The 139,467-nt window shown below is 42.9% G+C and overlaps 4 protein-coding genes across 8 annotated transcripts; 2 read left to right on the top strand and 2 right to left on the bottom strand.

Moving 5' to 3' along the window:
* Positions 1–10,473: 10,473 nt before the first annotated feature.
* On the bottom strand, positions 10,474–22,829 carry TMEM143 (transmembrane protein 143). Of its 2 annotated transcripts, none has more exons than XM_060780408.2 (8): positions 22,735–22,829; positions 21,984–22,180; positions 18,947–19,054; positions 18,027–18,221; positions 16,395–16,531; positions 14,871–15,150; positions 12,746–12,944; positions 10,474–12,648 (listed from the first exon to the last, which is right to left on the bottom strand). In XM_060780408.2, exons 2-8 carry the CDS (start codon positions 22,176–22,178, stop codon positions 12,488–12,490), a joined length of 1,275 nt encoding a protein of 424 aa, XP_060636391.2. In that variant the 5' UTR covers positions 22,179–22,180; positions 22,735–22,829; the 3' UTR covers positions 10,474–12,487. The 2 variants fall into 2 exon arrangements, with proteins under 2 accessions (XP_060636391.2, XP_060636390.2); XM_060780407.2 differs by having other exon boundaries at positions 22,636–22,824.
* Positions 22,830–28,241: 5,412 nt separating this feature from the next.
* SYNGR4 (synaptogyrin 4) lies at positions 28,242–42,437 on the top strand. Its single transcript, XM_060780396.2, has 4 exons — positions 28,242–28,337; positions 29,658–29,895; positions 38,590–38,726; positions 42,171–42,437. Exons 1-4 carry the CDS (start codon positions 28,242–28,244, stop codon positions 42,387–42,389), a joined length of 690 nt encoding a protein of 229 aa, XP_060636379.1. The 3' UTR covers positions 42,390–42,437.
* Positions 42,438–43,856: 1,419 nt separating this feature from the next.
* On the bottom strand, positions 43,857–52,741 carry KDELR1 (KDEL endoplasmic reticulum protein retention receptor 1). The gene is made up of 5 exons (XM_060780395.2): positions 52,297–52,741; positions 49,006–49,106; positions 47,063–47,221; positions 45,778–46,030; positions 43,857–44,630 (listed from the first exon to the last, which is right to left on the bottom strand). Exons 1-5 carry the CDS (start codon positions 52,385–52,387, stop codon positions 44,596–44,598), a joined length of 639 nt encoding a protein of 212 aa, XP_060636378.1. The 5' UTR covers positions 52,388–52,741; the 3' UTR covers positions 43,857–44,595.
* A 16,305-nt stretch (positions 52,742–69,046) lies between these two features.
* GRIN2D (glutamate ionotropic receptor NMDA type subunit 2D) lies at positions 69,047–137,297 on the top strand. Of its 4 annotated transcripts, none has more exons than XM_060780391.2 (14): positions 69,047–69,316; positions 74,062–74,150; positions 97,946–98,367; positions 99,581–100,173; positions 101,422–101,536; positions 102,736–102,932; positions 103,355–103,508; positions 104,589–104,742; positions 106,088–106,213; positions 106,392–106,621; positions 113,796–113,956; positions 122,040–122,227; positions 126,626–126,858; positions 130,355–137,297. In XM_060780391.2, the coding sequence occupies exons 3-14, from the start codon at positions 97,969–97,971 to the stop codon at positions 131,792–131,794; spliced, it is 3,990 nt and encodes a 1,329-aa protein (XP_060636374.2). In that variant the 5' UTR covers positions 69,047–69,316; positions 74,062–74,150; positions 97,946–97,968; the 3' UTR covers positions 131,795–137,297. The 4 variants fall into 4 exon arrangements, with proteins under 4 accessions (XP_060636374.2, XP_060636373.2, XP_060636377.2 ...); XM_060780394.2 differs by lacking the exon at positions 69,047–69,316 and adding an exon at positions 70,080–70,292; XM_060780390.2 differs by lacking the exon at positions 74,062–74,150.
* The last annotated feature ends 2,170 nt before the right edge of the window (positions 137,298–139,467 follow it).

Below are 139,467 nucleotides of genomic sequence, written 5' to 3'. Positions count from 1 at the left end.
TTATTACGTTTTCATTTTTCATTTGTTTCCCCTTCCAGCCAGGTTTTTCTCAAAACAAAATATGTATAGATGTGCCTGGTGTTTATTTGTTTTTAAATCCACATAGAATTGAGACAGAACAGACTTGGGAGGTGGGAAAAGGAGAATGCCCACGGAAACAGATTAGACAAAGCCGCCTGTCCTTACTCTCTAGTCGTAGTCTCCTCCTATCGTCTCTGTGTACTGGTGTTTAGATAAAAGTGCAGCTTAATGCCCATTAAGGGTGCTAATTTACCATCTGCTGAAACTGAGATCTGGGCATGTGAAAGAATAAATATTTAATCTTATTGAAGTCTGAGTTTAACTATCCACCTGCCACCAATGAGGCTTGGAATTTTGTAATATAAGCAACAGTCAAAAGTTGGAGAACAGCCAGAGAGGGATAGGCACTAAATCCAGTAGAAAAAAGCACCAGCAGAGGGCACACAGTGTTGATGGGATATCAAGTAGAACAGATACAGCACACTGAAATCTATCAGCATGTGGACAATTTCAACAGAAAAGAGGAAACCACGAAAATGAACAAAACCTGGCTACCAGTATTTAAAAAATCTAAAATCAGGACAGTGAATAAAGAACAACACTCAAAAACAGGGGAATTCCAGACAAGAAACAATCAGGGCCAGCTAATCACCCCCAATAAAGGATTCCCCCTGGCGGTAAGAAGGCGGACGTTGAAACTGCTAGGCCAGTATAAACTAATCAAGGTGGCCAATTGAAACATTCACACCCAGCTCCAACAGACAAGAGTTCTTTCTCCCACCCTGGACATTCCACAGATATATAAACCCCATTTTCCTAGTTTCCAACAGACCTCACATCCTCTGCCATAGATGTGGGCGAAACATCAGGAGAATGTTTCTGGAACATGGCCATACAGCCTGCAAAACTCACAGCAGCCCAGATACAGCAGTCACTGCATCCTCCAATTCAACTGTCCATAGGGACACTATTTTACTATGCCATTGTACATAAGGAAACTTAAGCATCCATTGACTTTGCTATCCAGAGGGGGTCCTCGATCCAAACTCCAGTGGATACCATGGGCACACTATATTTTTGAAGATGTACTTCTAGTGTTCAGTGCACATAAGAACCTCCCTTTTTTGGGTAAGGTGCTGGAGCGGGTGGTTGCCTCCCAGCTCCAGGGCTTTTTGGATGACATCAAATACCTAGATCAGTCACAGTCTGGTTTCAGGCCTGGCCACGGCACCGAGACAGCCTTGGTCGCCTTGGTGGATGACCTCCGTAGAGAGCTAGACAGGGGGGGAGTGACCCTGTTGGTTCTCTTGGACATCTCAGCGGCTTTCGATACCATCGATCATGGAATCCTTCTGGGTCGTCTCTCTGGAATGGGTCTTGGGGGCACGGTTTTGTCGTGGCTCCGATCCTTCCTGGAGGGTCGATCCCAGATGGTGAAGCTGGGAGACGCCTGATCGGACCCCTGGCCTTTGACCTGTGGGGTCCCACAAGGCTCCATTCTGTTTCCCATGCTTTTTAACATCTACATGAAACCACTGGGAGAGGTCATCCAGAGTTTTGGAGTTAGGTGCCACCTCTATGCAGATGACACACAACTCTATTACTCATTTCCACCCAATTCCAAGGAGGCCTCTCGGGTGCTGGACAAGTGCCTGGCCGCTGTGTCTATCTGGATGAGGAGGAACAAGCTGAAGATCAATCCCGACAAGACAGAGGTCCTCCTGGTCGATCGTAAACCTGACCGGAGTATAGGGTGGCAACCTGTGTTGGATGGGGTTACACTCCCCCTGAAACCACAGGTCTGCAGTTTGGGAGTCCTCTTGGACTCATCGCTTACGCTTGAGGCTCAGGCGTCGGCGGTGTCTGGGAGGGCTTTCGCACAATTAAGACTTGTGCGCCAACTGCGACTATACCTCGCGAAGGCTGATCTGGCCGGGGTGGTCCATGCCTGTAATGCGCTCTACGTGGGTCTGCCCTTGAAAACGGCTCGGAAATTCCAACTTGTCCAATGAGCAGCGGCCAGGATGTTAACTGGCCCTCCCTACAGAGAGAGGTCAACCCTCCTGTTCAAGGAGCTCCACTGGCTGCCGTTTATCTTCCGAGCCCAATTTAAGGTGCAGGTGCTTACCTACAAAGCCCTGAACGGTTTGGGACCAGCCTACATGCGTGACCGCATCTCCATCTACGAACCCACGCATTCACTACGTTCATCTGGAGAGGCCCTGCTCGTCATCCCGCCTGCGTCGCAAGCGCGTTTGGTGGGGACACGAAACAGGGCCTTTTCCGTGGTGGCCCCTCGCCTCTGGAACACCCTCCCCAAAGATCTTAGACAGGCCCCTACATTGGCAGTCTTCAGAAAGAACTTGAAGACCTGGCTGTTCCGATATGCCTTCCCCGATTAGGAAATCTCCAATACCAAGTCCCAGAAGCACTTTATTAGAATTAAGATCTCTGCACACTGCACACTGCATCTGCCCTATAATCCTTACATATCACCTGTCACATCAGCACTTTTAATCCTGTACCCTTTACTCTGTCCCGGCCCAGTTTTAGCGTGTTTCGATGTATTGTTTATTGCTTGTTGTTTGTTGTTTTTAATACTGCTTTAATTCTTTTTAATTTGCTTTAGGTGTATTGTTATGTTGTGTATTGAGGCCTTGGCCTTTGTAAGCCGCATTGAGTCCTTCGGGAGATGCTAGCGGTGTACAAATAAAGTTTAATAATAATAATAATAATAATAATAATAATAATAATAATTTTTTAAAAAATGACCAAGTCATTAAGGTGTTGGACAGTGATCTGTTCTGGCATCTATCCTTTTCTTCTTTGCCTCTGTTTCTATTTCTGTTTCTATCCTGTTCACAAATCAGTTGAGAATTGTGTTGCCTGTGTGATGCATTAATCCTTGCTCCAATGTAGCCTATCAAAGCTGTTTATGGACCCATCGTCTCAACAGCAAAATCTTTGAAAGTGACTGTAAGTGATTTCAAGTTGATCAAAATGCCACTTTCAGTTCTTACCAATTTATTTATTTATTGTGTGAGAAGGAACCGAGGGTACAGTTGTATTTAAAAACACAAAGTTTCAAAACTTGGCATTCTATTAAATGTCCTTTGACCAGTAGCTGGCCACCTGGAGTGCCCCTGGTGTTGCTATAAGAAGGTCCTTCATTGTGCATGTGGCAGGGCTCAGGTTGCATTGTAATAGGTGATCTGTGGTTTGCTCTTCTCCACACTCACATGTTGTGGATTCCACTTTGTGGCCCCATTTCTTAAGGTTGGTTCTTCATCTTGTGGTGTCAGAGCTCAGTCTGTTAGCACCTTCCAAGTCTTCTGTGTGCCCAGGAGGGAGTCTTTCGTTTGTATCAGCCATGGCTTAAGGTTCCGGGTTTCAGTCTGCCTCTTTTGGACTCTTGCTTGCTGAGGTGTTCCTGCAAGAATCTCTGTAAATCTTAGAAAACTATTTCTTTATTTAAGGTGTTGGTGTGCTGCCTGATATCTAAACCAGGGATGGGCCAGGGATGTCACTGCCTTGGTCCTTTCATTATTGGCTGCTACTTCCCAGTGGATGTCAAAAGGTGCAGTACTGCCCAATGAAACCTGCTGAGGATGAGGAGGCGCTAAAAGTGGGGCTCCAGTACTTGACACAGGGCAAAAGAGGAGGTGAACATAGTGATATTCTTGACTCAACATGGCCAGTTTCTTATGCTTGAACGTTCACTTTCCACCTCCAAGGGAACTGAGACTGGATTCAAATCTCTTTAATGTGGCGTTGCCAATGAATACTGACAGATGTTTGGTGTCTGGACCGTGCAGATAGAGGAGATGAAACATCTGGCACTTTCCTCTTTCACATAAGAGGACCAAATTGTGTATTCTGCCATGCATGTGTGTGAATATTGGGGATTGTTCTCAATTTACTGGTTATTTTCAGCTTGCGGGAAGGCAGAGAAGTCAAGGATTTTGGCTGAATATGGACAAATAGAATATGGCCAAAGACGTGGACCTCAGCTGTAGCTGACAGAAGCATTCTGCTGGAAAGGAACTCTTGGAAAGGATATAAAGGAAGCACGGGGTCGAATGGGTTTGTTGCATTTCCCGGGAAGCATTTAGGTGATAAGACTAAAGTTAAAAACACAGGCCAGCTTTGGCTTGACATCAGAGCATATTGTGAACCTGACATGCTTAAACAACTTAGTTCTGGTGACTTTGGAAACTTATTGGAAGGCAGAAAGATTAGCTGAATCCATTTATTTTAAATGGCCATTTCCTTACTTTAAATAATTTATCATACAATAATTTAATATAGAAGCACCCTCCTGATGCTATTAAATTAGCCATGATGGCTAGAGATAATTGAGTTTGGGATCAAATACCATCGGGGGGGGGGGGGGGGAGGGAGGGGAGATCTCCACTTCTGAAATCCATAAAAAGCTGGCATGTTTAATAACTGTAGCCATTGATGAAGGATATTTTAGCTAGCATTACCTAGGACTTTTATGTCTTTGAGTAATATCATTGTTGGTAGTAAAATTATTGTCTGATGTTTATTTATTTATTTAATTACAGTATTTATATTCCGCCCTTCTCACCCCGAAGGAGACTCGGTGTTGGGGTTCAGGCTGTGTGTGAACCTGAACCTGATTCTCTGATTGTATTTCCTGATGCCAATGTAGATGTCAATGTGAATTCTGAAGCCAATTTAGATGATGATGGTTTGAGTAGTGAAAATCCTACAGCCTTGGAAAGTGAAAGTCAAGATTCACATGAAAACATGCATTCCGAGCCGAGCGGAGACGTTTCACTCCCTTTTCCTCCCAGTCTTAGTTCTCCAGAGAACCTGACACCTGGTCTGCCTAATGAGGATAGGCGGGGGCAGATTTGGCAGAGCCGGGGAGAAGCACAAAGTTTACGTAGGTCAGCTAGATTGAGAGAAATGCAAACAAAAACTTCAGGCATGTCTCGCAATAGATTTCTCGGCCTTAAGTATGCCTGGCCTGAATGCAGCTTCAGACCAGGCATCATTCCAGATTCATGTGCAAGCTTTTGCAGGTCTCCTGATTCAAGTGGCGTTGTTTCTCGGAGGTTTTCTAGTTGTTCCAAGTACGGTTAGTGGATTGCTAACAGGTTCCAGGATTCAGCAGTCTTGCTGTGGATTTTATTATCTTGTTTATGGACATTTCTTGTTGCTGATTTTTACTGTGACTTTTTACCTTTGCATATTTCCTCTATTTTGTATTCATCTTTCATCAATAAAGAAGGATTGTTTTCCTGAAGTCAAGTGTGGTGGATTGTTGTCTGAGGGTCCAGTTTCCTGCTCTGGGTTGCAACACTCGGGGCGGATTACAATTCACATATACATGGCAGACATTCAATGCCATAGACATACAATATATATATAGACAGACACAGAGGCAATTTGACATTCCAGCTTTCAGGCTTCATGAGGGTATGTTCGATTCTGGCCACAGGGGGAGCACTTGTGACACTGAGTCCTTGATGGAGTACTTCCTCATTCTTACATCCACTGCTGGAAGGTTTTATGGTTCCATAAATTAGTTAAATTAGCCTCCCCGCATAAAGTAAAAGGTAAAGGTTTTCCCCTGACATGAAGTCCAGTCGTGTCCGACTCTGGGGGTTGGTGCTCATCTCCCTTTCTAAGTCAAAGAGCCAGCGTTGTCCATAGACACCTCAAAAGTCATGTGGCTGGCATGACTTCATGGAGCGCCTTTACCTTCCCGCCAGAGCCATTTACCCATTGATCTACTCACATTTGCATGTTCCGGCCCAAGATACCTAACTGACCGCCTCTCGGCCTATGAGCCCACAAGGACTTTGAGATCTTCCGGGGAGGCCTTGCTCTCGATCCCGCCTGCGTCACAGGCACGGCTGGCAGGGACAAAAGATAGGGCCTTCTCGGTGGTGGCTCCTCAGCTGTGGAACACCCTTCCCGTAGACATCAGGCTAGCTCCCTCCCTGTTGATATTTCGCAGGAAACTAAAGACCTGGCTGTTTAAGAAGGCATTTGAACAAGAAGTGCAATGATTGGTAATTTGATCATAGGAATGGAACAACGGAAATGATACCGGATTGTGGGCTTGACGATGAGACGACACGGAATGGCTTTTGTAGTAATGTTGATGTTTTTGATGAGGATGTTTTTTGATAATGATGAATTGTGGATTATTTTACACTATGTCTTGTATTTTGCACCTGTTTTTCTATGTTGTACACCGCAGTGAGTCTCCCCTGGGCTGAGAATTGCAGTGTATAAGCGAAGTAAATAAATAAATAAATAATTTTTCTAATTGCTAGGTTGACAGAAGCATAAAGCGGTACCTAAATTTCCTACTTGACAGATGGAACTGTCTTTCAGGCAGCATATGTCAACAGCGAACTAGAATATTAATGGTCGGGAGCTCACTCCAACCCAGGCTGGCTTTGAACTCGTGACCTCTCAGTCAGTAGTGATTTAAAGCAGCTGGCTACTAACTAATTGCGCCACAGTTTGGTCTTGTTCAAGTTCATTTTTTGAGAACTTCGGAGAGTTGAGAGTAACTACCAATATGAAAGCAGTGGGGAGTATTTTATTCTACACAACTCAGTACAAATCATTATTGTGCAATTTTATCTTTGGACAGGTATTCTTAAGGCAGCAATTCTCTTTTTAGAGAATTCTTTAAACTTTCTGCCATAAAACTAATGTAACTTCAGGCCCCATGTAGTCATTTTTCATGAAAAAATGTGGAAAATAACTTTGTGTGATTGCTAAAAGGCCATGAGGCCAATGATATAGTATCTGTTTGATATATGGAAGGTCTGCAGATTTAGTCATTACAATTTCCATATAGATAGAAAGATTGGAGGAAAATATCCACCTACTGTCTTGGAGAGTGGCTGCCCGCTGGGCAGCGAACCAGGCGAGATGAATCAACCGACTGACTTAGTAAAGGGCAGTTACTTGTAGCATAATATTACCAGGAAACTCTTTTGTGTTGGATTATTCACTCAAAATTCACCTTAGGTGTTGCCATTATTTTAAGCCAGAAGTGGGGATCCTGTAGCCCACCAAACAACTCCCAGCCTTTGTTGACATTTGGCTCTCCTGCCCAGAATTGCTGGCAGTTGCTTTGTAGAAACATCTGTATAATCCTCATTTCTTTTTTGGGTAGTAACGCATTTTGCAAATATCATGAACAGCCAAAAAGGCAAATCAATGGGTCAGAGAGCAAAGCAAGGCTGGGCTATCACCAGAAGCCAAGATGAATAATCTGGGGACACTGTGCTTTGAACACATCATGAGACATCATGACTCAATGGAAAAGCAATAAGGCTTATTAAAACGGAAGGAAGTACTGAAGAGGAAAGGCAAGCAGACCAGATTATAGAGCAGTGGTTCCCAACCTGTGGTCCGTGGATCACTAGTGGTCCGCAAGAACTAAAATATGGTCCATGGCCTCACTGTTACTACACCATTGCAACGAGAGCGCCTGGTCTTGCAAAACCCTCTTATCGTGCCAAGGCTTATTAAATATAGTTTTCTGTGGGCAAGCAGATGGCAACTACTGGGTGGCATATGTTCTGTATCAGAAACTAGAGCTGATGTGGCCTATCCAATGCAGTTTTCTGAATCAGCACTCCAAATAACCAAACCAAATCTAAAGTTGAGCAAAAACTAATTTTGGTACTAATGTTGGAAGGAGCCCCCAGTGGTACAAAGGGTTAAAAGCCTGCGCTGGCAGGACTGAAATACTGACAGGTCGCAGGTTTGAATCTGGAGAGAGTGCGGAGGAGCTCCCTCTATTAGCTCCAGCTCCCCATTGCGGGGACATGAGAGAAGCCTCCCACAAAGATGTTAAAAATCAAAACATCTGGGCAATGTCCTTGCAGATGGCCAATTTTCTCACACCAGAAGCAACTTGCAGTTTTTCAAGGCACTCCTGACAAAAAAAACTAAACTAATGTTGGAGAGTGGACCTTGGTCTAAGTGGTCCCTCGTCAAAAAAATATGGGAACCACTGTTATAGAGTGACTCAGTAAAGGAAGATACAGCCTTAAGTTTGGGAGACCTGAGCAGGGCTCTTGGAGGTCTTTCATTCATTGGGTCCCCAGAAAGTGAAGGTGTCTTGAAGGCAACTGGAAAAAAAGTGCTAAGAGGGGTGAGTTTCTGCAAGGTCTAGCTCTCCTTCTTAAGGACATTAGTGACCTGTATGGTGGCATGGAAGAGAAGTCAGGTCTCCAATAGCTAGCTATTAAACATAGTATGAAAGAGGAACTTCTGCATACGAGTTACACCTGTTGAATTCTTACAGCTATTAATGTACAAGAGCCTGTTCTCATATTTTCATGATGTTACCCAAGAATTTGAGACAGACTGTTGTTAGCAGGGGACAGAATATCAGCTGCTGTAGCAGTCTGGAGTGGGTTACTATTTTACTGAAATATCAGCTGTTGCTTTTGTTAACTTATATATCCTTAAAAGCGATGTATAAAACAAAGCTATCTCGCTGATCAGCTGGCTGCAATGAGATATTTCATGAACGCAAGGACATAATTATTAGACGCAGAAAATAATCTCTCCACTACCCACTTCATTACGGCACCAACTGTGAATGTGGGCAAGAGTAAGGAAAACCTTCTGGCTACTCATGATAGGAGGAAGCAGCGGAAGCAGAAGCTGGACATCTGTGACCTAGAATAACAGATTCCATTTTATTTGCTCCAAGAACCAGGAGTACCTCAGCTTCTGTAAATTTCCACCTGTCCTTGTGGGGACTCAGATCCAGAAGCAACAGGGTAAAAAAAGCTGATTTGAAGACTTAGTAAAACTCATGAGATGCAACTGCAAGCAAGACACAAAATAATGACAAGTCAGGAAAAACCAAGAGTCCGCATTGTAATAAAAATGCTTTGAAAATAACCTGCTTCATTGCTGCCCAACAATCTAATAAATAAAACAGAAAGGGTTCGGGATGGGCATCTGATTAGTCTGCTGCCAAAACAAAAAGCACAGCTTGGAAAAGTCATTTTAGATTGCAACCTGTGGCCAGAGGAAGACTGGCCAACAACCATGTTGATGGACACATGTTGGGTTTTATCATTTAAAAAATGCCTTCCCCTGCCAAAACTCTGCTGCAATTTATTTATTGTGTCAGAAGCGAATTGAGAGTACAGTTAAAATGTATTTAAAACACAAAGGAAGTAAAAAAACTTGGCATTATGCTAAATTTCCTTTTACCAGAAGCTGACCACTTGGAGAGCCTCTGGTGTCACTGTGAGAAGGTCCTCCATTGTGCATGTGGCAGGGCCAGACTGCATTGTAGTAGGTGGTCTGTGGTTTGCTCTCCTCCACACTCACATGTCATGGACTCCACTTTGTATCCCCATTCTTAAGATTGGCTCTGGATCTCGTGGTGCCAGAGCACACCCTGTTCAGCACCTTCCAAGTCACCCAGTCTTCTGTGTGCCCAAGAGGCAGTTTCTCATCCAGCTTCAGCCATGGATTGAAGTTCCAGGTTTTAGCCTGCCATTTTTGGATTCTCATTTACTGTGGTATTCCTGTATGTCGAACTTAGGAAGCTGTTTCTTTATTTAAGACATTGGCATGCTGGCTGATATCCGAACAGAGGATGGGCCGGAAATGTCAATGCCTTGGTCCTTTAATTATTGGCTGCTACTTCCCGGTGGAAGTGAGGTGGTGCAATACCAGCTAAACAGTATAATTTCTCCAGTGGTGTCAGGCGTAGACATCTTGTCATAGTGTGGCACGTCTTATTAAGAGCCACAGACACTGTTTTAGTGTGATGAGATGTACTCCACACTGGGCATGCATACTCAGCAGTAGAGTAGCAAAGCACAACATCAGATGTCTTCACTGTGTCTGGTTGTTATCCCCAGGCTGTGCCAGTCAGCTTTTGTGTTATTTCTAGCACCACTTTTTGCTTGATATTCAAGCAGTGCTACATATAAATCAGAACATGGTCCAGAGTGACTCCAGGTATTTTGGTGTGCAATGCTCCAGTGGGATTCCTGTTGTAATGAGAAGCAGGCTGCATATGCTATGGCAACAGGGCAGGGCCCATGTTCCTTTGGGCCGTGAGTGGGAAAGAAGGGCAGATATTCTGACTCACCGCTTTATCAGCCAGTGGTTGTATCTGGTTGCTCCTGACACGATAAATAAATAAAAAGCCAGTGGTTTACCAGAAAATCTCATTGCCATCCTTTGTGGTTTCTTTAATATCATTCCATGAAAGCATCACAAAAGAGAAGACTGAGCACTGACAGCCCTCTGGATTCTGATGCAGTGCCGATTCCAACATTCATGACAACAGGCCATGTTGTTAGGCCTGGTGGGAACTGGAGTCCAACAAAAGTCATACTGCCACAGGTTTCCCAGCTCCACCATTGGATAAAGCAATGGAAAATGGGATAGAATAAAGAGGTAGATAAAAGCTGGAGGTAAAATACTTTTATTGCACTGAAGATACAGTAAATATTCATGCTCCTTCTTCCAAGCCATTACTAGTTTCATTTTGGATGGGAGCAGATAATCTGCTCTGTTTTAAGACTCAACATTGAATTCAGTGGTGACCATCTGAGGCATAAAGTAAGGTTGAACCCCACTACTCTAGAAATCATGTCCTCTCATGTTCACATATGGCCAGTGTTAATAATAATAATAGTAATCATCATCATCATCATCATCATCATCATCATCATCATCTTTATTTATACCCTGCCACCATCTCCCCGATGGGGACTCGGAGCGGCTTACAGGTGAAACAGCAGACAAGAACTGCAGGAAATAATATTGTTCTAATATGGGCAAAAGAATCCGGAGTGAACAGTAGGTTAGTACTATAACTCAAAAGTTACAGAAGCACCCTCCTGTTGTTACTTTTGGATCTTATGACATATTCACCAGGACACACAAACAGCAGCCACCTCATTCATTTTGGTGTTGCATTCAGTTTTACAATACCGACTGCCCTGCAGTAACATGTAATGGTAAATTTTGGGAAAGTGCTGTTTTCCTTCTCTCTGTAGGGCGAAAACATACTTGATACATGGCTCCTTTGATGAAACTCCCCTAAAAGTGCAGGCCCCTGCAGCCTCAGAATAGCCAGCAATGAACAAGATTACATCTGCTTACAGTTACAAGTATATTCTTTAGAGAAAAGGACTATTTACATGCACATACACGCATTCATAAGACGTATAGGCCGAACTCAGGTATAAAGGTACCCTCTATGGTAGCAGAACACAATTTTAGTGTATTTGAGGATGAGGTAGTAGAGGTGTCTTACTTTCAAATTTAATCGCTCATCATTCCTGGCATTCCCGTTGCATACGAAAATATCTAGACTGCTGGCTATGAACACCATGGCTATGAACAACAGCAGCGGTATGGTCCAGTAGAATACAGTATTAGGACTTCAAACCAGGGTCTATTTATCTAACCATTTAATCTGTAATAAGCCCTGCAGTCTGGGTGCCAAATCTTGCAAGAGAAGATATTATAGAAAGGTGCCCCAGAACATAAACAGAATGGCTTTTCCTAAAAAGCTAAATCATTGCAAGACAATATAGAAAGGTGCCCCTGAACATATACAGAATGGCTTTTCCTAAGAAGCTAGCTCAGGCATGGGCAAACTTTGGTCCTCCGGGTGTTTTGGACTTCAACTCTCACAATTCCTAACAGCCGGAATTGTGAGAGTTGAAGTCCAAAACACCTGGAGGACCAAAGTTTGTCCATGCCTGAGCTAGACCATTGCTTGACATTAATGCAGCATTCTCAGTTCTCATGATCTTTTTAAGCAAGTAAAACAATAGCTCAGCGTGCAGCATGCTCTTGAAGCTCCACAGTGTATGCCACACACTTCAAAGTGCAATAGAATAATTTTAAACTTTTCTTATCTTTTTACAAAAAAATAACCCAGCAGGAAAGCAAAGGGTATTTTAAAAAAAGCATCTTGCTTCAAATGCAAGAGATTTCATTGTATGGTGTTATTTCTGTGTTCAAACATAAACAGTGCTTTAAGACAGTTTTATCCCTCATTCCTCAGAGAAAAGAAGCCACAGCCACAGCATGGAATATACATGCTTTGCAAAAAGAAGGGAAACGTTAAAAGCAAGATTCCCCTTCCCCTAACACACACACTTGCCCAAACAGTTGCGAGTAAGGTGCAATATGGCTCAGAGAGTTGCATGCTTGTGTTTCAAGAGATGAGTTCTTAAGGGCGATGTGCATCCAGACAACTAAACAAAAACCCTGGAGTTTCTGGGTTATCTGTGCAGCATCAACAATTGTGGCCCTGGATTCGCTTCCACAATCCCTTGCCCTAATAAGTCTTCTTGTGCTCATGCCTTCTGGACATGCGATATTCAGGATTAAGGAAAATGCCAGGAGCCAGATCATCTGGAACACAAAGTGCTGGTTGGAACCATCGTAGGGACCTCCTTCCCAGTCACACAGGATTGGGGCTACTTGTGGGGGGACCTGCACCCCCGATTCCCAGTTCCCTGAGATGCTTGCAGGCACGTTCAGCACTAAAGGCTACATGCAACCCGGCTTTGAGGTGTAGCCAAGCCTCAACCTCTTCTCTCAGCCACTCAACGGTTTTTGAATCTAGAGAGACAGAAAAAGACAGTCAGAAGGCCTGTTTGAACATCAGAGATTGGAGGTGGCTCAATTCCCTTCCTGAAAAAACAAGGTTGAGCCCTACCTGGGTTTCTCAGCAGGGCCTTCTGATTCTGTTGCTGAAGCTGGTGGAGGAAACTGTGTGCCAATATCACCTCCTTGGTGTGCTCTTCCTGGGCACGCAGGGTAAGGGCATCCAGAAACTCTGAATTGTTGGATGTGCTACGGTAGTACAACATATGCACCAACTCAAGGGAGTGAATGTTTCGCCGCTGGCCAAAGACCTTGAGGGAAAAAATGAGAGAGGGTGCAGGAATCTCCCATTTCACCAAAAGCCAAGTCTCCAGAATGGGAGGGCTTGCACAGGAAATATACCTATAACAAAAAGGTATATCTCCTGTGCAGTAGGACACATATGTCAGAAATATTAAATGTTAACTAGGTATTTTTTGATTTCAAAAGTGTGAGTTAGTAGGTCGAAGCCTGTTAGAGTTAGTGAGCCAAATCTAGTGTCATCCTGAAGAGAGTGAGTAGGCCGAAGCCTGTTAAGAGTTTGTAGACCAAAGCTGGTGTCGTCCTGAGGAGAGTGAGGTAATCTTCAGTGAGAGAAGCCCCGGGTTAAAGGCCTCTTGTGTAAAGCTCATGTGTCAAACTCCAGTATAAAGACTGCTGTGTGTAAAAAGCTACTGTGTGAAGCTCCAGATTAAGTTTGGTGTGAGAGAAGGCTCTGTGGGAGCGAAGCTGTTTATCTGCATGAGGAAGAAGCCCAGCATGGAAGTTAAAAAGGAAATATAAAAAAATATAGCAACTATATTTACTACAAAGAAAAGCCTCCTTTGGAAGAGATAACATTAGTCTGTATGTTTTTGTCCTTTTTATCACTTTGGACTACTGGTGCTGGGTCATGTTGCTGCTAGTAAGTTACTCTGCTGTACATTTATGAGGAGGGTCTTTTGTTAATAAGCCCATTCACCCAACAACATAGATACTTGTGTGTCATAGTGACAGTTGAAGGAAGTGCTTATTGTAATTTCTAGGTGAAGTGCCCATTAATCCTATGGCAGGATGGATGGATATGTTTTGCAAAAGACACATTGAGGAAAGGAATACAATACATTATTAAGAGAAGATGTAGTTAGAGATTTTAGACAAACTGATCAGCCATCTCTTGGGAGTGCTTTAGTTGTGGAGTCCTGCATGGCAGGGAAATGCATGAGATGGTCCTTGAAAACCTTCCAAGTTTGTGATCTTTGAAAACTGTTAACTGACACTCCTCTTGTTGTCCTTTTGCATTGGCATTCAACTTTGTACTTACTACATGCTTTCCATGATTTTGCTAGCAAAGTGCCCATCAATATGAGGAATAGGAAGAGGCAATGCTTGTTATTGCAAAAAACCACATTGTGGAATGAGAGTGCAACACACTGCAGGGAGAGAAGTGTATTTAGAGCAGTAGTTCCCAACCTTTGGTCCTCCGGGTGTTTTAGACTTCAGCTCCCACAATTCTTAACAGCTAAAAAGATGGCTGGGGTTTCTGGGAGTTGAAGCCCAAAACAACTGGGGGATCAAAGGTTGGGAACCACTGCTTTAGAGAGGAAAAAGTAAGATAGAAATAACAATAAGGTCTATTGCAGTTTCTCATTTTAACTTTGTTTTTTCTGCACTGGTCTCCAACTTTTAAAAGTCTGAATGAAAATGCATGTGCATTTCTGCAAGCAGCCATTTTTAACATGATGCTGGTTTGTACAGTTTTGTCTCACAAGCTTACATTTTCTCTCAATGCATGCATATCTGCAGGAATGTTTTGTTCAGAGAGCAGCACTTAGAAGTACAAAGGATGAAGGATAATTACCTTCTAGTTACCAAAATCTGAATGAAACAAATTCAAATCCCCTCCAAAAATAAACCCCCTCCAAAATCAGATGTCAACTTTTAGAAATTTCCATTTTTGATTTTTCAGCATTGCTGCAGAGTTCTGCATGGGGTTTTATCTATGAGAAATTTGAAGAAAGCAAATTGACACTCAGAACTCCCCATATTGCTCATCCCAGCCCTGGGGAATGTCAATGGATAGAGGCTGGGAAAATGAATACTTGGGATGATTACAACTCTGAATGCTTCATTCCTTTGAGGCAACACTGGTTGGGGCACTCTCTGAGTGGTAACGCAAAAAGGCAATTGTGCCATGCTCTAGTTAAGGATATACTTACCTTCCAAGCACGGAAGGCCATTAGAGCAGCAAAGAAAATCAGCAGTGTGGTTGTGCCGATCTTTAGGTCAGAAAGCACCACCATCCCAACATTGACAAAGACAGCCAAGCCGCTCACAATGAGCATGGTGTTGAGAAGGGCCCTGTAGAAGATGGAGGTGCGGACTTTGACAGCCGGCAGCAACTGCTCCAGGCCTTCCAGGGGAATGTCCTTAAAGCATTTCAGCATCAAGTGGGCATTCTTAATCCGTGCAGCCACCACCACCCGTTTGAAGTATTGCCTAGATGGGGAGAGAAGAAAGGGTAAGAGCACCAGAACACAAACAATACGTGAAATGATCCATTTTTTTTTAAAAAAGACTCCAGTCATGTTAAGCATCCCAGATTATTCAACTAGAAACTGATTTCTGATCAAAACATACTAGTTCAAAAAAGCAGAATTTATATTTGTCCCTGAGAGTAAGTAATCCTAGGGTTTCTACAAAGAGAAATCCCAGGTATTATGAAGTTTTTCTGAAGAGTGTACTTCTTTGTATCCCACTTTTCCTCACAAAGAGCTCGGTATTATTTAGTATTCATAAAATGCAATCCACAGCTTCAAAAGGCTCTCATGGACATTATCTTAGTAATCCTCACAAGCCCATATTCAGCTGCCTTTCTTCACTGTTCAGCTACAAGTCATGCCAAAGCAATAGACAAGGCATGGCACAAGGCTGCAGAACAACAGGGGAAGGCACACTTTGCATGTAGGAAGATACCAATCCTGTGTATCTCCAGCAAAAAAGAGGTGAGATATGGCCAGGAACAACAGAGAGCAATTGCCACTTATCAACTTTAGGATTTTGAAAAACAAAACAAAACATATTATACGACTGTCTACAATGTCAAGGCCCCCTGGTGGTGCAGCAGGCCAAACTGCTGATCTGCTGAATTTGCTGACCAAAAGGTTGGCAGTTTGAATCTGGGGAGGAGGTGAGCTCCCGCTGTTAGGCCCAGCTTCTGCCGACCTATCAGTTCAAAAACATGCAAATGTGAGTAGATCAGTAGGTACCACTTCTGCAGGAAAGTAACAAGCAGTCATGCTGGCAACATGACCTAGGAGGTGTCTATGGTCAACACCGGCTCTTTGGCTTAGAAATGGAGATGAGCACCACCCCCCAGAGTCAGACATGACTAAATGTCAGGGCAAACCTTTACCTTTTACAATGTCAAATGAGTTGAATATTTAAACAAGAGGGAAAGGTTCCTATGCATGTGGCTGGCTTAGACTCTGGGCAGTTCTCTCACTGCCTTTCTTTAATCCAACCTACAGTCTGAGTCTTGTGGGAAATAGGACAAATCTATGTTTTTCAGTAAATGTCTAAAACATACCAAGACAGTACAGCAGAAGGGTGCTCATTCGCACAGATTTTCATCACAGAGCAATTCAGTCTCTGTGTTGCTGCCAAACAGTAATCTGTGGACGACAGATTATGGACAAAGATCTCAAGGTTGCAAAAGATACCAGGGAGACAATTTTTCTTGCCTGTCTGCTGGAATCCGAGTCGTGCCAAAGAATCCCCTCTTTGGGAGTGGAATGGTTGTTGACACACGCAGAGGTCCTGTCCGCTGGCCAAGAGCCCAGAATCTCATGTATTCATACTGATCCAGATTCACTGTCACCTGCAGAAAGGAAGTCAGGCCTGGCATAAAAATACAATTGCTGTTAGAAACAAGGGTTCTCAGCAGTTTCTTTCATACCATACAATTGAAGCACTTCAACAGCACTTCAAAAGCCATGGAATCCAGGGATTTGTAGGTAGTTTTTTTTCAGATTTTTCAAGTTCTTAGACACAGAGCTAGAGTTCCATAAGATGCAGTTATGTCAGTTAAAGTGTTATCGAAGTGCTGCAGTTGTGCAGTATGAAAGAGAAGCTATTTTCATTCACCATTGTGAAGGGTGTTCCAAGCCTAATGTGAATGTCTTTTCCCCAGTTTGTTTATCTTTTATGTTATTTTTTTCTGACATAAAAGTTCAAACCCAACAATGTATGAATGATGAGAAAAACAAACTTTGTCCATAAAAATAGCAAGGAAACAAACTGCAAGGACAACAAAGCCCAATGACTTATAGAAAAATAAAGAAATGGCTGAGCAGTGATAAACCATAGAATGTTGGGCACTTTGGGAAATTTTGTGGATTGCTGGACGATAGTCTTTTGGCCTTTTCCAACAGAGTAAAACAAAAATTAATGTATGCACATAGCTCTTATTATTTCAGAGCTGTGCTGTTATCTAGGATTCAAGTAAACGTGAAAAGCCTTTGATTCAGCTCTGCCCACACCTATTTTTGTGTGTAAAATACTAGGTGTGGTAGGTTACATTTCAGAGGAAGGAACTGGCAAAACCACCTCTGAATATCCCTTACCTAAGAAAACCCTGTTAAAGTAATGTAGTTGCCACGTTGACAGGTATCTTGAATACACACATATTATTCACTAGTCAGACGATTCCAATGTTTACCAGAGTAATGCGAGTGGGTTTACATTGTGGGAAGAATTCCACTTCAAATAGGAGAGATCTGGAGACCAAAAGTGAATTTTAAGGATTTTGATCCAGGTCTGGAAATGGAGTCAACTGGCCTGGCCTACACAAGCAGCAGAATGTAGCCTGAAGTGATACAGTCCTTCAACCAGAGCCTGGAAAGCTACTTCTTAAAAAGTAAAAGTTTACATAATTCATTGCTTAAGGTATCAAATAGTAACTAATTATTTTTATCATTAGGCATTTTTAAAAATCAGCGTATTATAGTGATATTTTCTTTTTTTAAAGCTGTTGAGGCCAATAAAAGAAAGACATAAAATGAAAAAATCACTTCCACTCTCAAACTTTTTCTAGAATGCATAAAGTAACCCTTTAAGGCCAAGTTTTAAAAAGCTAACTAGAAAATGTTATTTCCCTCCTTCAACATATCTCTGACATTGTATCCATTCATTATACGATATTTGAACCATGGCTCTGTTGGTGGTGACTATTTACCTTGTAACTAATTACATCACAAATCCGCATGTCACTGCCTCTTGAACTTTGTTCCCACCTCGATTATACACGGATGGTTTCCTTCAAGTCGTAGCGTGCTATAGTAATGAAGATGTGGCTTTCCGCAAACAGGCCTCACCTGGACAATATCCTGAGGATGGTGGACCACAAGGGCATAAGCCAATGTTTCGTCTGACAATCTGTTGAAGTTGGCCTGATCCAACAGAGGTTCCATCTTGGCTAAGACCTCCTGTTCAGTTGCTAACCGCTCAGCATCTGTCAAAGATAATTCCTGTAATGTGTCCCGGTCAGGATTAATAGGTGCGTAGAGCATCTGGGAATTGGGAAAAATACATAGCAGAAAAATACATATGTTTTTCTAGCTTCACTCTTTTGACAGATCTATATTATAGCCCATATGTGGCACTTTCAATCCCTAGCCTGCTCATTCAACCATGCATTCAGTTCTCTGTCAGTCCAGTTTGTAGAAGCCGCATCCTCTTCCACTAGGATAGTTTGGGGAGGGGGGGGGAAGGGCTAGTATATTATTGGCTAATGTGATGTAGTGGCTTGAGTAATGGATTAGGACTTTGGGAGAAGTTGGCCTGATCCAACAGAGGTTCCATCTTGGCTAAGACCTCCTGTTCAGTTGCTAACCGCTCAGCATCTGTCAAAGATAATTCCTGTAATGTGTCCCGGTCAGGATTAATAGGTGCGTAGAGCACATCTCCAAAGGTCCACATCTCCATTCAGCCATGGAAGCCTATTCTCCCAGCTACAGAAAAAAAGCAACAGTAAATCTCTTCTGACATTAAAAAAAACTTCTTGCTATTAAAAAGCCTCTCTAAATTGTAGTTTACCTGAAGACACATAGCAACAATACAAGAACCCCACAACATCTAGTTTGAACTGAGTTGGAGGCCACTTGAATGCTGAATTACTAGTGCATTTAATACCAATCATGACATCCCTTCTAAGTTCCATTACAACTATTTCCCCTTAAACTTTTACACACAGAAGAACAATTAATTTAGAAACACCACTAATGTTTGCCATTACCGTTAACTGGTCTCGGACAGAGTGGTAATGGTGTAGAAGAGATGAATCCACAAGAGAGACAAACGACAGGAACGATTCTCGATCTGTGTGGCTAGAGGAGTGGAACTCCTGGCAGGAGGAGAGAGAAAAAACAGTACTGTTGAGCCCATAGGAGGTCAGAAGTCAGTTTTATACAGAAAAATTATGTGTGTCATACAGAATTACAGTTGTTTATGTAAAAGAGTGTCTTACGTGGTTCTGAGATATTATGATCTTTGGTGCATTGCCATCTTTCCCACTGCTTAGGAGATCTAATTAAGTAGCATATAAAGCTTATTTTTGCTTAAAAGACTGTCTCATATTAAATGTTTAGGAATCACATTCTCTCTTTTCTGATTTCCATTAAACACAGCAGTACACTAAATGAAAATGTGCGAGAGGACTTCCTTGGTTGGTTGCTCCCAGGCCAAGCAACTCTCTCCCAAGAGAAGCCAGGCTGACCCCCCTCATCGATGTGGGATTATATATTATTCAAAGGGAAAATTCTAAAAACATTAAAACATTAATTCTATTCGATTTTATTTCTTTTTACTGTTAGTTGACTTGAGTGTTACTTTTGGCATTCGTAATACAGAAAGTGCTCCTTATCTGAGTTTTGGATACCTTGGAGATGAGGGCTCAAGTCTAAATATGAAATTCATTTCTGTTTCATATACTTCATATAAACAGAGCCTGAAGATAATTTTATAAAAATATTCTTGTTAATTTTGTGCATGAAACAAAGTTTGTGTACACTGGCCCACCATAAAGCAAAGGTTTCACCTTTGGAATAGTTTGGATTTCAGAATTCCAGCTAAGGGATCCCCAACTTATAATTTTTCTCCTGAAGGCTCCTTGTCAATTAGAACATTTAAAAAAGTATACAGAATTATAGAATCATAGAGTTGGAAGAGACCTCATGGGCTATCCAGTCCAACCCCCCTGCCAAGAAGCAGGAAAATCACATTCAAATTCCCCCCGACAGATGGCCATCCAGCCTCTGCTTAAAAGCCTCCAAGGAAGGAGCCTCCACCACACTCCGAGGCAGAGAGTTCCACTGCTCAACATCTCTCTCTCAGTCAGGAAGCTCTTCCTAATATTCAGGTGGAATCTCCTTTCCTGTAGTTTGGAGCCATTGTTCTGTGTCCTCGTCTCCAGGGTAGCATAAAACAAACTTGCTCCCTCCTCCCTATGACTTCCTCTCACATATTTATACATGGCCATCATGTCTCCTCTCAATCTTCTCTTCTTCAGGCTAAACATGCCCAGCACTTATTCCCAATTGGACAGATAACAACTTATCAGATAAAAACTTATTGTTTTTACTTCTGTGTGAATTGCTGGCAGCTAGTTTTATCTACAGGTGTTTTGTGTTTTAAAATTGAGCAATTTTATGTTATGTGTGTTGGTAGTGGTTGTTGTTATAATTTTATGTGTTATTGTTTTAAACTTATGTACCATTTTATTGTATATGCTGCACCTTGGAGTGCCTTTGTAAACCACCCAGAGTCCCTTTGGGGAGATGGTGGTGGGATACAAATAAAGTTGTTATCATTATTATAATTACTATTATCATTACTTGACTGTCTCTAAAGTCAATGGACTCTCAATCTGCTTTGGTCATCTAATAGAAATCAAACTCTTTTTCATTGATTTTATTTAATATAACAAAACACGTGGCACTCAAGAAGTGTCAAAAAGGAGGTGCTTATTACTCCTGTTCTCAAACTGAGTACCAGAATGTTTCTGATTCTAGGATGGAGGTAGCTTTGATGGAGAAGGAATGAAAGGTATGTAAGGCAGTGATGATCAGTTAAAACACCTTTTGCCCCAAAGTAACATGTTTCTGGATATGCATCTGAATAAAACATGGAGAGCAAAAAAGAATTCATTTATTTCTCACCAACAATTTGTGCTAACTATGGAAAGCAGCAACACTTCCTGGTTGCTAGCAATTATTTTCCAATTTTGGAAGCAATTCCAAAATTTCATTCATTCTGTCGAAGACCTTACAGCTTCAAAGGCCAGAAAACTAAGGAAACACTGAAATAGGCCACTTCTACACTATTGAACGAATGCACGTCATGGCTCGACACTATGGAATCCTGGGAGTTGTAGTCTGGTGGTGAACTAGCATTCTTTGGCTACAACCCCATTATTCCATAACAGTGAGCCATGGTGGTTAATGTGGTATCAAACGGTATTCATTCAATCCACTATGGGTGAGTCTACACTAGAGAATGAACACACAGCTTTTTTTTCCATGTCAAGAGTGACTTGAGGAACTGCAAGTCGCTTTTGGTGTGAGAGAATTGGCCATCCGCAGGGACGTTGCCCAGGGGACGCCCAGATGTTTTACCATCCTGTGGGAGGCGTCTCTCATGTCTCCGCATGGGAAGGTGGAGCCAACAGATGGGAGCTCAACCTGCTCCCCAGATCTGTACCGCCAACCGTTCAGTCAGCAGTTCAGCCAGCACAATGGTTTAATCCACTGCACTATGGGGGGCTCTATGCAATGGAAATCTCAGAGGCCAGTCAGTCAGCAGTTCAGTCAGCAGCGAGTGTGGAGAAGAGCAAACCACTGACCACCTGCTGCAATGCAACCTGAGCCCTGCCACATGCACAATGGAGGACCTTCTTGCAGCAACACCAGAAGCACTCCAAGTGGCCAGATACTGGTCAAAGGACATTTAACCAACTACCAAACTCACAAGTTTTGTATTTTGTCTGTTTGTTTTGCTTTGTTCTGTTAGAAATGTAATATAATGGACTGGTTGCTCTGACACGACAAATAAATAAATAAATAGCCAGCACAATGGTTTAACCCACTGCACTATGGGGGGCTCTATGCAATGGAAATCTCAGAGGCTATAATTTTACAAGATCTACAAATCCCAGAATTCCATAGCATTGAGCTATGGCAGCTAAAGCGATGACAAATGGCATTAAGTCTCCAATGCAGAGTTCTTAGCTTTGCATTTCCACATGTTCACATTTCCAGAATCCGCCAGATGTATACCTTCACTAGCGCATCGACCAGTTGGTCCTTGGAAAAGGGGATGTATCGCTCCCGATAATCAATGGCCCAGTCTTGTGGCTCCGTTGGCTTCCACATCTTCCGATATTTCACAATCTTGGAAGCCAGGGAAGCCTTGCCTCGGGCAGGCAAGGTGATAACTCCAGCCCCAAGGGCTAACCGTGCCACACACAGCATTTCTAGGAAAGTCCAAAGGTCAAAATAGTCAGAAAACAGCAGTGTCTCAAAGTATTTGGCGCCCGTGGCCAAAGTTCTCTTAATCATCGACCCTAACTTGCAAGCAGATGCAGCTGTCATAAAGCTTGGCTTGGAGACATTATTGCAGCGCACACGTCCTTCAAAGCAGCCAGATCAGAGGTCATTTAAGGCTGAGCCAAAACAGGAAAACCTGTGATTTGCAAGGCAAAGGACACTTTTGACCAGCCTTTTGCTGAAGCAGCTGTCTCCAAGGGCCCAGGGTTGTGATGCAGCACACAGCCACCCCCCAGAAATCCAGATGGCCCTCTCCCAAAATTGTAAATTAACTAGACAGGATGCAAAGGGTGGAAATTTAAAGAATACATATGCACCAAATTGGTTGGACTGATGAGGCTGAAAAGGCAAATGCTGGCATCCATGTCCCCAACCAACTTACAGATTAAGCAGTTACTTCTTCTTCTTCGGGCAAATAAATATATATATATAAGATTCACCTTCGGCCCGATTAGCCACTGAAAAAGCAACAAGCTCTAACCTTAAAATAGGCAAGGACTATTATTGACTTGTCTGCGCATGCGCACGAGTTCCTGTTTCCCTCTTCCGCCCTTTTCCTTTGATGGCGTTTCATTCGCTCTCCAAAGCGTCTGCCCGCCTTTTCATCCCTTACTGCGCATGCGTGACCGCAAATTCCTTGAGCGCCTTCTGTGTTTACAACTTCTGTGGCTACATTATATTATTAGAGTTCTAAAATACAGATAATAGTTCTTAGTGGATTTAGAGTCTCGTACATAGTGGCACCCTTCTCCTTGAATAGCTCGTCACTCTGTACTTTTACTATCACTATGTTTAAATCACTAGAGTATTAAAAATGCGCAGGCGCAATGCGCTCCTTTTTCTTCCCTGCGTTTTTTTAACACTGCGCATGCGCACAAGTCCTGGATTCTTATCAAAACTAGGTATGGAAATATGCCTACCAAAAAAAAAAATCGTCTCCGTCCGCCGCGCATGCGCAGATCGATCCTGGCCTCGCATGCCCAGAGCGCGCTCTCCCTCCCCTCCCCCCAGCCAGTCTTTAACCGTTATTTTCAACTGCCATCAGAGGCACGTTCTAAAAAGTGACGTAAGCAAGCTGCCAACCAATCAGGCCTCGAGTTCTCTCTCTCGCGCGCGCTCTCTCGCCGAGCGGGGGGAAGGGCGAACTGTAAAAAGGCGGGAAAAATACATGTATGTGTGTTAAGTGGAGTTTCTGAAGGAAGCCATAAGCTGAGAAGCACCAATAACAGTGTAGTGACATTCTGTTTCTCTGGAGTGTGTGTCCAAAGTTAAGCCCCTAGAAGTTACCCTGTGTTGGCCATTTGAAGGACAGCATAGTGTGTATGTACAGGAGGCATGGGCAATTTTGGGCCCTGTAGTTTTGGACTCCAACTCCCACCATTCCTAACAGCCTCAGGCCCCTTCCTTTTCCCCCTCAGCCGCTTAAGCGGCTGAGGGGGAAAAGGAAGGGGCCTGAGGCTGTTAGGAATGGTGGGAGTTGGAGTCCAAAACAACTACAGGGCCCAAAATTGCCCATGCCTGATCTACACTGTATAATATGTGGCAGATCAGGTCCTTGAACCCATCTCTCCCTCCTCTAGGCTCAACACTACACTAATTTGTACTTAAAACAAGAAATAAAAGCACAAGGGATTCACACTTAACCATGGTGTTTAAGAAAGAGACAGGTCACCATGTTACTTCTTCTGTGGTGAAGTAAAAGCGTCCAGCAGAGTGTCTAATTTCTTATCGCCTTGTTGTGAAGACAGAGAAGAAAGGTTCACTCCAGGCCTATTCAGTTGAGATAATGGAAACAGCAGGGATAAACTTTATAATGAGGCCAGGGAACATAACCTGTGTGATATTTCATTGTCTAATGAGGCCTAAGCTGGAAATGCGAAGCTTTCGTGGACATAAATTGTTTTCAAACTGAGGAGAAATGCCAGATTCTTAAGGGAGATGGTTACATTTCGGCATGAAACAAAATAAGTTGATTATGGCTAACTTAGCTACTTGGGGTTCCCAATGAGTGAAGTTATCTTTTAATAAGCTGTTTTCCCTCTTTATCACAATAAATGTTGATTGTAGCTTAACTAGTTAGGTTTCGGCATGAAACAAAATAAGTTGATTATGTCTAACTTAGCTACTTGGGGTTCCCAATGGGTGAAGTGTATCTTTCAATAAGCTGTTTTCCCTCTTTATCACAATAAATGTTGATTGTGGCTGACTTAACTACTTAGGGTTCTCGGTGAGATGTGTCATTCAATACGCTCTTGGCCATGTTTCCTGAGGAAATTCTCAGATTTCTTTACTATGGCATTAGGATTTATTTATTTAGTATCAAAAGCATGACATAAATAAATAAGTTTAAAACTGATAAAATAAAGGGGTCACAATCGGCTAAATGGTTTTACACCAAGAACAGGCAACAGCGACGTTATTGTCTGTATATTGTCAAAGGCTTTCATGGCCAGAGTCACTGGGTTGTTGTAGGTTTTTTTGGGCTATATGGCCATGTTCTAGAGGCATTCTCTCCTGACGTTTCGCCTGCATCTATGGCAAGCATCCTCAGAGGTAGTGAGATGCTTGCTATAGGTGCAGGCAAAACATCAGGAGAGAATGCCTCTAGACCAGGGGTCCTCAAACCAAGGCCCGGGGGCCGGATATGGCCCTCCAAGGTCATTTACCTGGCCCTTGCTCAGGGTCGACCTAAGTCTGAAAGCACACAACAACAACAACAACCCTATCTCATCAGCCAAAAGCAGACTCACACTTCCCATTGAAATTTCTTTAAATTGTTCTTCAGTTTAATTATTGTATTGTTTTAAAGTGTTTTTTGCACTACAAAAAAGATATGTGCAGTGTGCATAGGAATTCATCCATGTTTTTTTTTTTCAAATTATAATCCGGCCCTCCAACAGTTTGAGGGACTGTGACCTGGCCCTCTGTTTAAAAGGTTTGTGGACCCCTGCTCTAGACCATGGCCATATAGCCCGAAAAAACCTACTACAACCCAGTTATTGTCTGTAGTTTGAAACGGTTCTTCCTCTGTGCATGAGGCAGAACATTGTGGGCAAGCATACAGGTGTTGAGTTGTTTGTTATGCTCCACAGTCCACAGGGAACATAGCCTGCATAATGTTTAATTGTCTAATGAGGCCTAAGCTGGAAGCGCGAATCTTTCATGGACATACATTCTAATGCCAATAAATTCTAATGCCATAGTAAAGAAATCTGATGCTGTTTTCAAACAGAGGGAAATGGCAGATTCTTAAGGGAAATTGTTACATTTCAATATAAAACAAAACTTAGACCTCACAACCTCTGAGGATGCTTGCCATAGATGCAGGCGAAACGTCAGGAGAGAATGCCTCTAGAACATGGTCAGATAGCCCGAAAAAACTTACAACAACCCAAAACGTAGCTAACTTAGCTACTTGGGATTCCCAATGGGTGAAGTGTAACATTCAATAAGCTGTTGTCCCTTTTTATCACAATAAATGTTGATTGTGGCTACCTTAACTAATTAGCTTTCTTGGTGAGATGTGTCATTCAATACGCTGTTGTCCCTGTTTTCCATGTTTCCTGAGGAAATTCTCAGATTTCTTTACTATGACATTAGAATTTATTTATTTAGTGTGAAAAGCATTGCATAAATAAATAAGTTTAAAACTGATAAAATAAAGGGGTCACAAGCAGCTAAATAGTTATACACCAAAAACAGGCAACAGTGACGTTATTGTCTGTAGTTTGAAACAGTTATTCCTCTGTGCACGAGGCAGGACATTGTGGCCAAGCATATAGGTGTTGAGTTGTTTGTTCTGCTCTACAGCCCATAGGGAACATAACCTGCATAATGTTTCATCGTCTAATGAGGACTAAGCTGGAAGCGCTAAGCTTTCGTGGACATAAATTGTTTTCAAACAGAGGGAAATGCCAGATTCTTAAGGGAAATGGTTACATTTCGGCATGAAACAAAACTTCGCTGGCTTAGCTACTTGGGGTTCCCAGTGGGTGAAGTGTAACATTCAATAAGTTGTCCCCCCTCTTTATCACAATAAATGTTGATTATTGCTAACTTAACTACTTAAGATTCTCGGTGAGATGTGTCATTCAATACGCTGGTGTCCCTGTTGGCCATGTTTCCTGAGAAAATTCTCAGATTTCTTTACTATGGCATTAGGATTTATTTATTTAGTATCAAAAGCGTCACATAAATAAATAAGTTTAAAGCTGATAAAATAAAGGGATCACAAGCAGCTAAATCATTTGAGACCAAAAATGGGAAACAGTAATTGCGTTGTCTGTAGCTTTAAACAGTTCTTCCTCTGTGCATGAGGCAGGACATTGTGGACAGGCATACAGGTGCTGAGTTGTTTGTCTGCTCCACAGTCGCACAAGGTGGAGGATTTTTCTAGGTAGTTCCATTTTGCCAGGCTGTCTTTTGATCAGCCAACTCCTCTTCTGAGTCTGTTGAGGGACTTCCAAGATGCCCATTGTTGGTTTGCCCCTGGAGGAAGACCCTCGTGGGGGGCCATCCAGTTGAAATTGCCTGATTTTGCTATCCACAGGGATATTTTTGCTGTTGCTGAGGAATATTAAAAAAGGAGGGAAGTGACTTGGTATACTATAACAACAACAACAACAACAACAACAACAACAAGCTTTATTTATATCCCACCCCCCTCTCCTCAAAGGGACTCAGGGTGGCATACAACAGAGAAAACACAGTTGTATAATAATACTCAACAACCAAATTAACAAAATTCATCAACCAACATATACATACTATGGTATATTTGTCAGAGTTTAATTGGCTTGACTTTCATTTTGCCTTAGTGGGCAGATTAGAGGTTGATGACTGTGGCCCCTTCCACACTGTCCCTATATCCCAGGATCTGATCCCAGATTATCTGTTTATTCCAGATTATCTCGCAGTGGAAACTCGTACAATCCAGTTTAAAGCATATAATCTGGGATCAGATCCTGGAATACAGGGACTGTGGAAGGGTCCTGAATACCAGGGTGGAAGCATATTATAGGTATTATAGGTTTGTTTACTTTTTGAATTTTCAAATGTTGATAGAATCTGAGGACCCTTCTAGGGCCCTTCTACACAGCCCTATGTCCCAGAATATCAAGGCAGAAAATCCCACAATATCTGCTTTGAACTGAGTTATCTGAGTCTACACTCAAATTATTTATTTATTTATTTAAAACATTTATATTCCGCCCTTCTCACCCCAAAGGGGACTCAGGGCAGAATACAACATATATACAGCCAACATTCAATGCCAGGACATAATATGATTCAATACATACATAAACATTAAAAACATTTGTCTCAATATTAAAATACACTGTTTAAAAACCATCTTGATCATCTATGTCTAATCTAATTGGCCTGGTAAGGTATTGCTGCTTTATTTCACTGTTCCCAAAGCTTGGTCCCACAGACAAGTTTTTACCATCCTTCTAAAGGACAGGAGGGAGGGGGCTGATCTGATCTCACCAGGAAGGGAGTTGCATAGCTGAGAAGGCCCTCTCTCTCATCCCCACCAATCGCCCCTGTGACAATGGTGGGATGAAGAGCAGGCCGTTTGGACAGGTAAATTGGACCAGGTCCGTTTGTGGCTTTATAGGCCAAAGCCAGCACTTTGAATTGTGCCTGGTAGCAAACTGGCAGCCAATGGAGCTGGCGTAACATGTGGGATTTCCTGCTTTCATATTCTGGAATATAGGGCTGTGTGGAAGGGCCCCAAGACAGGCCCTATATCCAAGGATCAGAGCCCAGGTTTTCTGTTTATCCCAGATTTTTTGGCAATGCAGACTCATATAATCCAGTTTAAAGCAGAAAACCTGGGATCAGATCCTGAGATATAGGGCCTGTCTGAAAGGTCCCTAAGTGGGGCTTGTATGATATTCTTCTAGTTATTAATGATCACCAATTTCCATTCCCAGAAGCCCTCAAGATCCAGCTTTGTCCTAGTGACAGAAGAGCAACGACATGATGAGGAGGCTGGTTACTGCTTTGAAGGACTTTGCGGATAATGACATAGTGCACTTCCTTACAAGACCTCAGATTATTGCCAGAATCCTAGCAGCGGTGAGGAGAAAAATACTAAACAGCATCTTATGATTTCTGTATAATGGAATTAATATAAAAATTGGTTTTATTTTTAATTTTCCAAATCACAATTTCAGTATTCACACAAATTTTGGAGGAACATATAATACTGTAGTATATGTTGGATCTTCGAAGTCTAGACTAGAGCATTAACAGTTGTTGTTCCATAACTGCATCAACAACTACAATTTGTGTGCAAACCTCCATACAATCTAAGAGAGATACATTTTTTTATTTCCACCTAAGATGCAATTCCATGGTTTTTAGGCCGCTTCCATACAGCTGAATAAAATCCCATATTTTCTGCTTTGAACTGGAATATATGGCAGTGTGGACTCAGATAACCCCGTTCAAAGCAGATATTGTGGGATTTTCTGCCTTGATATTCTGAGTTATATGGCTGTGTGGAAGGGCCCTTAGAAAGCAGTTTTGCTTGATGCTACAATTGTGGGCTTATTACCTAGAACATATTTCTATGAGTGCATCTATACTGTGTAGAATGCAGTTTGATACCACTTTAACTGCCATACCTCATCTATAGCATTTTGGGAGTTGTGGTTTGATGAGGCACCAGGCCTTTAACAAAGACGAAAGACTTTGCAAGACTAAAATTTCCAGGATGTCATAGCATTGAGCCATGGCAGTTAAAGGGGTATCAAACTGCATTCATTCTGCAGTGTAGGTCAGGCATGGGCAAACTTTGGCCCTCCAGGTGTTTTGGATTTCAACTCCCACAATTCTAACAATACAACTGCTTGCCTACGTTGGAAGAGAACCCCAAGTTTTAACTTGTGGTATGTTTTGGTTACATTTGCCTAACTCTCCAACACACATGCACAGCTATTTGGTAGACTGTGATTTAGCTATGGAGCAGATGCATGATGGGAATAACTTCTACCATGCCTTCTTCCCATTTTCAGTGATAAAATCAGATTAAGTAACGGCTGTTTGTTAATCTGACTGGAATGTGACTTGAATTGGGAAGATGATAAATGGAAAGAAATTCTGTTCAAATCCACACTCCCTTTTTGCCAAGCTAATTTACATAACTCTAAATGGGATGCAGAGAAGAGGACTCAAGTCCTGGCCTTGCCCCAAATTTTCTTCAGCCTTGCCCACAGCCAGTACGTAATCCCCAACCTACCATACATGGCTCTTAAAAGAATAAATGTTTGCTCACATCTGATATGAGCATTAGCATGTTATAAAGGTAGGGTGAGAAAGCTATTAAAAAGGCAGATTCTTATGGTATTCCAGCACCTTTCAGGTTTTAACTTTTCTTATTTCCTCTTGTCCTAGGTATTCTCTCTGATAATCTTTGCTTGTTTGGTGGCTGAAGGATATCAGAACTTGACAACCTCTTCCCAGTTACACTGTATTTTGAATGATAATGGGGCAGCCTGCTGCTATGGCATCACAGTGGGTGTACTCTCCTTTCTTCAGTGTCTCCTCTTTTTGGGCTTTGACATCTATGACACTTCAATTTCAAATCACAAGTTCAAGTATGCTATCCTTGTACTGGATGTTACCTTCTCCAGTGAGTAAACAATTTTAATACCAAAGCAATAGAGCAGATTTTGGTATGTGTGATTTGCTAATAGGTGAGAGTCTGAAACAATTATATGGTGCTCATCCTTGTGCTGGTCATAGGCCATAATATATCATTGATTGATTGGTGCTCATTCAAATCAGTGCCTTCTGCTGTGAGTAAAATAATCATTCTGATGGCAGAAAAGAGTGATACAAGAGAGGGTTAACTTTCATTGCCAGCATTCTTCCCCATTCTACAAACCAGGATAGCTGTTCTTCACACCCTTCCTTGCTTTTCCCCTTCTTAGCCCAATTAGCCTCCCTAGAAGAAATCTTCTGTTATTTACTTTATTGGCCTAGTATTATAAGCAAGCAGCAATTACAAAGCAGTTGTGGGACAGTACCCACATAGGTCCTGAGGCCTGTGCTTGAGGAGGGGAGTCACTACAGCTATTCTTAGTCTTGGATTTCAGACATATGAGGTACTAAGGAGAGAAGAAATTATTGGTTTCTTGGGAACTCTCCATTTTTGAGCATGTGTCATAACACATCAGTATGTTGTCTGCATTGTGTATGTTGTGTCATGCGACCATAAAGAGAAATCTCTGAGGCTATGTGAACTAAGCTATAAATTATATATTTGTAAAAATATAAAAGAAAGATATTCATGAGATATGTTGTGTCCCATACATTTTGTTATTACAATTTACCGGTATGTATGAATCCATATCTCCTATAAGGGGTTAGTGTAATCTTTACTAGTCAAACTGAATTACTGTTTCGTGAAATAATGCATATCTAAAAAGTGAGTTACTTACCAGCATTAAATGTTTGGAAAGCTCTGCTCTAGTTCCTACTGGTCAAACCTGTGAGGACATATAATTTGTTCCCCTGATCCAAAAACTTCACTAATAATAGCTAATAATGCAAGATGTTTCCATGCTTCCTTAATGACTACAAAAAATATTTGTTGACGTATATTTTACGCAACAGTACCATTAGTTTTGTTTTCAACTGAAAACCTAGTAAAGCACTTATTATTTCTGCTGAAGTATTTTTTAGATTCTATGCATTGATACATACTGATTTTGCAACACCCACATTAATTGCAATTGACCCTTTAATTTTTGGACAGTATAAAGCTCCATTTCCAACTGAATACAAAATTCTTTGGAATCATAGTTTCCGCATGTTCTCAAAGTTAATTGCCACTATGGAATTTGAAAGAGGACAGATTCTCCATCATCATCTCCACTTAATGCCCAGAGAGACTCCTGTACTTTCTGAAACCGTAAACAACTACTGCCAGTCAATGTACACTACACTGAATTAAATAAAGGAGAGTCTGTCAGTTTATTTTTCTATAAACCACCAAGTAGCAGAAGGGAACATGTGCTACTTATATCCCAGGATAAAAGACAACAGAGTGGAATATCATTCTCTATTTAAAATAGTAATCTAAAAGATGACAGCTTAACTCTCTGGAAATGGTTGTAATGTTGCTGCTTTATTTCAAACATTCCTTATTCCCCCACCCCAACCCTGTAATGGTTCTAAAATAGTGTTGCTAATGGGTGCAGGCTTCTTGTTTTGTTTTGTTTTGTTTTTTTAGTATTGTATTGTGATATTGTTCCTCTGCCTGTTGTCTCATCTCTGGAGACGGACACTGAGCTGAAGGGCTCACAAAAGACAAGAGGCAACACATGGAGTCAGAGAAGGAGCAATCAGGATATACCATTTTTACACAAAAGACTGTCGTTTCCATGTGCTATCTTACTCATTGATATTGTGCTTTATTTGACAAGCTTGATCACAGGAAAGGGATGTCTCAAGCAGAGGCAATGAATTGGCTTTTCAAGCACTGACATTTGCTAACATATGAGAGCTCAGTGCCATTGCAGCCTGGCAAAATTAAATGCCACTGACACATCTCATCTGGTTTCATTCTCCATCTGCATTCCCTGTAAAGGATATCCCCCCACCTTCTTTCAAGTTAAGCTATCAAGAACATTGCCTGTAAACTCACTGCCCTCAGGCTTTAATCAATAAGGCTATTAATTTTAAGTACTCACAGAAGAAGAGAAAAATATTTCTCTTTCAATATCTCTATTTGCCCAGATTAGGTTGGTTCTATATCATTACTACATTTTAATCCCATTCTTGTTCAGGGACCTCATCTTGCAAAAACAAGGTGCCAGTCTCTTTTTCTTTTTATCTTTCACAGTGACTCACATAGGCATTGTGATTTACCCAGATTATCTTTTAGGTTTTTACCTGAGCAGAGACTTGAATTGAGTCTTCCTCTTTCAAAACAACATACTATTCCATTACTACCTTGGCATTACTTTTATTTTGTGTACTTCAATAGTAGCACTGTTGCTAGTTGGGTTGGTTTCTCATACCAGGCAGTCTTTTACTGAGGAGCCAGACAAAATGGCCAAACAGTCACTGGGTAGCCACTACTATTGTGTGTGAGCGAGAGTGAGAAAGAGTGATTGACAGAAGGTATTTCAAGAGACAATGATTGTGGCGCTTTCATTAACCCTTATTAGTCTTTGCAGAGGAAAGCAACAGTCGACCACTTCTAAATTGGTTCTGTCATGATAGTCCAATGATGAGGTAATCTAAAATGAAACAAGAAGTAGTGCCATAATTTGATATTTCCCGATTGAAAGGCAGTCAACCAGCTACTACATGTACAATAGAAGCAGTGCTGTGTCTAATAACACAATTGGATTTAGGAAAAAATAAAGCTTAACTGCTGATTTGTGGTGAAAAATACAATTTTTTAAAAGAGTATAGATTATGATAAATTATGGTCCACACTAAAAGAAATTGAGTGCTACAACATCTGATTCCCTTGGTGCATAGTACACATTCTGGACAGGAGGCCCCTGTCAAGGCAGAATATGTTAAAAAAAAAGAAAAGAAAAGAATGGTTTCCCATTGGAAAAGAACCATTCTTGTTTAATTTATACACTGATCATATGATATAGAAAGCAGGAATACGTTCAGAGGAAGTAGTAATAAAAATTGGGGGAACATCAACATTTTAAGATATACAGATAAAACTGTATTACTGTACTTGCAGAAAATAGCAAAGACCTGGAATGATTACTGGTGATAATTAAGGGGAAAGTGCAAAAGCAGGGTTACAGCTGAATATTAAGAAAACAAAAATAATGGCCACAGGTGGTTTATGTAATTTTCAAGTGGATAACAACAACAGCATTGAAATAGCTCATTTCTTATATCTTGGCACAATCATTAATCAAAATGCAGATTGGACTCAGGAAACCAGAGGACAAATAAGATTTGGAAAAGCAGCCAAGAAGGAACTAGATAATATCTTCAAGTATAGAGACATATTGAGAGAAGTGAGAATCAGCCAGACCACAGCACTGTACAATATTTCTAGTTTCTATGTATGATTGTGAAACCTGGAAATTTAAGAAACCCAAAAGGAAGATGGTCAACTAATTTGAAATGTAGTACTGGAGAAGAGTTATACAGATAAATGAAAAGACAAATGGGTCTAAGAGCAAATCAGATCTGAAATCTTTGATTGTGTTTTTCCTGCATGGTGGGGTTTAGACTAGATGTCCCATGTGGTCTCTTCCAACTCTATTATTTTATGATTCTAGATTAAAAGATGACTATAAGCTGAGGCTGCCTTAATTTGCACACCACAAGATGAGGCATGGGCAAACTTTTGGACTTCAACTCCCATAATTCTTCCGGTAAACTGGCTGGGATTTCTGGGAGTTGAAGTCCAAAGAGGGCCAAAGTTTGTCCATGCATGCACAAAATGTATAAATCACTAAGGGGTTGGGGGGGGGGGGAGGTGGGAATAATGCTTGGTAAAGTGGAAAGCAGTAGGAAAACAGTAAGATTTACTCAGTTAAGGAAGTTGTGGCCCTAAGTTTGTAAAACCGGTCCACCTCCGAGCCCAATTCAAAGTGCTGGGTTTGACCTATAAAGCTCTGTACAGTTCTGGCCCAGCTTACTTGTCCGAACGCATCTGCCTCTACGTCCCATCTCGCAATCTAAGATCATCCGGGGAGACTCTGCTCTCGCTTCCATCAACATCGCAAATGCATTTTGCGGGGACGAGAGACAGGGCCTTCTTGGCTGTGGCTCCCCGCCTATGGAATGCACTCCCAAATGAAATACGATCGACTCCATCCCTCCTGGCCTTCAGAAAAAATGAAAATCGTGGTTTTGGGACCAGGCCTTCAGGACGCAGACGTAATTTGCACCATAATGGACATTGATTCGAATGGCATTGTGGCAGATGACATTGGGACTTCGTTTTATTGTTTAAATTAATGTTATATGTATTGGTTTTAATTATTGTTTTGTATTTGATTGTGTTGTATTATTGTAATTGTGATGCAGTGGTCTTGCACCGTTACTAATGTAAGCCGTCCTTCGGGGATTGAGAAGAGAACGGGGTACAAATGCCAGTAATAAATAAATAATAAATAAATAAAACCTGAGCAAGACCATTAATAACAGAGCATTTTGGAGGTCTCATTCAGTGTCATAAGTCCAAATCAACTTGATGGCACATAACAGAGACAAGTACTGTAGACGCACCAGAACAGCTTTTCTGTCATTATAACTATTTCCTAGTTTTACCTGCCTGTTCCCATAACTTTGCCTCTTTAAATATGTCCAGGAACACACCCATTCCTCTAAATGATTCTATTGGTTTGATATCCAACAAACTGATGTAATAACATTTTGGGGGTTTTTTTTTGTAACTGTCTCTTTATTTCAAAACTGAATGGTATTTAATTAAGTGAAACAGAGTTAAAGCACATCAAAATTAAATAAGTTCCACAGTGCAAATATAAATTTCTGCAAAAGCTGAACATACAGTACATGTCCCTGAGCTGATGCTACAAAATGTGTTAGGACAATATAGTCTCATGTTAAAGTAAAATCTCTAGCAAAGATTAGGAGGTACAGATAATATATATATTATAATATAAACTTTATTTATATCCCACCACCATCTCCCCGAAGGGACTCCGGGCGGCTCACAATAGTACTGCAACAAAAACAGCATACATTTACATAACAGCATTCATTTGCATAAAAGCAACATACATTTGCGAAGTATTCTATCTTCAGTTCTCTCACCTAAGAAACATTTGACATGTGCCACACTGAAGACAGGGCATTTGGATGTCTGGAGCATAGACTGGTGTGCTGCAGTTTGGCAGCTTTTCCTTCTATCTTATTGTTCAGCAGCTTAAAAAGGCAAAATCTCTTTGTAATGCACCTGCCAACTGTGCTGTGTTGTTTGTTTTAGAGGATGATAATGCTTTGATTCTCAAAAGGTAGTCAGTTTATCCATGAATGGAGGAGCTTGATTAAATTTACTTTGCTGGCTCTGTTCTGAGGACAGGGGAGCTATAATGTTGCTGCTTCTGTAGTTTAGAGCAAGCTCATCAATTGCTCACTGTGAGATAATTGACTTGCTATGAGAATTTCTCACATAGGTACAATATAAAATTTTAACAAAGTTTTAATTGGGAAGAAAATGTACATAAGCTACACTGTCATGTAAGAAGAGAATGATAGCACAACTAGATGATATAGAATAGATCCAACATCAGGCTCTCTTGTACTTTTTTTAAAGTATGGGGCTGTGGTCTACGGTCTCATTACTGAGGAGCAAGGTGATCTGTATTTTTCTTACTTAAACTGCTTATTCTTTACTTCAGTTCTGGGAATTTTGAAAAGAGATACTGACACAAAAGGGGTTACACCTATTATTTCCCAGAGACAGGGAAGTCACGTATCTTCTAGGACACTGCTTAAATTGTGGGTCCTCACTCCAAGTGGGGTCCCCTTAGCTCAGTACTGAGAACCCGGAAAATTTAGCAACAGTAAAAGTTTTCTGGATGTAGCCAAGTGGCGGTTTTATACATTTAAACAAATCTGTTGTACAGTGTTTACTAGGGTTGGATAGGTTCGTTCAGAAGAGCCTAAAAGTCGTAAAAAACTCTGACTTTTGACTTTCAAAGCAGTTTTGAACCATGCAAGAAAGGTGGGAGGGGCAAATTTGAATTTGAACTTACCTTTTTTTCCCGGAAAAAATCCATAAAGTTCAGATGTCTCCCAAGGTTATATTAATTTTCACAACCATTAAGCAACTTTGGTAAAGCCTAAACAGTTTTAAAATCTCGTGGCTTCCCTTCCCCGGTGATACAAAGAGGGATGAGGTGGGCGTGGCTAAGCACAGCCATTGTTGTAGTTTGTGAAGGTCAGGCCCCCAATCCTAGAGATTGCAAAAGGCTCTGCTGTTAAAATTCCCTCACTGCCTTGCTGCTCATTAGCCAAAATGGATGAAGGACCTCTGTAGCGCAATAGCTGTCTGTAACAGTCTTCGTCTAAATGTAAAATAAGCTGATTGAATCTACAAAGTTGTCTAAAGAAAAGGCAGCAAAGCAATAAGAAACCCTAATCCTTTCTTTTTCTGTCATCCCTGCAATAAAGATACATGTCCACCACAAAAAGGAAGCCTCCATGACTCCCCACACCTTCCTTTTCGGCAAAACATGTGCATTGGCTCCCCATGCCCTGCGTTCTGATGTTTGCCATTATTTGCCACCATTTACCATGATTTTTCCTTTTTGCCATTTTTCCCTGGCAGGGATCGAACTCACGACCTCCTGGTTCTGGGGGCAGTATGCTCTCCGAGCCACCAACTGCCCTGTAGCAAGTAACAATTCGGAACTTATACTTATTCACTTCCCAGCAGGAAAGAAGGGGGGTCAGTCTAGATGTCCCTTGATGGGGTCTGTATATGATTTCTGTTCTCCACCAATTTAACACAGGTTGTGCCACACAGAGTTTCTGGAGTAGAACAACTACTTTCAAAGTAAAGACCACCCAATGAAACAGGAAATAACTCTTTCAATCCAGGAACAGATTTTCTTTATTTTTAAAAATGTTTTTTATAAAAACTTTGAAATTTTTTCCCTGGCAAGGATCAAACTCAGGAGCTCCTGGTTCTGGGGGTGGTGCGCTCTCTCAGGGACCCACCGACTGCTCTGCAGCAAATAGCAATTTGGAATTTACACTTATTCACTTCCCAGTGGGAAGTCGGGTCAGTCTATAAAAACTTTTTATAAAAACTTTGAAAATTCACCAAAAATCAATTGATAACTCAAAAGTGATGAAATTTGGTGAGCTAACAATGGTCCATGTGTTCTACCACTGTAACAAGTTTAATCAGGATTGGTCTAAAAATGAGAGACGGAGAATCCCCTGAAGTTTCCCTAGTGCCAGTGCTGTTTTTTTCCTACTGCGCATGCGTGTCTGCCATTAATGAAACAATTCGGAAGTTTCGGAAAGTTTGAGATTTTTAAAAAAAATTCAGAAGTGACTTTAGAATCGAACCACCAGTGCCCCCAAAATCTGAAACGAGTTTTGAACCATGTCTTTTTGGATCAACCAAGCCGAGTGTTTACAGTGAACTCTGCAAAAATGTTTCAGCTGTATGTTATAAAAAGGAAAATCAGCCTGTTTAGCAAGCCTTGTAAATGCTTATTTGTTATCAGGAAAAGTATTATTTTTATACCTATTTTATATACCTATATACCTAGAGTCATATAAACCAAAAGAAATTTAAGAAGCCCAGTTGTAGAGAATTGTTAGCTCCATTCTTTTTGTCTTTGAGTTGAGGGTCCAGTCTCCTTGCTCAGGAAGTTGGGCATTTATTTGCAAGAATGTTTTTTTTAAACAATCTACCCTGTTACCAAAGAGAAAATGTGTTTTATGTGAGGGGAAGCAAACCAAGGGGAGGCAGTGCTATAGCCCTGGAAGATCAGGTGTTTGTTTTCTTCAGATTGTTCCCCACTTCAAATCATCTAAGCTTCAACATAGATACAGGCAGTCCCTGAGTTACAAATGACTCATAGTTACAAACGGGGGTGAGACAACAGGAAGTGAGAGCTAAATTCACTCCTGAAAGGGTTTTCATGGAGAAAAGGGGTCTCCACAGAAGCTTTATAATTCATCCTTGTTTCCACAAGTCAATATTTTCAAAACCCAATTATCACAGAGACAGAAGTGAGGTGTAATCTTCTGAACAGGGACACAGACAGCAAAACAAACACAACAGGGGTGTTAACCCTTGCCTTTGCTATCCAAAGCTCTCGGTCTATCAGTGTATCATCTATCTACCGTACCTATCTTATTGGCTGGAGTTACACTTAAAATGTACTAGTTCCAATTTACAAACAAATCCATCTTAAGAACAAGTTTACAGAATCTATCTTGTTTGTAGCTTCGGTACTTGCTGCACACTACAGTATGAACCCTGGGGTTAAAGTTTTCTCAGCTCCACGTGCCTGGGTTATCTGTATTGCAGCAGGCAAGCCTAGCTTCAAACTGCATTAAATGGTCTTTAAGAGGAAAGTGGCAACAATCCTCTTAAAGACCCATGAATTTGTCACCTTTCTAGGACTAGCATTTATTTTATTTGACATTGTTCCTTTTTTCAGAAATATCCAAAGGAAAATAAAATGTAAACTGTTAGAAAGGATATGACTGAAAAGTAAAGACTTAGACTTGTGAATGTTGTCTTCCACAAACTATATGAAAGGGGCTTGCTGGGACTTGTGACTTCATTTATCTTCTCAGCTATTTGTAATACAGTCTATTCTCTATTTTTCCTTTCCAGTCATCTGGACATGCCTGTGGTTTGTTGGGTTCTGTTTTCTAGCCAATCAGTGGAACAGGTCGACACATTCCTACCTGCTGGGAACTAGTGCTGCACGAGCATGCATTGCCTTTGCTCTCCTCTCGGTTCCATGCTGGGTGAGTCAGTCAAGTACTCTTCTTTTAAATTCTAGAGTAGAGAACTTCTACAGAGTTAGCCATGGAGGCAAAGTGTGCCTCTTAAGTGTCAATAAAAGAAAAACAGACATCAGAACCAAAATTGACCTTCCCTGAAAACAGTTGGCCCTAGACATTAAAACTAATGAGATGATCATAAAAGGGCAGTTATTTCTTTCTATGAATTGAATGTCCCCTCTCCTTAAATGCTGTATGAACAGCATAATCCTCTCTATATATAAACACTACAACTGATCACATGCAATACTATTTTGCATGTGATCTAGAATTTATACATTTTGAGTGGCTGGCATTAATCAGTGTTAGATTTTGTGTTATAGAAAACAAGACAAAAATAATACTTAAAGGTGTGTTAGTATAATTGTATCAGCTGGTGGTAGCAACTAATTTTTGAGTAGCACTGGATAAAGCAACTGAATTGTCTAATTTATTTAGAAGAAGGAATTAAAATTATTTAGAAAAGACAAATAAACTGAAATGTGCAGATTGGCAGTGCCTGGCCAGACATACTATCTTGAGCAATGTAAACAGAGCAATAGGACTTGATCCTTAGTCCTATTTTGGTTTGATTCATTGTAACAATTGCTGCCTTTGCCCATGTTTACTCTGGATAAGGCAGTTATTAAATTGTAATAATTTCAAAATATTTTATTTAAAAAACTGTATACTGTAGTGGTATTTGTTAAGTGTGGGAATCTAGGTGTGTGCCTCACTATTCCCCATGCAGTGGATCAATGGCACAAAGTTTGTTTAAAGTATGCAGTTCTAAATAAGGGTAGAGAAGATATTAAGGGAGGCCTGTAAAGCATGTAAATCCATAGAGCATTACCAGTATTAGGCCAAGGGGAAGAGATAAGACTTGATAGAAAAAGACATTTCCCCCCAAAAAGTGCATTCCATGTTTCAGTTTGAGTGGAGAGTTCTGTTCCTAGAAGTATTCACATTTATTAATGTTCAGCAAACGTAGGGAAACTGCATCCTATAGGCTGCATGCAGCCATTAGAGCTGTCCAAATTGTTTGAATTTTTGCCACCAGATTTCCCAAAGAGTGGGTGCAATTTGAATGGCAAAATGACTCTTGACACCTCCTAAATATTTGGGAGTTTAAAGAAAACATATCAAATTTTGGTATATGTGTAGTTCTCTCTTCCAAAGAAGTGCAATACAGTGCCCTAATTCCTGACATTTGCCCACCCTGGTCTAGTGAATTGGGGGGGGGGGGGGGCGGGACACTGTTCCACCTTCCAACAGAAATTATGTATACATGTGACTTGGCTAAAAACCATTTCTGGTCACACAAATTTGGAAACTGGCCACTGTTTGCTTTGTTGTTAGCAGCTGAAACTGCAGAATCATATTTAGAGAACCACACTGGAAGAAAATGGGATCCCTAATCCTTCCAGCATTCAAAAAGAAGAGAAGAGAAAAACTTGTTCCTACTTCTTATATCAGTCATAAGGGCTCAGTATACTTCTGATTCAAATAGTCAAAAAACACCCTCAGTCTTCTGGATGATGTTTATGCCTTCAGTCCTCGTGGAACTGAGTGACTCACCCTTCCCATCAACATGTTGTAGAATTAATCAGGAGGAGCCTTCATATACTGGCAGTTGCAGCAGGCCTTCATTTACAAGCTGGCACAGAATGAACCCAAACAATTTCGGACTCAGTCCATCCCACGACTGGAGTTCATTAGATCAGGATTGCTGAAGTTAACAAAGATTTTACCTCCAGTTGGAACCATTGGTAACCAGTATGTGATCTGTTAGGCATAGGGCAATTGAATCCTCTCTATTTAAGAGATTAACTCCCTCAGTAGAATCTGTAGAAAGCACACCTTTGACCAGTTTTATTTTACAACTGCTATGAGAAACTGGACAAAGTGCCAGTTTCAGTTCGTGATGAGGAGTGGTAATCACACTTACAGAGGCTTTCAAAAGAAGTACAAAAATGGAAAATGACGCTGATCTTTTTGCTTTGAAACATTTTCCCTCTAGAATTCTTTCATTACATTTGAAACATGCTTTCTTATCCACAAAAAAATTCTTAAGCCTCTCGTTTAAACATAACACAGCAAGCTCTTTTCTCTTGCTAACCTAACCCAAACACTTTACTTGCAAACCCAATTATAATAGAACTGATATTGTTTGATATTCCAACACATCTTCAATTCTCTTTCATTTGCCTTTTTCTGCTGCCCAGCTCTCTGCTTCGGCAATGTTCACCCACACATTTTCTCTGCCTCCGCAGCTTCCTTTATTTCTCAAAACCTACTTGCCAATTCTCTAAAAATATAAGAACTTAGCTGAATCTGAACAAATGTCAGTTTAATCCTATATCCATTTCCCCCAGTTACTCACTAGATGGCTATGGGAACCCTAAAAGAAAGATGAAATCTACAGCAGCCTTTTGTAAAGATGAATTTGTAATTAGAGGCTTCTGAAATTGGGGGTAATTTATCATTATTATGAGTAGTTGGTAGTACCCCCCCCCCCTTTAAAGGGGACTATTTTATTATTGTTAACTATGTGTTGAGTGAAGAAGTACAATTTATTTCTTGAGAAAATGGATAATCTCCCACCAAATATAGAGGTTATATGAGAGTTAGAAGATATATAGAAGATATAAGATTTGGTTGAACTGAAGCTGCTTATTTGTTTCAAATTTTTGAAAGTCATATATAATATTTACCCACATTCTTTTTGATACTGAAAGAACTCTAAAACAGTGACTCGCCATCTTTGATCTTCCAGATCTTTTGAATTCCAGATTCCCTGAAGATTGGCCAATCTGGCTGAGACATCTGGGTTTTGAAGTCCAAAACACATGGAGGACCAACATTTGAGAACTGCTCTAAAACACTTGTCCATAGAACAATTAGAAAAGACTATCATTGGCATAATCTCAGCACACAAGCATTAATTCATTGAGGGGTTTCTGTTTTGTTTAGAAAAGCTTTGCTTTAAAAAAAACAAAGTCTTTTTCAAAAAATTTAAAAACTTTGTATTTTGACTTAATATGTGCATGATGATATTCACACACCTACTAATCAAGTTTTTGCCATAAAAATATTTCTAAGAGATATTGTATTATTAGTCATTTGCCAAACACTTTAGTTATGTTGTTATTCATGTAACAACTTCAGAATGATCACACAATATTTCTTTTGGAAAGGGTAAGCATGGTTCACCTAATATTAGACCTCAAGCTCATGACTGAGCTGTGATTTTAATTCAGAGCTTCTAGGATTGAGAGTGGCCTAGACTCACTCTGATTAATTTCTACTTTAAGTCTTAGTACAGCAGTATAGAAGCCAAATTTCTGCTTTAAGCCTCAGTACAGCAGCATAGAACCACATGTACAGTTGAATAGAAGTACCTCACTCTTTCCCTTTTCTTTTTCACAGGTGTATCTGGCTTATCTGGCTCTGAAAAACCTGTGGGCTGAACCACCGGTTCCTTACAAGCGGACCCTGGATGAAGGGTCTGTTGCCTTGACCACCCTGCCTTCTTGTACTACCACCTCCCTTCCCAATAATATAAGGTACCCTGAGAATATGGGTACAGCCTCTTATCCATCCACTCCCGTACCTCATCGACTAACATTAATGAATAGTGATGACTAGATAAATATTTATTCCTGAAATAAATAAAGGAAGAAGGGAGGATTTGGAAGACCCAAACTTATTTTTATGTGTTACTCTCATTTTGATAAAAAAAAATTATATATATATATAAAAAAACAGGAAGGTTTTAACAAGTGAGTCCCTTCTTCACATACTTAGTACTATGGGGTAACTTTTAAAGATCAACAGGTGATCACCCACTATGTACTTCCCTTGTTCAAGGCCTACACCATATTTTACATGCTTGTTCCAGTTGTTTAAAATCAAGATAGCCTTAAACAACTGCTTCTAGCTGGGAGACTGCACTCCTGTAGCAGCTGTAAGTACTTTGTTTCTCTTTCTTAACAGAACAATGACATTACAACTACAGAAGAAAAGCGAGAATGTGTATCTAAACCTGCCATAGCACTGTTTTCTTAACTCAATACAATTGAATAAAACTATCATACCCAGCTTAAGGAACCAAAAATAAATGCATGACAGTGCAAGGGGTGTGTGTTCACTCTCTGCTATGAAGTTGCTCACCAGTGGGCAACTGCTCCTTTTCTCTGTTAAGATGCAGATTACAAAATTGATGTGGAAGATCCTCGGTGTGGACTTCGTCATACTTGACTGATTCACAAGTGGCCATTACTTATTTGAGCCATGTGAATACTATTGAGTTTGGGGGTAAATCCAAATTAACTCAGGATGTACACACAGGAACATCTGGTCCTGTCTGCTAACATGTTTTCAATTTTTTTTAAAGTAGCATTTGCATTCATATTTTAAGGGGAAAGCTTAAGGAAATGTGGTACTTTGACAGTGCAGACCTATACATAAATATAACTCTGGCATGAATGCACTAGAATTTATACAGCGATATATTCGACTGCGGCCTAAGCAATTTCTCACATTCCTGTTTCCATTTTAAAAACCGGCATGTGTCCAAGCACTGAAAATAAGTTAGATCTCTGTGATTCCTCTTCCCTTCACCAGCTACAAGTGAATAATTCTACATTTTCTATGCTGTTTCCACATAAGATAAGTTTTAAACTCCAATCTTTTAGGAGGAAGAAAGCCTCACTGAAAGTTAAATTAATTTCTAAGTCAACACATATGATTGTACTGTAAATCAGAATGCACTGTAAGCAGAATCTACAGATGGACACTCGCTCTAGCCAGTTGATCTTCTACCATTCACACTCACTTCAGACAGGAGCAGCACCATCAGGTGTATCTCTTAATGTCATGTGAAAGTACACACACTTCCTATTAATGTCATTTTGCTATGACATAATAGTCTAGGAAGCCTGAAGATGTGACAGCTACAGAAAATGAGTCTGCATAATATTTAATGTAAAATAGGTTCCTAAGAGAAACACCAGCCACTCTTTTTACAGAAATCAATCTGCAGTGTACCAAAGGTTAGAATGAAAAGGAAAACAAGCGCACACAAATAGGAAACAAAAGATTACAATAGGAACAGCCAAGAAAATGTATTTTTTTATTTAAATTCCCTTCCCCTTTCACAAAGGCACTAATTAACAGGGGGGTTGCCTTTTATGTAAAGTGGATGATGAATTAATGATCAAACAATATACAATATGAAGAAAAAGTAAAGGAAAAACTAAAGGAGGAGACAGTCTTATCATGACAATCATTTTTTTTAAATGAGGCCTCCTTCCTCAATGTCACTATCTAAAGGAAACAGACTAAATTTGTGAATGCTCCTCTTCATCTGGACAGCCCCACAGCATTAGGCCCGCACAAAAGGAGAAACACAAATTTCTTCTTAGCACAACACTCAAAGTGTGAGTGCAAAGTAAGAGGAGAGAAGTCTCTTTCAAAAACAAAACAAAACCAAGATGTTTTCCTACCTTTGCCGGTTCATCACCAAAATGAAAATCAAGAGTAAAGAAATTGAGGAAAATGATCCAAAAAAAGAGGTTTTGAGAAGCCTACAAACTACATATTACCCAGGAGTAGCTGTTGTCTGTTTAGAATCCAAGCTGTATCCTACTTTACCTCCATCTATATCAGTCTCTCAAGCAGAAGAACCATTCATTGTGTTTTTCCCCAAAAATCACTCTCAGATAAGTTTAGAGTGCATGAAGAGACCAATAAGTGATTAACTTGGTACAAAAAGTCAATCTGTGTCTAATTTCCTGTAAAGGAGTCCCTCATCCTCCTTGGCCAAAGACTCTCCCGGTGATCTCAGTCTGGACTATGCAGGCAAACTCAACTTCTTGCCTTTTAGAACTGCAGAAGGAAACAGAAAAAGGATGCATGAGAATTTTAGCAGATGGTTTCGCTACAACTGTACACCTCTTACCAAATACTAAGGTAACTTGCCTATATAGAAGGAAAGCATTTTTTCCAGCAATTTTTTAAAGAAAGAAAATAGGTTAGCAAGGAATACCCAATATCATTTCAGAATCCAGTAACTTCTGAAAACACAACTCATTGTTTTTATCAACTCATTGTCTTTATCCATATATATAAAGTAATGTGTGTATATTTAGAATAATTATATATATATATACACACACACACACACACTCTCACACGATTCTAAGATGCGATTGATTGTATAACGCACACTAATTGCAGTACCACTAACAGAAAAAATGTATATGTAATGTATATAGGACCCATGATTCTCAGCTGTACCCTATTTTTAGACATGTTTATATGGAGAAAAAAGTGAGCCTTGGAACTGAAAAAATACAGTGTGCATGTGTATGAATCTAAGTAATAGTATGCATTAGTTAATATGACACAGACATTGCATCAATAAACAAATGGGATATATAAGCATGTGTGGAAAAAATCCAAGCAATACCCTACATTTAACATTTTAATATTATTTTAGAGACACTTCCAAGTTATTTTAATGCCCGAAGCAAAAAATCTAAACATTCCTATACAAGTGAAAAAAATATAAAAGTAAAGGAAATAACTGATATAATCAGTCTTTTAATAGTCCTCCATAATTTTTTGACTTAGTTTATCAGTCCAGTTTAGTAGAATCAAACTATGTTTTTATTTCCTACCATAAGAAAGTGATCCTAATGCTTACATGTTGGAATATAGGAATTATTTACTATACCATCTCTTAAATGCTGGGGAGAAGGCGATAATTGAACTGTTAATTAATTTGTTGCCAACCTACAAGCAGCAAAATGTCAAAGGAATACTTAAGTGGTCTGCTGCAAGAGTCTGAAGTCTGACTGTAGTTGTAGGGTGCCTCCTAGTGAAATCCCAGACATACCGCAGCTCTGTCTCAAAATTTCTGTTCCTTTCTGAGATGTATTGTTTTCCACTTAATAGTTCTAATCTCACCCAGCTTTCAATTCCAGGTGTATTTCTATGAAATACCATCAAGAAATAGTTTGTTTCAAGGTACCTTTTGTAATGTAGAGGTAGAAAAAATCACAGTAGAGTATGGTTTGCACTAAGCCAGCCACAATGGCAATTAGATCGAAGAAGTTCTCAAACTGGTAGCGCCAGATCCAATTGAACAGGTAGAGGGCACGGTAGACACCCAGAGCAAAGAGATAGTGGCTTGTGATGGTTTCCGCTTCACCTGTCTTACTGACCATGAAGAGCTGTGGCAGGATAGCTACTGACTCCAGGTAGATGGAGAAGGTCCAGAGGATCTGGAGGCATCCAAGGGAGAGAAAGTACGAGTGCATTTGATGAGAATTTCCAATGAAATGTAGCTTAGCACTAACTCATAAAGTCCACAAAGTTGTGCTGCCAAGTACAGCTAGCTGTTGCAGAGGACATGTGAACTGTCTATTATTACACTGAAGATTCCAGACTGATTTGACTGATCATATATTTAGAGCTTTTTTCCCACATGATCTGTCACTGAAAATACTGGATGGCGCTGATGCAGGTTTTATCCTGCAACCTTTTGCAACTGCATCCCAATTAGCATTTTGCTTGGTTTTTGTTTTGTTTTTGTACATTGTTAAGAACATTTCTTGTGATATTCTTATTCATATTGAACTGTATCCAGATGAAGATGGCTAAACTTTAGTCCCAATGAAATTAATAAGATAAGTTAGTCTTTACCTTTTTTTAGTTCCATATATTTAATTGGGATTAAAGTAGTCTGTGTTGCACCATATTTACAAGCCCCCACTATTTTTGGAGATTTTTTGTTTTAAAACAAAAAAGTTGAGTTTGTATAACACTCTTATACTACACATAACTCATTACTTACAGTCTGAAAATTCCCGTTGGGGGTAGCAGAGGGATATGTTTCCACCCAGCAACAGTGGCAACAGCAATAAAGGCTCACTTGACTTAAATTTGTTTAAATGTTCCTCAGATTTACTACTTGGTGTATGCTTACAAAGATGCTAACAAACAAACTCAGTTTTATTTTAAAAAACAATGTAAACCCAAAATAATATTACTACTTTTACACAAAGGATTGCCAAACAAGGGAGGTGGGGAAGTAAGATGAAAAGGAAGAAGTGGAAACTGGAGAAAACATAACACCCAACATATAAAATGCAAAAATATTCGGACATGCTGTATAGCTGTCCTCTGACTAGAATACCAAATGCTGCCACCAGATTTGTGAATAAAATGTTTACAACTGAGATTAGAAACCCTTATCTTACAGAATTACATGTTCAGAACTTGTCAACACAAGAGAACTTCCAACATTACATTACCTCTAGAGGAGTGAAGTCATGGTTCACTAGGAAAGCTAACACTGCTGTAGGGATAACTAGGAATTCCACCCGGAAGGTGTCATGGTTGCCATCATAGGTGGCTTTGAATTTGCTGTAAATCATCCACACTGTGGCATATGAGCATGCAATATAAACCACCTATAAGAAACAGAATATATCAAGAGGGATCACTCAGATCAAATATTATACCACTACCCCAATTCCTACCCATTTCACTACATCTGCTTAATACATTACTGCATAGTGTATAGAGAGACCTATAATTATTATATACATATAATTCAGAGTCCTAGAAAATCAATATTCTTATTTATTGTAACTTCTAGATTCAGCCGCCCTCTTCAACCCCAAAATTTTATACAGGGCTAAATCTTTCTTCTCTAATTCTACCAGCCTCACATTGAAGAATATCAGATCATCCATGTAGTACATTATTCACTTCAGTTTCTGATACCCTTTCAAAGTTAAAGTCCTCAGGTTTTTTCCCCTTCAATCAACTCACAATCTTGATTTGAGCCTTTCTCTGATGTAAGGGTACAATGTCTTTAATATCCAAAATTACTCACAAGGCAAAAAAGCTTGCAAAGTCTTACACTTTATTATTCAGCTTAAAACTTTGCTTATGTTGTGGGTAAAGAAGCATTTTGAAACTTATTATTTGCAGACATGGCAAAAATTAAGTTAACTGAGGCTTTTGTTTAAGCTCATTTCAAAAATATTATAGGCTCTCGGAAGAGTGGTATGATTTTGTCTAAATAGATGAGAAGCCAAATGAAGGCTTCATTTTATGCATATTTATTAGTGGCACCAAACTCACTGGATACAGATTTGCACTGTAAGAGAGTCATGATACAGGCAGTCCCCAAGTTAAATTTGTAAGTCAGAACAGGTCCAGCAAAAAGTGTATTCTTTGTAATTTGTAGTTCCTGTGTGATAGAATCCCTTTTTTAAAAAAATACCAAAGCTTCCAAACAATCCCCCAGCTTTCTTGGGATGTACTTATGCTCTGGAATGAATACAGTTCGACACTACTTTAACTGCCCTGGTTCATTGCTATGGAATTCTGAGAGCTGTAGTTTTATCAGGTCTTTAGCTTTCTTTGCCAAAGAATGCTGCTGCCTCACCAAACTACAAGTCCCAGTATTGCATAGCACTGAGCCAGGGCAATTAAAAATGGTGTTAGACATAAAGGAGAGTAGAGCTGGTGAAATGCCGGGAGGATGAAGGAGAGATCAATAGGAAGAAAAAGAAAAGGGCGGAGAGATTTATAGGAAGGAAAGGGGATTTTGAGAGATTGATAGGAAAAACAAAGAAAGGGGTTTTGGATAGATCCATAAGGAAGAAAAGAGAAAGGGGGTTTGGAGAGATATGGATATGAAAAAAGGAAAGGAGGTTTGGAGAGATCATAGGATAATAGAGGTGGAAGAGATGGACCATCTAGCCCAACCCCTGCCATGCAGGAAAACACAATCAAAGCATCCCCAACAGATGGCCATCCAGCCTGTTTGAAAGCCACCAAGGAAGGAGCTTCAATAGGAAGAAAGGAAAAGGGGTTTAGAGAGATCCATAGGAAGGAAAGGGGCTTGGAGAGATATCATAGGAAGAAAGAGGGGTCAAGAGATACAGACACGATTTGGCTCAGCGCTAAAATTTCATGGCAGAGAGGGAGGGGAAGAGGCCAACTATGAGTTGTTCGTTAAACAGATGTTCATAACTCGAGGATTGCCTGTATCATGTTCCCCGCTATAGCTGGTTGCAATACCAAGCTATCTCAAGGAAAATATGGATATGTAGGGAGCAGACACTGAGAATGCTTCCACATTCCCCCCCCCCTTGCCATTTGACCCACACACCCTCCCCTTTTAGTGTCCCACCTACTTTCAATCTAGAGCTAAATCCATTTAAACTAGCCAAGCTTGTACCTTCATGGAAGTGTTGTACAACGAGATGTAGTTGGTAACTAGGTCTAGGTACCGTGTAGTGAAGACAATGGCAAAGAGAGCTTGACTCTTCCCCGAAATCCCTGCACAGAGAAGCACAGGACAGGATTAATAACCTCAGTGTGGAAAAATTAGACCAGGCCTGCACAACATCTGACCCATGGGCCTTATGTGGCCTGAAAAGGGCTTTCTTCCCAGGAAGGCAGGCATTTGAAGGCCAGACTGATGGAGAAGCCTTGGACGGCCTTGCTTCGCTGGTCACTGCAGGCCTCTCTTTCCTCCCTGGTCAGGCAGGTTTAAAAAAAATGGCCCTTTACAAGGGGCAAGTTGTGCAGGCCTGGATTAGACATTCTGTGAAATATGCCCAATCCCCAAGCAGGCAACTATGAGGAATACATATCCTCCCCAAAATATCACCCCATTGGTCTTTTTTAGGACCAATGAAAATGTGAGCAAGAAGAGAACAAAACTCTTCAGAGAGATTTAGTACTGAAGTCTCAAAACAGAGAGCAAGGTTTGAGCGCTACAATGGTTTCAGAAGAACTCCAAAGCTGGGAGAGATGGGTGCTGCATGTGGATCATTAGGATTGGTGAAAGTGCCCTTTATTAGGTCTTTTCTGCTGGATAATTTGGGCCTTTTCCAGATCTGTTCTTATTCAGATCTAAGGAAATCTACACCAGGGCTTGGCTTCTGGCTTCCCTCCATTCAGTTTTCTTGGCCTTTATATGACCTAGCTTCAGCTAGGCAAGTATAATGCTTTTTTACCCTCCAGAAATTTGCCATTTTAATCCAAACTTAAGACTGATAAGGTTCTGGAGGTTCTATGCTACCATTTTGCCCATTGCATCTTGATGTCCAAATCCCAGCAACCAAGTTTCCATAATGTAAATATATAAATATATTTTTTTAAAATATGGTTTTTCCATTCTACAGATTAAATGGAATATCACATAGACCCCATCTACACTGACCATTTAATGCAGTTTGAAGCTAGGTTCAAATAGCAGTGGCTAGCCAACAAGCTCCCATGAAAACACGAGAAAGAAAGCCTTTAATGCACATAAGTGCTTTGTGGTTTGTATCACTACCCAAGCCCCAAATCTGTTCCAGAATTTCCTATGTAATCATCTGCACAGCGAACACTTTATTCAATACCAGTTTGAAACTGACTTAAGAGGTCAGTATAGATGTCAGTATACCTTCCCCTAATGCTAAAATAGCCATGGATTTAGACCTCCTCAAAACACAGTTTATATATTGGTTTTCCTTACAGAGCATTGCTATAAAATAGTGGGGGAAAAGAACTATTACAACTTCTCCAGAGAGAGCACATGTAGGCATCCTTCAGAGATGCAATCCTATGCACATCTGTCTGGAAATTATCCCCACTGAACAGCATGGACCTTTTGAGTAACCATGAACAAACTCACTGTGCAATAACCCACAATTTGGAAATTTAACAGTTTGGCAACAAATGTTTTATGAGAACAGTGGCCAGAGCTGTTTCTGCACTCACTTTTTATAACAACTAGACTATTCTTCTTGATATGTTAAACGAGGACAAGAAACAACAGGTCTTCTGTAACAAACAGGAGCATCAATTTTTGTTTTAAAGGGAAGGCTACTGGTTTCGAAGGATGCATCTGTAGAATCAATGCAGTTTGGCACCACATTAACTGCCATGGCTCAATGGTATACAATCCTGCGAGCTGTAGTTTGGTAGGGCACCAGCACTCTTTGCCAGAGAAAGCTAAAGAACTTAGTATAACACTGATTTCATAGAACTGAGCCTAATGCCATGACCCCCCTTAATACAGACCCTCATGTAGTGGTGACCCCTAAGCATAAAATTATTTCTGTTGCTACTTCAGAACTGTAATTTTGCTACGGCCTTGAATTGTAATGTAAATATCTGATATGCAGGATGTATTTTCATTCACTGGACCAAATTTGGCACAAATACCCAATACGCCCAAATTTGAATACTGGTGGGGTTGGGCAGGGGTCGATTTTGTCATTTGGGAGTTGTAGTAGCTGGGATTGATAGTTCACCTACAATCAAAGAAAATTCTGAACTCCACCAATGATGGAATTGCACCAAACTTGGCAAACTGAACTCCCATGATCAACAGAAAGTACAAGAAAGGTTTGGTGGGCATTGACCTTGAGTTTCAGAGTTGTAGTTCACCTACATCCAGAGAGCACTGCATATCTGATATGCAGGATGTATTTTCATTCACTGGACCAAATTTGGTATGGCCAAATTTGACCACTGGTGGGGTTGGACGGGGGTCAATTTTGTCATTTGGGAGTTGTAGTTACTGGGATTTATAGTTCACCTACAATCAAAGAGCATTCTGAATTTCACCAAGTATGGAATTGCACCAAACTTGGCACACAGAACTCCCATGACCAACAGAAAGGGTTTGGTGGGCATGGACCTTGAGTTTCAGAGTTGTAGTTCACCTACATCCAGAGAGCACTGTGGACTCAAGCAATGATGGATCTGGCATAAATAGTCACTGTGCCCAAATGTGAATGCTAGTGGAGTCTGGGCAAAATAGACCTTGACATTTGCGAGTTGTAGTTGCTGGGATTTATAGTCCACTTACAATCAAAGAGCATTCTGAACCCCAGCAACGATAGAATTGGGCCAAACTTCCCACACAGAACCCTCCATGACCAACAGAAAATGCTGTAATTTCTGATGGTCTTTGGTGACCCCTCTAACACCCCTTCACGACCCTCCCCCAGGGGTCCCGACCCCCCCAGGTTGAGAAACACTGATCTATCTATATAGTTATGTATCAACCTACCTATTTTAAAGCCACCTCATCACTTTCAGAGGGCCATGACTAACTAACTATATCTATCTATCTATCTTAAAGCCACCTCATCACTTTCAGAGGGCCATGACTGACTAACTATATCTATCTATCTATCTTAAAGCCACCTCATCACTTTCAAAGTGCCATACGTGTACATACATTCACACACGCACACGTGTATTAAAGCCACCTCATCACTTTCAAAGGTCCATTCAACTTTACAGAACCACCCATTCCAAGCTCAGCTTCCTCGAAATTAAGCACGATGGGGCTTCAATCCTCAGCAAGGATGCACAGAATCGTAGCTTTTTTTAAAGAAGGAAAATATATCTCAGGTATAACCTAGTTTCTAACTAGCTGGGGTCTTCCTCTCTCCATTCATTGCAGGCCCAGGTTAAGGAGAGCCTTGTGATCTGGCCGGAGAGGCGACAAGACCTTTCTTACCTGCACATGACCTCGTCTTCCAGATCTTCAGGAGCAGAATGATGATGGCCAGCAGGTGAGACAGGTCTCCCAAAAAGCGGAATATGTTCATGGTGTTCCGGGTGGGCTGTGCAAAAAAATGCGCCCGGCTTCCTTAGAGGAAACCTGCAAAAAAGGTGGGGAGATGGTGATATTTGGGGGGAGCAAAAGATCCCAGAAGAAGGGAAGGAATCAATGAGCCCTTGATTATTATTATTATTAATTTTTTAATCCTTTTGATTTAAGGCGAGCTGGAATGCCTGTGTTAGGATTTCTGTGCAGGAAGGCCACAAAAGGGGGAGGAGAAAGACTTGCCACTCCCACCGTTGGGGCTGGATTAGTCAAACCGGATCAAGGAGAGGAGATTTCGCTTCTGAAGCCTGCCTTTTGGGGGGATCCAAAGCTAAGGCGAAAGGCAGGGGTTCTTCTTAAAGACACACATATGATATGGATGTTGTTTTTTTTCTCCTAAACTTTGGCCAGTCGGATCTTTTTTTTTAAATTTGGGACTTCAACTCCCAGAATTCCTAAGCGTTGGCCAAGATGGCTGAGGCTTCTGGGAGTTGAAGTCCAAAACACTTTAGAATTAGGAATTGTGGGAATTGAAGTCCAAAACACTTGGAGGGCCGAAGTTTGCCCATGCTTGCATTTGAAGCTCTCTCCCCTTTGCTTTAGCATCTGAAATAATATCTGTATTAATCCATGAATTCAAACATCCATAGCTTATCTTAAATATGGGACATCTTTTTACTACCTCATGGTATACAATATGAATTTGACCATTCAGTGATTTTGGTATACATTAATCCTAGTGGATACTGAGAATCTACTGTATATTTCTGCGCCTTGGGGTAATGAAACGATAACAGTAGAAAGGACCTGCCTTGAATCAGGACTGTGTCATTCAATATAAATCATTGGCTGAATAAACTGTAGCTTAAATGTAAACAAACCTGAATTTGGATTGTTTGATTTCCTGGAGCAGGCAGGGAAGCCACGTCCTGTATTCTAGGGAAGGTATCCATGAACACAGCAGGGACAACACTTTTTGTACTCTAATTTTTCAAATTATTTTCAAACTGCATTAATTCAACTGTGTTGATGTATCTACCTCTGGCAGTCTGAGGTCTGGGGTATTAGGGCAGTGGGAAAAGTGCAAGAAGGCAGGGAAGTCCATAACCAATATATAAAAAGTTATACATTCACTGGGTTGCTGTGAGTTTTCTGGGCCATGCTCCTGATGTTTCCGCCACATCTATGGCAGGCATCCTCAGAGGTTGTGAAGTCTGTTGGAAACTAGGACAAGTGAGGTTTATATATCTATGGAATGTCCACAGATATATAAAGGATTCCCCCAGGCAGGAAGCAGCCAAGCTTTGAAGCTGCAAGGCCATTCAATGCTAATCAAGGTGGCCAATTACAACATTCACTCTTGCCTCAAACAGACAAGAGTTCTTTCTTGCACTCTGGACATTCCACAGATATATATATATATATACCTCACTTGTCCAAGTTTCTAACAGACCTTACCACCTCAGAGGATATCTGCCATAGATGTGGGTGAAATGTCAGGAGAGAATGCTTCTGGAACATGGACATACAGCCCAGAAAAACTCACAGCAACCCAGTGATTCTGGCCATGAAACCTTTGACAACATATACATTTATTGTTTGCAAATAGGAACTAAACAAAATGATCAGCTCCTATTTGGAAAGGATTTCTCCTAAAGTTCATGATGTGTCTCTGTGCCCACTCTGTTTCCAATCTCACAGTAATATTTTAATAAAATTGTCATAAGGCTATCTGCGGTATTAATTCCTTTTGCTTCCTGAACATGTATGGTCTGTCAATGCAATTTCCCAAATATTGTTTATCCATCCTCTAATATTTCAACCTTTCAATTATCAATGATGCTGATGATCATATAATGTTGTGATATAGATTACATGACATACATGACAATGACCACTCCCATTATAAACTCCTTCCTCAGTAACCAACCTGAGCAGCAATGGGTTTTGCCAGCTGAGAGAGGGACAACAAAGGGTTGGAGTCAATCTCAGTTCATCAACACTAGAATTAACACACTTTGACACTACTTTAACTGCATTAAATATACAGTGTAGACCAGGCATGGCAAACTTCAGGCTGTTAGGAGTTGTAGAGGTTGAAGTCCAAAGCACTTGGAGGGCCAAAGTTTGTCCATACCTTGTGTAGACATACCCAAGGAAACACAATCAGACTAGAGTTCCCCAGCCTGGAAGCAACCACCAAGAAGGCCCTGTTTACTATTCCCATCAAATAGGAGGAATATTAAGGAAACATTTGCCATTGGAAGTTACACCTATCAAATTTTTCCTGAGTACGCAGAGGAAGCTCCTTCTCACTGTTTAGATTTCTTCTTTCTGGACTTGACTGGACAATATTATGGCTTCGACAGCTACCTTTCCCCTTCAAGCTGGAGCAGTTCTTTCTTCCGTTGGTAAAACAATAGCAACAACACGAGAGCCTCTTTCCCATTCAGCAGAGACAGCAATGCTGCTAGAGAGCTAATCTGATCACAGCCCTGTGCCAACACACGCATCCACTGGGGAGGGCCAGAAAGAATAGGGCAGCCGGCTTCGGCAGCTGGTTTGGGGCTGTCACGAAAGGGCAGCAAAATGTTATTCTCTTCTTGTTATTCTCCTTTTACTGCGAGGGACAGGAAATGGACTTGGGGGACCATCGGCCTTGTGTGCCAAAATAACTTATCCGGCTTTGGAGACTATGCGTGGTAGTATTTGTTATTCAAACTATCCTGACCCATCTGAAGTGCCAGATTTTGTCCATACTGTAGCTTACATCTCTGGACAAGGGCCAGGCGTATTGCACACAACAGATATAATTGATTTTTGCAAATGTGGTTACTCATGGATTGGATTAAAATAATCTCTTCAGGAATCTCTAGGTCAGGCATCCTCAAACTGTGGCCCTCCAGCTGTTTGGGCCTCCAACTCGCAGAAATCCCAAGGAGCTTGTTCAGTTCTCAAAAATTGAGAATTGAAGGTCCAAACAGCTGGAGAGCTGCAGTTTGAGGATGCCTGCTCTAGGTCCTCCAGAGTGCTTTCATAGTCAGTTTTAACCAGTCATGCAGATTTCTAGAGGGAACTCCTCCCCAGGAAAATCTTGGTCCTCCAGTGCGTTTCTATGTTCAGCTTCCAATGAAGGCTGACCAGAGTTGTGCTGGAGGACATAGCAATTCTTATTTAACTGAAATCCTTATTTAATGGAAGTCCTGTGCCTAATCCTGGGGTTAGATATGTCTTCTACATCTAACCCCAGTAGATGTGGAAGTCTGACTGTAACTTCTTAATACTAAAATCCCCACATGTCCATGGAATGAAGCTGTGACTGGTATGGTTCTGCTACACTGCTATAGTTATGCTATGTAGATACACCTTTAGCTATTAAAAACAAAGGAGGAATGATATGTACCTGTCACTCTTCTTCTTGCATTCCTAGAGAATGCCTAAAGTGAGAACCAGGCATCCTGCATTCATGAGGACAATATGAGGTCTCCCAGAGTTACTTGATGTTCTATGCAAGTCCTTTCTGGGTAAGAACAGCTCATATCCATTCATTTTTGTTTGCTTAGATGTTATGGCCTCTCTACCTTCATGCAATACACCGTGTCTACACAGAGGGGGAAATTAGTGCTTCATGGCTGCCCAACATTCTCAGCAAACTGCAGAGCTTTAAGATCATCAGAGATTACCATTTCCATATAGGCGTGACTCCCATCTTTACATAGCAGCAACCACTGCCCATTCGGCACTGTATATGGATGTGGGGAGCTATAGTCAAAAATGCATTTGAATAAGCTGTCAGTGCAAAGACATTTCCTATCTGGGAAGCATTTTCTTAGGGGCTAGCACTGGTGCACTCCATCTATGGGCCTTTCCACATAGCCATATAACCCAGAATACCAAGGCCAAAAATCTCACAATATCTGCTTTGAACTGGGTTATTTGAGTTCACACTGCCTTATATTCCAGTTCAAAACAGATAATGTGGAATTTTATTCAGCTATGTGGAAGGAGCCTAAGAGAACCAGATTTTCCATCTCGCCTTCCTTAAACTGTGATTTGGTTTCGTTTGCAGTCTCCATTGTGAACGGTAGAGGGTAGTGTCCCAACAGGATTGGTATCCACTGCCAGCCTCTTCCTTCCAAATGTTCCAGTTTACACTGGGGTTTTTAAAAAGCACTTTATCCACAGGTGGACATAACTCCGCATCAGCTGGAAAGCGTTCAGATACATGTTTAAAGCCTTCGTACACCATCTCGAGAGGTGCATGTGTCAAAGAATTAGGATGAATCTTGCCTGTCTCCCACTGTTGCGATGCTATCTGGCACAGTCATTCATAGAACAAACATCTGGCGCAAGGTTGTGCTTTGAATTCAGTGGCTGCTTTTTCTGCCTTCCCAGCTCCTATGGAAGCCTTGGAAGCTGTTGAGCCAAGGTTTAGACACAGCATGCTTTAGCTTGAGGCGCCTCACTAAAATACTGTATTCCAACCATTCTAGTTCAGAGTGTACGGACAAAGCTTATGCCAAGATGGATTAACAGTCCTTCCACAGTGACTGCCAAAAGCTTTCCTTAGTTTCAGGAAAAGATGTTTCTATCCTTGTTTTGAGATGTAAGCTTGGACCTCCATGATATAGACAATTGCTTCCATTAATTTCTTCATTCAGCAGGCTGCGTAAGCCAGGATGACCTTCTTTAAGGTCTGAATGCATTTTGTGGAAATCTGGTCTGTGGTCAACCAAAGCTGAGATAATTTGGTCTGCATTTAGGTCTAGCCGAGTGTCTTCTAGGACAAAGGTGCCATGTTTTTGTGGTCTGTAGACTCCTGACTATACCGGCTCCTTTTGAAGAGGCAATAGAGCTAAGCATTCAGCCGAATCAAAGATTTGGGATTATTCATCTCTATTCATAGAAGGAAAATTCAGGGTAAAAGGATGCCTGGCCTATTTTTCATACGGGGTGCCGTGCAGAAATTTCTAAAGACGAGAATGAGGCTGTTCTGCCACCCACCGTCCTGCAGTTGCTCCCTTGTCTGGCCTGCTGACCTGTGACCGCTTTGCAGTTTTGCGCTCTTCAGTTGAAACCATTTTAGAGATTACCATAGAATAAGCACAGCATCCCCGCCGGCTGCAGTTTGGCATCGGCCGCATTCACATAAACGGTATGAAAATCATATGCATTTAAAGTGTGCCATTAGCAGTGTGGCTCTCCAGCTCATGGCGTGTTATTTTCCATCTGGCCCTCTATGCTGAACAAACAAACACATCCTACCCATGTTGAAATGGAAAGAGATTTGAAATGGGTCAATTCACAAAGGGCCCCAACTTAAAACCACCCTTCTCCCATTTGAGGGTGAATTGAATGGATGTTATTCACTCCTTTCTTGAAAATCCAAGTTGGCCTAATAGTCCATTCTGTTCTATCCCGGAGGAGCTGTGGCCTGGCAGCTTCTCCTGCCATTTTCCAATCCACTGGACTGTCGAAACTACAATGTCCCCTCCTTGTGTAACTCATTGGGTTCTTCTCACTGCTCTTCCAGAGAACCCAGAAATACTGCTTCCCGGGGCATAATAGTTATTCTGGTCTCATTCATGCGGAGCAGAGCGTATCCGAAAAAGCAATTAACAAAGTGTTTAAAAAGCAGGGAGACATGAATTTTGCCAGGCTGTAAGTGCCAATGGCAACCATCGTAGGGGTGGGGGAAAGAGATAAATGAATCATTCTCTTCCCCATAACACCACCACTGAGACCCCCAAGGCCAGATGGGGATGAGCACTTTCCAGCTCATAGCGGGCCAATAAACATAATAGACCTTCCTTCCCAGTTTCCACCTTCTACATTTAACACCCCCCAGGAAACATAATTGCGAGGGGGGAAGGGAGCCGAGAAAAATAATATTTTTAATTGGGGAAGAATTCAGAATTCTCATTTGACTTGTGCATTTGGAGCAATGCCTTGAATCTCTCAGGCAGCACAGCTAATTATTAGGCAGGCTGGATGGGGGATTTTGGGAGCTGTGGTCCAAAAAAAGTCACTTTTTCAAAATCCAAAGATTTTCTGGAGAAAGAATAGAGTTTTTAAGTTCATCCCAGAAAAATTAATATTTCAAAGGAATGCCTCTCAACCAAACAGTTTTCCTCTCACCAACTACAACCACATAGTTGAGATGAAGAGACAGAACCTCCAGGAAAACAGAGATAGTGGGACTCGGACAATGCAACCTTTATGAAGATACTTAGGTGGTTCTCTAGGTACTGCAAGACAGTATGATTGGCTTGAAGTCATGGATTTTTGAGAGAAAGGGGAGAACCATCATGAGAATATCAGGTGGCATGTACATCAGGAACAAGAAACAAGGTCAACCCAAAGACATTTGGGAAGTGTTTCATGTCACTTCCAATTACTTTTCTGAAGATATACGTGATAGTCCCGGATCATTGTTCCTTCAGCAGCTCTTGCCTGTGGACCTCTCAGTTTTCATCTGTGTTTGGGCTACCAAGGGTCTCTTGAAAGAAGGCTGTATGCCATTTGCAATGTATTACGTCTTTCTCTTTCTCCTCCGCCCGGCCACAGAGAACACGCTGTCCCTGCAGGCTGCCTTCCGGCAGAAAGATGAAGAATGGCGAAAGGGATGAAGGGGAGGCAATTTAAATGTGTATGTGGGTGTTTTCCAGCTCATGTCCTAGTGTGTGTTAAAAGAGTACTGGTGGCACTTGTTTAGGAAAGCGCACACACTCTAGAACGCTGATTTTCAAAGGTGCATGTGTCTCAGTTGACATGTACATCAAATATATTTCTTTGACATTGTTTTGTCCTGAGTGTACCCGGAAACATAAAAGGATGCTTTTATAATATTATTATGTAACCTGTGTATCACAGGCCTCTGAATAATATTCAACCACAATATCATTATATCTGTATGTGAATGTCTGCGTATTGCAATCATGTAGTATTCATAGGTAGGTCACGTTGCATCCAACTTGCTTCTTAGGGTTTCATTATGCAGCTTTTAGTTTAAAAATATGATATGGATAGTGGTGGATGGAAGCACAGTAGAGGTTTATAAAATTATAGCAGAGATCCTTTTGAAAACCAGCACAGTGTAAGGGTAAACCAGTATGACTCTATGCAAGAGAGCAGGATGCTGCTAAGTGTCTTTCTGTGTGCATTGACACTGTAGAAGTAATTCAGTTTTGGTGCCACTAACTGCCATGGCCCAATGCTATGGAATTTGTAGTTTAGTGAGCCACAATCACTCATGCCACTAACTGCCATGGCCCAATGCTATGGAATTTGTAGTTTAGTGAGCCACAATCACTCTTGCATGGTAAAGGCCTTGTAAATTTGCAACTCCCATGATTCCATAGCATATTGTGGAATTTTCTGCCTTGATATTCTGGGTTATATGGGTGTGTGGAAGGACCCTATGTAGGTCTTACAACCAATACAAAGTCTAACCTTTTGTATAACGGACACAATGTAAGTCATTAGCCAACCAGCGCATACTTTAGAGACCAAGGACTCTTTCTGCTCCTTTCTTAAAACTAAGCCTGAAGATGATCCAAAAGAATGACTTGACAGTTGGTTAACATGTGAGGACCATGATGGAGAAGTTATTTTTTCATTTTGTAACAATAAACAAGTGATATTTGCATGCCGTGCTGAAAAGGAGCATGAGGATAAAGAAGATTGTGGAAGGGCTGGCTACTCCCATCATGCCTGGTTTGCAAATGCCCAACATGCCAAAGCCAAATATGGGTCTTGCACTGATCCAGACTAGCTCTTGACCTGGACAGTTTCTTACATGGAGATATGTGAACCTGGGCATGCCTAAATATCTGTGTATGGTTTCTATTTCAGATATCATTTGTCCAAAGGGTGGAAATTTATTTTACAGTTTGTATGGCAGTATATATTTAGGAGGGGAGGGACATGCTTAACATATAGGCAGATATGCTATGGAGAGTGAAGGAATTTTGTGAGCCAGTCCTTGTAAACAGAACCATTTCCTTTCTCAATTATTAGGATTTGTTTAGTCTCCTTGGAAGTTTGTTGTTGTGTGCCTTCAATATATTCTTGACATATGGAAACCCCAAGGTTTTTTGACAATATGATGATGATGACGATTAGCCTTTCTCTGAGGCTGATGGAGTGTGACTTGCCCTAGGTCAACTAGTGGGCTTCCATGGGTATATGAACCATGGTTTCCAGAGTCATAGTCAAATTAGGGATGTATGAATCGATTCTCTTTTTGTTCTGTTTTTGTTTTGAATTTCTGCCCCCCCCCCCTTTCTGTTTTTTGAAAGATTCAAGGAGAATAGGAGGGGGCTGTTCGGATTTGTAATTCGGAACCCTGAGATCTATTTCAGTTTCGGGAAGAACAAAATTGGCAGGAGGGAAGAGACCTGAAAACAGAATTGATTCTGTGTTGTTTTGCACACCTCTAAGTCAAATTACTACAGCACAGTGGTTCCCAGCCTTTTTTTTTTACCAGGGACCATTGTTGCTTATAGCACAAAACCTATCAAACTTGCCTCCCTGAACACAAAGTAGGGTGTGAGGCAACCAACAATTGCTCTACCATTTGACACATCCCATAATCATTGGAAATGTATCCTTCCTTCAGCCTTAAACACTACATCAGCCTTTCCAAATCCTCGTGCCTTCCAAATATGTTTGTGTAGCTCAAACTGCCAGGCATCACATTGGGGGGCAGGCTGCACTGGTTTCTGCTGTACTCTTAGCAATGATTCTGATGCATCTTTGGGCACATCTAAACTACAAAATTAATGCAGCTTAACTGCTGTGGAATCATGGGAGTTGCATTTTGGTGAGACACTAGCACTCTTTGTCAGAGAAAGTTTCAGACCTTATAAAACAACAACTCCCACAATCTTAAAGCAGAGCCATTGTACTTATAGTGGTGTCAAACAGCATTAATTGTACAGTGTAGAAACACCCTTTGCCTCTCTCATCCCTGGTGCAGAGAAATATCCATGGGGGAGGAATGTTCATGAGAAGACAATGATATATCATAGTGCAGATATTCTACAGAAACTTCCCTCTGTGAGTAAATACAGGCTGGAACCAAGCCTCCCAGACACTAAGGTTGCTTGCTAAGTCCACCTGTGTTCAGAAATCCAGTGGAAAAATCCCTGAGGTCCCACGGATTTTTTGTGCAATATTCATGTGCATTTTGATGCAATGTGCCACTTTTCATGAGCCTCTGGCTCCTCCTTCTCCGCAACAACTCTACAGTTTGGGCTCCCAAGATCTCCCACTCCAATCCCCTGTAGCTTCACTCTTTCTACTTAGAGTACCTGCTCTCCTTCTCCTGCTTGGCCCCATTAGCCCCCATTCCTCCCTCCGAAGTGGGGCTGCAGCCCCTCATTAAAGGCAGCTGGAATCTTAGCATTGGACATTTTTATTCTCTCGTGTCTATTTTTTCTCCCTTTCTTCCCCAGTCCCTTGTTCCCTGCCAGCAAAAGTCGAGCATCATGAATAGAAAAGGGGTTTCTTTGTTCCACTGAGCTGTTCTGCTTTCCTGCTGCTGCTGGAAAAAGGGTTCAGCCAAATTGCTCCCCCTCTTCTAGTTGGTCTGCTTCAAACTTCCTAACTCTTATTCATTTGAGGGCTGTATAAGAAACTGTGAAAGCAGGACATGGGAACGAACAGCAGCCACTATATGAAAGGAAGCATCATCTCCACCTCACAAGTAGCTGCATTTGAGGCAAAGGAATATGGAGAAATGTTGCCTTCTCTTCCACATCTCATCTATGCTGAATATCCAGAGGCAACAGATCCTGTCTGATCTTGGAAACTTGGTGCGATAAGCTCTGGTTAGTACTTGGAATACCAGGTGCTGTAGACTGTATTTCAGAGGAAGGAACTGGCAAAACTGGCAAATACACTTGTGTGTATTCCTTACCTAAGAAATCCACATGAAAAATTAATGAGGCTGCCGTAAGTTGGGAGGCAACTTGAAGGCACATAAACCCACAGGCTTCCCCATCTCCTTCTCCATTACTAGAAGATAGACAGGGAGTTCAAGATGAACAGCTGCCCCATCCTACCTTCCTGGGGTTGCTCATCTGTACAGAAAGGACTAGCCCATATAGTCCCTTCTGAATACAACCTTTTGGGATCAGTCCCTGGTTTGGTTTGGAGGCTGGACTGGAGTCACAAAGGGACTGGCACTATAGAGAACTGGGCAAGTGGATTGCTGGACTTGTTCCTTTTAATGATGGAAAATGAGGTTCTGAGAGTTTATGTAAACATCAACCACTTCCAAGGCTGTATTGACTGAGCTGCTGCCTTGCCTAAACAGCCTTCTCAAAGCAACAGATCCAATAGTCTACAATTTAAAAAGTATCTTAGCCTCAAGTTATGATGTGCATTTGAAAGACTGAGAAGTCTTTGAATTTGGGGAATGAACAAAGTCTGTGAATTGTGGGAATGAGCAAAATTCTGTATTCATGCACTCCTCCCCAAAGAATGAAGAATACTTCCCTGCACTGAATGATTTACATGAATAGCTACTACTCTGCAGTGCTCACAAAACTGCATCAGAATTTTGCCTGCTTTTCAAGGAAGCTTCTTCTAAAATCCATGCCACAACAGTAGCTCCTTAAGTTCAGAAAATAGCAAGATCTCTCTCTTCCTATTAACTATTAATGTATGGGGTTTTGAGCATGCCTGGCACATGGCGACCCTGTCTTAGAAGGGCTTGATGTCCTCACGCTCCCTTTCAGCCCAAACGTTTTCCCTCTGAGGTCTGAGAACAGGTGCAATGAGTGGCACAGGTTTTGGAGGAAACATTGTGAAATCTAAACCCAGATGGGCAGAGTCAGAAAGTCCTCTCCCGTTTGGTATATCAATCACAAAGACTTCAGAGGAAGGCGCTGCCTTGAAATCTCAGGGATCAAACGCAGTGGAGCCTCAGGAAATGGGAACCAGTGAAGAAGCCTACTGGATTACACTAAGGTTCTGCCCAATCCGGCATCTGGCTGAATAGATAGGAGCACCTGACAATCAAGCAGGAGAGCATGTGATATCAACCACATCCTGGCTGTCCCTGCCCTGAAAGTATTATTCAGTGGCACATCACCTCTGAAAAGGAGGTTCTTCACTTTCACGGATATTCTTCCTGTTTGTCCTGCTTCCATTTTTCTCCCCTTCCTCCTACTGTCTCCTTGTGTCAAACTGTAGACTGAAAAATCTTTGAGACATGTACTCAACTGCCATATGCTGATGCAGTGGCAATAATAATAATAATAATAATAATAATAATAATAATAATATGGCCACCAGGGTTTGGGGGAAGAAAAGCTATGGCTGATAAGTTATTTTCCCCCACATCCAGTTTCCATGGAATTACTGGTGAGAGGAGGGGGGGCTGAGGAACAAGGGCCGCTCACTGCAATGGTCAGATGAAAACACAGGAGTGGCTTATTTCAGCTCTCCTCATAATTTCGCAGAGGATTTTCTCTTGCCTGTTGTTACATGTGCAAAGAGGGACCAGAGAAAGCACCCAACACTTGCTTGTCTCAATGCAATTTTAGTGAATTTCTGGAGAGAGTAGTCTTGCCATCCTGTGAAACACCAGTGGATTAGAGAAGGAATTGAAGCATATGCTGTTTGCCATACTTGCTCTAGCCTCCCAGTTCAATTTGTCTCGTGCCAACAGGAAATGAATCATATAATCATCGAATTGGAAGAGACCACAAGGGCCATCCAGTCCAACCCAGTTGGAGCCAGTTCAAAATGGCCAGTGATGCCAAGGGATGGGTGTATTTTAATCTGATTTATTGAGCCAGTAAGAGCTCCTCTCTTCCACAGGGACCTCAGAGGACATGGTTACAAGAAAGGCCTCCAAGGCTCAAGACCCAGCATCAAGAATGCAATAAGGCTTGAGACTCTGAAGAACTGCTGCCAGTTATTCAGCAGCTATCTTAAGCCACATATACTGGATCAATGGTCTGACAATTTACAATGAGACTTCTATAGTCAGTTGTGACTTCTTCTTTGTGATTGCATGCCTTCAAGTTGTTTCTGCCTTATGGTGGCCCAAAGTTGAGTCTATCCTGGAAATTTCTTGTCAAGATTTATTTAGGGGTGCTTTGCTCTAGCCTTCCTCTGAATCTAAGGAAATATGACTTGCCCAAGGTCATTCAGAAGGTTTCCATAACTGAGAGGAGATTTGAACTCTGAACGTCTTAGTCCAACAGGCAAACCACAATGCCGAGTGTATATGTATTTTGTAACTCATCCCAACAGGGTAGATTAGAAATGTCTGTTCATGTGCCTTCAAATCACCTGTGGAATTATGATCACCTCACACATTTCACTGGAGTTTTCTTAGGCAAGTAATACTTCCTATTGCCTTCCTCTGAAATTGTAACCTACACGGTCTGGCAATTGTTGGGGGTCTCCCACGCATGTAATAAAGTGCTGGCCCATCTTAGTTCCTGAGGTCAGATTGGGATCTTGTGCTTTTAGGGTTTTAGACCCCCAAAACCATGGCTGAAGGGACCACAACCCAAATGGTTTTCTTAAGGCAAACAGGGCGAACATATTTTTTGTATGTTAACACATGTTGTGAACCAGTCCGAATCCCTCTTTGAAGGTGAGAGGGTCGGTATATAAAACCTCGAAATAAATACATAAATAAATAAATAATGAACATGTTGATGTCCCTTTTTTCTCAAGGACTTTCTGTAAGATCTCTAAAATTGGCCCTCCAAGTGTATTGGGCTTCAACTCTCACATTCCTAACAGCTGGCTGTTGTTGTTTATTCGTTCAGTCATTTCTGATTCTTCGTGATCTCATGGACCAGCCCACACCAGAGTTCCCTGTCGGCCATCACCACCCCCAGCTCCTTCAAAGTCAAGCCAGTCACTTCAAGGATAACATCCATCTATCTTGCCCTTGGTCGGCCCCTCTTCCTTTTTCCTTCTAGTATCATTGTCTTCTCCAAGCTTTCCTGACTTCTCATTGTGTGGCCAAAGTACTTCATCTTTGCCTCTAATACCCTTCCCTCCAGTGAGCAGTCGAGCTTTATTTTCTGGAGTATGGACTGGTTTGATCTTCTTGTGGTCCAAAGCCACAAGAAGCCACAAAATTTTCTGTGGTCTCAGAAATTTCCTCCAGCACCACAGTTCAAAAGCATCAGGCTTCCTTCGCTCAGATTTCCTTATGGTCCCGATCTCGCATCCACAGGTTACTTTGGGGAATATGATAGGCTGTTAGGAATTGTGGGAGTTGAACTCAAAAACATCTGGAGGGCCGAAGTTTGCCCAGGCCTGCTTTGAAAGAATTCTGTCTGCCTCTTGCACCAATATGGAGGCTCAAATGGTGATGGGTTCTAAATGCAAGCCTTTGATTCTACTGTATGCTCTGTGTGTACAGCTCAGGAAGCTCCATCAGGTCCCCCATCCAAGGGCTTTGCCCTTCTCCACTCCCTTTCTGGCAACTATGAGAGCATCTATATTGTAGAATGAAATGCAGTACCATGGCTCTGTGCCATTGAATCAGGGGAGTTGTAGTTTCACAAGGCCTTTAACCTTCTCTGCCAAAGAGGGTTGGTGTCTCATTGAATGACAACTCCAATGGTTCCATAGCATTGCACCATAGCAGTTCACGTGGTGTCAAGCTATAGATCTGGCCTGGGCAAACATGGGCCCTCAGGGTGTTTTGGACTTCAACTCCCACCATTCCTAACAGCCTCAGGCCCTTTCCTTTCCCCCCTCAGCCGCTTAAGCGAGGGCTCAAGTTTGCCCAGGCCTGCTATAGATGTACCCCATCATTGTGGGACCCAAATAGAGCCAAATACCCAGACATCTTGCCCACCCTTGAGGGCTTCCTAAACGCCCCTTTGCTTTCCACTGCCAAGCACCATGCCCACCATGGATGGTGGTCAAAGGGGGGCTGCCAAGAGCCTCTCCTTTCTCTCTTTCCTGGTGGGTCTCTTCTGCCTTTTGGGCTTGTTCCTTCCTGATCCAAAGCGATGGCCATAGATGTGGGTCTTAGTCCACCTCAAGGGTTGGTGAGGGTTGTGAGGTTCCACAAACACCCCTTCTTTTTATGAGTCAGGTAGAGGGACCTGATTCTGTCAATAGATTCAGAAAGGAACCTGGAACCAAAGAGTCGGGTTTTTCCTCTTTTGGAGGTGGTCAAACTTCACCTTCTGTCTCTGCGGCGGATTTTCCCCCTCTCCTCTCTCTTTCGCGTGGGGATATTGTTAGTGGGAGATGGAAGGAGACCGTGGGGCTGTCATCTCAACCTAGAGAGGTTTCTCCCTCTCTCTGCACAGAAAGAGAGACTCCACGCCGCACTTCTTCTGGGGGAGCCCAGCCGCGCCATGCGGGGGGTTTCTGCCTCTCTCTGCCCCTTCCCCACGCCACACAAACACACACACACCTCGACCCACGCGGGGAGATGGAGCCCGTGGAGACAGGGATCCCATCCAGATCCGATCCAGGTCCGTTTTGGGTCCCCGAGACCCAACAGCACCCCTCCATTGGAGACCCCCCTTTTTCCAGGACTGCAGCGCTCTGGGCTTCTCCTCCTCCTCCTCCTCCTCTCCCTCTTCTCTCTCTCAATCTCTCTCTCTTTGCAAAACCTGGCGGTGGGGACGTGCGATGGGTGCTGAATGCTAATGACCCCTTCTCCTCTCCCCTCCCCTCCCCTCCCCTCCCTCCCTTCCTTCCTTTCCTCGCGTGTATCGTTTGCCTTGCGCGGAAAAAAAAAGAAAAGAAAAGAAGAGAGAGACTGAGAAGAGGGAGAGAAAGAAAAAGGCACCGGCGACGTGGTCTTCTTTTTTTTCTTTTCTGCTCTGCGTTAAAAAGGAATCAAAATATATCACGCAGCAGCGCCCCTTTTTTGCCTCTCAAGACTTCGCCTCCGCCCCCTTCTCCTTCTTCTTCTCCTTCTTTTTTTGAGCAAAGGTGACCCAAGGAAAACGGGAGGGGAGGGGGCTGCGATGGCGGGAAAGGGAGAGAGAGAGAGAAAGAGAGAGGGAGGGAGAGAGAGAGAGAGAGAAAGAGAAAGAGGGAGATGGATGAATAAAGGAAGAACCCAACTCTCCCGCAACCGATGCGGCGATTTCTAGCCTGGGGGTGAAAAAAGGCAAGCTGTGGCAAAGGCTTAGAGGAGAAGGGAAAATCCCCAATATCTATCCATCTATCCATCACCCATCCATCTACCTACCTTCCTACCTACCTACCTACCTACCTACTTATCTATCCCATCCATCCTCTACCTACCTACCTACTTACTTACCCATCTGTCTATCCCATCCATCCATCCATCCATCCATTCTGTATATATCTGTCTGTCTATCTATCTCTCTACATACCTACCTACCCAATCCATCCTCTATCCATCCATCCACCTACCTACCTATCCCATCCATCTACTTGCCTACCCACCTGCCAACCTACCTCATCCATCCTCTACATACCTACCTACCTGTCTACATATTCCATCCATCCGCTATCTATCTATCTATCTATCTATCTATCTATCTATCTATCTACCTACCTACCGACCTACCTACCTATCTTCCCATCCATCCTCTACCTACCTACCTACCTATCCCATCCATCCTTCACCTACCTACCTACTTACCTATCTACCTGTCTATCCTATCTATCTGTCTATCTTTCTACCAACCAACCTAATTATCTCTCCATCCATCCTCTACCTACTTACCTATCCCATCCATCCTCTACCTACTTACCTATCCCATCCATCCTCTACCTACCTACCTACTTACCTATCTACCTGTCTATCCTATCTATCTGTCTGTCTGTCTATCTTTCTACCAACCAACCTAATTATCTCCCCATCCATCCTCTACCTACCTACCTACCTATCCCATCCATCCTCTACCTACCTACCTACTTACCTACTTACTTGTCTATCCTATCTATCTTTCTACCAACCTACCTACCTAACTTCCCATTCATCCTCTACCTACCTATCCCATCCATCCTCTACCTACCTACTTACCTACCTGTCTAGCTTATCTCTTTCTACCTACCTACTTATCTTCCCGTCCATCCTCAACCTACCTACCTATCCCATCCATCCTCTACTACCTATCCACCCTCTACCTACCTATCCTATCCATCCTCTACCTACCTACCTACCCCATCCATTCCCTACCTACGTATCCCATCCATGCTCTACCTATATTTCTACCTACCTACTTATCTTCCCATCCATCCTCTACTTACCTACCTACCTACCCCATCCATCATCTATCTATCATCTATCTATCTATCTATCTATCTATCTATCTATCTATCTATCTATCTATCTCATTCTCTATTTATCTATCTCACCCATCCTCTGTCTATCTCTCCATCCATTTCTCTTCCTCTCTGTCCGTCCACTCTCTCTCTCTCTCTCTCTCTCTTTCTGTCTCTCTCTCTCTCTCTCTCTGACGCTGGTTTTGGGGGCTTTTTAACTTTGGGATGCAACATGTGTAGCGCGGAAAGGGGGGGGGGGGGGAGAATGGGCTGCAACAACCTTGAACGAGGAGACAGACGCGGAAAAATATAGCCAAGAGAAGGGAGAGGACACCCTGAGTGCCGAATAAAAGGAATTGGGGAGGAAATTAAAAAAAAAAAGGGGGGGGGGGTTTCCAAGGATGCTGCCTTTGCTGCTGCTGCTGCTGCTCGGATTTAGCGCTAGTTTGATTCCCCGCAGGAGAAAAGGCGATTAAGGAGCGAGAGAGAGAGAGAGAGAGGGAGAAAAGAGCGCTAAATAAAATTGTATTTGGAGGAGGATCCAGGAGGGGAAACAACACACAAATATATTTTTTTCTCTCTCTCCTTTTCCAGACACAGGAGGAATTTTTTTTTAAAATATCGCGCTCCTTCTTCTTCAGTTTGCTGGGTTTCTCCTTTCCTCGGGAGTTGTCATGAAAAGGTAAGAAAGGCTTTTGAATTGTGTCTGTTGTGGGAAAAACGCGTGGAGTTGGTGCAGGTTGTGTCTCCTGGAGGGGCTTCCAGTTTGGGGTGAGTGGGGTTGGCTTTTGAACCAAACGAGTGGAGAGGGAGCTGAAATGTGACTTTCCAGAAGCATTTCCCCCTTCTTGAACCCTCACTAGAGAGGGTTGCCTTTGCTGGGCAAGCCAGGGGTGCCGGCCCTTTCCTCGTGGGCCCCTTTCCCGCGTGATTTATAGGGTGAGATACCCTTAAGAGGTGATGATGATCAGTATGATTGAGACTCTTGTGGCATTGTTTCTTCCCCTCTCAACCCTCCTCCTGGTCATGGATCCCGAATATCCATTCTATGCGGCTGCAATGAGAGGTTGCAGCGTCGTCTGGGTTTTTTTTCTTTTCAAAATGAGACTGTGGGTGTTTTTTCACATTCTTGACCTTCTCCCCCCACGAAGGACGGCAAAAAATGGGGGAACATTTCCTTCCTTTCTCCTTCCTCTCCCCTTTTCCCTGTTGCATTAGAAGAGGGATTGCGTCCGGGTCCGGAGGAGCGAATAGGGCCGTTCCCACGAGGAAACTCGCGTGGGTGGCCCCCTCCAGGGGGAAGGCGGCCTAGTGGTTATAGAGAAGGGGGGAAAGAAAGAAAGGAGAGAGGGGGGAGTTTGGGGTGGGGAGGAGCGTGGGGCGGTCACGCGTGGGGAGCGTGGGGCTCGGGTTTGTGGGGCGGGGAAGGGGAAGGCGGAGAGGAGAGCGCCCCAGTCCCGCGCAGGAGGCGAGGCTTCTCTTCCTTCCCTCGAGGAAAGGAGGGAAAGGAGGGAAGGCAGGCAGGCGGGCAGGCGTCGAGGCAGGGAAGGGAAGGAGGCGGCCTCCGAGGCAGAGGGGAGCCCCGCGCTCTCTTTGGGGGGCTCTCCGCCGCAGAGGTGCCCTGGGCCCGCCTTGGCTGGGAGCAGACGCTGCTGGAGGTGAGCAGGACAAGGAGGAGGAGGAAGGAAGGAAGCCCCCAAAGGAGCCCCTCTGCCTCTCTTCCCCTCAAAGGTTTGGTCCGCCGCCAGGGAAGGGGCCACACCTCTCCAAAGATGGCAGGTCGCTGGAATGAAAGCCGCCAAATGTGGGTGGTTTTTTTGGGAGGGGGGTATGCTTTGGGGGGGGGGGTCGTCTCCTCGTCGAAAGGTTAGGGTTGGGTTGAGGGGAAATTAAGCACCCCCGCCCCCCCCCCCCCCCCCCCCGTCGAAGGTGAGGGCTGGTCTCCCTTCACAAGCTTCTCCTAGGGGAGAGAGAAAAAGGAAGAGGGCAGAGTGAGGAGGCTCTGTCTCTAAGGGCCCTTCCACACAGCCATGTCACCCAGAATATCAAGGCAGACAACCCCACAAGATCTGCTTTGAACTGGAATATATTGCAGTGTGGACTCCTGGCCCTTCCACACAGCCACATAATCCAGAATATCAAGGCAGACAACCCCACAAGATCTGCTTTGAACTGGAATATATTGCAGCGTGGACTCCTGGCCCTTCCACACAGCCCCATAATCCAGAATATCAAGGCAGACAACCCCACAAGATCTGCTTTGAACTGGAATATATTGCAGTGTGGACTCCTGGCCCTTCCACACAGCCACATAATCCAGAATATCAAGGCAGACAACCCCACAAGATCTGCTTTGAACTGGAATATATTGCAGCGTGGACTCCTGGCCCTTCCACACAGCCCCATAATCCAGAATATCAAGGCAGACAACCCCACAAGATCTGCTTTGAACTGGAATATATTGCAGTGTGGACTCCTGGCCCTTCCACACAGCCACATAATCCAGAATATCAAGGCAGACAACCCCACAATATCTGCTTTGAACTGGAATATATTGCAGTGTGGACTCCTGGCCCTTCCACACAGCCACATAATCCAGAATATCAAGGCTGACAACCCCACAAGGTCTGCTTTGAACTGGGTTATCTGAGGCCCTTTCCACAGGGCTGAAAAAAAATCCCCATTGAACTGGATCATGTGGCAGTGTGGACTCTGATAACCCAGTTCAAAACAGATATTGTGGACTATTTGCCTTGATATTGTGGGTTATATGGCTGTGGGGAAGGGCCCTGGGTTATATGAAGTGTGGACTCAGGGCCCTTCCACACAACCATATAAAATCCACACTGAACTGAGTTATATGGCAGTGTGGACTCTGATAACCCAGTTCAAAGCAGATATTGTGGATTATCCGCCTTGATAGTTTGGGCTATATGGCTGTGTGGAAGGGCCCTAGGCTATATAACAGTGTGGACTCAGGGCCCTACCACACAGGCCAGGATATAAAGGTAGAAAATCCTACAATACCTGATTTGAACTGGGTTATCGGAGTCTACACTGCCATATGATCCAGTTCAATGGGGATTTTATTCAGCTGTGTGGAAGGGGTCCCAGATAACCTGGTTCAAAGCTGATATTGTGGGATTTTCTACCTTGATATTCTGGTTGATATGGTTTTCTGGAAGGGCCCTGAATCCACACTGTCATATAATCCGGGACCCTTCCACATGGCCATTGAACCCAGAATATCAAAGCAGATAATCCACAATATCTGCTTTGAATTGGATTATCTGAGTCCACACTGCTATATAATCCAGTTCAGTGTGTATTTTATCTAGCTTTGTGGAAGGGGCCTCGGTTCAAAGCAAATAGTGTAAGATTTTAGTGTGGGAAAGGGGCCTGGGTTTCCATCTGTCTGCCTGTTTTTCTCTGCCTGGGTTTCTGCTCTTTCTAGGGGGGACGTTTGAACCAGGTTTTCTTCTGGGTGGGGAGGCTGTAGTGTGGAGTTAGGTCAGGATTTGGCTTTTTAAAAGGAGGAGTAGCAAGATCCTATATCTGGGCCTGTCACAGTGTCCACCTGCCTTTCTCCTCCAGAGAGATTGAGAAGTAGAGAGTGGATGTGTCCAAAATCTTGCAGCAGGGTTTGGAGGGCAAAGGCAGACTTCCTTCTTGGTTTCGCCTTCCTACCCTCTCCCCTTCCCCAAAGGCTGAGGAAATTGGGATTTGCCTCTGCCTCCCCAGACATCTCTCCACCCATCTTCCACACAGAAGCCCATTATCCGCTCCCCAGCATTATATCCCCTGCCATCATTACAGCATGTGCCTCTCTGGTCTCCTTCTCTTTTTCTCTTAGCACACTCACACCTTCTACAGACACAGAAGCAACCACATCTCTCTCTCACACACACACATATATACATACTATATATACACAGAAAGAGAAACCCCTGCCTGCTCTTCTTGGCCTCCATGCAATCCTTCCCCCCAAAGCAGTGGTTTTGCTTTGTCGAAAGGCTCTCCGCTCAAGAAGATACCTGCCTTCTCCATTGGGTTTCTTTTCTCCCCAAATTCCTCATCTTCCTAATGATGAAATGCCAGCATGAGGAAGGAGTTGGTCCTACCTTGCTGTTTTGTTTTGTTTTTTTTTTTAAAAAAAACCCCATGATATTAGGACAGATATAAAAACCACAGGTGAAGTGTGTGGATTTTTTCGCCAGGGCCCCAGACCTCAGGCACGCAAGCTCTGATTCTGGCCTTCCTCTGACTTATACGCAACTCTTGTTCAACCATAAACTTAATGTTGCCTGATAGAAAGAGCTTTCAATTTCCTGTGCAACAGAAATAAGAATGCAGTGTTTTGTGTGTGTTAGAATGGGTGGGTAGATGTGTTAAAAATTATTCAGGAGACGGAAAAGAGAAGGGACATCAGATTCTGCTTCACACCAGGTCTCTGGCAGAGAGAGGTCCTCTGGGCATTGCCCTCTTTGCTTGGCTCTTCACTGAAGATGCCCAGGAGTGGACCCAGAAGCTCACTTGTGCAAAGCATATGCTCCACCAAAGCTATGGTCCCTCTGCAGGGAAGAGGGCAGAAAGATTAGCTGGGGGATGCTGACGAGGAGCCCATTATTCCTTGCATGCCCAGCAAGAGTAAATTAAAGAGAAGCTGGAAGCTAAGATGGTAGTAGGTTAAGAAGATGGCCATAACTTTGGCACTTGTATGTATGGTATTGTGTTTCCTCAGAGAGTAGCAAGGCAGAAGGTGCTGTATCAAAGGGAGAATGATGAGGACCATTCCAGGACATTCTTGGGGTTTATGAATGAAGAAACAGCACCCATTGTGTGTGCGTGTGCATGTGTGTGTGTTCCATTCAGTATTCCTTTCCCTCTGCTCTCCACTTGCTATCTTCTGGATATCCTCTAAACAGTTTTTTTCCTGTATTTCACACACAATCCATGAATGACCTGTGGAACCCATTGTCCTAAGATTCTGCATATGATAAGAGGCTCAAGCTGGTCTCGCTTTTCAAAGGAGGAATATATTAAAAATATGGTTATGGACAGGATAAGACTGAACACAACTAACAACGATGGGTAGGGGAGGTCACCTGGTGCCAAAGGTGCCTGTAACTCTGGAGATAATGCAGAGGATACTAAACTGTCATAATAACCAGTGTGGTTTCCTTAGAAAACTGCATTCAAAGTCAGATGTGGGGAAACCCCGATAGAGATGAAGGCTTTTTCTAAAAGAAGCACAAATGCTTTCCATTCTAATCTCTTTTTCAGTCTGGTTTCCAGGGTGGGTGGCTGGGTGATTTGGTACATCGTAAAGGTAAAATGCTTGCTGACTGGCCGGCCTACCTTCTCTGCAATTCCAGGGTCAATCCATGACTGCCAATCACAAAAATGTTTCTGCCCCCTTTCTCCTAGGATTGGCAATGGGGCCAGATGGGGGGCTCTGCGGGCCGAAGCGAGATTTCCTTGCCTGATTCTGGAGACTAGGTTAAGATGGATCTCTGGTATGGCCCAGCCTGATGGTGACTATGACCTCTGAGTGTATCTTTGTCTGTGAACATGCACGCTTGGGGCTCCACGTTGCCGGCCATGTCGTCGTTCCTGTGAGCGTGCTTCTTTCTCATGTGTCTGCAGGCTTTTTCCCCCCAAGGGGACTGGCTGGGTGTTCAAATGCAAGAAGTGTGAGCTTCTTATGGAGGAAGGGTGTCCTTGAAGGAGCTTTGCGTCTATCAGTGGCTGCTTTTCTTTTTCGACTGTGCATGTGTGTCAATAATTCTCCTGGCTGCTACTTTGGGCGCATCAGTGGCTGATGATTTTTCCTTACTGGTTTTGTGTGGGTGTCGCAGGGGCCGAATCTCTCCTGCTGTGTGTGCCTGTGTCAACAGGCTCCTTTTCTCCCTTTGTGCACATGGCTGGTTGTCTTCCCTCTGACTCTGTGTGTAGATCAGCAGCTGTCACTGCCCTCTGGTTGTCTGTTTCACAGATTCTTCCTCCCTCTCTTGACTGTACGCATTGCTTGGTTGACTCTTCTGGCATGAGTTTGCCCAGTATCAATAGCTGTCTTTTTCAGGCTATGTATGTGTGTGTGTTTGTGTGAGTGCACATACACTGCATGTGGCTGTTTTAGTGGATGTTTCTCCTCTACAACGAAATGCCTCAAACTGAATTGCTCCCTTGCCGATTGCTTCCACAACTGTAGCATGCAGGAGTTGGCCACAGAACCCTGGACATTTGGGTTTGTGACATAACCACTATCACTCATCTCATCCACGAACTCCCTTAATGGCCTTGGGCAAATATACCTCAGCTTCAGATACTCATTTTGCAGCAACATGGTGATATTGAAGGTCTGCGGAGAGGACGGGGTAGGAAAAGATGGTTGAGCACTTTGCCCTCTTGGCCCTCTGTCAAAGTTCTTATTTTGTCATCCACTTTTTTCTCCCAAAGAAGAAAGAAACCCTGATTGTTCCTCCAAATACACAGAGATTAAGAATTACTTTCTTTCCCTATCACTTGTGGATTTTTTCTTGTCGGTTACACATTTTTCCCCCTGAAGAAGTGTTGGCTGATGGAGGAAACTCCTAGCAACAGATTAGCTTGCTTGGGTGTGGTCGGTGAGAGATTTCCAGGCACACAGCAAATTGTGCTGCATAGACTTAGTAGCTATTGTGCACTAATGCACTGATAGTATTGTTAAAGAAACAGGGAATGGTACTACCACTAGCAGTAACAGAAGAAGGGTGAACATGTCTGAGAAGGGCACATAACCAGGAGACTACAGTACAGAGCTCTGAATCCAGTCAGTAGAAGCTGATGAAACATAGACTAGTCTGTGGAAATACTAGTTTTCTACCTGTTTTTCGTCAACACGTCATCAGGCCATGGTCACACACTTACATAGCAAACCCATATGTTCTTAAACCAGTCATTTTAGTTGTATCTAGATCAGTAGTTTGCTTGCACATTTTTTCAGGCAGTTTTCAACACAGTGATACACTTTTAATTAATAATATGTCTATGCCTTCTGCTTCATTTGAGTCAAATGGAGAATATGCAAAAACTGTGCTAACTTGCTTAAACACTCTGGAGAATGGATGTGAATGAATAGCATGAACAGGGGAGCTTGTACATTGCCCAAGCGATATGCCTTGTATCCAAATGAAGTTGGGTTGTGTTCAACTTAACTGCACAAGCAGAGCCTTGCACTTCTAGATCAGCCACTGTGCACATTCTTCATTGTGCACATACTCCAGTCACTGGTCAAGCATTTGAAAATGATAATTATACATATTAAGTGGCTAGTGTATAGAGTTCTGGGAGCAAACTGGGAAGCAAATTGGGAAATTAAATCCAAATAAACGTTCTCTATAATGTCGGAGGAATATGCACAATGGCTAGCATTTGTTATGCACATTTCCACATGCTTACTATACACTTGAAATATAGATGCTTTTTTGAGCAGGACTTTAACCCTTATCTCAATATTTCTTCCTGAGGTCACTAGGGAATTGTAGGTCCATGATTTGCCACTCCTGCCTTCTGCAAGAGGTACACTGCTTACAGCATGTCATCACTTTATTTATTCCCCTGTGCATATGTGGACAATAGGGACATGGTTTTCAGGGTGCTAATTCATACTCTCGGCTATCCTCAGGAGTTTGTTGTCATCCATTACTTTCTGCACTGACATTTCAATGACCACATAGAGCTACCTAACCCCTCTGCCTGTCCCTACATAGATGAATATGCATACCAGTTTAAATATCATCACTCCTCCTTTATGGCTTATGCCACTGTACTAACAGTATTGACCTTCCCATGGTACTTCCAAAAAACAACATGGCTACATGTTTGTAAAACCGGTTACATGTTGCAACTTTGATGCACTGTTTCAGGCACACTCTCATATATAAGAGGATCAGCAAAATATGACGCTCCAGATATTTTTGGACTAAAATGCCTGATATTTCTCACCACTGGCTATTCTGGCTAGGGCTGCAAGTTTCAGTTCAACAGCACCTGCCTAACCTGCTGCAGAACATCTGTCACTCCTGTAGAATACCTGTTACACTGCACCATCTGATGGTATTTTCTTCTGTTCGCATTCTCCAAGTCTTGTTTTTTTTGCTAATTAAAAAAACACCTGCTTACTGGTCATTAAATCTAAAGAAGGGTTACAGTTCAGCAAGAGAACACATGTTTTACCTGCAGAATATTCCAGATTCAATCTGCAGCATCTCCAGATAGAGATGGAAAAGATCCTTTTCCGAAACCTTGAGGAGTTGATGTCAATCAGCAAAGAATTTAGATATGAGACTACACTGAGGGAGATGTACTAATAGCCTGATCCAGACTAAGGCACTCCTGTGCTCTCTCTTTGAAGTTCACAGCCCTCCAGCCTACGCTGTTATATCCCATATGATATCAGACTGTCACCAATGCATATGCAAATGGTGTATGCTTAAAATATATTTTGCACAATATTTTGGGGCCTCTTTTTTTAGACACAGCATCAAAAAATGTACTCTCTTGCTTTAAACTGCAATTAAGTGTTTGTCTTTGGATGCTCAGGAAGAAAAGAGTAGGGAAGGCACCTCCTTCACTTGTCAATGGATTATCTGATAGTAGCTGCCAATATTAATCTTGTGCACATACCCCACCCTGTAAACACATGTCTCTCCAGTAGATCAGTACAGTTCGTTATAGATAAACTCATAGCCCAGCAAAAACCTTGTTTGGCTGAAACATCTCACCCTCCCAAGAGTTAACATGACGAATCTTCCTGCATCTAATTCTAGGCAGCATCTCTTCTCCTTCCCATGTACATTGCAGCTCAGCTGTTACACCAATATGTTTTACATGGACATACTTTTTCTAGGCTACAGAAACAGCCATTCAGAAAAAAAGATGTTGTAGCAGAGACAGCGGCCACTTTTAAATAGCTCTGCCCACCCTCCTTTGCAGAAAAGCAAAGGTGCTGCCTATTGATGTCTTGCTACAGCTCAGTTTGGCAATGCCTTTGCCAGCTTCTCACCATCAGCCCTGTTTCCCCACCACCACCCTATACATGTGCCTTTTTAACCATTCATTTATCTCTGCTGCCACCAGCCCCCACCTGTTCTTCTCTGCAAAAAGCGAAAAAGCGAGATGATTGTGGAATCTGGAACATCTGCCGACCCATCCACCCCTTTCCTCCAGATCTTTTCCAGCTACTAGAGCAAGCCACTAATGGGCACTGATGCAAAGGTTCCCCTTGTTCCAGAGAGGAGCAGAGAGCATGTAGGCGAGGGGGGTGCTTTCAAGAAGTGCCAGGCACAGCTGTGCTAGCAAAAGTGGCCTCTTGTCCAGGTTCCAGGAAGTAGGAAGGAGGGGGGTGATCCAATGTAAAGCCAGAGCATTTGGCAGCTTTGCACAAAATCTGTGCACACACCAAAACAGCTGGGAAAGGGGGCCATTGCCAATGGAGAGAAGGGGATGAAAGAGACTCTGGAAGCAGCCGCTTTGGGCAGGGATCCACCTCTGCCGGGTGCTGAGAAGCAAAGAGTGTGCATTACAGTTGCGGATGTTGAAGTCAGGAGGGTGCGGGCAGATGTCGATTCAAGTTGATCCTGGCCATCTGAACGGTTCAAACCCCAATTTAATTTCAGTCCCACTCACAAGTGTGCACAGAATGCTTCCCTTCTCTTTGCAGCAAGAAAACAAGAAACGCAACCACTGCTTGATCTAGAATATGAATTCTACCCTGCAAGACTGTTCCTCATAGGCTGGCTTGGGCTACAAGCATCTCACATATTTGGAGTTAACCATGCAGGCAGAAAGCTTTGTTTTTAAATTATTGTTTATGTGAATGAATCCTTCCTTTCCTGTAAGTCAGATCTTGAGTAAGAGCATCCTAATCATATGCTGATACATAAAATGCACTTTGTGCATGGTCTGACACATCTCTGCACATCCCAGGGCTAAAACCAGGCTCAGAATCAGTTGGTGGGTGACACAGGTGAAATGTGTTTAGGTCTGGAGGAAGAGACAGGCTAGAACAAGAGGGGGGGAAAGCCCAGATGTGGGTTGAGGGTAGTGATGGGGAAAGTAGCAAACTGGGATTATGAGGTATCAGGAGACAGAAATTCTCTGTGCTCAAGTCTTGAGTGTGTGAGTGTGTGCGCGCATGTGGTTTCCAAATTAATTACAGCCAGAGAAGAGGCTGTGAGCGTCACTTGATGGGATTAAGGGTTTGTGGGAGGCATGAAATTGACGTACAAAACCCTGGAACCCCTCATCTCCCCTCTGGCCCAGAGAATCTGGTGATTGGTTCCTCTTGGCATATAATGCTTCCTCCCCACCAAAACAAAGTTCCTTTCCCTTGCAGTCTGGCTTGTCCCCTCTCTTTTTCCTCCCTCTCCCCAAACCTGCCGTGATCCAGGGGGATTTCGCTCCTGCAGGCGACTGGCAGGTGGAAATGAAACCTGCCGACTTTGATTAAACCTCTCCGAGTCGTGTGTCTCTCATCGATGCACCGTGTCTGTGAAGGGAAGCGGGGTCTGATGAATCCAGCATTTCCACCCCTCTCCCCACAAATTAGAGTGCCTTGAAACTCTAAACAGAAACCACTGGGGGCTTTTTAGTTTGGGGGAGAAGTGAGGAAGCAACATAATGGGGCTTCTGTACAATTATGCATAGTGAATGGTGTGAAGTTCTTCTCACACAGGCATCGTACTAGTACTATGGGTGGGCGGGGGGAGGGTGCCACCAAATTAAAATGTCTGTCTGCAGTCTTAAGAAAGACAAAAGGAAGAACCTGTCTCCTTCATGAAATACAGAAGTGTGTTGGTGGGTTTCCCTGCTGTACGATATGTTGCCATGGAGCTTAGATGATTTTAAAGGGGGTGGGTGGGATTAAACAAATAATATTCTAATAGTATGGATCTGTCAATGGCAGTGAGCCACAAAGACTCAATGGAACATCCACAGTTAGATGCAATGTACCCCTGAATACCTGTCGCTTGGAGAGTAAACATGGAGAAGGGTCTTTCACTAAGCATCTGGCAGACTACTGAAGGAAAGAGAATACTGGTGAGTTTATGGTCTGATCTTCTTTGTCTGCCCCTCACTTTTCTTGCTAAGAAAATCATAGAGTTGGAAGCATCACCAACAGAACATCAACTCACCTGCCCATAAACATATGGGGAAAACTGCATCTTGACCAGAGCTTAGAAAAATGCTTTTATGGACATGTGGTCCATAACATTATAGTCCCTGAACCCCCAGCCAACATAGCCATTAATGGATTCTGTATAGCTGGGAAATTGTGAAGGTTGTAGTCCAAAAGTAACTTTTCTGAGCTCAGATCCTGATCCCCCTCATGTAGAAATAAGATCTCTATATCAGGTCTCGTTGGGGGCGCATCCAGACAGCTTGGAAAATGTGCGAGCCCCTGGATTTTTCCCGTGGGGCGTCCAAACAACACCACATGTAAAAATGCATTAATTTGACACAAAGCAGGAAAACCTTGCTTTGTGGTGAATTAATTTGATACTGGGTTAGACCTGAGTCTTTCTGGAAGACTTGGGTCTAATCCAGTATGGCTGGTGTCTGGACTGCCCTCTCGGATTTTCCAGGCTGATTCAGCCCAGAATATCCAAGAGGGTTTTACTGTCCTCCCCACCCCCAACCCCCACCCCAGCAAAGCCTTTAAAAGTAAAAATTATTTACCCAATCAGCATTACTTTTCTCCTGGTGCATAGAAATTTTGCACCATAAGAAGTGGGGAGGAGAAAAATTGCTCCTGGCCCCCTCCTCCTGGCGCATCATTTCTATCTGCCAGGAGAGGACCGGCAGCAGGGTAATGACGGTCAGGAAAATAATTTTTACTTTTAAAGGCTTTTGTGAGGGTTTTTTTGTTGGTGTCTGGGTGCCCTGCTGAAAGATCTGGAAGGGCATCTGGACAAACCTCTCCCCCCCAAAAAAGCGTGGATGTTGGGGGAAGGTGTGTGGACTCTAACGTAGGCCCAATTGGGTTTTTAAAACCCAATTGGATCAGCATTAAAGTCCTGTCTGGAACCGTCCTGGGTAGTGACTGGAACAGGTCTGTGTGGCATCCAATTTCCCAGTGCTTATTCTCAAACCTAATCCACCCACATGCCTAAGCACAACTTTTTGCCTTGTCTCACACTCTTGGATCCTTATCCTGGGCACTCTTGAACCCTAATATAAGGATCCAGGAGCTCTTTCCATGCTGCTGCTTCCTGATCAGATTTCACAAGAAATACTAAGGGATGAATGGGGCTTTCCATGGATGTCCCCAGCCATAGCTTTGTGATTATGCAATCCCAAACCTGTGTTCCTCTGTCCTGCTAATGTTGCCAATAAGACAAGAATCTCAACCATGTGATTCCTTCTAATGGATTAGTAGTCTTCAAATGAGAGTGGACTCCCCTCAAAAATCAGTCTTAGGCCAAAGAACAGCATGAAATAAAGATGTAAGATTTAGATACTCTAAACAGGAACCCCAGTAGATGCTGGTCCCACTGCAGATATCTATTTGCTTCATGCCTGTCCTCCTCAATCCTTAGATTTGTCAGATTAATACATTGCTAGAAGTTTCTCAAAGAAGCTTCCCAACTGTATCCCAGTGCCCAGCTCACAGCCTCCATCCTAGAGGCAAATGGAAGAATCCCCATAACACAGAGGTTTAAGACTTAAGTGATCTAGTGCATTTAAGGTACCCTTAAGTATCAGTAGCAGTCCATGGCACATCCCTTGGTAACAAAGGAAGGGAATGGATCCCAGTAGCTTCTTCCTCCAGGCAGCGGTTCCTTTCAGTACCAGTTGGGCTAGTGCTGTCTGGCTAGGGCACGCAGAGGCCGTTTGCCCCAGTGTGTGGCATCCAACCAGCGATGTCAAACACCCAGGGGCCATGTTCGTTTCTGTGTTCCTCCAACTGAGACGCGCGCAGGAAATAAAAAGCGAGAAAAAGGACAAAAACGCAGCACGACTCGGGGCCCCCAGGGGAGAGAAAGAAAAGGCAGGAAAATCAATAATTCCAGCAGGAACCAAAGAGAGAGGGGAGAGGATGAAGAAAAGAGAAGGAGCTGAGGAGAGAGGAGAGGAGGAGGATGTGGTCATGGCTGAGCAAGGGAAGCCTTTGTGAAATGTGGGGGCTGAGAATTAGGAAGTCCTCTTGTGGTCTTGGGAGAGCGTGGGATCTACACAGAAGAGATGGATGAGGGCTTCTCTTCTGTGGTGTGGGTGTACAGGGCTGCATGTATGGGCATCCATTCTACTACGTTATAGATTGAGACTACATATTCTATGGGGTGTTTTACCTGTCACTGAAATTCCTGCTGGCAGGTTAGTCCCTGCAACAAGAGGGACTTCCCTACAACGATATATGTTTATTCTTACTGGTTGCATTTTTATTCTGTCCTTCCTAGAAACACTGCGTGGTATAGAGGTTCTCTTCCTCTCTGATTTTTATCCTTCAGAGGACACCGTGTGATAGAATTGGCCCAAGTATCTCTCAGGGAACATCATCTCTAAGTGGAGACCTCTTTCCACATCTACTGTAACCTCATCATGCAATCATTTCATCAGCTTGACTCTTTACTTCTCATGTTTCGTATAATGCGAAGTAGAGTTGGGCTTCATGCAAACACCGTAGCATGCTCATGGAAGACAAGGATTCCTACTTGTGGTTAGATTTGTGTACTGCTCACCTCTGTTCAATTAGGAAATATCTTTCAGATTTCAACAAACCTTTCATGTTAACAAAAAGGTCTAGGAAGACTGTCATCATTATTATGCCCATTTGACCAGCAGGGCAAATTGGCTGTGTGAAGGCAGCTCTTCCAGGACTATACTGGAAGTCCATGCAAGAGGTGGCACTTGAATCAGTGCTGCCAAATGGACCTTTGTGCAGATGCCCACGTCCCCCCTCCTTCTTGAGACTATGAGACAGAGTGGTGCCCCTTCTTTTTCCTGTTGGTGGTGGGTTGGCAGGAGCAAAACGGAGGAGTCTTTGCTTGCACAAGGCCCTGATGAGCTGGGCAAAGCGCCGGTTTCTGATTGCACTCCCAGGAATAGAAACACTTCTGTGATTGCGGAAATTACTGTCTCCTCAGCAAAGAGGCACAGGGGGATGTGGCTTAACCTCCTCTCTTCCAGCCGGGATCACACTTGTAGACCCATCTCTACCTGAGGATCAAGTCTTGTTCTCAAGTGGCCCCAGGCTGGGATCAACAAAGGACACCCAGCTGCCTCAGTAATTGACATTTGTGACTTCTGGGTTTGCATAAATATTATTTTGTCACAAGTCAGAGATATGTGTGTTTGCCTGTGTGCTGTCTTTCTTACTTGGGCTTCTTGTTGCATTTGTACACTCTAGTATCTGAACCAAGAGGAAATTTCTCTATTTATTAGTAGGAATCTACAGGACTGCTGTGATTATGGACACTTGAGGAATGGCAGGATCTAAATTAGCAGAGGTTAACAGAGCTGTGTGAGGAAGGAAGCACTACCACAGTGTAGATTTGAGCCTGTTTTCCCTATAAATGAGTATGGAAAAGTTATTTATGGACTACAGCTCCCAGAATTCCTGTGGCTTTGAGGAATATTATACAAAAGGGTTGTTGTGAGTTTTTCAGGCTGCATAGCCATATTCCAGAAGCATTCTCTCCTGACGTTTTGCCTGCATCTATGGCAGGCATCCTCAGAGGTTGTGAGGTCTGTTGGAAATTAGGCAAATGGGATTTATATACCTGTGGAAAGTCCAGGGTGGGAGAAAGAACTCTTGTCTGCTTGAGGCAAGTGTGAATGTTGCAGTTGGGTTGTTGTAGGTTTTTCAGGCTATATGGCCATGTTTTAAAAGCATTCTCTCCTGACATTTCACCTGCATCTATGGCAGGCATCCTCAGATGTTGTGAGGTCTGTTGGAAACTAGGAAAATGAGGTGTATATATCTGTGGAATGGCCAGAGCGGGAGAAAAAACTCTTGTCTGTTCGAGGTAGATGTGAATGTTTCAATTGGCTACCTTGATAAGCATTTAATGGCCCAGCAGTTTCAAGGCCTGGCTTTTTATTGCCTGGAGGAATCCTTTGTTGGGAGGTAATTAGCTGGCCCTGATTGTTTCTTGTCTGAGGATGCCTGCCATAGATGCAGGTGAAATGTCAGGAGAGAATGCTTCTGGAACATGGCCATACAGCCCAGAAAACTCACAACAACCCAGCGATTCTGGCCATGAAAGCCTTTGACAATGCATTGATTATACAAAAACCTATTTTTTCAGATTTCATTGACCATGAATTTTAAATTAAAGATTGGCTTATGTATCAGCATATATAAAGACATGCCTATGTTTTATCTGCCTTAAGTATAAGTGTTTGTACTGTTTGATCACCATGTGTTCCTGATTGCCAGCCCTCTCTTGCAAATTGCCACCTTGCGCTTACTCAATTAATGGATCTTCCAGATAAACTCTCTGTAGTCCTGTTGCTTTCCATCATTTTCTGTATTATCTTCCCATTTTCTAGTCTACTTTTTCTCAGCTTTGATTTGTAGTGATATGTATGGAGGTGTGTGTAATAACATTTAAATCGCACCACCACCTTTCTAGTATGATTGGCAACATTTCTTAAGAGCTCCTTTGCCTTTAATTAAATATTTCCTGTTTACAAGTTCACCCTACTTTATTGCTCCCAACTGGCCAGGAAAACTGATTAGTGACAAACAGCCTTTTAGCTGCTCCTTCAATGATCTTTCTGATTTGCTACGAAATCAGTTTTATGTTCCTTGGGACAAGGAGGCTTTCTATAATTATTACTGAAATAATCCTTTTTCGCTAAAAGAAAAAAAGACAATAATAATAAGAAGCACTAATAAGTTATCAACACTTTCCTCCACCTGGAATAAAAACAGAGATTGTAGCAAATAAGAAATTATATAAGGAAGTAATTATGCAGCAATTGCCATTATCAAGTGCCACCCCCCAGTCAGTGTTCGTGAGGAAAACATAAGCATGCTGATGCCAGGAGGAGGAAACTTTTAATTAATGTTGCTCGGAATCTCTGCTAAATGGAACTTACTTATTAGTAAACATTATGGGAAGATTAGCTGTGGGTTTGCCAAACTATAGTTTGCCAAATCTTTTCGCTGCCATCCAGCCTCGTTACAGTGTATGAAAAACTGGGGTGATAGGGCTCATTTCTTCTGCCAGACTAAGAGACCAGCTGGCATCTGTCTCTTTCCCTCCCTGAGTAGTGACCATTACAATCTGTTGTAAAGAATAAGACAGTTTAAGAATCAGTGCTACCTGTGCTTATTTTCATCATCCCTTACCATCCATTTTCCTTTGGTGTTATTATTTCAGATTGCAAGTTTAAGGGCATAGACCAGTGTTTCTCAACCTAGGGGTCAGGACCCCTGGGGGAGTTGCGAGGGGGCATCAGAGGGGTCACCAAAGACCATCAGAAAACACACTCTTTTCTGTTGGTCATGGGGGTTCTGTGTGGGGAGTTTTGCCCAATTATATCGTTGGTGGGGTTCAGAATGCTCTTTGATTGTAGGTGAACTATAAATCCCCGAAACTACAATCCCCAAATGTCAAGGTTTATTTTCCCCAAACTCTACCATGTTCACATTTGGGCATATTGAGTATTTGTGCCAAGTTAGGTCCACATCCATCATTGTTTGAGTCCACAGTGCTCCCTGGATGTAGGTGAACTACAACTCCCAAGCTCAAGGTCAATGCCCACCAAACCCATTTAGTATTTTCTGTTGGTCATGGGAGTTCTGTGTGCCAAGTTGGGTTCAATTCCATTGTTGGTGGAGTTCAGAATGCTCTTTGATTGTAGGTGAACTGTAAATCCCAGCAACTACAACTCTCAAATGACAAAATCAACACCCTCCCTCCCCGCAAACCCCACCAGTATTCAAATGTGGACGTATTGGGTATTTCTGCCAAATTTGGTCCAGTGAATGAAAATATATCCCATATATCAGATATTTACATTATGATTAATAACAGTAGCAAAATTATAGTTATGAAGTAGCAACTAAAATAATTTTATGGTTGGGAGTCACCATAGAATGAGGAAGTGTATTTAGGGGTCACCGCATTAGGAAAGTTGAGAACTACTAGCATAGACTATCTTGTTTTTAATCTATTTGCAACATTTAGTACATTTGAGGTACAATGTCACCACTACTAGTACCATCACCACTACTAAAACTAATGAAAATATAATGGATACTTAGGTATCATCTCTGTTTTAATTCTGCTTCCTTTTAATGTTGGGAAAGTAGTGCCTAAAGACTTTACAATGTCAGCACCCCTCAACGTGCAATAATTCCTAGGACACCTTCTGCTGTTATTAATGGAGATAAGCTTGGACAGACTGCATATGACCATGCATTCAGGGAGTGGAGGGGAAACATCTCATTTAACCATATTGCAAACTAGTTCCAAATTAGGAGTGCAAAAGGTGAAATTGAAATGAGGCGAGAAATAAACAGGCTGTGTGGAACAATCTGAGATATTAGGCTTTGTACATTGGAAGAGAAATGTTTCTGCACAGCTGCATTGTGTTTTTGCATATATATACGTTCTTCTAAATGAGGTGTGTTGTGAAAATTCAGGGCATTTGAGTTAGTATTAGTATCAAATGTGGTTTATAACCAGGTGTGTTGTGAAAATTCAGGGCATTTGAGTTAGTGTTAGTATCAAATGTGGTTTATAATCAGGTTTGTCATCTAGTTTGCTCTGATGTATTATAGCGAGCATCAAATATGAGCAGGATCTCTGACAAATTGTATATGTGTAGGCGGAAAGCGTTCTTATTTAGCTGAGCATTTCTAAATTGTGAATCAGCTTTATCTGACCTCTTTTATCCTGGTTTGTTTTAAGGCTCTGGTTTCTATTTTGGCTTTTATGGTAATTATTTACTGTTTTATCTGGAGTTTTATGACTTTGTACGATGTGATTTTTGTGACTGCAAGTGGCCTAGAGCCGTTGCGCTAAGACAGGATATAAATTTAATGAGGAGCAGAATGAATAGGCGAGTGTCAATGCCTGGTGAGCTGCTTCACGGGTGTCGTGTGGTTGTATGTGAGCATGCAAAGAGCCTCAGAGCTGTTTGGGTCGGGAAGCTTCTATAAAGAATTATTACTTGACACATTTAGTGGACAGAATTCTGGATGGTCTTTCCTGTTCCTGCCACAACGTGTAAGCCGCACTGCGAATAATTTTTCAGCCTGAAACTTCTTATTCTGAGCTGTTTGCCTGTATTCCCTCTCATCCACATTGCTCTTTCTGTCCCTGGCCTTCCTTTGGCAGCTGCAAAACCGACTCCCCCAAAGTCTGAGAAAGACCACTAGCATTTTGACACCCCGATGCACAGACTAAATGAGCTAAGGAAGACTTCTGGGCAACAACCTAAGTATAGTTTTAGTTCAAATGCCATGTACAAGTAGAAGGAACCAGTACAGCGCTGGGCTGGCATGCTGGGTGATCAGTGTTCCAATCCCTGCTTGGCTTCAAAACTCACAGAGTAACATTGGCCAAATTATACTCTCTCACCTTAGAGGAAGGCAAGATCAACTGCCTTTTCAACAAATTCTGCCAAGGAAACCCTGTGATAGGTTTGCTATAAGTAGGAAATGACTAGCATGCACATAAAAGCACATTTAATGGAGATTGAAAGCCATACGTGGCTCTACTTTTGCAATGTGAAGCACACACATATATACATGTATGCCCAGGTTTCTATTTGCCAGAGGAATTGGATAGGTGGAAGATTAGACTGGTTTGTGAAATGCATCCATTTTACAAATGGGGAAACTAAGGGTAAAATGAGTTCTAAGCTGGGATAAGGTCAGGTTTTCCAAGTTCAGAATGTCATATTCTGAGCCCCAAAGGCTGGATATATTACTGTTGGTAACTTTTGGTTTGTTGCTATTTGTAGTATGCCCTTTGGGTATGAGTTTGGTTTACTTTTTTGCTATGATTACAAAAATACATCAAATATTTCCTTACAAGTTTTTCATTCGCAATGCTCAGAGCAACTTTCAGTATCTAAAAAGGTCAGAAACTAAAATAATACCACGAACAATAGGTATCTGTCAATATTTTGGCGACTTGGGGTTGGATCAGCAAGCATGTTTAGACACACTTTCAATCTATGAGTTGTTAACAGAGTTTTGGAAAAGGTACTTTTTGGACAATAACATTCAGAATCCCCTGCTGATTGGGGAGGGGGGAATTCAAGGATTTGTAGCATAAATTTGAATTTCCCGAGCTCTAGTTGTTGGTCACTGAGGTAGTGGTGAAAGCATGTATGTATTTCTGCACTTGGTCTTATGCGTTTAGCATACTCTGCAGTGTGTAAGGACCTTATCACATTGAGGTCAAAAATGTGGGCAACAGTGGGGGGGGGGGGGGGATTCTCCAGGCAGCGTGGCGAATTTGTGAGGCACCAGGGAAACCGGCACCCTGTGCCGATGCTCTCATTGCTTAGAATGGAGCCAGTGCAGGGGGAAGCCTGCATTGCCGCCTTCCCAATCACATGGGGGAAAGCATTGTCACCCAGCTTCCAGGTTCTTTTAGCTCCGTTTCCGGGACGGAGCCTGTGTCATATGATAGGCTGTGGTGGTCTCCGTGCTGGCTGTATCCTGGCAGCTTCCTAGGATGGAGCAAGAAGATAATGTGATGAGGTCCCAAAGCTCTGTGTCTGGCTGTACTCCTCTCCAGTCTCCTCCTTCCTGTCACTTGCTTTGGTGTTTGTACCCAATGCCTTACTGCCAATTGGTTTCCTGCTAGCATCACAGCTTCTCAGGTAGATCAGAGCCTGGAGGAGATGGGAATGACAACTAAGATCTCTACCAGGGGTGTGTATGATGTTCACTTGACAGTAAACACTTGCCAGGAATCATTTTTGCATTTTTGCCCAATTCAGCAGCTGATGTATGCCCTCTTCAAACACCTTGCCCTAGGGACCAAATCGATCACGATGCTGTTGCCAGCATTGCAGACATGCCGTGGTGGGGTGGGGGTGGAGGATGGATGCAATGTTCACCTCATGGTCAAACAAGGAAGAATTCAGACCCCCTTCCCCTCACGCTGGCCTCAGTAAGGTAGCTCATATGTGGTCCAGTTCTTCTTGTGGGGCTAGTGGTAAGTCACAGCTGGAGACCAGTCCCTCCTTGGTTTGTGTCAAGCAGGCAACCTTCACTACTGATTTCCAAGCTCTTTTCTGAATGCAGAAATGTCCACAGAACAAGAAGTACAAAGTGATGAACAGCATATGGAAGGGGGGGGGGGAGTGTAGACCTTGGGAAAACCCAGCCATTGTAATGCTTGATGTCAGGAAATGCCTCAACAAAATAAGGAAGGGAGCTAAGTGGGAACTGCGACCACAGTAGGTGAAGCAGAAATCACACTGTGATTTTAGTTCATCATATCTTTAGCTATGTTCTGAAGAGGATGGATTATTCTGTGCTCTGGACAAGATGGGCTTTAAACAAGAGAGCTTCAAAATGCTTGGCTGACACAGTGCAGAGAAGCCGCACATTTCCATTAGTCCAGGCACCATATAAATATAATTTTGTACAAAGAAGTCTTGATGCCAATATGTGAGAACTACACAGAGAGAAAAGCTGTGTAGTTTTGTAGAGAAATTGGAACCTGAGTAAGTAAGTACTGTAGATTAAGATGGTACCACATTAGCCAATTAGCAAGAGGGGGAAAAGCTTGAGGGATCTAGGCAGGAAATGATGACCAAGTTGCTGGGCAAGGACAAGGTGGTAAACCCATCAGTATTTAAAAAAAAACTGGAAATGTCTTGGCAGGAACCATGCTAGTAGCATGGAGAAAGGCACATGAGGACATAGCATGTGCATTGCTTGTACATAAGACAATGAATCATAGAATCACAGAGTTTGAAGAGACCACAAGGGCCATCCAGTCCAACCTCCTGACATGCAGGAACACCAAATTAAAGCATTCTTGACAGATGGCCATCTAGGATCTCTTTTAAACTTCCAGAGAAGTAGTTTCCATCATCCTCCAAGGCAACATATTCCTCTGTTGAACAGCTCTTCTTAGTGTTTAAGTGAAATTTCTTTTCCTGCAATTTTAATCTACTGCTTTGTATTCTAGTCTCTAGAGCAGGAGACTCCATCATCCACCTCAATATGACATCCTTTCGAATATTTAAACATAGCTTATATGACTCTCTCAATCTTCTCCAAGTGCAACATACCCAGCTCCTAAACCACTCCACATAGTTTGGCTTCCAGATCTTTTACTATTTGGTCACCTTTTTTTCTGAATGCTTTGTCAATGTCCTTCTTGATATCATCCTGCCTAGAACTGGACACAGTATTTCATGTGGGGTCTGACCAACACAGAATAAACTGATACTATTACTTCCCTCAATCTAGACACCATACTCCTATTGATAAGAGAGCCTAAGGCCCTATCTTTACTGTCATATAATGCAGTTTGAATTTCATTATATGATCAGTGTAGTGTAGACTCAGAATGAACTGCATTGAACAAAATTATAGGAGTCTATGCTGCCATATAATTCAGCTCATTCTGCATTAAACTGGCAGTGTAAATGGGTCCTTGTTTCTAAGGGGAAGAGGAAGCAATGAGATGTCTAGCCTTGGTCAGGCATTAACTGAGTTGAAGAGCATCATGTGAAGTGAGAAGCTCAACTTGGCTTAGGGAAGCGGTCTTTCAGGTGGTCTGCACCTCCTACTGCTAAACTGCTGCCGAATGCACAGTTGGAGATGCAAAGCCATTGGGGCTCGGGTTGGTTCAACAGTTGATGGCTTCACTGTGGAACACCACACCATCCCTTTTGAGTTGCAGTGATGAGATATGCTATACTAGTGAGAAAACTAGCCTAGCCTGAAGTGACATGTGGGGATTTTATTGCTGCTAGCTTTTGAGTGTATGTTCAAAAATCCTGTTTGAGGTTTGTAGTCACTCATTACAGATCTGGGAAATCATCCCGATGAAGAGTCATGAAGCAAAGAGAAGCAGTTGCTTTGAAGTAGAGATTGCAATGGAGGATAACATGTTCTAGCACCCGTCTCATTGCAAAGAAGTCTCTGACAGGTCAAGCTGTTCTAGACAGAGCCCTGGAAGTGGACCGAGATCTGTTTTCAGATAAGCATGGACTCTGGATACTTCTGATTTTGAAATATCTGGTTTTGGCCAGAGTCTGATGCAATTTTGATCATTTTACTGCAGGGAAATATCTATTGGCAATGTCAGACTCAGTGGGGCTTTAGACTGCTGTTTTTTTTCCTACAGTGATTGGTGGATTTGCCAGATGGCAACAGACCAGGAGTGGGAAACTTGTTCAACACTGTGGACGGCATCAAAATAATATCATGAGCCAGAGGGCCATAGCTAATCTACATATTAGAGCGGCAAAGAATTAACATACTTGGCATAGGATTTTCCTGAATGTGGCAGGTGGTGGCCATATTATTATAAATTATAATCCCCATAGCACTTAGTATGTGCAAAAGGTTTTACATTATCTGTCATCTCTTTTATTCTCACTGCTACTCTGTGAGACATGGCTACTTCTCAGTGCATCTCTTTTCCCACTGTCCCCCAGCAGACTATCGCATTTTGTCTCAGTATTCTCTGACAAACTAGGCAGCTTTTGAAAGTATAAGAAGAGAAAGGCTGCCATCCTTTAAGATAACAATTTTCAGACGGATAGACAAGTTAATCTGTTATATTCAAAATAACAGAGACTTGTAGCTTTTGTGGACTATAGTCCACATTTTTATGTTGAAATTATGGAGAGTCTTGACCACTCTTCAAAAAAGGCAAAAGAAGAGCAGACTTTTCTGGCCCCTTATTCACCTAGAAAGCCACCTTCTTATTTCTAATTCAACATTTCCCAACCTGGGGGGGTCGTGAGGAGGTGTCAGAGGGGTCGCCAAAGATCATAAAAAATACAGTATTTTCTGTTGGTCATGGGGGTTCTGTGTGGAAAATTTGGCCCAATTCTATCGTTGATGGGGTTCAGAATGCTCTTTGGTTGTAAGTTAACTATAAATCTCAGCAACTACAACTCCCAAATGTTAAAGTTTATTTTCCCCAAACTCCATCAGTGTTCACATTTGGGCATATTGAGGATTCATGCCAAGTTTGGTCCATATCCATCATTATCCGAGTCTACAGTGTTCTCTGGATGTAGGTGAACTACAACTCCAAAACTCAAGGTCAATGCCCACCAAAACCTTCCAGTATTTTCTGTTGGTCATGGGAGTTCTGTGTGCCAAATTTGGTTCAATTCCATCGTTGGTGGAGTTCAGAATGTTCTTTGATTGAGGGTGAAGTATAAATCCCAGCAATTACAACTCCCAAATGACAAAATCAACCCCCACTGCACCCCACCAGTATTCAAATTTGGGTGTATCGGGTATTTGTGCCAAATTTGGTCCAGTGACTGAAAATACATCCTGCATATCAGATATTTACATTACAATTCATAACAGTCGCAAAATTACATTTACAAAGTAGCAACAGAAATAATTTTATGGTTGAGGGTCACCACGATATGAGGAACTGTATTAAGGAGTCGCGGCTTTAGCGGGGTTGAGAACCACTGTTCTAATGGGTAAGAGAATGAAAGTCTTTTTTTTACATTTCAGCCCAACAAATAACTTGTTTGTTTGTTTGGGAAACATAAGCCATTTGCTCTGTTTGTCTTTAAAAGTTCAGCTCAACTCATATTTTACTTTCATAGTCATTTCAACAAAGTGTATTTACTTGTATATGTTTTCAGCTTAGCCTAGTTAGCAGGCTCCTTCATAAAATGTCTGAAGAAACATTTGGGGAGAAAGCAAAAGAGAGAGCTTGATTTATGTTCTTCTCTCAATGTTGCTCCATAATTAAAGTGATACCAGAATCATCAAACAGCAAAAGGTGTACACAATGCCTTCTCCATATACATAGACCATAATTCAAGTGCTTTATTTCACCACAATTAATACTTGTGCTTGAATTCATACATGAAATATGCACTTTTTCCTTCATGGGATTGATGTGCATTTCAGAGAAAATGCAATTTGTATTGTTTTTATCATAGGAACCTCCTTGAGAGGATTTTCTGTCTTAAATGGCAGCCTAGAATTATTTAAAAGGAGCAGATGACTTACAAAGGGGCCCTCGGGGCTGGGTCTTCCCAGTCTCTAAAATGGGCCTGCTAATGACTGACTTTGGAGGGTTGTTTTGAGGCAGAACAAGTGAGTTAAAACGTGTTGTCTCAATGATACAAGTTTAAATAGTAACAGGAGATGGAACTCAAGTCAAACCTTGAGGGAGTGGAGATTCTAATTCAATATACTCTTCCAAAATGAGGCTTATTGGTAGGGTGGGTGGTTTTGTCACTTTGCCCAGTGCTGTATCAGATCAACAAAATAAGCAGCAGCCTTAAGGTTATTGACATCTCAAAATAAGCATTAATAGGCAGCTTTGATGTTGAAAGACCAAGTAAAGTGGTGTAATGAGCGCTACAAACTCTCATTAAATTAACATAGTCAAAACAAGACTCTGTCTTTGTAATGTCGTTGCCCCACGAGGTTTGCTCTTTTTAGGAAAAGCCCTGCAAAGGTGTGTACGGCCTGGAATGGCTCATTCTAAGTAGATGGTTGGCAAACAAAGCACTTCATCACACTAGAGAAAAAAACCATTTAAAATCTGGTTTCTGCCTCCTGCAGAATTCTTGGGTTTGTTGTTTAGTGAGGCTGTTAAAGGTTCCTCCCTGAACTACAAAACCCCAGAATTCTGCAGTGGATTTTAAGTGGATTGTTTTCTCTAGTGTGATGAGTCCCAGGGCAAATGCTAAGAACAGCAGAGGTGGAATGAAAAATCCTACCTTTGCCTTGTGATTGCAGAGATACAGTGTTTGTAGCCCAGAATCAGGAGGATACTTAGTCTTTTGGGGACATCTAGTTCTTTCCATCAAGCAGGATGGGCAATTTTCCCATTTTTTCAAATCTGACTGTACTATTTCTTCCTATTACCATATGATTTTGTTTAAAAAATCTGTTTTAAATGCTTTATAAACTGGGTGAACATTTGGCAAGCACATTTGCTCAATATATGCTATTTTCTCCACTGTATGCACTTCTGTACACAATTTCCCTCCAGCATACACACTTTCAGACTTCCTTTCTATTGGAGAAGTAAGAAAACAAGAGGCCGCAGTGACGTAGCGAGTTAAACCGCTAAGCTACAGAACTTGCTGACCAGAAGGTCGGCGGTTTAAATCCATGGGACAGCGTGAGCTCCTGTTGTTAATCCCAGCTTCTGCCAACCTAGCAGTTCAAAAACATTCAAATATAAATAGATCAATAGGTACTGCTTCAGTGGGAAGGTAACAGTGTTCCATGCAGTCATGCTAGACCTTGGAGGACTCTATGGACAATGCTGGCTCTTCGGCTTAGAAATGGAGATAAGCACCACCCCCCAGAGTTGGAATTGACTAGACTTAATATCAAGGGAGGAGTCCCTGGTGGCGCAATGGGTTAAACCCTTGTGCCGGCAGGATTGCTGACTGAAAGGTCAGCAGTTCAAATCTGGGGAGTGGGGTGAGCTCCTGTCAGCTCCAGCTTCCCATGCAGGGACATGAGAGAAGCCTCCCACAGGATGGTAAAACATCCAGGTGTCCCCTGGGCAACATCCTTGCAGATGGCCAATTCTCTCACAGTTCCTCAAGTCGCTCCTGGCACACACATAAAATGTCAAAGGAAAACCTTTACCCTTAACTAAGAAAACTGAAGGATAGCAATATTCCTGTTCATGTGTATTTGTTGAGGAAGTGTAAAAGTTTGGCAGTTCATACTAAAATGCAAACACATGCATTTCTTTTTCATCATTAGTTTTTGTTTTCAATTTGCAAAAAGGACACCCAGTTGGGAGTATTACAGGAAAGGATCTGCATGCAAAAGATGCGTTAAGCCCCCACCTATCTCAATTGTTCACCAAAATGGTCTCTGCTCTATTTCCCATTCTTCCTATTTTGTCACATGGACATTTACAAACTTATAACTACTGAAATTCTGTATGATTTCCTAGAATGCTTTGAAATATGGACAGGATATAGAGTACTCCACTGTCCACTTTAGACATAGTGTATAACGTTGGAGCGTAACATATTTCATGTTGTTGTCTTAAAATATACTACTTGGTTCATTTACCTTCTCTTCTGCTCTTCACTTCCACTTATTTCTTCACGTATGTCATGAATAATTGTCCATTAGGATCAGTATAATAGCTGAATCATAAACATCTCATTCAACAGTTTTCCACAGAGATCTACTGGAACATTTTAGTCTGAGTGTAATGTTGCAGTAGAGCCAAGCAACCCAATCAGCAGGATCCTATCTCGTAACTCTGGACTAGATGTACCACCTTAGTCTTGAGTCGGATGGATGAACTGCATAGTTGAATGTGCTCTGTCCTCCATGCTCTGAACGTAAGCAACATGCAACTAGTAAGAACAGGCTAGATCCCTTATCTTTGGCATACTAATTTTTGATACTCTGTGAGCATTCGAAATGTAACCCCATCCTTAAAATCTGCAGTACAGCAATTCAGAACTCAACAACAACTGCACCACATCATTCTTCTAAAGATGTAGTTCTGCTACTGTTCAGCATCTTCAACAGTTTTTTTTCCACCTTTGCATCTGAGTCACATCTACAATACCACCAGGCAACAGCTGATAGAGAAATCTCCCTGAGGCCCTTCTACCTTGCCATATAAAATCCAGATTATCTACTTTGAACTGGTTTATATGGCAATGTAGACTCATATAATCCAGTTCAAAGAAAATAATGTGGATTATCTACTTTGATAATCTGGATTATATGACAATGCAGAAGTGGTCTGAGAGGTGGAAACCCTTGTGCTACCCCAACTCAGAAGTGACCCAGAATAATCCTTATGGTTTGCTTCCTTTAGTAATTTGGAACTCTCTTATTTTATGCTGCCATCCTGAACCACTGGGTTAATTCTTGGGGGTGGGGTGGGGAGATAATGTAGATATCTGTTTTGCCATCTAGCAGTGTGACCTTGATGACAAGCAGTGGAATGGCTGCTAGTAGAGACATGCTGTGAAATAAGTGGAGAGGCCTGAGGCATAACCAGTCATGGAGAAATAGCACATTGAGGCCAAGCCACCACACATGAGCCTGCTAACCCCTACTGCTTTGTGGCAGAAAGGAAAAGCAGAGTTGCTCGCCCTGACAAATAAGCGTCTTGAAATCTGTTTAAAGGGGGGAATATGCATAGCTGAAATAATATTAACCTGGGCAGGCTATCATTAAACGGTTGGTTAGTCTGCAATATCTGCCACACATGATGCAATGAGAGAGAGAGAGAGAGAGAGAGAGAGAGAGAGAGAAAGGGGGGAGCAATGAGAGCAGAAATTCTAAACTGAGAATAGGGAAAACTGCATATCTAGGGCTGGCTGGTTTGGTGGCCACTGTTCCATTTGTTGACCTCTTCTGACTAGTTCCTGGCTCTTTGTGGTCATATAGAAGACAGGGTGAGCTCATGACATATGGCCATAGCAGCAGCCTACAGCCATGTGTCCTGCGGCAATAATGGTGCACCTGAAGCCCTCCAGATATCGAACTACAATACCCATCATCTCTTACCGCTGCCTACGCTGACTAGGGCTCTACTTCCAATATCTGCAAGGCTGTAGTTTTGCAAATTTCTCTTCTAGTGTTTGGGTAATGTGAGACATGTTTTGTACTGTTTTGCTTTATTTCCTTGATAAAAGAGTCTTCCCCTGTTCAAAAGCTACTGGGAAGAGCCATTTTTTTGGCCAAATCATACCGAGTTCTCCCAGGGTTAAAGCATCTTCCCAGCTTTAGGGATTGAAAAGAATGGAGAGCATTAACTAATTAATGAATAACAAGATTAAAAACAAGGGGCTTCTGGGATAATTTGCATTCCTCTGCCTAAATTCATGAATGACAAAGAGCTGTGCCTTTGCCAAGCTGGAAGAGGAGGATATGGCTGCCTTCCCTGCTCCTTTCATCACACTTCAAACTGTTCTCTTCCTCCTCTTCAGGGCCCCAATGTCACTCCTTTAGAGTTACAGGAGAACAGCTGACAAGGATGTGTTTTTGTTATTACAATATCTCTGGCTTGGGAAGGATGAGAAGAAGGAGTACAGGGTGAGGAGAAAGGAGTAGAAATCTGAAGAGAGTGGCACATTTATGAAGAGGAATATATGAGGCCACGAGTTGAAGGCAGATGTGACAACCATTCCTATGTGGAAGAGTTAACCTTCCTGGCATGGCCTGAGTGTTTTGCTTGAGTTGCTTGACCCTTATTTACAGGTGGAGGTTTCACAGTTGGGACTGGGAAAATGCCTGCCTTCAGGCTAACCTCAACATACTTCAAGCAACGAATGAGAGGTTCTTGCTTAGGAAAGCACATATGATGGTATCTGCAGGACATAACATGCTTATATGCAATTGTTTTGTGGTCCTGCAAATACCTGAATGTTTTCTTTTCCAATCTAGCACCCTTTAGACATGTCTTTAGATGCGCTGCCCTCCACCTCCCATCGTCCAATGAGGTACGGTACAAAACATATTGCTACAGCTCCCTTGGGGAGAAAAGAATAGTGCAAATATCTTGCCACTGCTCCATAGAAATACTCCAAATGTGGTGCAGGATCGAGTTTGGAAATTAATGATTCAGGCACCAGATCCAGCTTCAGAGATGAGCTGTCTTCTCATTTCTTGTTGCTCCTGGGATCTTGAGAATCCTTCCCTAATGTGGTGCAGTGCAGACATGTGAGACTGTAACTCACAGCCATTGGCATGTCAGGATGGGAAAGATTATTCTTGAGGGATCAGATGTTGAAGAACAAGTAGGCGAGAAGAAGACTCTTTTACAGACCCAATGGGTTCTGTTTTCTCTACTTTCAAACAGTGAAATGATTGATTCTTGTAACACCAGTAGGGACTGCTTATAGGAAGGTGTGTGTGTGTGTTGGAACTGTATGGTGAGAGGAATGGGGAGCGAAAACTATATTTGCTCTCATATCTATTCTTATGGAGAAGCTCTTGGCCAAGCTCAAAACAAACCACAGCCAACCAGTCAAAGTGGTCCATCGGCAAATCTGGTTGTTAAGTCAACCTTTATCTAGCTGAGTGCCAAAAGCTACTGCCTGATGTCTTCCTTCAATATGTTCTCTCCTTCTCCTTCTTGCCTTTTTTGTTCTTTCCTCCTTCCCAAATCCCTTGTAGGGGAAACGTAGAGGCCCTGCGAGATGAGCCTGCCCCCGGGCACCCCCGCTGCTAGGATGCTCTTTGTTATGGCTCTGGCCTGTGCCAGCCCTTTCCTGGACCTGCGGCGACGAACCATCAACATTCCCATCATTTTCAGTGGCTCCACCTACACTCCGGAGAGTGCCCGGTTCTCGCCTGAGGACTTCCGCAACTTCTCCATGGAGGTCAACCCCATCCCAGTGGTTCTGAATGACACCAACCCTCGCAGCCTTATTGTGCGGCTTTGTGATGTCCTCTCTTCCCTGCACATTCATGGTGTTGTCTTTGAAGATGATACACGAACAGAGGCTGTGGCCCAGATCTTGGATTTCATCTCAGCACAGACCTCCGTTCCTATCATTGGCATCAATGGAGGATCAGCTATTGTTCTTACACCCAAGGTAAATAAGTTTCCTAGTTTCTGTGTCCATTCCAATATATATGCGCTTGCTTTTTTATGTACTGAAAAGAATATATTTAAAGCAGACTCTCAGTTAACTGGAACTGATAGGGATTGGTAGATGCCGAATAAATGTAGTTCCTGGCTGCTTGAGAGTTACTATTAAAAATAGGGCTAATACTATATTTCATACTATATCCTACCATAAACTCTTATTGACTTGATATGAAGATTGAAATACAATCATTAAAAGTAAGTTAAGTCAAGTTAAGACAAATGGAACTTAAATTTACATTTCTGCTAAAATTGTTTTACTTGATTTTTATTTAAAGTATTACTTTCATTTTTTACTGGTTGTTTGAGTTTTGATTAACCGAGAGACTGGTGTATTTCAAATTTTGCACCTAAACTAAATTCTTTAGCCTGAATATACAGTAGAGTCTCGCTTATCCAACCTTTGCTCATCCAACATTCTGTATTAGCCAATGCAGTCTGCCTCCTGCCCGGATCCACAGCTGTTTCAATACATTGCGATGTTTTGGTGCTAAATTTGTAAATACAGTAATTACTACATAACGTTATTGTGTATTGAACTGCTTTTTCTGTTGATTTGTTGTAAAACATGATGTTTTGGTGCTCAATTTGTAAAATCATAACATAATTTGACATTTATTTGGCTTTTCCTTAATCCCTCCTTATCCAACATTTTCACTTATCCAACATTCTGCCAGCCCGTTTATGTTGGATAAGCAAAACTACTGTATTGTGAAAATGTGTTGATTCAAGGAACTATGCGCTCTCTCTCTATATATATATACATACATACATATAACTGCAGAATTCACTCTTCTAAATGCAGTATTTAACTTGGTTCAGGATCTCTTTTCATGTACAGAATATACACAGCTCTAGATATATTGATTGGGATAGAGAATCAAAAGAATGCAATAGAGATGCCGCTAACATGTGGGAAGGGATTGCAAGGTCACTTTCACAAACATTAGCAGATTTGAATGGACAGTTTGGACAAAATAATTTTTATACATGAGCACTTTTGAGAGTTGTCCTGGGGAATGCAGTGTGGAAAACATTTTATGAGAATGGAAAATCAACCTTTTCTCCTCAACTACTATAAAAACATTGAGAAAGCTTTCCAATGCTTCGAATCTGGGTTGCTTTTCACCCTGATCTTTCTTACTCCCTCTTCAATCTAGGAAAAGGGATCGACCTTCCTTCAGTTGGGTTCCTCAACCAAACAACAGTTGCATGTGATGTTTGAAGTCCTAGAACAGTACGACTGGACAGCGTTTGCTGTCATTACAACACTATTTCCTGGCTATGAAGATTTTGTAGACTACATTGAGGTGCTGACTGACAGCAGTTTCATTGGTTGGGAGCGCCGCAGCACTGTGACCCTTAACCTCACTGATGACCCAGATGGGGCTCGCCTCAAACGTCAGCTCCGGGAAATAAATGCCCGCATCTGCCTTCTCTACTGCTCACGTGAAGAAGCAGAAAGCATCTTTCGTGCAGCTCGTGAAGTCAAACTTACAGGCCCAGGGTACATCTGGTTTATGGCAGGTGCCAACTTTGGTAGAACTGAATACATGCCAGAGGAGCTGCCTGAGGGTCTCTTCATGGTGCTTTCAGCAGGATGGAAAGATGATCTCTACCACAGAGTTCAAAATGGTGTGGCTATCATTGCCAAGGGGGCTGAGGCCCTCTTCCAAGTCTATGGCTCAGTACCAAAATTCAACAATGACTGCCGGGCACCCAACCTCACCCAGTTCAACGAGAACCTGCATAGGTCAGCAGGGGACGGGGGGCTGGGAAAAGGGCTTTGGGCTGGAAGGGCGGCAAAATCAAGAAAAAGGAAAGTGCTTCTATTTTGAAAAAAAGACAGTGGGTCTAAGTTATTCCCAAACCCTTATTTCCACTCCCTTTCAAATCATCTCTTCCTTTACATATTCCTTCCCTAAAGGATCTTTCCCTCTATGCAAAACAGCATGGGAAATATGGGTCTTTCATGTGCTAGGCAGCAACTTCTAGTATAGCTCATTTTACATTGCTTGATGTGCTTATTTATATTGTTTCTTGTGTTTTATTTTTACTTTTTATTGTTGTTGTATGTTGCTTATTTGCATTGCTGTATTGCCGGGCTTGGCCTCATGTAAGCCGCCCCGAGTCCCCTTGGGGAGATGGTGGCAGAGTATAAATAAAGTGGCGCAGAGGGTTAAATCACTGAGCTGCTGAGCTTGTTAACCAAAAGGTCGCAGGTTTGATTCCAGGGAGCGGCGTGAGCTTCCGCTGTCAGCCCTAGCTTCTGCCAACCTAGCAGTTCGAAAGCATGGATTTACTTGTGAGAACGAAATGAATGAAATCTTGTGACACTCCCAAGTTATTATGACACTCCCAAGTTATTATGATGTAAGCTTTCATAGATCACTACTGTTTCTGAATTGGCCTCTAGTCCACAAAGCACACATTATAATCAGTTGTCAGTCTTAAAAGTGCCACATGTTGTCAGTCACATAAACTCACATTAACTTCTTTTCTGTTTATCCATCTTGATTTTCATCTTCTCTCTCTCTCTCTCTCTCTCTCTCTATATATATATATATATATATATAGATATCATTCCCTCAACCAGTTGTACATCCTGACATAACAATTGCTATATCCCTGGTTCCTACCACATAAACATCTCATCTGTTTTATTCCTTTCTCCTTCATTCCCATTATTCAAAAGTTTCATACTTATTTACTGACCCTCCAGTCTTAGGACCCTTCCACACAGCTCTTTATCCCATAATATCAAGGTAGAAAATCCCACATTATCTGAGTGTGGACTCAGATAGCTCAGTTCAAAGCAAATATTGTGGGATTTTCTGCCTTGATATTCTGGGATATACATGGCTCACCAATTCCTTTACCTGAAATGCCAGGCATAGAAAAGAAAGGGAGAGGGAATGAGGCTGGGATAGCAGCATGTGGTGGATGGGCACAGGTTGACAATGGAAAGTTTCCATCTTGTTGTTTGTTTTGTTTTTTGCAGGTACTTCATGAATGTTACTTGGGGTGACAAGGATTTCTCCTTTAATGAAGAAGGATACCTCATCAATCCGTCCTTGGCTGTGATCTCCCTCAGCAAAGACCGTACCTGGGAGGTGGTGAGTTTGAGGGGTGTTTGGCATGATGGAGGGAAGGAGACTGGGACAGTGTTAACTGGTGGAATCACTATGGCAAGGAAGAGCTTTATAGGAAGGTACATTGTTGGCAAAATTGGGGAAAAAACTATTAACTTGGAAATTGGAGCAGTTTGAGGAAGTGTTCAACAGCCATAAGCACTTAAAGCTGAAACATCAGTGTCTCAATCCCCCGCTGTTGTCAGGTACAGCTATTCACATGCCAGCACTGCCTCAAAGTCAGGTACTCACACAATGCAGATGGCAGTGTGGAGCAGTTAAAACTGCAGATGCCCAACAGAAAGGAGCCAGAGAAGCCAATTTGCAAGGGAGAGCAACCGATTTGTGGTTTGCTAGTTAATCTGATAGGGAAGTGACTGCATCCTTGATTCAAGTCTTATCATTCAGTTACTGGACAATGAGCAAAGCCTGTTCACACAGTGTTGGATTTATACAAAACCTTAGTAGGCAAAGTTTTTACTGTTATTGTTGTGTGACTTCCAGCCATTTCTGATTTATGGTGACCCTAAGGCTATCACAGGAGTTTCTTGGCAAGATTAGTTGAGAGAAGTTTGATTTGGCATCCTCTGAGGCCGAGAGAATGTGTCTTGTCCAAGGTCACTCAGCGGGTTTCCATGACCGATTGGGGATTTGAGCCCTGGCTTCTGGAGCCGCATCCCAGCACACAAATCATTAAGTCATACTGCCTCAACAACTATAGCATAGGACACCTGATTATGAAGGGCCTTTAAATATAACAGAAAACAATTCCAGAATACACACAGGCATTGGGTAATGCTTTGGGGCTTCTTTCTTGACAGAGCTTAAAGTCTGAGTATATTAGCCGTCTGCCTATTTGAACTTTGTAAAAGACATACTGTTACCAGTATGTCCTTTGCAATATATCTTGTCTCTGTTGCAGTCAGGGTTGCCTTAAGTGTATGGCTGAAATAGAAAGGTAATGTGAAAGGTGGGAGTTATTTTTAGGTAGGAATACAAGGTTTAGTGTCAATCTGGAAAAAAGTGCAAGTTAGGTGTGAGAATCTTTCAGAACGGACAGGAATGTGTGTGTGTGTGAATGGCAGATTGTGTGTAAATCTGTGGTCGGTTTTGGTAGTGTTGGAATATTTGGGAGGGAAGGTTTGGGGTATATCTAACCTTTTCTCTGTGCCCCCGGGAGGCAGGTGGGAAGGTGGGAGCGTAGAATCCTCAGCATGTCACGGTTCAGGAAATTCCTACAGCCTGTGGATGACAACAAGCACCTCATGGTGGCAACACTTGAAGAAAGGCCCTTTGTCATTGTGGATGACATAGACCCTGCCACAAAGACCTGCATCCGGGACTCAGTGCCCTGCCGCCATCCTGTCAACCGCACCAACAGGTATGTCCATGATACTATCTGAGGGTCACCAAAGTTAGGGTAATTTTAAAATTTATGCTTATACTTAGGTCCTGTTCTTCCTTGAGAAAGTTCAGTGTGACTTCCCATCCAACCATTGACCAGATCCTTGCTTGCTTACTTTTTTATGCTCTTGTTCCACTTATATACTGCCTTTTCTCCAAAGAACTTGAAATTGTACACACAAATCTTACATGCAGTTCTCACTTGCCCCCATTGTATTGTCACAACATGAATGGCTGAAGGCCACTCAGTGAGCAATGTAAGTGACTGGGAACTTGAACCCAGGCCTCACTGATCCTCATCTGCCACTCTAATTGCAACCACACTAACTCTTGTTCAGCTTTCACAGCCTGCTAAGCCACTTGCTGAATTCCTTTCCTCCTTCCTTGTACTCTCCACAGTAATCACCTGGAAAAGAGATGCTGCAAAGGGTTTTGCATCGACATCCTGAAGCGCTTGGCAAAGACTCTGGGTTTCACCTATGATCTCTATCTTGTCACCAATGGCAAACATGGCAAAAAAGTCAATGGCATGTGGAACGGCATGATTGGAGAGGTAACGCCATTCCTCTTTTCTAGGAAATAGAATCTGAACTGACATACAAACACTTAACCCCATCCCACTCCCACTCTCCACATTCTAGTTTTTCCCCCAAAGAATTAAAGAATCCTGGAGGTTATTCCTTTTCACAGATGAGTGAAAATTGGAGACCTTTGACTGACAGAATTCACAAGATTTGCCATAGGCTGTCTTCAGTCTATATTTGAAGGAAAGAACTATTTAAACAATGTACTGAGAATGACTGTAGGACTGCAGGAATAATCCAAGGCCTTTTTAAGGAAAGAGTTGTGTTTCCAAACAGACACCCAGCCTAACTATTGGAAATAAATGCACACATACATTTTAGTCACTGAACCAAGGCCACAGATTAAGATTGGGAGCTACATTTCCTAAAGATACTTGTGTATGATCGCCATGTTTATTCTCACTTCCACATATTAATAATTTGAATGAGAAAATGAATGCCCAGTAGGAATTTCTTTTTAAATGCATTGAAATCATCTAGTTAGGGAAGTTTTCCCCATGGCTCTATATTTTAATTCTGTTTATTTCTCACCTTTCTCCCCAAATTGGAACTTGTGCTACCTCACAAAAAGATTAAAGTCAGGCACAAATACAAGCAGAAAAGCTATGAAATACAACCAAATTAAGAGGAATTTTAAAAATCAATTCAAAACTTTATATTTTTACGCCCACTAAAAGCCATTTCCTGAGCAAGCTAGTCATTTCTAAAACCCTGCATGATTGACAACCAAAGAATAATGGGGAGGAGAGCCAGCCTAGCCTTCCTTGGAAGTGAATTAAACAATTGAAGAGGAGCTGCCAGATTGGCCTCGTACCCTCTTAACCATGCCTGATTCCATTTCTTTTAGTATGCACACACTATGTGAAATTCATGGGATCATCTTAAATTTGTACCTAACTTGAAGGCATACACACATATGGAGTAAGGAGACAGAAGCTACTGCCCTGTCTCCATGTCTCAGGAGAGACTACTGCAAGGACTCTTCTGTAGAAAACCCAGGATTCCTAGCATTTAGTACCCACTTTGCTTCCCTTTCTTTCTCTCTGTAGGTATATTACAAGCGAGCTGACATGGCAATTGGATCCTTGACTATCAATGCAGAGAGAGCTGAAGTGATAGATTTCTCTGTGCCCTTTGTCGAGACGGGCATCAGCGTTATGGTGTCCCGTAGCAATGGAACTGTTTCACCATCTGCCTTTCTAGGTAAAATCCCAGTTCAAGGATGGGGAAAAGTAAGAAGCAGGGGAGAACATTAGTATGAGATAGGCAAGGAGCCTGTCGGATAATGTTATTCCAGAATTGGGTACATGAAGGAAGAGAATCCAGGAATCCTAAAATGTCCCTTCCTTTCACCTGTTGTTTTCAAAGTTTAACATAATTATGGAGGAAGCTCTTCTAAGATCTTTTACTATTGCTGAGGCTCTGTCTTGAGTGTTTTTAAATATTAATGTGATTGTAATATTTGTAACCCACTGTAGACATTGAAAAGTGAAAAGCAGAAAAATAGATCAGTCAGTTAAAAAAAGGTATTTCAAATAAAATTAAACTTGAAACAAACAGAGAAAACTGTCGCTGTAGAGATGCCAATTTGTCCATTTGTGGCATCATGGGATGGACACATCTTAATCATGTCAGCCCAGGGCCCTTCCACACAGCCGTATATTCCAGAATATCAAGGCAGAAAATCCCACAACAATCTGCTTTGAACTGGGTTATCTGAATCTACACTCAGATAATGTAGAATTTTCTGCCTTGATATTCTGGGATATAGGGCTGTGTGGAAGGGCCCCCAGTTCAAGCAGCATTTAAAATTGTATGAGGTTAAGGGGGAAAGAAGGAGCCCCGGTGGCGCAGTGGGTTAAAGCACTGAGCTGCTGAGCTTGTTGATCGAAAGGTTCGATTCCAGGGAGCGGCGTGAGCTTCCGCTGTCAGCCCTAGCTTCTGCCAACCTAGCAGTTCGAAAACATGCAAATGTGAGTAGATCAATAGGTACCGCTCCGGCGGAAAGGTAACGGCGCTCCATGCAGTCATGCCAGCCACATGACCTTGGAGGTGTCTACGGACAACGCTGGCTCTTCGGCTTAGAAATGGAGATGAGCACCAACCCCCAGAGTCAGACATGACTGGACTTAATGTCAGGGGACTACCTTTACCTTTACCTTAAGGGGGAAAGAAACTGCTTTTTCCCTGAAGGAGCACTCTTTGGTCTACAGCCTGGGAAAATGCAGTTTGGCTTCACTCAGAATGATGAAGGGAATTGTATTTGTGTAAATAAGTCCTCAGAATATTCTGTTCCTTCACAAATCCCTAACTCCCTTCTGTCTTGAAATTAGTGTGATTCCCACAGCTAGTTTGAGGAACCATTTAGTTCCAGTTTAAAGTGACTTTGGACTCACGGTGCTGATGCAGCTTTACATTTTCTTAAAATGTTATTATTGTTTTAAAGAGCCCCTCACTATCAAAGGTTCAGACTCCTCCTTTTCACCCATCAGGGCCCGGTCTGTCTTGTGCATCCCATCACCAGTACCCCTGTTTTTTCTTCCCACAGAACCCTACAGCCCTGCTGTCTGGGTGATGATGTTTGTCATGTGCCTGACTGTTGTTGCAGTGACCGTCTTCATCTTTGAATATTTCAGCCCAGTAGGTTACAACCGCAGCCTCAGCGCCAGTAAACGTAAGTGCACCAAAGCTTTCAGAAAATGGACACTGGTTAGGGTGGGGGGTGCTCTCCAAAGAAAAGGAATCAGCAGTTCAGGTAGCCTGGTACATTAACATTTCCAAAGGGAATGTCAGCTTTTTGTTTATATTTCGCCCCCTTCCCTGGCCCACTTCTCCTCCATCTTCTTCACTAGGCACTGGAGGCTCCAAGTTCACCATTGGGAAGTCAATCTGGTTGCTCTGGGCTTTGGTGTTTAACAACTCTGTGCCTGTTGAGAACCCCAAAGGCACCACCAGCAAGATCATGGTGCTGATCTGGGCCTTCTTTGCTGTCATCTTCCTCGCCAGCTACACAGCCAACTTGGCCGCCTTTATGATCCAGGAGGAATACGTCGACACTGTGTCTGGGCTCAGTGACCAAAAGGTGAGGAGAAAGGAAGGATGCATCCGAAAAAATAGTAATTCAGGCCTCATTAGTTTCCCTTCTTTCTTCCAGTGATATATGCCAAGAGTTAAGAAATGCTCCCTTTTTTGGACAGCAGCTTGCAGAATTCTGGAAATAATTTGCAGTCCAAGAAAATATCTTGTCCAAGCTTTGCTCTATGCAATCAAACATACATATATATATATACACACACTTTCATCAATTCCCACTCGACAACTCTCATTATCTTTCTCTTCCATTTATTTCTTCGAAATCATTTTCTTTTCCTTCACTCCAAAAACTACCAATATGCAATGCATGAGTTTGCCCTCATACCAGATAAAACACACAACCTTTCACACACATTTTTTAAAAAATCTGCTTGTAGTTCCTTCTCAGCTGTCTAATTTATCGTTGCAATGCCATCTTTTACTATACAACTGATCATCTTACAAAGAACCCGCCTTTGATTGGGTACCTTAGGTTTTGCAAGGTTGATTTTAAATAGCTTCCAGAGAAGCTACCTGGTAGACTCAGCAGTGGCCTTAAAATGCCCATGCTGCTGTGCAGGGAATGTCAGTGAAGGGGAAACTGTTCAAGGATCAGACTGGCAGGCAGATGCATAGGGTTATAACTTCTCCCCCGAAGTGCAAGAACTGACATAGGAAAGTTTGGGAATCATAAGGAGGTCATAGTAAGTACATGCCTGGAATTCAGACTGGGCCCTTCTACCTAATATCAAACAAGGACATTTGTATTTCATTGTGCTTTATATTTCTAGCATGTGATCTACAGTTCTTCTTCTAGAAATAAAGGGAATGCCAACAAGGTAGATTGCCTGTCAGTGTTCCAAAAGAACTGCTCAGGATGATGCATTCATGCATATGTCATAGAGCAGGGGTCCACAAACTTTTTAAACAGAGGGCCAGGTCACAGTCCCTCAAACTGTTGGGAGGGCCGGGTTATATTTTTTTAAAAAAACATGAATGATATGCATGCTGCACATATCTTATCTGTAGTGTAAAAAACACTTAAAAACAATACAAATTAAAATGAGGAACAATGTTAACAGATATAAACTTATTTGTATTCCAATGGGAAGTGTGGGCCTGCTTTTGGCTGATGAGATAGGATTGTTGTTATGTGCTTTCAAGTTGTTTCAGAGTTAGGTTGACCCCGAGCGAGGGCCGGGTAAATGACCTTGGAGGGCCTCATCTGGCCCCCGGGCCTTAGTTTGAGGAGCCCTGTCATAGAGCATAGCATTTAACACTAGCACTATGTAATTTTTAAACTTATCAACTATTATACCTCATTACACCTTCCTGTCTCACCAGTTTATGGGCCTTTCTGCACAAACATATAACCCAGAATATCAAGGCAGAAAATCTCACAATATCTGCTTTGAACTGAGTTATCTGTGTCCACACTGCCATATACCAGTTCAGAGCAGATAATGTGGGGTTTTATTCATCTGTGTGGAAGGTGCCTAAGATTCTTGGTTTCCAGCTTTAGATTTCTTTTGTGAGTGACTCTCCTCAAGTGGTCTGCAAGCACACAGATATGTATAGGACTGAGGGCAAATGACTTAACCCTCTCTTCTTTAACTCAACACCCCCAGAAGTTCCCAATGGTTATGTTAGTTGGGAGCGATGGAAGCTATGGTTCAACACTGGAGCCCTCAGTAGCGCAATGGGTTAAACCCTTGTGCCGGCAGGACTGAAGACCGTCAGGTTGCAGGTTTGAATCCGGGGAAAGCATGGATGAGCTCCCTCTGTTAGCTCCAGCTCCCCATGCAGGGACATGAGAGAAGCTTCCCACAAAGATGGCAAAACATCAAAACATCCGGCCATCCCCTGGGCAAGGTTCTTGCAGATGGCCAATTCTCTCACACCAGAAGCGACTTGCAGTTTCTCAAGTTGCTCCAGACATGAAAAACAAAAACCAGGAACTACAAGAAAGGAGATTCCACCTGAACATGAGGAAGAACTTCCTGACTGTGAGAGCTGTTCAGCAGTGGAATCTCTGTCCCAGAGTGTGGTGGAGGCTCCTTCGTTTAAGCATACGCTGGATGGCCATCAGTTGGGGATGCTTTGAATGTGATTTTCCTGCTTCTTGGCAGGGGGTTGGACTGGATGGCCCACAAAGTCTCTTCCAACTCTATGATTCTATGAACAGACCTGAAGAGGCTCCCAGGTGAAAGAAAGTTAACCCAAACTCCCAGGATCAAATATTGCATTTCCATACAGCATTTCAATGGGACGTCTTGCTGGTGCCCAGCATGCATCGTGTGTATTTATAAACCAGGACGTGTCTGATTATCCCCTGGTAATTAGCCCCTGACGAATAACCACAGCTGTGGGGAAGGAGGGGGCCACACAAACCGGACCAGCTGTGGCAAAGCGGCCCGGCTCCAACTGAATCCCTTTCGTTAAAAGCTAACGAGCTGGGATGTAATTAATGGACGTAATTAACGTCCAACATGAAACACAATTGTAGATAAATATTAAACGGCTCAGATTAACAAACATGCACCGAGTAGGGAGCAATTTGAGGGAAGTGGCAAAGGAAGAAAGTCTAGGCAGGGTTCGCAGAGGAGGAAAAGAGTATACATTAAGGCTGTAATATACCAGACAGGAAGCTGTGCCTGAATAATACCAGAGGAATGGCTGGAATTACTCGTGTAACATGGCTGGACAGCCTTTGGTCTGCAACAGTTTCATGCAAACTATTTCTTACAGCTTCTGCAGAGTCCATTTGGACCTCTGAAGGACAATTGGTCCTTATCAGCAGATTACTAAGCAAGGAAGGAATCAGAAAGATGGAAAACAGAGTCTATCTCCTCACCTCCCTTGAAAATATGTGGCCATGGAAATCCTCCATGTATCTCACAAAGCAGACACTAGTTGACAAATGTTTATTGCACTATAAATAAATTAGACTTCCAGCTGCCACAGGAGGTTTTTCCTTAAGTGCTATAAACTTTTATTGCCTTGTACCTCTTCCCCCATCCCCATACTCATTTTCACCTTGCGCCATTCACCTCTTTTCCATTTACTTTCCCCCTATTCTTTTGTCATACACATTCCAGATACTTTGTAGAGATCTTCCATTTTCTGGGTTGCTGTGAGATTTCCAGGCTGTATGGCCATGTTCCAGAAGCATTTTCTCCTGACCTTAAGACCACATCTATGGTAGGCATCCTCAGAGCTTGTGAGGTCTGTTGGAAACTAAGCAAGAGAGGTTTATATATATATGTGGAACCAATCAGGGCCAGTTAACACCTTCCAACAAAGGATCCCCTGGCAGCAACCACCCAGGCTTTGAAACTACAAAGCCATTAAATGCTAATCAATATGGCCAATGTAAGCCCTGGTGATGCAGTGGGTTAAACCCTTGTGCCAGCAGGACTGCTGACCGACAGGACAGCTGTTCAAATCGGGGAGTGAGGTGAGCTCCCATCTCAGCTCTAGTTTCCCATGCAGGGACATGAAATAAGCCTCCCACAGGATGGTAAAGCATCAAACATCCAGCCATCCCTGGGCAATGTCCTTGCAGACGGCCAATTCTCTCACACCAGAAGGAACTTGCAGTTTCTCAAGTCACTCCTGACACAAAAGAAATTTGGCCAATTGCAACATTCTCACTTGCCTCAAGGAGACAAAAGTTCTTTCTCCCACCCTGGACATTCCACAAATATATATAAACATCACTTGCCTAGTTTCCAGCAGACCTCACAAGCTCTGAGGATGCCTGCCACAGATGTGGACAAAATGTCAGGAGAGAATGCTTCTGGAACATGGCTATACAGCCCGAAAAACTCACAGCAACCCAATGATTCTGGCCATGAAAGCCTTCGACAACACATCTCCCATTTTCTCCTTTCACTTTCTCCAAATATTTTTGTCTAATAATTTCTAGGCCTTTAGATCTCTAGCAGCCTCCTTCCATCATCTCCATTTACAGGAAATCCATTACTCCCCCTCTTCACACTTCCCTTCTCATTGCTGCTGATAATCTGGGAGCTTTTTTGGACATAATTTGGGATGCTTTTCATTTTGCTGCTTCTTTGCTTCTCCTGGTTGCCTTATCAGAGGGCCCAGTTGCCCCAGGAATATCAAGGAGGGACTGAATTGTCTCGGAGAGCTTTTGTACAGAGCCGGTTTTATGAACATGCCAAAAATGTTTTTCTCTATCCACCAGGCTTTTGAAGCCATCTCTTCTAATAGAACAAACAGGCTGTCTCTGCCCTTCATACTTCTAAATGTATCCCAGTCTATTTCAGTATTGCTGATCGCTCTCTTAGTGCACCTCCATGTCAACAATCGTGTCTGCCAACTGCTGAATCCACCGATATCCAGAATTATCTTTTCATTGTGTTTGCGTATTTATGAATCCATTCTTGGCCTTTCCCATTCAGTGACAACACCCCCCCCCCCCCCCACACACACACACACCACCACCACCAATTTATTGTTTGTCCTCACCTTTAATGTTTCTTGGTTAGGGACATTTCCAGATCTTCTCTGTCAAAGGTGGTTTGGAGAAATGCATCTGTGTCTCTTCAGCCTTTGTTTGGTAGCCTATATCAGGCCAAGCTACACAAAGTCTTTTTTTAAAGCTTAAAAATAGTTGTCTTGGTGGATTTTGAGGTCATGACAGCAGAACAGTTTTAAACAAAATCTCTTCTCTTGGCCACTTCCCCTATTAATATAACCTTCCCATCCCAGGCTGGTACCTGTCTCCTCTCCCTCACCCTGATCTGATCTCAGTCAGCAAAAGAGCATGGGGTGGAGCAGGGGAGTCAGAACACTTGGCGCTTTTACATTTTAAAAAAGATATGGTGGAATCTAGTCTCAGATTGTCTTTTTACCTCTCGCCTTTTCTCTGTTTCCATATGATTTTGCTGTCTCTTCTTGCATATGAAAAGCATATTTGCTTCCTATAAGCGAGTGGTTCTCAACCTTCTTAATGCCGCGACCCCTTAATACAGTTCTTCATGTTGTTGTGACCCTCAATCATAAAATCATTTTCATTGCTACTTTATAACTGTAATGTTGCTACTGTTATGAATCGTCATGTAAATATCTGATATGCAGGATGTATTTTCATTCACTGGACCGAATTTGGCACAAATACCTGATACACCCAAATTTGAATACTGCTGGGGTTGGAGGGGGGTGTGTGTGTCTGATTTTGACATTTCGGAGTTGTAGTTGCTGGAATTTATAGTTCACTTACAATCAAAGAGCATTCGGAACTCTACCAACAATGGAATTGAACCAAACTTGGCACACAGAACTACCATGACCAAGAGGGTTTGGTGGGCATTGACCTTGAGTTTTGGAGTTGTAGTTCACCTACATCCAGAGAGCACTGTGGACTCAAAACAATGATGGATCTGGACCAAACTTGACACGAATACTCAATATGCCCAAATGTGAACACTGGTGGAGTTTGGAGAAAATAGATCTTGACATTTGGTACTTTTAGTTGACGGGGTTTATAGTTCACCTACAATCAAAGAGCATTCTGAACCCCACTAATGATAGAATTGGGCCAAACTTCCCACACAGAATCGCCATGCCGTGAAGGGACTCGCTGGCACGAGCCTCCCTCCAGTCTCACACGCGCTCCCTTACCCGGAACGCGCAACATGCTGCCATGCGCCGACAATGCCTGCTCTCCCCTCCCCGCTTGGAGTCTCAGAATCAGCCCTCCCCTTGGCTGAGAGGCCGGCCAGTAAGAGCGGAGGAGGGCTTTTGGTGGGAGGATTCACCGTCTATTTCCAAAAAGGAGGCAGAGAGATCTTCAGCCATCTCTGCCAAAAAAAATCCCAAAACCATTAGAAATATATGTTTTCTTATGGTCTTTGGCGACCCCTCTGAAACCCCCTCACAATCCCCCAGGGGTCCTGACCCCCAAGTTGAGAAACACTGCTATAAGCCCAAAGATCATCTACTTTTCCAGGCACTCGACTCTTAAATATAATGAACGATCACAACATGTGGAAATTAAATAATGAATTACTCATAAATGCATGATACTGACCTCAAAATGCTTTTGTTAAAAAAAAGGAAAAGCAGTTTGGAAGAGTACATTGTGGTGAAGTGGCAAAAGAGAAGACGGTGCCACCATGTCTATTGTACTTTCTCACATTTGCATTTTCCCCCTGTAGAATTCCAAAAGTATGTTTGCACTAGCATTGTAAATTCCCTCTCACTAAATTACTTTTCATTTAAAATATAAAAGTATTGGGACTCAGGGACATGCGCATAACATAGAGTTAGCTCGCAAAATATTACAAAATTCTTCCTGCTCTGTGGTAGCTCCAAATACCCCGATGGAAATGAGGAGTTAAATCCATGATTATGTGCATGAAAAAAATCCTTCTGCCTTGCCCTTCCCTAAAATTCTCCATCTTTCCAAGGAGAGGATAATATTTGGAAGTTAATGGGAGCCATGCACTTAGCTTCTTGAAAGATGGAATAAAAATTAAGTTAATTGTTTGCTTATTTTTTTATTTCGGGTACTTTTACCCCGCCCTTCTCAACCCCCAAGGGGGGACTCAGGGTGGCTTACAAAAAAGGCATGATTCGATGCCTATACAAATTACACATAATGTACAAAACACCATAGTTAAAACAATTATCACAATTAAAACAATCAAACATCAATATACAACACATCATACAAACACATTATTACCAACATATTATTTACCTGAACTTGGAGGAGTAATTTGTGGATTACCGCTCCCAGAATCCTATGCCTAACACAATTGGGGAATTTTTGGAATTATAGTCCAACAAATGAACCTTACCCGATGCTGATCTATCTGGCGATTCATCTCCAAGTATCTTCTTAGCTTTCCATCCACCCACACACTTTTCTGCCCATCTGTTTTGTTCATCTTTCTCTCACACATAGGGTGTTTCCCCACATGCAGAATCATAATGTTTGGGTAGGTAATTTTTGTACTAACCAAGGCTAGCCAAATTTCAGGCTTATTGCTCAGCCAATGGACCATGACGGCACAACAGGCCAAAATGATCTCCAGCAGCAGAGCTCACAGTTGCCACCATATTCCTGATTGTGCTCAATTTTGTTTCCTGGGAATGGGACAGCGGGAAAATCCAGTGCTCTGCATATAATTTGTCTTTCCCTCCCTTCACAGTTCCAGAGACCGCAGCATCACTATCCGCCTCTGAGATTTGGTACTGTTCCCAATGGGAGCACTGAGAAAAACATTCGGAATAACTATGGGGAGATGCATGAATATATGGGAAAGTATAACCAGCGCAGTGTGGAAGATGCACTCCACAACCTGCAGACAGGGTAAGTAGTAAAGAAGGGGAAATGAAGAAGGAGGAGGTCAGGGGTAGGACATGGGCAAGGTCCTTTCCTTTCAGTGTTTATCTTCACCTTTCATTCATAACTCTGTTTCCTGAGAAGATAGTCTGTGAGGGGCTAACCCAGGCATGGGCAAACTTCGCCCCTCCAAGTGTTTTGGACTTCTACTCCTACTGGCTGTTAGGAATTGTGGGAGTTGAAGTCCCAAAACACTTGGAGGGGCGAAGTTTGCCCATGACTGGGCTAACCTAAAATATTTTGCTTCTTGAGCTACAGCAGCAAATGGTCCCTATCCGACCCACCCACCGCAGTCAAAGTTCATAGTATCCTAGTGAGCCATGTTATTTTGGCACCTGAACTCTCCAACATGAAACACAATGGTAGTCTCACATTGTTCCTCCCTTCCTGGCGATGGACAAGATGCAATGGTATAATTAGGTATTCAGTGCCAGGGGAATTGGGCCATTCTTCCCATCTCCTTCCCAATGCAGATCTCTATGTTGCCCAAATCCTAGTTTCTCAGGCCTCTGTGGTTGTTTTTTATGGTGCATAGAGGAGGGGTTGCATAAAGAGGGAAGAGAAGTGGTAGGATCCAGAAAAAATAAATATACTACCATGAAAAATTCAATAATAAGGAATGTTCTGTTCTTTTGTGACATACTCTTGTGGTAGGCAGTTGTCTCACTCTGCCTAATGGCAGGTCTGGCTATGGCTTTGTGGAAGGTGCATAAAACAGCACTACAAAGATCCCAAGATTTTTTGCATACCATTCTTTTCCCTACATCCTATACTCCCTATATCGGTCCATGAGGCCTTATCTATTTGATGGAGAACTCATATGGTTGTGCTTGGGGTGCAATAGTAACTAAAAGATTTCTGTGCTTCCTCCTTCCTGCACCTGTGATAGTACATGAATGGCTCCAGTGAAAGCTCTGCAAAATGTTTCTGTGTGAGTGTCCTGAGTGGTTAAGTGTGTTGGAGGTAGCTGGTGACATGGAGAACTTTTCTGCTCACACCATACTGTTGACCATGTAAGAAGCATAGTGGCTAATCTATATATATAAATTTGTTAGGGGCATCCAACGAGGAAACAAAACTCAAAAACCCCCCAACGAAACTGTACCAAAATTGCCATGCCCATAATACAACCCACAAGGTACAAACATATCTACTCAAAATGAAAAACAACACAACAACACACTCACAAAACGGCAAAACAACAAAACTCAAAAAACCCCAATGAAACTTAACCAAAATTGCCATGCCCATAACACAACCCACAAGGTACAAACATATCTACTCAAAATGAAAAACAACACAACAACACACTCACAAAACGGCAAAACAACAAAACTCAAAACCCCCCCAACGAAACTGTACCAAAATCCCCGTGCCCATAACACAACCCACAAGGTACAAACATATCTACTCAAAATGAAAAACAACACAACAACACACTCACAAAACGGCAAAACAACAAAACTCAAAAAACCCCAATGAAACTTAACCAAAATTGCCATGCCCATAACACAACCCACAAGGTACAAACATATCTACTCAAAATGAAAAACAACACAACAACACACTCACAAAACGGCAAAACAACAAAACTCAAAAAACCCCAATGAAACTTAACCAAAATTGCCATGCCCATAACACAACCCACAAGGTACAAACATATCTACTCAAAATGAAAAACAACACAACAACACACTCACAAAACGGCAAAACAACAAAACTTAAAAAAACCCAACGAAACTTAACCAAAATTGCCATGCCCATAACACAACCCACAAGGTACAAACATATCTACTCAAAATGAAAAACAACACAACAACACACTCACAAAACGGCAAATCAACAAAATTCACAAACTCCCCAACGAAACTTAACCAAAATTCCCATGCCCATAACACAACCCATAAGGTACAAACATATCTACTCAAAATGAAAAACAACACAACAACACACTCACAAAACGGCAAAACAACTGAGCATGCGCATTGGTGCCCAGCCGCAAGTTCCCTGGCGCGCGCACACAGTTCCCTCTGCGGAAGCCATGCCCACTCCAAGCCCCGCCACGCCGCTTCCCGCACACACATACCCCCGCCGCACGCACACACACAACCCCACGCTCCATCACTCCCCCCGCCGCACACACACACGCAACCCCACGCTCCATCACTCCCCCACCGCCACACACACACGCGCAACCCCACTCCCCCCCGCTGCCGCACGCACACACGCAACCCCACGCTCCATCACTCCCCCCGCTGCCACACACACACACACAACCTCACGCTCCATCACTCGCCTGCCCCAATCTTACCTCCTTTTACTTCACGCCACCTCCAAACCCCACCGCACCCCTTCCCGCCCTGTCAAAATCCAGGAAAGACAGGAAGGAAGGAAAGAAGGAAGAAAGAGAAAGGGAGATAAAGAAAAGGGGGAAGGAAGGAAAGTTAGAGAAAGAAGGAAGAAGAAAAGGAAAGAAAAGGAAAGATGGAAGGAAAGAAAAGAGAGACAGCAGAAGAGAAAGAAAAAGGGGGAAGGAAGGAAAGAGGTAGAGAAGGAAGAAATGAGAGACAGAGGGAGGGAAAGAAAAAGGGGGAAGGAAGGAAGGAGAGAAGGAAAGAAAAAAGGGAATGAAAGAAGGAAAGAGGGAGTGAAGGAAGGGGGAAGATGTAGAGAAAGAGGGAGGGAAGGAAAGAAGGAAAGAGAAAAGGAAGAAAAGAGACCAGAAGAGAAAGAAAAAGGGGGAAGGAAGGAAGGAGAGAAGGAAAGAAAAAAGGGAATGAAGGAAGGAAAGAGGGAGTGAAGGAAGGGGGAAGATGTAGAGAAAGAGGGAGGGAAGGAAAGAAGGAAAGAGAGAAGGAAGGAAAGAGGCCAGAAGAGAAAGAAAAAGGGGGAAGGAAGGAGATAGAGAAGGAAGAAGAGAAGGAAAGATGGGAGGGAAGGAAGGAAGGAGGGAAAGAAGGAGAGAAAGAGGGAAGGTTGGTCACAGCAATGCGTGGTGGGTAAAGGTTGTTATTTCTATTATTATTATGATGCTATTATTCCTATGAGACCCTTTTAAGGGGAATGGGAGAGGTGTCAGGTCCCGGAGGCAATGCATTGCATTATTGTTATTGTTATGATGGTGGTGAAATAAAAGGAAATAAAAAGAGAAAGAAGGAAGCAAACAGGGAGGGAAGAAAGGCAAAGGAAGGAAGGGGGAGGGAATGAAGGAAAGAGAAAAGGATGAAACCAAGTAGTGAAAGAAGGAAAGAAAGAAAAAGGTAGAGAAGGAAGAAAGGAGAGAAAGGGGGAAGGAATAGGTAGGTACCTCTCTTTCATAATAGTCCAGATATCTACCTCAACTTTGATAAGTTTTACTATAGGCCACAGCAACGCGTGGCAGGGCACAGCTAGTTTTTACTAAATAAGTCTTAAAGGTAAAGGTAAAGGTAAAGGTTTCCCCTGACGTTAAGTCTAGTTGTGTCCAACTCTGCGGGGTGGTGCTCATCTCCATTTCTAAGCTGAAGAGCTGGCGTTGTCTATAGACACCTCCAAGGTCATGTGGCCAGCATGACTGCATGGAGCGCTGTTACCTTTCCGCCAAAGCGGTACCTATTGATCTACTCACATTTGCATGTTTTAAAACTGCTAGGTTGGCAGAAGCTGGGCCTAACAGTGGTAGCTCACCCTGCTCCCTGTATTCAAACTACCAACCTTTCGGTCAGCAAGTTCAGCAGCTCAGCGGTTTAACCCATTGCACCACCAGGGGACCCCAAATTAAGTCTTAGGCAATGTAATAATTGGCCAGTGAACCAACTATATTTTCAGGAACGGGCATAGGAAAAGTCACTTTGAAAGAGAAAAGAGCACTGCCTTCATTTTTACTAGATAATGGACCCATGTTTTGTACAACAGGCTTCCTCTCAGAAGAGGCACTCCAATTGCTTATGCCAAAGGGAATGCTTCTCCCATGATGGCACATACAATGTGGGTGTGTGTATATACATTGCTTTATTAAGCCTTTTTAATGAAACTAAAATGTTCGTAATGGATTTTATCTAACCAATTAATCAAAGAGGCCCAGCTTAAGACATTTGCTTGTCTGGGCGGGGGGGGGGGGGGGGGGGAGTAGTAAATGGTGCTTCCCAACCCACCCGAGTCCAGGTGCCTAGTATCCACAGCCAGGCATGTTATTTTGGCATAGGAGGCAGAAAATCTTTCAAGGGTTTCTTGAAAGCACGAACAATACAATAATAAGATTGTGAATAACTGACAAGTTGCTGCTCTTTTGTGACACCCCAAATCTACTGGTTGAGACAGCTGCCAATGACAGGGACATTCCTAATGAGATTGCAGCCCTCTGCTCATTTACAGAGGAGAGTCTCCTTCCAGGTAAATAGATCATGTTAAATTCTTCAGAGGCTGTGCATGGCTTCCATGCATAATTGGTGAACAAGTGTTTGCATAGCCCCGGTAGCTGCTGTATATGCCAGCAAGAATGCCCTCCTACTGTTTCCCATAACAGCACTCCTGTGAACATCTATGGATGCCTACTGGCTCATTTCATAAATAAACCAACCAGACAAGTCCACAGTGAGGCATGCTATGTAGGATTGAGCTATGTCATCATGCTGTTAATGAGACTTCTGCATGGGGGTTTTGTATGTGAACTGGTGGGCACTTGTGACTTAAATATTATTTTTCACTGATATAGGAGTGCTTTATAGCTTAGCTTGTTTGAGCAGCCTTTGGAGGACTGGGATTCTCACTGCTACCAATTTAAAAAGCCAGTTGGCTGGATTACGGGATGTGTGATTTGTCTTTTAACCCTGCCTACTCAAGATCGTAAACGCATGTCTCACTAATTTACCTAGCCAACTTTATTCTGCTAGTGCAGAGAGAGAAAGGAATAAATGTCTTTGAATCCTGTATCAAATCCTGCCAGTGGTTGCACTGGCTAGAGAATCTTTGGAGCTGTAGTCAAAAAGTAATTACTCAAACTTAAGTTTTCTCTCTTTCTCACTAATGTGTATGTGAATTGAGATCTCTATTTTCCTGACAACCATGCATTTTAAAGGGATGGAAAAAGCGTTTTTCTTTATTTACTCCTTTGTATTGCAATAAGGTTTGTTAAATTTGTCAATATCAAATGATTTTGAATGTGTGCCATTAAAACAAGTAGGGTTGCCCATTAGACTGCAAGTTTACTGGTTCAGACAAATAATGTTTATGGGATGTTCAGATTGGAATCCTGTGAAGACTATAGATGGCAGTTTCTTCTAAGCATGCTGCTCTATCCCCAAAGTGGGCCTAATTCTCTATCCTGAACTGCCTTTTTTTGCTCTGGTTTCAGTCCTGGAGCCTCCATCCTCATTACTTCTGTCCACTTCTTACCTACTGTGAACCAACATATGTTTCCATTGAAAAAAGAAAAGCCTTACTTACTTGGCCGATCCCTCATAGCTTAAGGATAATAGTCCTCCAAGTATAGTGTCCTGGCAGTGGGTCTGCAGGTGGCTGTGGAGCCCCACTCTTGAGTCGCATGTTCTCCTGTAGTGAGGACATTGGTTTCCAGGAGGAAGGCTGTCCTGGTAAGGGTTGGCTTTACATGCCTTCCTCTTGCCATGTTTCTCCCTTTGTGCCTCTTTGAATTCTGCAGTACTCCTGGTCATAGCTGACCTCCAGTTAGAGTGCTCAAGGGCCAGGACTTCACAGTTCTCGGTGTCTATGCCACAGTTTTTAAGGTTGGATTTAAGCCCATCTTTAAATATCTTTTTCTGTCCACCAACAAAACATTTCCCATTCTTGAGTTGGGAGTATAGTAACTGCTTTGGGAAACGGTGATTGGCATTTGGACAATGTGGCCAGTCCAGCTGAGTTGATGACATAGGATCATCGCTTCAAAAAAGCCTATAGTTGAGATAACATGAGCTCTGGTTGTCTCTACATTTTAACCTTTCCTTCGTGTCCTCTTTGGGGACACTTTTATGGTAATCCTGCCTGCTGTTCAGTCTGGTCCAGCTAGAATTTTATGGACCATTTCACTATGGCAGATCCCATCTAGATCTTGGAGGACCAGCTCTGGTTAGTATTGGCATGGGAGACCACCAGCAAATGACAGCTGCTAAAGGGTATATCACAAAAGCAAGGGGCTGCTGAAACCACCTCTGTATATTCCTTACCTAAGAAAAGCCTATGAAATTCATGAGGCTGCCATAAATTGAACAGGCAACTTGAAAAAAGACACAGAAGGAGTATTTAGAAGGCCGTCTATACCCACAATTGCCTTTTGCTGCAGCAGCCAACACTTCAGCTTCCCCCCACCCCCCTCACATCCTTCCTATATTAGGATTTAAGTGTTAAGTTCCCCACCTTAAAATTAGTAGGCTGCTCTTTAATGTGTTTTGGAAATGAGTTCCTTCTTATTAAATCCTGTCACACATTTTCACAACTACCACTCTTTTGCTTGCCTTTGTAAAAAGTTAAAAAGACGGCTGATTGTAGTAACTTCTTTCTAATCAAGCACTCAATCAGATTCTGTTTAGGAGTGTAAAATACAGTGTACAAAGAAGCAGAAATGGAACAAAGATGTCTAGATAGAAATTGATAACTATACAATCGGGAAAATATTCCTTTTGGGGGCTTTATCTCCTAAAATCCTTCAGTCAGTGCAAAGTCAGTAGAGCCCCCGGTGGCGCAGTGGGTTAAACCCTTACACCAGCAGGACTGAAGACCGACAGGTCGGAGGTCCGAATCCGGGGAGAGTGCAGATGAGTGGATGAGCAGATGAGCTCCCTCTGTCAGCTCCAGCTCCCCATGTGGGGACATGAGAGAAGCTTCCCACAAGAATGGTAAAACATCAAAACATCAGGGTGTCCCCTGGGCAACGTCCTTGCAGATGGCCAATTCTCTCACACCAGAAGTGACTTGCAGTTTCTCAAGTTGCTCCTGACACGAAAAAAAGAGTACAGTACTGCAGGAGACCAAAATAAAGATGGCACGAAACTAGAATGCAGTTTTAGCACTAAAGCTTCCCTCTCCCCCCTCTCCTGGTTATTGAATGAATCTTCTCTTAACAATTGCAAAAAGCTTTTGTTGATTTAATGGGAAAATTAGTCATGTAATAAAATCTGTGCCCTGAGGTCAACTGGTCAGACGGAGAATCAACAAAGGCTCAGCATTACTGGCATTACTGAAGGCCACACTCTTGGGCAGGCCACCAAGATGGGTCTTCTGGGTCCCAACTCCAGCCTATATTATGTCTGAGGACAAAGAAGCAATTTTGCTGTGTTTTAGCAGGCTTGTTTTCTGCTGCCCTGGAGACTAGGACGTGGAACAATGGCTTTAAACTACAGGAAAGGCGATTCCACCTGAACAATAGGAAGAATTTTCTGATTGTGAGAGCTGTTCAGCAGTGGAACTCTCTTCCCCGGAGTGTGGTGAAGGCTCCTTCTTTGGAGGCTTTTAAGCAGAGGCTGGATGGCCATCTGTCAAGGGTGCTTTGAATGTGATTTTCCTGCTTCTTGGCGGGGGGTTGGACTGGATGGCCCATGAGGTCTCTTCCAACTGTATGATTCTATCCCATTACAGTTTGGTATCCAAAGCTAGCTACTATTTTTCTTCCCTGATGAATTACAAGCATTTCTTCCCAACAAGCTGTAAGAACCACTGAAACTAATAGTTCTCTGTTGAAAACATTGTTTAGACTTTTTTAAAGTTCTCTTTTAGCAGTACTGATGGCTCTTGAATATTGCTTTGTTATTTAAAAGCACTCTGGTGTGTTGTGGCCAGAAAAGAAGTGATTATGGAGGAGTTTTCCTTTCTAACTGTGAATGTTAGCAATTGTTTGTAAGATGGTGAAAGATCTTGCACTTAAAGCAAGCTGTCCTTATCCCTCAAGGATGCCCTCTGTTTGTTTCAACATGAATAAATTTAGTGGTAAGAAAAAGATCTGTTAAAAGCCAGATATTTTGATTCAGTGAGATATAACTCAGCCACTGTCCCTGCAGGTGCTGCATCCAATACTGCGCTTGTCTCTCTATCTCTGTCTGTGTTGATTATTTGACTGCAGGAAGCTGGATGCCTTCATTTATGATGCAGCTGTCCTCAACTACATGGCCCGCAAAGAAGAAGGCTGCAAACTTGTCACCATAGGAAGTGGCAAAGTCTTTGCTACCACAGGGTACGGCATTGCATTGCAGAAGGGATCCAAATGGAAACGGCCCATTGACCTGGCTTTGCTCCAGTTTCTAAGTGACGGTAAGGCTAGAGATAGTGCTGGGAAGTTGAGGCTAGTGCCAAAACGCTCAGGTTTTCTGGATAAGAAACAGAGGCATCAAAACGTGAAATGTAGAATAGGTAGTGCTGATCTCTCTCCCCCCGCTACTAAACAAGAGGTGTTGGAGAGGAGGAGTGTCTGAAATGTGGCGTATTTCTTATTGTTTTGCACCGAAAAGTATAGTTGGCTCTCAACATTTGCACAGGACTCCTGTACAAAGGAAACAGGAATACTGTGTCCAGTTCTGGGCACTGCAGTTGAAGGGAGGTGCTGGCAAGCTGAAATGCGTCCAGAGGAGGGTGGCTAAAATGATCGAGGGTCTGGAGAACAAGCTCTATGAGGAGCAGCTTAAAGAGCTGGGTATGTTTTATCTGTGGAAGAGAAGGCTGAGAGGAGACATGATGAGGGCCATGTATAAATAGTGAGGGGAAGTCATAGGGAGGAGGGAACAAGCTAGTGTAATGCTGCCCTGGAGACTAGGACAAGGAACAATGGCTCCAAACTGCAAGAAAGGAGATTCCATCTCAACATTAGGAAGAGCTTCCTCACTGTGAGAGATGTTCAGCAGTGGAATTTTCTGCCCCAGAGTCTGGTGGAGGCAACTTCTTTGGAGGCTTTTAAGTAGAGGCTGGGTGGCCATCTGTCAGGGGTGCTTTGAATGTAATTTTCCTGCTTCTTGGCAGGAGGTTGGACTGGATGGCCCACAAAGTCTCTTCCAACTCTGTGATTCTAAGCACAAATATCTCTACTCCATATTTAACATAAAAGAGTACCTGTACTTGTAGGGTGGATGAGCCTGGCCATCCCGGAAACCCCACACACCAATATCTCAGACGTACATTTACAATCAGTCATAAACTCCAGTATCAAAGACTTCCAATTACCTCTCAGACCTCCCAAATGGGATGTGTTCCCTACTTGGATTGATAGTCAGGAACTCCCTCATATGCTTCCTATTAAAACCCTGGGAGCAGGGGACTTAAGTGGTTCACCTTCAGTAAGACAGAACATTCCTTGTCCTTACCTAGAAAATATGTAATAATTTTGGTTATCTGTGCCTGGACTCTGATTAATTTCCTTTTAACATATTTTAACAATTCCCTTATGGTTGCCAGTTGGGGTTGTTAAATACAGCACTAGGTGTTCTCCCAGTAATGAGAAGTCCAAAGGAGCACTGTATGGTTAAGTTTCCTTCTGATAAAAGAGTATTACAGGCATATGGGGTTTTTTTTGTAATAAAATCAGTTTGATTTATGAATACAGTAGAATGGGGAGAAAATGGGCACTCCTTGAACTGACATAAAATCCACTCAATGTATACTAGATGTCCAGAAAGAGAGACTCTATACTCAAGCCTGCTTCACCTTCAGCCACAGTTCGCAGTTCTATCTCCCTGTCCCACTTCAAAATGCAAAGTGCCTTCTTACTGTCTTTCTGTCTCTTCATCAGATTTTTATGGCTGTTGAATTTCCAAGGCTGAAGAGAGATTCAATGTCATTACAAGGTGTCATTACACATTACACAAATCTAGAACTTTGCTACTACGTTAACTGGCATGGCTCCAGCCTATGCAATTTGGGGATTTGTACTTTGAGCAGGGACTTTCCATTCTCAGACAGAGATTCTAATATCAAAGAGAGAGTGTTTGAAAATTCCAAGTCTTTCATCAAATTACACAGTCTATTAAAAATTACTTGTCAAATCCATCATCAGCCATTCATTTGTCAGGTTAAACTAGAGCAAAAGACCCAGGCTTGTTAAGCAATGAAGCCCACTCATATCATTTACCAGCAAAAGCATTGTTTCATTGTATTTTGTGTATATTTATTTCTGGGGACAGAAGGAGAAGAATTTCAAATCCATATGTTCAAATTTCTGAGAGTTACATGATCCCTGCTAGTGGCACCTGGTGGCTTCCATATCAGTGACGTAGTGAGTCTATACCAGGTTTTAATCCAAATTTTAAGAAGCTATCTAAAGCACGGTACACTATCTGCAAAGTGGTTTAATGCTTTTTGGCTCCTAAATTTTTGGACCAAAGTAGAATTACTACCTTACACAGAAGCCACAAGTGGCCACTTAATTCCCACAGATGTACTAATGGAGCTGCCCCGAAGCTGAGACCGCCAGGCTGAAAGTGAACGAGGGCCTCTTACCCCTGCCAGTGGGTCATCGTATTCACATTTTTTCCCACCTGTCCTGAATTCCTTTCAGCAGCCCTGCAGATGGATGGGGAACACATCTTCCTGTTTGTTTCTGGATTAATTAATCCAGAATGGAAAGTAATAGGAACCCCAGGAGAGACATGGGGTCCAGTAGGTTTGAGCCTGGAGGTCTGTGAGCCAGGTCTCCTGGGAGAGAAAGGCAAGCCTCAGTGGGCTAGGTTTGGAGCAAAGGCGATGGAAGACTGACATCCTGCTTTCTATTTCTAGCTCTGAGGATAATGAGCAGACAGAGTTCTGGCCTGTTTGATCTGAGATGAGGAACCTGAATTCCTCTCTGCGGCTGCTAATGGGCTTGGTCTGAGGCTCTAATTGCCGTTAGCCAACACTCCTGCTTCTCCTAATAAGCCCACCTGATGCTGGAGATCCTCAGAGAAAGGGACGCTGGACTTTCCTGCCCCTCTATATAGGGCATGCCAGCAAATATTGAGGAAGGGGGTTGAGTTTCAGGTGGGTCTCCCAGTGTCCACAGTGTTTAAATCAGATTGCCTTTGTTGTGTCTCTTAAGCTGAATAGGAAAGTGGCATGGCTTTCTCTCTCCTGCTTTCAGTGGTTAACCTTCAGAGAAGCATTCAAGATGTAAAGGTGTTCCCTCTGCACTTGTAGAAAAATGCCTTCTTGTGAGATGTCATAAAGGTGTTTTGGAGGAGAGAGTATGGGCCCTTCCACACAGCCCTATATCCCAGAATATCTAGGCAGAATATCCCACAATATCTGCTTTGAACTGGAATGTATGGCAGTGTGGACTCAGATAACCCAGTTCAAAGCAGATATTGTAGGATTTTCTGTATTGATATTCTGGGATATAGGGGTGTGTGAAAGGGCCCTGGAATGGTAGCTTTGTAGAATCTGGATCGGTTACAGTGAATGACTAAAATGGGCTTGATGATAGCAAATCAGATGGTAGCACCAGGTGAATTTGGTGAATGCTGCAAACACACACATCTTGTAGGGCAAACTAGACAATGTTGATGGTTCCAATGCTGCCTCCAAATTTTTGAATATTCGCAATATTTTTGTGGTTTTCACCAGATCTACAGTAATATTCAACATATTAGGGCATATGTTGGGGGTTTTTTTTTTAATACATAGAGGAGTGTGAAGATGTGTTTATGACAAAGATGGTATTTCTTGCACTCTGCCCATCAGTTTGGAATTCTTCAGTGTTTGTGCATATGTTGCATATGTACCATACTGAGGACTATTGGGTATTCATGCCACGTGCTTGCAAGAATGTGTGTGTATATGTGCTTCAGAGAGCCTGTCACTTGGGTGCAAGAGAGCACACGTACGTATCGTTGCAAGGTTTCATATGGGGGGGGGGGGCGGTGAAGAACAGTTGCCTAGCAACATACCCATCTACTACTGCATGGCTCCTAATCCTAAACTGGATTACGAATCACAGACATGGGGGCAATGATGAGAAAAGAACAATCTCTTGTAACTGTAACCATGAGTAGGAGAGGATAGTTAAATGGTGTTAAGAAGTAAGTACTTTGCATTAAGTGATCGTTGAGTGTGCACTATGAGAACAAGATTGTTCCCCCGTCTTCTTAACCTCCTCTATCAAGTTATTTCATGATGCTTGGTAATGACAGCTTTTGGGTCACTTGAGATCTCCCACATCAGTAGGAAGGTATTTACGTTTTCTAAGAGGACAGTACTGCCTAATGTGTCATGCTCAGCAAGTTTTATTTTCTGGACTATATCCTCAGATCACCATTGACCATGGAGCTCCCAGTGGCGCAGTGGGTTAAACCCATGTGCTGGCAGGACTGAAGACCAAGAGGTCACAGGTTCGAATCTGGGGAGAGGCAAATGAGTTCCCTCTATCAGCTCCAGCTCCTCATGCGGGGACATGAGAGAAGTCTCCCACAAGGATGATAAAAACATCAAATCATCCTGGCATCCCCTGGGCAACGTCCTTGCAGACGGCCAATTCTCTCACACCAGGAGTCACTCCTGACACGACCAAAAACAAAAAAAACAAAAAACAACCCACTGACCATGCTGGCTAGGAGATTCTGGATTTGTAGTCTAAGGAAGGAACTTTTCCAAATTCTGCCATTGAGCCACAGTGTGGAAAGGCTAGGAGAGGTGCATCTCCTGAGTATATCCCATCTTTTTCCTCTCTCTCTATCCATCCCTTCTTTTCAGATGAGATTGAGCTGCTGGAGCGCTTGTGGCTGTCGGGGATTTGTCACAATGACAAAATTGAGGTGATGAGCAGCAAGCTGGACATAGACAACATGGCTGGAGTCTTCTACATGCTCCTGGTGGCCATGGGGCTGAGTCTGCTGGTCTTTGCCTGGGAACACCTCATCTACTGGAAACTGCGCCACTGTATGAGACACACTGGGCGGCTGGACTTCCTGCTTGCCTTCAGCAGGGTGAGAAAGCAGGGCAGGGAGCCCTTTGCCCATGGGTTCATTCACATACAAACTCTTTTGCCAATAAATATCTGTTTCTTCATCCTCTGGAAATAATGTCCTACTTCTCAGAACTTTTCACTCTTCTTTCAGAGCTTATTTGATCACATTGCACAAGTATTGAAATTTGTCCTCTATATAGACAGCGGCATTCTTACAATCTCAGCTTTTGCTTTAAAAAAAAAATCTAGGTTTTATAACTGTGAAATAATAAGTTTGAGAATGGGAAGGAGGATAGTGTGACAAGAAGGGGGAGAAAAAGCTCTAGAACAGACATGGCTTTGGCTCTCCAGGTATTTTGGACTTCAACTCCCACAATTCCTAACAGTCAGTAAGCTGTTGGTAGTTAATGCACATTTCAAACTATTTTCTGTTGGTCATGAGGGTTCTCTGTGGGAAATGTGGCCCAGTTCTCTCATTGGTGGGGTTCAGAATGCAATTTGATTGTAGGTGAACTATAAATCCAGCAACTACAACTCCCAAATGTCAAGTTCTATTTTCCCCAAACTGCACCAGTGTTCACATTTGGGCATATTGAATATTCATGCCAAATTTGGTCCGGATCCATAATTGTTTGAATCCACAGTGCTGTCTGGATGTAGATGAACTACAACTCCCAAACTCAAGGTCAATGCCCAACAAACCCTTCCAGTATTTCTGTTGGTCATGGGAGTTCTGTGTGCCAAGTTTGGTTCAATTCCATTGTTGGTAGAGTTCAGAATGCTCTTTGATTGTAGGTGAACTAGAAATTCGAGTAATTGCAACTCCCAAATGACAAAATCAGTCCGCCCCCCCCCCCCCCCCCCCCGTCCCCCAACCCCACCAGTATTCAAATTTGGGCATATCAGGTATTTGTGCCAAATTTGGTTCAGTGAATGAAAATACATCCTGCAAAGGCATGTAGCTGGGGGGGGGGGCTTGGGGGCTTCAGCCCACCCCCCCAATTCTCATGGTGGTCCGCGAGAAGGCCTTGCTGGTACATTATTTAAACTGTTATGTTTATTCATATCATGATCTGATAATTATGCTCAATATATCCCATAGCATGAGGGTATTGGGGTAATGATACAAAAGGCTTGCTAGGGTAGACCCTCTTTCACTCAGACTCAGCCCCCCCTGCCCTCCCCCCCCCCCGAATCAAACTCAACTCCCCCCAAAACAAAATCCTGGCTACGGGCCTGATCCTGCATATCAGATATTTACATTATGAGTCATAACAATAGCAAAAATACAGTTATGAAATATCAACAAAAATAATGTTATGGTTGGGGGTCACCACAACATGAGGAACTGTATTAAGGGGTCACGGCATTAGGAAGCTTGAGAAACAGTGGCATAGAGAGAAATCTCCTCTGTAGAACTGAGCTTGAGGAAAATTCATTCTTCATGTCTATATTAGGTATGTTTGTATGCCTGCCTTCAAATTACCTGTTGATTTATGAATTTTATAGAGTTTATATTAGGCAAGGAATATTCGAAGGTGTGTTTGCCAGTACTTTCCTCCAAAATATAGCCTGCAGCAGGTAGTATTTGTTGTCGGCCTCTCATCCAAATAATAACTAGGGCTGACCCTGTTTAGCTTCCAAGATCAAACAGGATCTGGTGCCTTTAAGGCAGTTGGGGAGAATGCTAATTGGCTGGCGCCTTTGATGTCACAAACCTACCTCCCTGCAGCAGTTTCTGAATTGGGTTTCTTCTTAAATTAAGTTTTTAAAAAAGGATCTTCAGTTGAATGAATCTATATGTTGCACTTCAAACAATTAGGGTAGGGAGGGGGAGTAGATGCCTTGTATGAATTTAAAAGTCATGTTCGCTGACACCAGACGTGTAGGGAATGGCTTTGCCTATTTAGCAAAGGGGTATTAGCACATTCTTCTCATAATGGATACAATATAAATTTAAACAACTCTAAGCCCATTAAATGAGAGTTCCCAATGAGAAAATCCTGAGTATTCTGTTCTCTGAAATGACTGGGGATGATTAAAACGAAATTTGCAGTGTCCTCAAGAATGCAGTTCCTGTGGTTAAGATTGGAAGGTTTGTGGGTATATGGAGCTGGCGGGGGTGCATGTGTGTATGGAGAAACTAGGGTAGTTAATGCACATTTCAAACTAGATTAAATTTGTAGTGTAGCATGGTGAAGTTAACAGGCCATCCCCTGGGCAGATTCAAAACAGATTCTCATGAGTCAGAGCGCAAATTGAGTTCTGTATAGTTCTCATTTGCATATGTTGATCACTTTAAATACAGATTAAAAATTGCCTCTGCTCCTCACTGAGGCGAAGATTTATTTAAAAAAGAAACCACTCAGCCAGATGGCAAAAATCCCACCCAACCCTCTGATTCTTCTACCTGTTTCCACTGTCTCTCTTTTGACTCCTTTTTGATCTTCATGGTGTCAATTTGTCCACCTGTATTTCTCCTCTCATCTCCGTCTCCTCCTCTCCCCTTCCCTCCATCCACTGCCAGAGTGATCCTTCTCTGGAATCCATGACCTACAGTGAAGGACAAACTCAGCCTCTCGGGGTGGGAGGGAAGGGTGCTCTCTGTCAACAGGAGGAGGCGGCTCATGGTGGGAGCCGATCTGGCTTTGCATTGCAGGAGGGAAACTGTGAATGTGTGTGTATAAGAGAAAGAGAGATGTGTGGTAAAGAATCCCCTCTCTTACTGCCCTGGTACATTTAACATAGATCTTAAAAGAGAGACTTCACATTATATTTTTGGGGAAGTATTCTTAAAGAGAAGTCTATTGGGAGTGCAAACATTCAGGATGAGGGTTCTCCAAATGTAGATTGTGGACTTGCATGATCACTAAAGCAGAAATTGTGGTGACTAATCTGGGCCTGGTTACCTGTGTTCAGGGCAGAGACTTTTTGTGTGTGTGTGTGTGTGTGTGTGCGCGCGCGCGCGCAAACACACAAACTGGATTATGGGAGGAGAATGGCTTGGGGAAAGATAACATAGGAAGAAGGGTAGATGAGGAACCTTAGATGCACTTGTCTGTAATTCACACTACTCCTAATGAGATTTGCTGTTGTATAAAGTAGAGAGGGGGAAAATGGGCACATCATGACTGTGAAACGGAGAGGAATCCTTATAATGCTGTTCAAAAGATCCATTTTACTCACACCATGCAATATAAATAATGATGACTTTGTTCTACATCAATGGTTCTCAACCTGTGGGTCCCCAGATGTTTTGGCCTTCAACTCCCAGAAATCCTAACAGCTGGTAAACCGGGTGGGATTTCTGGGAGTTGTTGGCCAAAACATCTGGGGACTCACAGGTTGAGAACCACTGTTCTACATGGATCTTCTTGTGGGAGGAGTATCATGCACAAAACCCTTCATTAAACTAGCACTGTACTGCGACATCTTCTATGTTATTCTGTACACCAGACAAGTAGTATCCTGCCAATAGCTACCTAATTTGTATGTCTTATTTCCATTCACCCCAGGGTATGTACAGTTGCTGCAGCAGTGAAGACCCAAAAGGTCCAGACCAGCAGCAGTTGCCCATCCTCAACCACACGTATGGGCCTTCACGAGGGGCAGCCCCAGCCTTGCCCAGTCCCCCTGGCCCTCCACTTCCTTGCTCCAGCTTCCTGCCCCGTGAACGGCGCATTGTAGAGCGGTGGCGCCATGCTCGGAGCCCCAATTGCTACAAGGATCTCTTCCCTCCGACACCTGCAGAGCTCCCCACAGCTAAGCCTCCACGCCACAGCCTCAAGAGTCCTTTCTCTGATGGCTTCCACCGGTTCTATGGCCCCATTGAACCTGAGGGGCTCTCCGATCATGTGAGTGGCAAAAAGATGGCACCCTGTCAGCTTTCTCCACCACCTCCTTCCCGTGGGCTGGAAAATCCTCCTTCCTATTTTGCCATTGTTCGTGAAAAAGAGTCTCCTGACATGCCACCAGCAGCATCGGGCTGGCAGCGTAAATCCCTCCGAGGCTTGTATGAAAGTTTCCAGGCTGGGAAAGGGGCTGGTCGGGCCCCAGAAGTGAAAAAGTATGATGGCCCCTCCAGTAGCTATTCGACCAAAAGCCCTTGCGACTTGGAAAGGGGCAGTAGCCGGCCTTTTGGGAAAGAACGGAATCGATATGGCTACACCCGACTGTCTTACGAAGATGAACGCTCCCCACCTGTTCCCCGTTATCGGCACACTGAAGAAACATCTCTGCCACGAACTGAGCCAGAAACCAAATGCCCAACATCGAGCCGAGAAAGGAGTTCCCGGGCTCATATTTGCCGCAGTCATTCCCACCCCCTTGCCGTTGGTGCCAGTTTGCGCAGCCAAAGTCATTACGTGGACTTTTCGGATTCTGATTCTGATATTTGTGAGAGGGACAGTGATGGCCATAGCTGCTGGTACCAGTCGCCGGATTATTTCTGCACGTACCCATCCCGAGAGAGGCAGTTGTTCGCCACCCACAAGCCTCTGCACTACTGGTCAGCTGACAAGCTGGCAAAATGCCATGGATGCCACGGTCCCTGCCAGCACTGCCTGAGCTTGGAAATGCTCCCACCGCCTACCCCACCGTGCCGCAAGGAGGCCTTGCACTACCTGAGCTGTTCTGAGGAGCGTCTGGAACGCCGGCTGGACTGGGAGCACCGCCACTGCAGCTTGTATGGCTGCATGGCTTCTCGGCACCGCCACGGCTTCCACCGCCGTTGCCACCATCATTCCTGCGATCTGGGGCCAGCGGGTGGAGTCCTTCACCCCACCTCCCGCAGCCTGGAGGACCTCAGTTCCTGCCATATGATGCGCTGCGGGACCTCCCATCGACACCAGGGTGGCTTCTCGCCAGAGTGGCTGCCACGCCGGGTGAGCCGGAGCGGAGAGCTTTTTGCTCGACGTGGCTCAGCCCATTTCTCCAGCCTGGAGTCAGAGGTATGACCAGCGACAGGTGGGGTGGGAGTAGGGTGGGGGGTGGGGAAAGACACTTTGGATGAGACCACAGGAAAAAAAAGATGTTGGCTGAGCCGTAGTTGAGCCCATCAAGCGGGGACAGAGATGGTGGCAATGGCACTGTGGCCCAACCCATGGAATGAAGGTAGTCCCATGAAGATGACTGCAGAGAGGGGGAAGCAGAAAAGTGCCAGAAATGAACCCACCAAGACAAAGGGCATGCAACCTGGATGCCACCAGGAAGATTTGGCTTAGCGCCACTTCTCCCTGCCACAGAGAAGGGGAATTGTTCAACCAAAAGAGTATCACAGATAAACACCACAGTGGGGACTGAAACTACCAATAATCCCATCAAAAACAGAAGTGGGGAGTGGAGATGACCTCTCAGAGAAGGGGAACAACTCCCTGCTTCTGCTACCCCAAGTGCCACCAGAATAGCTCCCTGTGACAAATCTCCCGGTCTCTTCCACCAGCCAATTTAGGGCAGGGGGTAAGAGGGGGAGCTGTTCCCGCCTGTGTTTCCATAACAGACCTTTTATATCCAGAACAAGGGCTTTCCTGCCACCCTGTGGCATCTTGATGGGGTGGGTTCCCGTGGCCAGTAGTAACTGGCAACTGTAACAGCAGGGCTGTTTCCCTCTGAACAAGACCCAAGAGAAGGCCACAGAAACAAACCAGTTGTGGACATGGAGGGGGTCTGTGTTTCCACACAGGCTGGTGCAGGGGAAATGTTCCACCGGTCAGGCTCCAGGGAAGAGATGGGAAGGGCTTTGATGGCAACCACCACACAACTGTCTGGACTTCTGGGCGGGAGGGATGTTAGGAGACAAAACTGTGACTTTGTTCAACAGAAAACTGTGATAATTTTTTCCTGCACATTTTCCGCTTCCTCTTTTCCCTTCTCGCTTTCTTTGCTCTTCTCACCTGTATTTCTTCTTTCTCCAACTCCACTTCCCGCTTTCAGTCTTGCTATCATGCACTCGCCAACAATTATAGAGATAGCAACACATTCAAACACACACCACCAATACCCCAATGCAAACTCACATGCTTGGGTGCTGTGCTGGGCAAAAATAACAAAATAACAGGCTCCCAGACTCACATAGAAAAGTAAGCTCAAATCCCAAAAGGGTTTGTTCTCACAAATCTCATAAACAGTACACTGACATTCTCAGTGTTATATGACAGTTTTTGTGGAAAATGACAGAAAACATTATTATAGGATTTTTCTGTAGATTGAAAGGGCACTTGCATTTCAAACCAAACAAATGCCTATAGGAAAAACGAAACCTCATGCAATAGAGAGGAAATGCTGCATTCAATCATTACTAAAATCACCATATACTGTCTTAAAGCTGGTCACACCAAGCTGCATTGGGCAAACTGTGGAAGTGGGCATGGGGGAAATACAGGTATTTTCTGTATGAAGTAAGGGGTGAGAATTAGGATGGAATCTTGTATCTTCCTTGTGGGAATAATGCTATATGCACCTGATGCACATCTTGCACATCTTCCCACAGAAAAAAATCCTTAAGTTCCTTCTTTGTGTAAGATCCCAGAAGCACGAAAATCGCCTCCTCCAAGTCCAGTATATCCTCAGGACTGGGATTTGGCAGTTTTGTAGAGAACACATGTGTATGTATAAGAAATTCAATGTACTTGATAAAATTAAGGTGCTCCTAAGTGGAGAGCTCCTAGTGCTACCAATCAAAAGACATTGTGCGGTTAATAATCTCTTTGTCTTTGAATCATAAGTTGAGTTGCCTTTGTTGTTAGAGTTGTAAGAAAAAAATAGAAGACATCACGGAAAAACATGGGAGAGTTTCAAGTGCAAGTTAGTGAAGTTTGTAACACACCCTCCCCCCAAAAATTAAGTGTTGGAGCCCAAATGATTGTACAATAAAAGCCTTTGTCTGGAAGCATTCTAACACTGCAGCTGGTTTCAAGGGAAATGTTTGCTCACCAGGCTGGTGACCAATCATGTAACTCATTGCAACAGGATATGTTTACCATCCATGATTGAATTGACTAGAGTTCTTTTGGAAAGAACAATTTGCCAAAACTACATAGCAATATAAAAGGCTAATAGATAAAATGGAGTGATGCTTGGCATGGTTCTGAACCTAAAAGAACAGGAATCCAAGAGTCACTAAAGGGAACTGAATATTTTAGGCTGTTATGCTGTTTTGAGAGCCAGCGTGGTGTAGCTGTGTGAGTGTTTGATGAAGACTCTGGAGAGCATGTTTTGAATCTCTGCTCAACCATGGAAACCCAGTAGGTGAACTTAGGCAAGTTGCACTCTCTTGGCCTCAGACTTAAAAACCCATTGAACAAATCATGCCAAGGAAACCCAATGATAGGTTCACTGTAGTATCACAATAAGTTGGAAACCACTTGAAGGTACACAAGAACAACAACAGTGATATTATTTGTATTTTATGATGTTAGATACTTTTTCTAAAGCAGGAATGGGTAACATAAATCTCCTTGTCAGCATTACAATCAAGATTGGGAGCAGTCCTTGTGGAATGGGATAGGGATGACTTTAAGTGCGGGATGGACCAATCCATACTGGTTTTCTCCCAGTGTGCTGAGATCAGAAATAACCACTACAAGGAGAGGAAGGCTTGAGCAAGATTGTGGGAGAAATGGGTAGGATCCTACTCCCACCTAGTCATGCTTCAACATTAATTCTCTCTTGTGTTTATGGAAATTTGGCATGACCCACATTTTAACACATGGAACATGAAGTGCTCCTATCAATTTTGCCTATTATCTGAGGGTGTTGGGTTTTTTTTCTTCCACAAGCCTACAACATGGGGATTGCGGAGAAACTAAAGAAATTAACAAGAGGGATGATTGCTGTAGCCAAAGATAGGCTATTCCATATATTAGCCGCAATTCCAAGTAAGTGCAGCATTTGATAGAAGGGACAGATTTCCACATCTCAGGTTTCTGGCTCTTATTGCTGAAAAGATGGTTTAGGAGTATGTGGAGGGAGGGAGCCCTAAACGAAGTCTCCCCTACTGGGTGCGTCCATGTTGGTGGTGGTCTAGCTGTGGGGTTTACTTAGCAGCACCAGTGGGTAACTACAAGTCATCATTTTAAATTTTCTATCTTGTCTCTGATGTGCCATAATTCCAAGGCACAGGGCCATTTTTACCATTTTAATTTATATCAATGACTGAGAGATTTAAAATGAAGCTTGCAGACTTCGGAACATGGTGTGAGGGGCCCAGGGCAGGCCCCTCAGTGATTGTGAATTCTTATCAGGTCCTGAAGCTTCTCAAACTCTATGGGATTTCCATAGGCTAGAGGCCAGGGCTTAAATGCTTCAGTGAATCTCCAGATCTGCTGTGTAAAAAGCGGAAACACAATAAGGCAAAAAGAAAAAAGCAAAGTGTCAGCTAGCATCTTCAATCTGTGAAAATCCCACAGAGTACCAATTGAAGCTTTCCTCAGTGCAGAGAAGGGGCAAACTTTGTGCACAGGTTTTCAGTTTATTAATGAAGACACGCAGGCTCAGAACCAACTTTGAGCTAAACAGGCTACGGGTCTGACCCAGTATAAAGCTGCTTCCCGCTTCTGCATCCTTCCAGAACCAAGGAAGGCTCGCTTGCTCGGCAAGGCCTCGTTTGAAGTGCTGTGTTCAGTTTTGAGCACCTCCGTGCGAGCAGGATGTTGACAAATTGAAAAGGATTCAGAAGAGAGCGGCAAGGATGATCAAAGGTCTGGAAGGCAATTCCTACGTGGAGACGCTTGAAGGAACTGGGTCTGTTTAGCCTCGAGAAAAATAAGATGAAGCAGTGGGTGGGGGGGGGGGATGTCGGCAGATTTCAAATATTTTAAAAGGTGTCAGGAAGAAGAGAGAGCAGCAGCAGATGGAGAGAGGACAAAAATTACTGAACTTGAAGCAGAGGAAGGTGTCAGGGTGCCATAGTCATTAGATGTGACCGCATTCCTGTTCGTTGTCGGATATGACTGGATTGTGAAGAGATTAAGGGAGCAACAGTGGTTTGGCAATATCTGGTCAGAAAGGGTACAAAGCGACTGTGGTTGAAGTTAAATCAGTCCCCCACTTTCTCTGAGGTGCTAGCATTCTTGCAAACAAGTGGAGTTCTGAGAAGGAACAGTCTAATGTAAGGGCCAGAGAGTTTTTAGAAACCCAGCTGGTACTGAAGACCCCCTACTCAAGCATTCAGCCATAGAACCAACAGGGAGGGGGCACTCTCAAGTGCCTACTTTCAGCTGAGATTTTAGGGAGAATTTAGCAATGTTCCTTTGTTGCACTGCAGCTCCCACATTCACCTCGCCGGTGGATTCTGAGTGTTGCAGTTGGAAAAATGAAATATTTCTCCAAGGTAAAACTTTAGGCATACAGGGATGTCCTGTCTCAGGGCTGGGTCTGGATCAGAGGGCTGACAAAGCCCCTCCCAACCCTTAAAAGTTCTCCAATACAGGGGCAGGAAGAGCAGCATATGTCCTGGTGCCAAAGTGTGCCATTGCTCCCAAACCAGTGCACACACTGCCAATAGTGAATCCAGAAGCGAAAAAAACATCCATCGCCTGCCATCACACACAGCCACAGTCAAGCACAAAGGCATACAAGCACATACCAAACTATCATGCCAGCAAGTAGGGTAATGAACCTCCGCAAATAAAATTCACTGTCACGCAAGATGTTGTGCATTAAGGTGCAGCTTAATGCAGCATGCACAGCAAGAAAAAAGGAACACTAATTTAAAAAAAAATATTGCAAGCACATGGTCTCCATTACAGATGCCAGGAGACAAGACTGCTGTCACACATGCTTGCAGAATCTCAAAGGAACTCAAAACTCACACATCTACCAGTCCCATTAGCAGGCATATTTCAAAGAGCCGTGTTAAGGCTGCAGCATTATTGATGTTGTTCCTGCACAGAGAGATGTGTACGCTGTCATCTATTAAATGTGGCAAAAGCGCTCCTACTGTTGCAAGCCCAGTGGGTCTGGAAAATGTGTCACATATATGTGGAATCTGTGGCCTGGCCTTCACAGCAGAAAAGGGTGCTGTGGCACCCAAGAGTGGAACACATTTGTTGAGACACAAAATTCTGCAGGCAACCTCCTTAGTATTTCATGAAATGCCTAAGATCCACTGAGAGAGATATAAAACCATAGGCAATTACAGCATACATGAAAAGATGCCGCAGAATTATATGAACACCCAAGGGGCGCAGATCAGGTCCTCAAAGACATGAACATAAAGATGCAATCATACATGCAGACTGAAGTTCACATGCAGGCTCCCTCATGTGAACCCACTACCAAAACCACGAGCTCAGTCCCACTCCCAGTTCTGCTTTGATTCTCTTTCTCTCTTTCTCCCTCTCTCTTTCCCTGTGTCTCTTTGTCCCTTTTCCTATTCTGGGGAGGGGGCAATTTAGTAATAACTTTAGAAATGCTGTTTTAGGGAGCGGGGTCGGTGGGTGGGAGCCGTCTTTCTTGGAGTGGGTGGGCTTTCGCTGGGGCGGGGTGGGTAAGTGGGGATATGGGGCAGCGCCCCACACCGGAACGGGGCAGGGTTTGGGTGGGGCAGGGACCCAGGCATCCGCAGAGGGGGTGGGACTGGGTTTTCGATACTATTTTAGGGCGTTCATAAGAAATAAAGGCTTTTTTAATCCCGCTCAGACCTTGCCCCAGTGTGGTTTGTCTGAATCACCAAATCACATCAGGGAATGGAAGTAATATGGTTTCTTGTTTAATGGACATTTTTCTTTTTAGACTGAAGAGCCATGGCTCCCCACAAAACATCCTTCCCGTCCTCTGTTCACCACATCCTCCTCCAATTCCACCATAAGACAGTCACAAACATAAGAAAGGAAACTACTGCCAGCCCGCAGCTCACCTACGTACATATAAATCGCGCACAAATCAGCAAAGATATGCCACTCTGCTTCATTGCCTGAATTATGCAGTATTCAGCGTGCCTTGGCACAGAGTTTGGAATAAGTTGGTGCAGGGTTTTTATTTCAGTGCAGCAGCTTCATAGTTAAATGTCTCCTCTCCCTGGTAAAAAGTCATGGGGCAGTGTGGGACGGCGGTGTGTCCTAAAGGATATTACAGGTACAGACTTTAAAGAGAATCTTGGAGATGTAGGCTGTCTTCATACTAACTGTTTGTTTATACAAACATAGCCTTATTGGAAGCATGCAGATTTTGAAGCAAGCAGCATAACAGCCAATTCTGCATGAAATTCCCAGAAGAACCACACTCTATCTTTAGGCAATCTTAGCTTAAAACAACAACAGCAACAGCAACCTCATGGCTCTCTGACTCCAGATCAAACTTAGTACTGCTAGGGAAGAGAGAAAAATTCCAGGCAGGAAGGAATATAAAGGCTCATATATTACATTCATGAGCACCTATTACTTGCCTGTTCACAGCATCAAAGATTGGCAAGGCACTGCCTATCATGCTCTACAGCAAGGGTTCCCAGCTTATGTGTATGGGGTACCTAATCACAATTGTGGGGGGGTTTGGAAAATATATATGTGAGAGAGAACTGAGCATGTGTTTTCTGTCAACTGCTCCCAATGCCTGTTTATCTCCCTTTGTCCCACTGCTGAGGTCAATTGAGTGATTTCTGAATCCTAAGAATAGAGGGGAGAAAGCTGCAATACTGAATGTGTGAGGAGAGGAGAATCCTACCTACAGCAATTTTCCTTGGTGGGGAGGGCCCTTCATCACACACACACACACACACACACACACACGTGATAGCTTCCCACTTCACTTCCAATTGGAAATGTACAGGCAAACTACACAAATCTCTTCAACAGAATGTGAAAGAAGTTCTATCAAAATCTGATGCAGGTAAGAGAAGCACATCAACAACATCAAAGGTCCTCATGTTGTATATTTCTGTGGCAGGGACTGAGATTCCCTACATATCTAGCCATTGCTTAGCATCCCATGCAAAAGAATGGATAAATTACTCCATATACTTGCAGAGAGAGCTAAAATAGCCCAGGTACATGCCTCAGCCAGGCTCTGTTGGCACAGTGGCATCTAGGGATGCTATATGCAGAGAACAGGCTCCATGGTATAACCATGGACATTAGCATCACTTCTCAAGGAGGTAAGTAGGAAAAAAATTCTTAGCAAATGTAGCTCAGAATATTTTAATTCCCTAGCTAAAAAGTACAGCAGAATTGTGAAATTCAAGCTCTCAGCCTCAATTTGGTCTAATTCCAAACAAGAGTTGCTGGCTTTTCCTATTGAGACTCAAATTGAAATGCAATAAATAGTTATTCCATTCTTATTCTGGACATGATTGCAAACATTTTTCAAGTTATTCACTTAGATATGATATTCAACATATTTTAACCCTGTTTTCCTCCAAGATATTCTCTTGGACTTCTCCCCTGCCTGCCTGCCTGCCTGCCTGCCTGCCTGCCTGCCCTACTTCCTTCCTTCCTTCCTTCCTTCCTTCCTTCCTTCCTTCCTTCCTTCCTTCCTTCCTTCCTTCCTTCCTTCCCTCCCTCCCTCCCTCCCTCCCTCCCTCCTTCCTTCCTTCCTTCCTTCCTTCCTTCCTTCTTTTTTCACTACAGAATCCACTATTTGCCAGTCTATATGGGTGTGTGCCTAAAAGTGGTAGACACAAATTGTAGGCTTTGGC

This window comes from Anolis sagrei, chromosome 6, assembly GCF_037176765.1.
Source record: "Anolis sagrei isolate rAnoSag1 chromosome 6, rAnoSag1.mat, whole genome shotgun sequence".
Lineage (NCBI taxonomy): Eukaryota > Metazoa > Chordata > Lepidosauria > Squamata > Dactyloidae > Anolis > Anolis sagrei.
This window is presented reverse-complemented; position numbering and strand designations above follow the sequence as displayed.

Coding starts and splice junctions, on each gene's coding strand:
- GRIN2D (XM_060780390.2), top strand. CDS start 97,969: ATGAGCCTGCCCCCGGGCACCCCCGCTGCTAGGATGCTCTTTGTTATG. Junction 98,368..99,580: donor CTATTGTTCTTACACCCAAG/GTAAATAAGTTT, acceptor TCTTCAATCTAG/GAAAAGGGATCGACCTTCCT. Junction 113,957..122,039: donor CTCCACAACCTGCAGACAGG/GTAAGTAGTAAA, acceptor ATTTGACTGCAG/GAAGCTGGATGCCTTCATTT.
- TMEM143 (XM_060780408.2), bottom strand. CDS start 22,178: ATGCTGTGTGTGGCACGGTTAGCCCTTGGGGCTGGAGTTATCACCTTG. Junction 15,151..16,394: donor ACTCGGATTCCAGCAGACAG/GCAAGAAAAATT, acceptor CTCCCCATCTAG/GCAATACTTCAAACGGGTGG. Junction 12,945..14,870: donor TGGCCTTCCGTGCTTGGAAG/GTAAGTATATCC, acceptor TTTTCCCTCAAG/GTCTTTGGCCAGCGGCGAAA.
- SYNGR4 (XM_060780396.2), top strand. CDS start 28,242: ATGAGGAGGCTGGTTACTGCTTTGAAGGACTTTGCGGATAATGACATA. Junction 29,896..38,589: donor ACTGGATGTTACCTTCTCCA/GTGAGTAAACAA, acceptor TTTCCTTTCCAG/TCATCTGGACATGCCTGTGG. Junction 38,727..42,170: donor TCCTCTCGGTTCCATGCTGG/GTGAGTCAGTCA, acceptor TCTTTTTCACAG/GTGTATCTGGCTTATCTGGC.
- KDELR1 (XM_060780395.2), bottom strand. CDS start 52,387: ATGAACATATTCCGCTTTTTGGGAGACCTGTCTCACCTGCTGGCCATC. Junction 49,107..52,296: donor GAAGACGAGGTCATGTGCAG/GTAAGAAAGGTC, acceptor TTCTCTGTGCAG/GGATTTCGGGGAAGAGTCAA. Junction 44,631..45,777: donor CTACCTCTACATTACAAAAG/GTACCTTGAAAC, acceptor TTCCTTCTGCAG/TTCTAAAAGGCAAGAAGTTG.